This window comes from Podarcis vaucheri, assembly GCF_965113315.1.
Source record: "Podarcis vaucheri genome assembly, chromosome: 6".
NCBI classification, from domain to species: Eukaryota; Metazoa; Chordata; class Lepidosauria; order Squamata; family Lacertidae; genus Podarcis; species Podarcis vaucheri.
In genome coordinates this window covers 53,798,197-53,929,962 of record NC_138764.1, presented here as the reverse complement: position 1 = coordinate 53,929,962, position 131,766 = coordinate 53,798,197, and the positions used below count along the sequence as shown (strand labels likewise).

The 131,766-nt window shown below is 43.4% G+C and overlaps 6 protein-coding genes across 8 annotated transcripts; 5 read left to right on the top strand and 1 right to left on the bottom strand.

Annotated features, from left to right (window-relative positions):
- Positions 1-33,298: 33,298 nt before the first annotated feature.
- On the top strand, positions 33,299-58,869 carry RAD54L (RAD54 like). Its single transcript, XM_082228576.1, has 18 exons — positions 33,299-33,781; positions 34,630-34,716; positions 35,809-35,928; positions 42,383-42,443; positions 43,355-43,490; positions 44,089-44,158; positions 45,149-45,437; positions 45,972-46,096; positions 47,045-47,195; positions 47,932-48,058; positions 48,545-48,619; positions 51,068-51,198; positions 53,914-54,024; positions 54,626-54,749; positions 55,019-55,097; positions 55,840-56,019; positions 56,947-57,110; positions 57,943-58,869. Exons 1-18 carry the CDS (start codon positions 33,779-33,781, stop codon positions 58,142-58,144), a joined length of 2,235 nt encoding a protein of 744 aa, XP_082084702.1. The 5' UTR covers positions 33,299-33,778; the 3' UTR covers positions 58,145-58,869.
- An 877-nt stretch (positions 58,870-59,746) lies between these two features.
- LRRC41 (leucine rich repeat containing 41) lies at positions 59,747-69,807 on the bottom strand. 2 transcript variants are annotated; one of them, XM_082228574.1, is made up of 10 exons: positions 69,571-69,807; positions 69,282-69,368; positions 67,621-67,691; positions 65,328-66,525; positions 64,323-64,577; positions 62,639-62,803; positions 62,292-62,390; positions 61,478-61,600; positions 60,372-60,447; positions 59,747-60,015 (listed from the first exon to the last, which is right to left on the bottom strand). In XM_082228574.1, the coding sequence occupies exons 1-10, from the start codon at positions 69,680-69,682 to the stop codon at positions 59,781-59,783; spliced, it is 2,421 nt and encodes an 806-aa protein (XP_082084700.1). In that variant the 5' UTR covers positions 69,683-69,807; the 3' UTR covers positions 59,747-59,780. The 2 variants fall into 2 exon arrangements, with proteins under 2 accessions (XP_082084700.1, XP_082084701.1); XM_082228575.1 differs by lacking the exons at positions 69,282-69,368; positions 69,571-69,807 and adding an exon at positions 68,901-69,258.
- Positions 69,808-69,916: 109 nt separating this feature from the next.
- On the top strand, positions 69,917-74,854 carry UQCRH (ubiquinol-cytochrome c reductase hinge protein). Of its 2 annotated transcripts, XM_082228578.1 has the most exons (4): positions 69,917-70,105; positions 71,681-71,707; positions 73,379-73,540; positions 74,588-74,854. In XM_082228578.1, exons 1-4 carry the CDS (start codon positions 70,055-70,057, stop codon positions 74,618-74,620), a joined length of 273 nt encoding a protein of 90 aa, XP_082084704.1. In that variant the 5' UTR covers positions 69,917-70,054; the 3' UTR covers positions 74,621-74,854. The 2 variants fall into 2 exon arrangements, with proteins under 2 accessions (XP_082084704.1, XP_082084705.1); XM_082228579.1 differs by lacking the exon at positions 71,681-71,707.
- A 2,333-nt stretch (positions 74,855-77,187) lies between these two features.
- On the top strand, positions 77,188-82,900 carry NSUN4 (NOP2/Sun RNA methyltransferase 4). The gene is made up of 6 exons (XM_082228577.1): positions 77,188-77,359; positions 78,279-78,682; positions 79,471-79,625; positions 80,354-80,508; positions 81,485-81,609; positions 82,220-82,900. The coding sequence occupies exons 1-6, from the start codon at positions 77,228-77,230 to the stop codon at positions 82,494-82,496; spliced, it is 1,248 nt and encodes a 415-aa protein (XP_082084703.1). The 5' UTR covers positions 77,188-77,227; the 3' UTR covers positions 82,497-82,900.
- Positions 82,901-85,258: 2,358 nt separating this feature from the next.
- Positions 85,259-109,862, top strand: LOC309534530 (fatty-acid amide hydrolase 1-like). Its single transcript, XM_082226750.1, has 15 exons — positions 85,259-85,570; positions 90,780-90,893; positions 92,073-92,216; positions 93,211-93,344; positions 95,453-95,659; positions 98,615-98,655; positions 99,320-99,444; positions 100,832-100,957; positions 101,706-101,803; positions 103,828-103,927; positions 104,350-104,390; positions 105,717-105,756; positions 107,009-107,117; positions 109,377-109,522; positions 109,625-109,862. The coding sequence occupies exons 1-15, from the start codon at positions 85,403-85,405 to the stop codon at positions 109,751-109,753; spliced, it is 1,722 nt and encodes a 573-aa protein (XP_082082876.1). The 5' UTR covers positions 85,259-85,402; the 3' UTR covers positions 109,754-109,862.
- Positions 109,863-109,955: 93 nt separating this feature from the next.
- LOC309534527 (vitamin D3 hydroxylase-associated protein-like) lies at positions 109,956-127,113 on the top strand. Its single transcript, XM_082226746.1, has 15 exons — positions 109,956-111,122; positions 113,028-113,141; positions 114,346-114,489; positions 115,575-115,708; positions 117,483-117,689; positions 118,782-118,822; positions 119,622-119,746; positions 120,874-120,999; positions 122,189-122,286; positions 122,900-122,999; positions 123,418-123,461; positions 124,461-124,500; positions 125,311-125,419; positions 125,932-126,077; positions 126,200-127,113. The coding sequence occupies exons 1-15, from the start codon at positions 110,913-110,915 to the stop codon at positions 126,326-126,328; spliced, it is 1,767 nt and encodes a 588-aa protein (XP_082082872.1). The 5' UTR covers positions 109,956-110,912; the 3' UTR covers positions 126,329-127,113.
- Positions 127,114-131,766: the final 4,653 nt, after the last annotated feature.

Below are 131,766 nucleotides of genomic sequence, written 5' to 3'. Positions count from 1 at the left end.
GAAGTGATACAGACTCCCATCTGGAAAGCTCCAATATAATGGGAGCATAAGGTGTTCCTGACTTGGCAATATTAGTTGATGTGTACTGCATCATTACATCCAGTCTCAGCTTGGGGTAGCCTTTTCAAGGGTCTGTTTATGCCTTTATGCTTGACATTCATTGCTAAGGGAAAGTAATTGTGAGTCATCACAAGTGATTTAGCACTTCATCAGTTTGGGAGAAATAAATGGAGAAGTTGAGAGAGCAATTCAGAGAGGCGAGAGCAAGAGTAGTCTCTGCAGCACTTCACCAAAAACCATGAAAAATTATACATATTTGAATAATGAAACTACAGTACTCTAAAGCGAGGTCCGTGATGATGACAACTAAATAGCAGAGTACAACAGAAACAGCACCATTTCAGTTTTAAAATCAGGATGTCTTAACAACCACTTTCCCTCTGGGTATAGGGAGGTATAGAAATTCAATAAATTTTAAAAAATAAACTTTGCACCTTCAAACAGAAATAGATAGGAAGCATTATATCTGTGTTGATTTCATTGCAAATCTTCTGAATGGCTTCTGGAATTTAACTGACTAGAAAGTTCTGACACTGGCCCCACACTCCAGCATTAAGATGTGAGACAAGTGCCAGGGGCATGAGGCCATGTTACACAATAGCAGCTTATAACACAGTGAGACCAGTTCACCTCTAATGTGTTTCAAGTTACATTTCCATGTTGCTATACACACCAGAGTGGGGCATGGTTGTCTTCACCCAATGTGTATTACCTGTTGGTTCCTTACCCTCATCTCCTATTCATAAAACTGCCATCCACACACGTGCAATGGTGGTTTCAAGTGTACACATCTCGGCTTAATTGCAAAGTAGATGTGGCTTATGCTTTCAAACTGGATGGAAGCTGCTTTGGAGGAAAATGCATCAAATGAGAATATTTCTCAAGAAACTACAAGAGAGATATGGATTGTGGCTAGCATCATGTGTACATGGCTTCAACCACCAGTCATGGGAGCACACTGGAACCAGAGTAAATGGTAATGTGTACACAGGAGAAGTCCACAACTTTATCTGTTCATTGCGGATCTTCAGCCATTTCAGCAATGACTTAAACTTCTACCTACAGACATAATTAGCCCCAGGAGATGAGGGATAGGAAGTTGCCTTATATTGAGTCAGACTGTTGGTCCATCTAGCTCAGTGATGTCTACAATGACTGATGGTGACTAACCAAGGTTTCAGATGGGGCACAATTCACAGCCTATCTGGAGATGCTGGGAACTGAACCTGGGATCATCTGCATGCAAAGCAGATGCTCCACTAGAGAGCTATGGCCATGTCTAAACATGACTATAAACTCCCTATTCTAAAATGGATGGAGTTACCTTTTAGAAGGGTGAAGCCTACAGGGCCAAGAAAATCTGCACAATGCAAAAAAAAGTCAGTAATAGGAGGAAGGTTGCCTCTGAGTCTTCATCAACCCTGCATATCACCAGAGGGAGCCAGTTTAAGGCTGTCTGCTTCAAGCTACTTACCAATCACAAGTTCTAACAAACCTCAGTTCAGGTTCTCAATGAACATGTCAGAACCCTTAATGAAAAACTGGACTCCATTATTCCTAAAAAGATGAGGAAAATAGTGCTGAATGCATGTAAGTCCCACCATGAGCCAGAATCAATTTCTTAACATCCCTGTTGACTCTTTATCTGGAGATTCTGCATCTCCACCTTATCAGGATATGTAGCCCCTTGGATGTCCTTGCTAACCTATGGATGACAGGGCCATGAAGACCCTGTATCATTGATGATGGAGCAACAGGTGCAGCCATGCAGCCTATTTGTGCCTGCACTGCACCTTCACCAGGGGTGTAACACAAGCAACATGAAAAGGGCTACTGCCTCTCCTTTTTCTGCAGCAAATAGTTAGGCATATTCATGCATCATATTCAAACAACTGGGGGGGGGGTCCACCCTTGTCTTGCCTCTTCTTTACAGTCACACATTTGTTGGTTGATTATCTTCATTGTAAAATGTATATTGCTTTATTTTCCTTGTGATCTATAGTCTTTTGATGGATGAAGAGCACCATGTTGTTTTCTTTTATTACTTCATCATAATCACACAGTGGAAGTTACTAGAGAACAAAACAGTGACACGAACTGCTTTGATGCCACCGCTCAACCTTGGTGAAATGGAAAAATAAAATAAATCCTGCAGCTTCAATGACCTAAAGCAGATTGGATTTCTTAGTTTCAGTGATCAAAGGGATTTTAGGCAGCTGCACTTAACAATTTGTTTTAAGGGGAAAGTTTCTATTAGAAATTTCTTGCAAATCCTCCCCCCTCCTCATGTTTATTTGCATCAATCGTCTTAAACATTGCAGTTGGCAGAGAGTAACAAGACCTTGTTGATGCTAGAAGGATATGCGCTGAATAGTATAAAATGCATTGCCAGATGTTATCTACCTACATAACATGGTAGAATTTGTCCAGAGTTCCTCCACTTCAGATTATATGTGGATGATTGTATGCTTTGAATAATTTCCCATGTGAAAACCTGAACATGGAAAACTAGCATATCAGGAAGTAGGGCTTTGGTTTGTGTGGTTTTTTTGTTTGCTTCTGACATGCTACTTTTTCACATGCAGAGGATTTTTATGTGGGTTAAACAAGCATCCCCTCACCTGCAATCTGAAAATGGAACAGCGTATGAAGAGCTGCACTGTAGGCTAATTCTGGAACATTTTAATCAGCATAAAATTCTACTCAAAGTGTGTGGGGGTCAGTAGTATTGACACAATATCAAGTTTAGCCAGCCTGCTAGGAAGTAGCAGGGAGTCACCCAGTGTGGGTAGGGTTGCTCAGCTGGCTTCCAAATGCCACATGTCACATGCACTAATTCAGAATCAGCCAATATGGTGCTCTTCAGATACTCTTGGATTGCACTTCCCATTCTCCCTGACTAATTGACTGTGCCAACTAGTGCTAATGGAAATTGGAGTCAAACAACATCTGGCTTCTCCTGCACCCCCAAAAAAGTTCTTAATTTGAAACATGAGAAATGCTAGTGCCCCAAGCACCCCTGAAAGTCACGAACTCTGTGACCTAAAAGCCCATCAGGATGATTTCTCCAAGAGAAGTGTAATGCAGCTCACATCTTCTTTGTTCTTTTCATATGCTAGGGCTGAGCCCTGCTGGTGAAAATAGATGCCTGGCTAAGTCATGGCTCAGTGTAACACCAGGTGACAATATTCCTGTCAGAAATAACGAAAACATGCTGCTTCTCCTCTCAGCTACACTTAAAAAAAAGACACAATTTGTGATTTATGCTCTCATCATCCTCATCATCACTGATTCATTAATCATATTCTAAACCACCATCTCAAGGCAATGCACACTAAAGATAATTATAAACAGCTAAAAACCAAATCATGGCCAGAATGGACATTTGAGTGAATCTGGAAAGAAAGGGTGTAAAGTTCTGTTGTAACAGAAGCTTTTATAGATGGCATACAAATCATTAAAATAGTAACTTTTCTTCCCTCTTCTCTGTTGGATCGTTTTAGCTTACTTAGCCATGCATAATGGCACCTGTCTTGCATTTGATCTTTGCTTTGCTTATGTACCATGCATTAAAGCTTTGGGCAGAATTTGCTTTGTTTGTGATTTGCTTTAAATTAAGCTAACTTGCCTTTAGACCAGTTTTATTATCACCAGCTTGAAAGGAAAGGAAATGTCTTATCCATCCTCAGATATAACTAATTAGCCAGAACCCTAAACAATGTAAAATAGATGATTTTGCTGTTGAATCACAGCCTGTGCCTGCATTTACAATTCCAATAGCAAATAGGTTTACACCTTTTGTAGACACTGATGGGTCAGATCAAGGTGATATTAATTCTCCAGCAGACACAAAAATACAGAAGCTCCTTTGGTGGATAACTCAATAATAAATCCTTCTTGCATTGAACTTTCAGCAGAACACTGTCTGTTGGCTGCTCAAATATTGCTGCATATTGCTTCTCAAATTGATGAGGGCAAAGAAAATCTGAAGCACATGGTCTCCTTTAGTTACGATATGATACGATACGATACAATATGATATCTTTATTGTCATTGTCCCATACAGAACAACAAAATTGAAAAATCTACATAAGACATTCAAAAACCAACAAGCCTGCTATCTCAACCTGGTTAGCCCCCTAAAAACTCTGATACCCCATTTTTAAGTACAATATACTCCTGTAGAGACTCCTTATACTGCATTTAAAACCCATCAGAAACTAGGGTCAGGCAGTTTAGATACTTGTAATCCCCTTCCACCTACAGAACTATGTGGGCTTCATCATCCTTGCAAATTAAAATTGGATTTGTGCCCTGACCCAAAGTCCTCAAATAGAACTACAACAGACCCAAAGGATGATTGTTCGGTGTTACAATCCTCCTGAGTACAGTGGTACCTCAGGTTAAGAACTTAATTCGTTCTGGAGGTCCGTTCTTAACCTGAAACTGTTCTTAACCCGAGATACCACTTTAGTTAATGGGGCCTCTTGCTGGGAATTGTAGTCGCAAAACATCTGGAGGGCCGAGGTTGAGGAAGCCTGCATTAGGGTGACATAGCCCTTTAGTCCACTTTAACTGCACAAACCTAAAGCCCCAGCAAGTGCTTGAATGCATCCCACAAAATAGCGACAGTCTGGAGGTACCCAGTTCATCTTCTGTTCTTTTTTTTCTCCAGGTGCAGATTTTCTGAGCAGCAGAGCTGGGATACAATATTGTGCACTTTGGTTTGGCAGCTAGAATACCCTGCCCCCACATCCCTCCTCCTGCCCCCCACATTCACTGCTGCAGCCTTTTGTCTGATGCTTGCAAATTGACTAGAATTTGAAATGTACTTATCTCTGAAACACCTTGCATTGTAAGAGGCGTCTTTGCCACAGGCGTGGAAGACTCCTAAAAATAGACCCGGGAGACTTGATGAGGAGTGGCAGCATGCCAGAGGAAATACTCAAGGTATGGTATCCACTGTCTGTGTTTTCACCATTTCCTCAGCTGTGCTCCACCAAAAGGACACCTCTGATCTCATGCGACACATTAGTGCAGTGAATAACATTTCAGAGCAAGCAGCCTCCATCTCTCAGAATCTCTATTTTAATAACCTTCTTGCTATTATTCCTTGCCACAGCAGGAAAATTCATTTTTAGCAACTTCCCTCATTGTTGTTGTTGTTGTTGTGACCATTAGGTCCAGTCGTGGCCGACTCTGGGGTTGCGGCGCTCATCTCGCTTTATTGGCTGAGGGAACCGGCGTACAGCTTCTGAGTCTGTGGCCAGCATGACTAAGCCGCTTCTGGCGAACCAGAGCAGCGCACAGAAATGCCGTTTACCTTCTTGCTGGAGCAGTACCTATTTATCTACTTGCACCTTGACGTGCTTTCAAACTGCTACGTTGGCAGGAGCAGGGACCGAGCAACGGGAGCTCATCCCATTGCGGGGATTTGAACTGCCAGAATGCTTTGAAATATGTATATTTCAAAATTTTCTTAATCTCATTATACTGTATATCATATCTCAGAAGCCTTTCACTTTCTTACATTCCCACTACATATAATAAAAGGTACCTTCTTTTTCTTTGCATTTCCAACATTTGTTATTTACCTTATAAAGTTTGGTTAGCTTCACCGGTGTAATATACCATCTATACATCATTTTCATCACATCTTCTCTTAAAGCATTACACACTGTAAATTTTATTACATCTTTCCATAATTTTTCCCAATCTACTAACTGTATATTATAACCAAAATCTTTAGCCTAATGAATCATTACTGACTTTACCTCTTCATCCTTCAAATGCCATTCCAACAATATTTTATATTATTATATTTACAATATTTTACAATATATATTATATTACAATATTATATTTTATACATTTTTGACAATAAATTATACTTATTCAATATTTCAATATTTCAATTTCAAATTTTGATTTGATATTTCCAAATCCATTTTTCTTCAGATCATCCTTAAACATCTCATTAATTTGGTAGTAATGCAACCAATCATTAACAAATCCTTTCACCTCTTTGTATGGTTTTAATTTCCATTTGTTACCACCATTTTTTGAGTAACTTTTAATGTTACCCAGTTTTTGCTCATATTTATTTTCTTAACACTCATAGCTTCTAAAGTGGATAACCACCAAGGTGTTTTCCTTTCTAATAGGTTTTTATACCTATCCCATGCTTCATAGAGAGGCTTTCGGAATATGTGGTTTCCAAATCCTTTATGTACCTTCATTTTATCATACCATAAATACGTGTGCCACCCAAATCTGTTATCATGTCCTTCTAAATCTAATAAATTTGTTTTTTTCCAATAACATCTATTCCTTTAACCAACAGAGGCAGGCTGCTTCATAATATAACTTCAAGTCTGGCAGGGCAAAACCATGTCTTTCTTTACAATCTGTTAAAAATTTAAATTTGATTCTCGATTTCTTCCCCTGCCAGATATATCTTGAAATTATTTTTTGCAAATCTTTAAATATACCTACCCCCTTGATTATTGGAATTGATTGAAACAAAAACAACATATTTGGTAGCACATTCATTTTAATTACCGTCATCCTTCCCAGGAGTGATAGTTTCCTTCTTCCCCACACTTCCAGGTGTCTCCTTAATTTATTGCACACCAATGTATAATTGTCTTGAAACAAGTTTATATTCTTTGAGGTTAACCAAATTCCCAAATATTTAATTTTTTTAACCACTTCTATGTTCGTTTGTTGTTGCATCTTATCTACCTTTTCTTTATCCATATTTTTAATTAACATTTTTGTCTTTTTTCTATTTAATTTAAAACCTGCTACTTGTCCAAATTCTTTCTCTAATGTTTCTTAGCACTAACTAACGGTTTTTCTATTGTTAGTACCAAGTCATCTGCAAAGGCTTATGTTCCTTTCTTCCGACTGCAATTCCTTTGACTTCTTCTGTTTTCCTTATCATCATCAAGAGGACTTCGAATACCAATATGAATAGTAGTGGTAACAATGGACATCCTTGTCTTGTACCTTTGGTAATTTCAATATTTTCAGTTAAAACTTTGTTCACTATAAGTTTCGCCTTTTGATCGGAGTATATCGCTTTTATACTTCTTATAAACCATTGTCCTAAGTCCATTAACTCCAAATTTTAATCATAAATTTCCAAGATATGTTATCAACAGACTGTCACTATTTTTGGGTAGGATTCCATCATAAACAGGCAAATTCAGGTTGTGCAATTGAAGTTGATTTGGAGCTCTTGTGCAACAAACTCACTTCCCTCCCAAACTGCTAAGTGACGGGAAAATGTACTGGAAAATGTAGGGTAACATTACTTGAGACAACATTGTCTAACCTTCCCACAAAGAAATCAGGATGAATGCTCTGTAAATAGCTGACATTGACAAAGCTCCCCACAAATGAATCAGGATGAATGCTCGGTAAACAAGTGGCCTCAAAGTGACCTAAGAGTTTCTAATAACTCTGCTAACACAACTCCACAGGTTTCTGATGTACAAAAAAGGACAATATAATCCGACAAGGAATCATGGTCTTTCTGTATCCAAGCTAGCTATGTCTTAACTTTCCTATCAGATATGGTTGTATTTATTCCTCAGCATAGAAAAGAGCAGAAAGGTATATCTCTGAAACTCCTTATTCTCAAATCAAATGCATCTTGATTGAGTGTTACTGGAGGAAACAGAAAGCGCATGGCCAAGAGCTGATAAGAAATCTCCTACCTGAGAAGCTTACCGCTAAGATTTAAGCCCCATAGCCAAAAGTACCCGAGGCCTCTTTCAAGATATTGCTAGCCAGTGCCACTCTTCGGCTTCCATCAAGAAACAGGTAGAAGCTGAAGGAGACTTCTGTCAGGGTTTGTCTGCTTCATCATATCACTTCTGTGCATAGAAGGCAGCTAATTGCCATGCACAAAGGGCTTCTTTTTCAAGAAGGCCTGGGGAGAATTATGAGAGGCAGATAGAGAGGCTTGGAGAGGGGAGGGGAAACATAAAGAGGGGAAATTTCCCCAAATGGTCCAGAGAACCAAATGTGCTCACTGGCCACAGACAGCTGGCTTAACCTGGAAGGGGTAAAAAAATACCCCGGAAAACTGGGTGGGTGAGGAGATAGAATGGAATGGTGTATCATGAAAGAGGGCATGGCTGGCTTCATAGTGCAGGGCCCCACTGAAGGGCCCCACTTGTATATGCTAAAAATAAACTGATAGGAATGGGGATTCAGTGTAGCTCCAGTTTATGTAAGAAAAAGCTGGTGGGTTAAGTAAGCTATCAAACATGATTCTAGTGAGGCAGTGTAGTACCGTAGATGGAATTCTGGCCTTCAACCCTCATATACTTTTAATTTCATTTTCACTAATGTAATGTATGATTTAATATGCACATTTTACCAAAGTATAAGTGTTTTTTTACATGGCTGCAGAATTGCATTGCAAAATTCAGAGAAGTGAAGTGTGAATTTCAAAAGATGGCTGTGTTTTGCTCTGTTATGGCTATAGAAAGTGCATATTTAGAAAGTTTGTCTTTAAACACAAACAATCACATTTGTCCCCCACCCCTGAGACTGGGGCAGGGTGACGGCAAGGTCAGGATTGTGTGGTTCTACCAATGGGAGTACCAGATTGACTGTGCTAGTGTATCCATACAGACCCAACACTGCTGGCTTCCTGTCCCCAAACCTGCAGGACAGCTGCAGTGACACCAGTTGTTGTGAAGGCCATTCTGCCCCAACACACCAGCCACTACTACCAGCTGCACTTCCACCCCAGCCACAACACAGGGAGGGCCTTTACCGGGTTCTTTAGAAGGTCAACCAAGGAGAAGATTGCAAGATGCTTTGGGGTATATGCTATATTGCAAGATGCTTTGGAGTATATGATAGAGTATATCTCTATCAATCACAACAGAGATGCAGTTCTAATAGGAAGGCCTTTTGTCATCATTAGTTTCCCCCCTTGCTTACTGTTTTAATTTATTCCCATTGCTGTTACAATGTTAGCCTTAAGCCCCTGAAGCCCATGAGGGGGAGGCAAATAACTTTCTCTTTATTACAACAAACTATTGCTGTATATTTGCTGCAGCTGCTTTCAATAAAGATTCAGGATACCAAAGTCCAGAAACAGCTTTATTTTCTTTGAAAATGAAGGTAATAATAAAATAACCACAACCACAATATAAAGGAATTTGCTGGTTGCTGTATAAGTGGGCTCAACAGCTTACTTTGTCTCAAGTGAAATCTCTAGTGCAAATTAAAATCTTCATTGACAGTAACCAGTAGGTAGCAGGAAATATGATTTCTTTTTCTCATCTGCTAAGCCAGCTTTTATTCTTCTTTGATCCAGTCTTACTCTCTTTGGTCCAAACGTGCTTCCCCTACCGCTTGCCAGAGAGAGTCTTAAATCATTGATAGCAATAGGTCACTTACTTTTGATTGACGGAACCAGATATTATTTTAGCTTTGTTCCTGCTAAATTCTTACAGTGACGGGCCAATTTATTTTATTTGTTATTTATTTCAACAATTTGTATACCACTTAATAATACGTTGCTAAGCAGTGTAGAAGAGACCTGCTACAATAAGGCTAAAACTGAGTTAAAAATATAATTCAGAATTCAATTTAAAAGCCTGCTGGAATAAAAATGTATTCAATAAGCACCAAAAATTCACCTGGAAGGGGGTCTGCCTGATCTTCACTGGAAGTGAGTTCCACAAAAACTCAACCCACAATACTGAAGACAGTTTCTTGCGGATATGAGCCGTGGGGGACCACTAACAGGGACTCTTGCAAATACCTCAGTGATCAAGCAGGAATATAAGGGAACAAGTTGTCCTTGAGGTGTCCTCAAGTTGTTAAGGCCCTTGTAAATTGATACAAGAACCTTGAACCCGGCCTGGTAGAGTATGGGCAGCGAGTGCAAGCTTTTAAACACTGCATATATGTGCTAGTGATAGTTTGTCCCCATCAACAGTCTAGCTACAGAATTTTGTACGAACTGGAGCCTCTGAACATTTCCAATACCTTGACTGGAGGAGGCAATCTGGAGAGAATGGTTTAAAAGGCCTTCAACCTTTGTGGAGCAAGTTGCTCACTTGGATCTGTCCATGGTCCTGCAACCTTCAACCAGTCTTGCCTTCAACCTCCAGTCCTGCCTCTTTTTCCATGGGATCAGGCATCAAAGCAGAACACAAAGCTGTGTTGGTCTGTAAGAAAAGCCTTCAAAATCCACAGTTGGGCAATACCTTTATAGTAACAAAATCAAATTGATGAGCTCTCCAGAAGTATTCTTCAGGCAAGATGTTACACAAAATAGCAGGGTGAAGGGGAAGAAGAAAAGTACAAAAATAAATCTGCTCTTGGAGCCTAAAGGTCAGTTTGAAGGCTCAGTTTGAAGATGGAGATTGCAGTCTATCTCATGTGCTACAGATGTTTAACTTATACACCTAGGATGGCTGCTGCCATCTGAGAAAGTCTGGCTCATAACCAAAATCTGTCCTAACATTTAATGAATCATGCAGATTCACGGTGGTAGGCATATACATATTTATCTCTGTGTTGGATTGTGGCTAGGAAATATAGCTGTTAATGGACACCACTTGAAGCTTAAAGGTACTGTGATCTCTGTTGCGCTATGCATGCTCTCTGATGGAAATAATTTAAGAGGGAGACAAGTAGGTGAGGTCAGAGCATTAAATGGCACTTAACCAGGGAATGACTCAAAATGAAATCATAGTGCAATATAAATAATGGTTATTAAAGACTATTATTAGGCTCTTCCTGAAGAGCCTACTTGTTAATTGTCTTTGACCATATGCAAATAATAATGTTCAGTAGCAGGAGCAGAGGAAATTATCTTGTCCTTTTGCTGTATAGGCCACTGCAGATTTTTCTCAGACCAATTCACAAGTTAGATTACAATGGATTTATAAAATCAACTCAGGACTTACTTGGACCAATCTTGAAAGCTATGTATTCCTGGATTTTTAATTAACAGCCATTTTTTTTTCTGGGGGTATTCAAGGGCATGCAGTACTGATACCTTTTTTTCTAGAAGAAAAGCACTGCTCACAGTAATGAGGCCTCACTTTGCTGACATTTGTCTTTGGAGTATAGTATTTAGGGGATTCCAAGGACATGCCATTGCACCAACAGCACCCAGTTCAGTAAAACCATTGGTTCCCAAACTTCCCCTACACCTCCAACCACCTGAAAATTGCTGAGGGTCTTGGCAGACCACATAATGATTTTTCTGCCTGTTGTAGCAATTGTAAAGTGCTGTGCTAGATGCTGCTTGATTATACATTGTATTCTCATTGTTTCTTTTATTTCTTGTATACAGTGGTACCTCGGGTTACATTCGCTTCAGGGTACATACGCTTAAGGTTACAGACTCCGCTAACCCAGAAATAGTACCTCAGGTTAAGAACTTTGCTTCAGGATGAGAACAGAAATTGTGTTCCTTCGGCGTGGTGGCAGCAGGAGGCCCCATTAGCTAAAGTGGTGCTTCAGGTTAAGAACAGTTTCAGGTTAAGAACGGACCTCCAGAACGAATTAAGTACTTAACCTGAGGTACCACTGTATCATATTTTTTTATTACCTTTTTGAGTTCTATGTAATGCAAATTGTAATGCAATAAAATGCAACAAAAGAAATAAAAAACAAGGAAAACCAAAATGGATATTTAATGCAATGGATGTGCCGTTTCCCACCTCTAACCACAAATCCACAGACAAGCCATGAACCATCTGAATGAAGATCACTGGCAGCCCATGGACCACAGTTTGGGAAACTGTACTCTAAACCATTTTCTTGACTCAGCCAGCATTGTGGTTCTGTTGGGGGTTATCTTTACCTAGGCATCTGGTGGAATTTAATTGGACTGTCCAAAAATTCTTAGGATTTTTATGAACTGCTGCTGTTTTTTTGTTTATACTTTGTGGCTTTTCTACAGTTTGTTTTATTGTAGGCTCCTATCATTTGTGTTGTGTTTTATTGATTGTCAGTGTTTGCAAACTGCCCTGGAATCTGTTTTGATGAAGGGAAGGTGAGATGTTTCACAAATAAATAAATCTCTCCAAATTAGCCAGCTGTTGGGGTTGTTGGGAGGTTACAATGATTTATCCAGGAGGAAAGGAAGCTGAGGAGGGACGCAAAGGCTTTGGCCTTGCACTCATTCACCCCAGAGTTAAAGTAATTACCAGCAGTCTTCCCATGTCAAAGAGTTGCTGCTTTTTTAATTTTAAGAACTGTTTCCATTTCATAGCATCTTCCTCCCCATGTCTAATACAATATAAAATTTATTTGCCACCGGAACATTCTTGGGTTTTGTCCCTTCAGCAAAAGCAAGAAAATCAGTCTTGTTTGCAATTATTTTTTTTAAAAGAGAGAATTGGGAGCCTTCACTTGTTTGTTGAATGAGCAACTTCATTCCCTGACATTCGATGTATATCTTGAAAGATATGCTGAGGATCATGCTCAAGGCTAAAGTAGAAGTTACGTGCAGATACTTGTGACATTATATGGCCCTTTAAAAGCAGAGGCCTAGAGGTGAAATCCCAAGGCCTCGTTGCCAAGGCAACCACCTGGACCTACCACTAGCCATGGCATTTCCTCTGCAGCAGGGCCCAGGCCAAGCCTAGACTCTGTTGGCCATGGCCATGGCTCCCTGCTTGCTTCTCTTCACTCAAGGCCAGTCAAGGCCTTGCAACTCAGCAATATGAATTTACTAGTAGGTGATTGAATCGCACTGAAAAATAGTGACAGTCTGGAAGCACCTCTAGTAACTAATACATATAGGTAAAAAAGGTTAAGGACCTCTGGGCGGTTAAGTCCAGTCAAAGCCGACTATGGGGTGCGGTGCTCATCTTGCTTTCAGGCTGAGGGAGCCACATTTGTCCGTAGACAGCTTTCTGGGTCATGTGGCCAGCATGACTAAACCGCTTCTAGCGCAACAGAACACCATGACGGAAACCAGAGCACACGGAAACACCCTTTACCTTCCCACCACAGCTGTACCTATTTATCTACTTGCATTGGTATGCTTTCGAACTGCTAGGCTGGCAGGAGCTGGGACAGAGCAACAGGAGCTCACCCTGTTGCAGGGATTCGAACCGCTGACTTTCTGATCGGCAAGCCCAAGAGGCTCTGTGATTTAGACCACAGCGCCACCTGCTTACCTTACTAATACAGTCATACCTCGGGTTGAATGTGCTTCGGGTTGAGCGCATTTGAGTTGTGCTCCGCGGCAACCTGGAAGTAACGGAGGGTGTTACTTCTGGGTTTCGCCGCTCGCGCATGCACAGACACTCAAAATGTCTTCATGCGCATGCACGGAAGTAGCAAAATGCGACCCGCGCACGCGCAGACGCACCATCATGACTTACGTTGCGTTCAGGATGCGAACGGGGCTCCCGAATGGATCCTGTTCGCATCCTGAAGTACCACTGTATATATAATACAATCCACATAATCAGAGGAAAAGGATTTGTGCCTTTCACATGCATAATTAGAACATGGGGTTTAAAATAGCTTGGTAACTGGAAACTGCAGCATGACAAAACCCCATGTAAACCCAAATAAGATGTAAAGTTAAGCAAGAGTTTTCACCATTGTCAATTCTTCATAGTTGATCTTCCTGTTATCTTTTGGCTGCAAGGGGGATGTTTCCCATGTAAATATGCCTGGGTCTGGCCTGCAGGCCCTCCTCCATCCAGAACTCTGGCCTCAGTATTTGCACTACTTTGCCACCTTCTAGAGCTGGCTGTGCCAAAGATCCACTGCACTTCCTGAGGCTGTATCTGGAGCAGTATAACACACATAAATAGACACACCTAGAAAGACTGATTTTCAAAGAAGTTGGAAGAATAGCAATCAGGTTCCAGGAGCAAGCTCTGATTAAATAACAAGAACGGTGAATAAGCAAATTATTACAACCAGTGTCTATCTTAGGGTTCTGAAATACAATGCACAAAGTTATTTCAGTTTATTTCTTACATTTCCATTAGGTGAGATTGTTTGAAATGTTAGCCTTAAAATGGCAGAGTGGTAGTATTGGCGGGGGAAAGAGCCTTACTGTCATTGTGCAGTGCAAGTTTGTGTTAGGATGATTGTGTGATCTACTTTACATTGGAAAGTTCTCTAACTGAAAGAGTCCTTTGTCTGATTGAAGGGCTATCTGATCCAATATCAGTCCAAAGATAGTCATAAAAAGAGTAGACAGTAGATATAGGTCACCAGGTTGCAGTTTTCCCTGATATGAGGAGATGTATTTTTGTTTAAATAATAGTATTTCTAAATTTGCATCTTTAGATTAAAAAAATAGCACGCACAAGTTTTATGCAAACCTGTCATTCTTTGGTGATACATTTTCTTTTTTTTGCTGTTGCATAAGTGGCCACTTTAGTTTGTATGCAGGATTTGCTCCACTACTTTAAGGCTATGGAGATCATGGCCTACCTAAGCCCCATCTGCAGCATACATTTAAAGCAGCATCATGCCACTTTAACAGCCATAGTGCCCCTGAAATAATCCTCAAGCTGTATAAGGAAACCACTATATGGCATGGGAAACATTTAAAGATATATTGGAAGCCCAAACTCCCTGGTGGCTATCCCCTTTGGAGGCCATAGCAATGAAAAGAAAAAATATGGGCACAAACTGGACCACGTATAAAGATCTATTAGAAGAAGAAAATAACAAATTGAAAGTGAAAAAATCTGAGGAAATAAAACATCACTTAACGGGCTGGCTACAATATTATCAACTAAACGAGGTGTTTAAGATAGACAAGAAAAAGCGTTTTGCAATAGAAGAATCAAAAGTAGACAAAGAATTAAAAGTAATAAGAAAAAATAAGAAAAGGTAATATAATGTATAGGCTTCTTCTAGAGTGGGAGGTGAAAGATGAAGAGGTGAAAGAAGTAATGATTAAGTGGGTGAAAGATTTTTGTAAAAATATCCAACTATTGGCATGGGAAAGATTATGGAATAAAGTATGGAAATTACGGCCTGTTATATACTAAAGGAAAATCTTCTGAAGATGTTTTACAGGTGGTATATAACTCCCAACAAACAATACAAAATGTATAAAATGAGATCTAATACGTGCTGGAGGTATAAACAGGCAGAAGGGACACTGTTTCATATGTGGCGGGGTTGCAAAAAAATTAAGAATTTTTGGGATATTATATATGAGGAATTTAAAAAATTGTTTAAGCAAACTTTCATAAAGAAACCAGAAGCCTTCCTCTTAGGCATTTTAGATTCAGATATTCCAAATGAAAAAAAGGAGAATATTCTTACATTCTACAACAGCAGCAAGAATATTAATTGCCAGAAATTGGAAAAGAGAATTAGTACCAACAAAAGAGAAATGACAGGATAAATTATTTGAATACATTGAACTGGCAAAAATGACAGTCACAATTAGGAGACAGCCAAACCAAAAGTTCAAAAAGGAGTGGGAAATTTATAAAGAATATTTCAGAAAACAGTGCCCTCAACAGTGGACATGCTTTGATTATTTTTGCAAACCACAAAATGGATTATAAGTACAGTATTCAGATAACAGAAGAAATGGCTAAATGATTAAAGAAGCAGTTTATTAAACAGATAAGACAGACCCGGTTTGAGGAAAACGGAAGTCTATTGGGGAAGATAAGGAATATGGAATTAAGAACTTGGTGTCATAAGTTCTTTTGTAAGAACGTATGGATTTATGGGTGTATGTATGTTTTTGTTGTTATTATTTTATCATTTTTGTTAATTTCTTGTGTGTGTTTGTTAAGTAAGAAAACTAATAAAAAGCATTTTTTAAAAAAAATGCTTGAACTGTACTTTGTTATGGGTGAAACAAAATTAAAAAATTCCTTCCAGTAGCACCTTAGAGACCAACTTTGTTATGGGTGCTGAGACTTGTTGGGAACCCCCTATTCCTCTCACAGAGCTACAATTCTCCTAGTGGTTTAACAGTCAGTCCCTCTTTCTAGGGAACCCTGGGAATTGTAGCTCTGTGCTGACACTTACCTGTATGAAGGCCCCAGGAAACTCAATGGGATTTATTTTTCAGTAAGCATCCACAGGATTGTACTGCATGTATGGCCCCCAGCCCCAGCACTGCCACAGCAGTGGATAAAATCCAAATATCCTGCAAGCATATTATCATCCAAATCCCAGCTCTGCATAGTCACAATCATGCTACTAACTTCAGATCTGGGCTTTGTTGTGCATACTCTGGTAGCTGGGTCAGATTCCTGGAGTTCTCAATTTAGCAGCTCTGAAAGTGCAACTTACTAACTAATAAACATGCCCAACACTTAAGGTATAATTATGAACAAAGTGCTCAGATGAATTTTCATCATGCAAGATTATTACTGTGAGGACCTCATAATGATACTCTTTGGCTGCAGCACTTTCTGTCTCATTGTGGAAAGTACAGAGAGGGAAAAAAGAGCAAGAAAATGGGCTAATCTGGCAGCAAATAGCAAAGATGATATTGTTTCCCTCTACTGAATCACTTTCCACTCCGCTTACAAAGGAAATAGTATGGCACATAGGACCAGTGAAACCACAACCTTCTGTTCACGGTCATGATGGATGAATGAATTACAAATTACACTAGGAAGGAGCAAACTGTCCTTTCCACAAATGAGGTCATTAAACATAGGTTATTTGTCCAGAGGTGAAGAATTCTGGGAATAATGGTGCTCTCCAAAGCATTTTAAGAGGAGGGAAAGAAATGACTCTCAGCGGGGTTCCCTTCTGCCCTGACATTTTCCAAAAAGGTTGAAAATAATACTAAAGAATAAAATGAAGCCTAATTCACATATCACTGGGCCTATGATAAATGCCAGGTTTCCACTTGAAGAGTTATCCCCTTCCAAGCTTATGCTCTTGATATCTCTAATAGAAAGAGCTAAAGAGAAACCTAGTTACTCCACTGACAGATGGATTTTCATAGGAATACATTTTTCATTCTTACATTTAGAAAGATTTTAACCTTGGAAACCAAGGGTTGCGGCTAAGTAGGGCTTACTCGGAGTACACCCACTGAAATTAATGGACCAAATTCATCATTGTCATTAATTTCAATGAATCTATTCAGAGTAGGCCTAGCATGTGATACAACCCTAAGTTTCAGCAGTATAAAACTAAAGTGGCTTAGAGCAAGAGTCAGTGTCAGGTAATGAAATCCCATGGCTTTGCCTACATTGCAAGCTAACCTACATTGCACTTTCCAGACTACACGAACGGCTGTCTCTTTGCAAGATCACCATCAGAGATGGGCTTGAACCCTTTCCCCATATGTGCAAATTCTGCTTACAAGGATTTGTTACTATAGAGAGACATTTCAAAAGGTTGCTTGGATCCTATGATTTTTCTTTGTGAAGAGAAGCTTCCTTTCATGGGATGATAGTTCTATTCACAGAAGAGATCCTTCCGTGAATACAACTCTGCTTCTTGAAACTCCTTCCCTACGCAGAGTGAAAACTTAGGATTCAAACCACAGTTTCCTGCCTCTGCCTTAACTAGTGCAGCCCATTCAGCCCTCTCATTCTGCTGTGTGTGTAGAGCAGCCTTTTTAGTTGTAGAAGCTTTGGGGTTCCTATCGTTCCAGTCTGCGAATTTCCATGGATTTAGTGTGGGTGGGGTAGTTGAGGGACTCCTTAAAAAACAAAAACATCAACCACCTATGGAATGATGTGACAGAAGATCCTATGCCAAAAACAGTCCTGCCAGCCCTTCTGCTACTGCTGGTCTCATGACAACACACACATCTGTCATGGAGGCAGATGGTGTGTGCTCTCTGGCTTACACGGATTAGATGCATCACAACTCATCCCTGAAAATGTCTCAGACAAATGGAGTACTCCAAGTTAATTAAAAAGATTGATGGAATATGTTGAACCTTGCATATGTGTGGCTGGACGCATGCTGTAGGAAGTTTTCAGATGTACCGCTTCCACATGGTAGACTACATTCCCATTTTGGACTACAATCCCATCTGGCTGAGGTTGATGGGAGTTATAGTCCAAAGCAAATGGAGGGCACCAGGTTGAAGACTGACAGAGTGCTACCACTTTGGGGAAAATTGGGGGGGCACATTCATGTGGGGGATGCAGTGACATTTGAAGTGCTCCCATGCTGTTTCAATAAAAGGTTGATATGACTGGGAACTGCTTGCTCCTCCACATTCCCCTTCCATATATATACTTGCTAATTTAGGAATATATTTTATAGATCTGTTGAAGCGGACTGTGGTCCACAAATGGTTATGTCATAATAAATTTGCTAGTCTCCAAGGTGACCATTTATTGTTTTTGGCTGAAAAACTATCATGGCTAATTGGACAGTCTTTGTTCTCAAGTGCCAGGATTGCTCTGCTGTCTCCTCCTGGGGAGCAAGCTCTGCTTTGTGATTAACTCCCTGCTGATCTCATTGAACTCCTTTCCTATGGTGCCACCCACTTCATTCACTGCAAAATAAGCCAGCTACAGTAAAGGTAAGCTGAATATCAACTTTCTTGGAGAATATAGAAAGGTCTTCCTTTCACTCAGATCAGGCCTTTAAATTCTTAGCTAAATCCTAATTGTGAAATAAGACATCAACTGAGGGGGGGTGGGAATAGATAAAACCCAAGGTGGAAATACTTTCTATCATCTTCTGGTAGCAAGACCAACATCAGAGGGAGACATCATTGAGTGGATGCTGAGGCTCACAACACGCTGTTGGTCCTCACCTCCTCTCCTTCCTGTGCTGTCACTACCTGGGTTGAGTGCAGGCAGAAAGGCAAAGCAGAAGGTATACTAGGCCTAAGCAGGTATCAGAGCAGCTCAGGGTCTCATTTGGGTCAGCAAGTGAGCACCTAGAGGAGCTGATCGCCCACCAGATAACTCACAGAGCCACCACATTGGTGACCCCAAACTATCTCTTTTGCACTTCTGCTGGATAGGTATGCATTTCATGAGTGTGTTCTGCAACAGCTACTAAAGCACCCCCCCAAACTTCCCAGTGTACAATTCTGCTATACTAAGAATTGTTGGCTTTTTGCAGTATGGTAACGCTGCAGAGAGCTTGCTGGGGAGATCATGCATTAAAAAGAAAGGACTCAAAAAGTACTTAAAGTTTTTAATAAGAAAAACAAAAACTCCATTTACACTAAATACATTAACAAACCAAACCAAACCAAACCAGACCAGACCCAACAACCAACCCATCCCCCAGGGTAATGGGAGAGCTAGGTGCTGCTCCTTATATACTCTACCCAGATGCTGACACGCCTTAATCAAATACAACTCAGCAGCACCTGCTATGTTTCACAGCTGTAAAGCTGGGTCTCGTTATCTTGCTCTGGCCCTTGCTCCGGCCCCTTAAAGACATACACATGGAGTGGAACAATGATGAACCTTTACATTTAAAGAAACCATTCAACAAGAATGTCAACATTCATAGAATCATTTAACTGTAGACTCGCATGTTATGCAAAACCTAAAATCCTACCTGCAATAAAATGTTGCATGAGTCTTCTTAGTCTGAATGCATCTAGAGACTTTTCAGAAATAGCCTTCAGCAACACAGGGACACTTGGTGGCAGAAGAATGCCCACAGGTTTCATTCTTGTTTCAGAAAGGGAAGATTTCAAAGGACTGCTGACAACACGTCTGATGCTACTTGCTCATGCAAAACAGTTCTGCAAAGCTAATGGCCATGCAAATGTCACCAGAAGCTTCAAATGATTTCGTGACCTTACGCATCAAACAAGGGCATTTTTTAAAAGTAATGTAAAGTCATCTTTTCAAATGAACCAGATATCCAGTTTCTTTAAAAAGAACAACCCTGAAATATTGTAGGATGGCGGGGAGCAGAACAGATAAGCGGTGTAGCCCCAGCTTTGTTTGCCAGCAGACAGAGTCCAGAAACCTCTTATATGATGTTCGTGCTGTAAGTTTCTCACATGGACTTGAATGATTTATTGAAAAGAACAAATGAGGACTGATCCTGTGCAAGCACACCCTGCTCTTCTTAATTGCTTGCTAGCCCTCTCTTTTCATTCAACTTATGTGGCCGCTGAAGGTGGGCTGTGACTGGGGCTGCAGTGGAAGATCAACGTGCTGTACTGCTATTGCTTCATACTACAGCTCAGGTGTTCTACATGGTGCCCCCCAGCTTAGGTGTTCTGTCTTGGCTGTTTGAAGCCCACATTTGGGCCAAGCAGAGTAGACTTGTGGAAGTCCTTCCTTTCTGTGCCCCATGGCCATCCACTGGTGGAGGAAACCGTGGGCCTGATCTAAGCTGTGCCATCCTGATAATGAGTGGAAGCTGTACTGCAGCAGGCCCAGGCCTGGCCCTGTTGTTAGGGCAAAGAAGACCCTGGATGGATTTGGGTGGTAGGGGAACAAGAGAGTCCTGCTGCTGTGGCTCATATCCCATACCTGTTTACTTTCTGTGTCCCCTTAGATCAGAATGACCTGGTGGCTTACAGTCATCAGTTGCAGCTTGTGGTGATCCTGCTTCTGCTACCCACAGAAACCTCTTTGAACAGTGCAAAGCTATGCACACCTTTTGGGGCCCAGCTAGCTCAGCCACCCCACAAATTCCCTTGAATCACAGCTCACTTCCCAGAAAGCCTCATCTAAGAGCCAGCCAAAGAGTGGGCAGTTTGTTTGCTTGCCTGCTTACTGACCAGCCAGCCACATGGCTGACCAATGAGCCAATTGGTGCAGCAGCCACATCATAAGATGCTTCACATTGTGGCTGCCACAACAGGTGCAACACAAAGCACCTGTTGCTCTTGCTGTGCTGGCAGAGAAGACGCATGGAGGCAAGAGGAGCAGACATCACCCGGCCAGCCACTATCTGACCCAAGCAACCAGATAAAGGCTGGGTGAGTGTGCATTGGGCATGTGGGATGTACTGAACACTGTGTCCTTCATGTATTTTGTTGACAGAGTAATGGAGAGAGCTAACAGTTTGCCCCGTATCACATCCCTTATTGATTTGTCATGTAATTAACAGGTTCATTTCTGTACTGCAATATCAGCAAAGTATATCCAAGCTTAGTGCATCAGCACAGCCTGATCCAAAAGCAAGAGTTTAATTAAACTGTGCTAATTGTCACAGTGCAATAATGTTTCCCCATGCCTTCTTGCTGAAGCTACAGGACCATAGTCTTTAGTTTTGTTCATGCTTCATCAGGCTTACTGTGACTGGTAAGCAACTAAAATTGGATAATCATTCATTCCCCTACTGTGGGGAAGCAGAATAGGACCCTTTGCAGCCTTTTAGAGTAAACATCCATAAACAACCTGGATATATGATGCAGCAGCATGTTTCCTGAGGTCCTGACAACACCTGATTTCTGTAACTGTGATGTATTGGTAGCCTGTCAGGTAGCTCGATCAGTTAGAGAAAGTTAAGTTGGGTTGATGGATGTTGTACATTTATGGGTGTTTGTCAGTTCAGTATCTGTTCTAAATTACTACACTGAATCTGGAACTTCATGCTGAAGACAACACATGGTACCAGTAGTGAAATATATTTCATGAGGGTACTACGGAATATTTGAAGGTTTTGCATGCTTTACCTTTTTCATCTGAGGCAGCTGAGGAATAAAATAAGGGAAAGTCTGATTATAGCAAGACAGCAGGGACACTGACATATTACACTCCATATCTCCCAATAATCTGTCTTGCTTCTCCACAGGATTGCAAATGTACCCTTTAACCTCACTCACTTCCATCTACCCTCTCCTCAGTTCCTTCTCTCCAGCTTTTTCTCCCCAATTGCCAAGTCCTAAAACTGTCTCTCTCCCCCCACCCAGACATATCTTCTTTCTCTTTCTCTTCCCCCCTGTCACCAAAGGACTAAAACTGTCACACAAAGAGAGACCCACCAAGGCCTTCCCTTATCACCTCCAAGTCTTTTCCAATACAGTGGTACCTCAGTTTTCAATCGTAATCCATTCCAGCAGACCGTTTAACTTCCGAAATGTTTGAAAACTGAAGCATTTACTTCCAGAAGCATTTACTTATGGGAAACTCAATACCAAAACTGTGTGGCACACAGGGGTGTAGGAAAGGGGGGAGGGGGGCGTCCACCCCAGGTGCCATCATGGAGGGGGGTGACAAATTATCAAGGAACATTTATTGCCCTACTAGGGCGGTTCATGAAAAACTTTTTTTTGAAAATGCCTGCTCCAAAAGTCTTACTACACTGGGGATTATATAGCTATATATAAAATTTCATGCATATCAGTTAATATCTTGACCCTCCTCCATGAAAATAGCTGTTTACTTGGCCGTTTTCCTATGTCGTGAAGGCTGAAATTTCAATTCAGTGGAGCAGGGTCAAGATATTAACTGATATGCATGAAATTGAATCTGTACAGTGGTGCCTCGCAAGACGAAAAGAATCCGTTCTGTGATTCTCTTCGTCTAGCGGTTTTTTCGTCTTGCAAAGCAAGCCCATTGACGGATTAGCGCTATTAGCGCTATTAGCGGCTTTTAGCAGCTTATCTGCTGATCGGATCAGCTGATAAGTGGCTTAGCGGCTTAGAAAAAGGGGGGGAGGGGAAAAACCAACAGGAACTCGCAAGACATTGTCGTCTTGCGAAGCAAGCCCATAGGAAATTGGTTTTGCGAAGCACCTCCAAAACGGAAAACTCTTTCGTCTAGCGAGTTTTCTGTCTTGCGAGGCCTTCGTCTTGCGGGGCACCACTGTATTCCTTTGTAAGAAAATATGAAATAACGTAAAACCATTTTTGCAGGCAAAAAAATAAATCAATCAGTGTGTGGGGGGTGACAAGAAATTTTCCATACCTGACCTTCCTAAGCCTCTGGTGGTACATTCGACTTCCGAAAAGCGCTTGAAAACTGAAACAGGTACTTCCAGGATTTCGGCGTTCGAAAATTGAAATGTTCGACCTCCAAGACATTAAAAAACCAGGGTACCACTGTATAAGTGGGAGGAAGGTCTAAAAATGATCACTTTTGCTAACTTAATGCTTTGTGGTTATTCCTGCTAGTGGTGAAATCAGGGGCATATCTAGGGTTGGCCCCTGACAAGGGTGCAGCCTGAGTTTGTGTGTGCAAAAAGTGCACCGTTCCACTCTGACTCGGAGTCAGAGAGGCTAGGAGAAATGTCCCAATTTTCATCTGAGGTGTGTTGGAGGGTATAAAAATTCAACGTGACTTCCAGGTAAGTGTGCAAATATTGTGTAGCCTTAATTTGGATCCAAGTCTTAGCTGGCCTGATGTAGTTAACAATTAACTTGTCTAGTTGCTGGAGAGAAATGTCTTACTGTAACAGTGGCACTTTCTATCTTCTCCTGAGGCCTGCTGATGTCTGTTGGCAATCTTGCTTTCTCTCTTCCCATCAGGAGCCCATAATGCAAGGTAATAGCACTACTAAACCCAGTCTCTCTGCAAAGTCTGCATCATGGTGATCTACAGATTAGCCCTTTGATAAAAGAAAGCTGGGCACCTGCTTCTCCACAGGAACTACTTAGCTGCCTCTCTAATTTACCTTCAAGTAGTTATTTTTAAAAAAATATAAAGAATTGATTTTTTCCCCCACAAGAAGGGAATATTGTCTTTCTCTCTCCAGGTGCTGAGAATTTATACCACTATTTGACAAGCTTCAAACTTACTTTGGCACCTGAGAGAGCTAACTGTGAGACAGAGAGACAAAAGATAGTCTCTCTCTCTCTCTCTCTCTCTCTCTCTCTCTGTGTGTGTGTGTGTATTACATTATATATATATAAAGCACCCTTAAAGCACATTTGAAGCACATTCTTTCCCTCAAAGAATTATGGGTACAGGAGTTACTCCTGTCACAGTGTTACAATCCCCAGCAACCCTTAACAAACTCCATTACCTAGAATTCTTTGAGGAAAAGAATGGGATTCAAAGTTATAGTGTGTACACCGGCTAATTAAATCACCACAGTGATATAAAAAACGAATGTCATAATTTCCCATCATTTTGGAATCTAAAGGAAAATTACAGTAAATCATCAGACAGATTAAAGGATCTGTTAGGGTCTGAAGCATTAGCCTTAGGCTTTTAGTGAGTAACATTTCTGCCGTCCCTTGAGCTAGTGTGTCAAGTGCCCAGCAATAAAGCAAAGTATGCAGCAGGCGCAAAAACACGGACTCTAATTAGTTGCGACTTCTTGCACATGGAAGGTGCTTAGCTGAACACAAGCTGAAGGTAACTCAGGTTCCTCTGCTGTTAAATGTTTGCTGCACGATAATAACACGTGCCCTCCCCACCTCCCACAGAGGGAGAGATGCAGATCTTGGCATCTTGGCCTCCAAGATGTGGAGGGGAGGAAAAAGGAAAAAAACAGGACATTCTGGTATGAAATCAGAAACCAGGATGGCTTCTGCAATTCCAGGACTGTCCCTGGAAAATCGGGACACTTGGATGGTATGTGTTTCATTATGATGTTTGTCAGGGAACTGCCATCAGCCCAGAGGTGAGAGGTGGAAGGGCAGTTGTGTTATAGGGAGCCTCCGAAAATCTTGTGAAGCAGTTCCTCTTCCGGTGAGGAGGGAAGCCCCACCTCCAGTGGAAAAGAAGTGCAGGGGCCAGAGGATGCTAGGGAGAGCCTTAACACTGAGCCTGAGCAAGCCGGAGAGGCGGGAAGCACGCCCTTGCCAGTGCCCATTCTGTGCAGTAGTCTTCAGCACAGGGAGGGGCGGAAAAGGCTGGGGGTGACGAGACTTTTATGCTGGGGGAGGTACAAAGACCGACCACTCCCGGATTCTGCTAGCGATTGAGCCAGACATGAACTTACGACGCTCTTCACTGTAAATAGTTTGCACCAAGAATAAAGCCTGTAAAAGACAGGTTGGAGTCTTGCCTGGTTACTCTCAAGCAACCACCCCACCCTCTGACAATGTTTATAGATTTTAGGAGAAAAGGAGAAGAACTGGGAGGAAGGTTCTCTGGTCCAGCTAAAACTCAGAGATAAAATGGACAGTAAGAGTAAGCCTGCACAAGTGAGGGATTCTGGGTGCAGCAGGGCAGTTTGTTGGAGCTGTGCCTTAGGTACTCATTGAGAGGAAGCAGCAAACTTGGAACAGGGAAATAGGAATCACTCCAGGGGTCAGAGCCAAGGGTGGGGGTGGTGTCAAGCCAAGAGTCTTACCAAGGCCATAGCCAGGAAAGGCTTATCACTGCTCTGGCAAAAATCCCAGCCTGAGCAGGAAGCCTTCAATCCAGTCTCATTAAAGAAGGCAGGTCAAATGATGATCTTGTTTGCAATAAAGACTGCTTCCAGAGACATGAAATATCAGGATGCTGTTTGTTCCAGGGATGAGCTGAGAGTCTCTCTAGTTTGGCATTGAGTGACAGCTTGGCTTCTGGTTGGAAGCAAAAGAGGTAAAGGAAGCAGTCAATCAGGCATCTTGTAATGATTCACTCTCTGTGATTCCGGCATTTTCTTTTGACATTAGTAGCAGTTGACTGTAGCCCTTCAGGTGGAGAAAACCCTGCTTGTCTAGGTTTCCTTTACTTTCCTTTTTTTATTTTTTTATATGCACTTGTCATTTCCCATTGGTCCAGCTTGCTTCTCAAAAAATGGAAAGCAAAGAAAAAGCAGGGAGGGCGAGGGGAACTAGAATATTTTATAGTCCAGTGAACTTTAATTAATATCTCTTGACAGTGGTTGTGCCTGCAAATCTTCCTAGCTTTTGAGTTGTTGCAAAACATCTTTTTTTTTCTACATAGAAAGAATCTTAAGTCGGGGGAAATGTAGATGCTACCATTTGTCAAGTGCTGCGGGAGACTTTTCCTATACCTACCTCTTTGAGAGAGGTGTCGTTTGTGATACATGCTCTTGTGACAAAGTAAATGCTGTGTGCTTTACAGAGACAGTATCATTCCCCTCCCCCAGTGCTTTTTTCCTTAAAAAAATGTTTAGGGGTACTCTCATTTTGACTCAAGAAAAGCACCATTTTATAGTTCAAATCAGGAAAAATAAATACAGTAAACGGACAAAAGTACAAAGATTCACAAAATGTTTAGGGGAATGCGTACCCCTGCATCCCCCCCAGAAAAAAGAGCACTGCAAAAATCATCCATCAGCTTCTAGCAGATATGGGGTGGTGGGGTGGAGCTGAGAATCTCAACAGTGGAAAGGATGTAATGGTTAAAGCATTGACCACCAACCTAGTGCCCATGGGCATCAGTGTCCCCACTAGTATTTCCTATTAGTAAACATCACCTCAAATTCATAACGGTTCGCTTTTCCTGATCAGTTTCTGTTTGCTGTAGCTCAGTCTCTCCTGCACTGAACACAGATCCCTGAACATGCCTACATTTTGTTGGATGCCACATACCCTTGTATTCTGGACAGAGGAGTAAAGAGCTGTGCTCTGTGAATGAGACCAGTGGTGACTAGTGTCTGCACCTTTTTCCACGGATGGAGGCAGGGAGCATGCCCATAACATTTTGTGTTCCCATTTCTGCTCTTTCAGATACAGCAATTATTCTGTTTTATTTTACGCTCCCAACAACCACCGTTTTGTCCCTGCTTCCCATGGCACTTTCTCAAAATCCAAAATATACCTATTGGTCCAAAAAGACTGGTGACCGCTGGGTTACAGTGCCAGTCTAGGACAGGGAAGATCCAGGTTGAAATCCTCAGTCAGCCATGAAACTAACCCTTGTGACCTTGTGGCAGTCACTATCAGTCACAGCCTAGCCTAACTCATAGGGGTGTTGTGAAGATAAGAAAATGTAAATAGAACTATGTCTATCACCCATAGAGCTGCTTCCAGGAAAAGTGTGAAAGAGAAATAGCAAACAAAAAAACCAAACATTTCATAAGTGTGAAAGAGGCCACTTTGGAATTATGCCTGCAATCTGATGCCCACTTACTTATGAGTAAATTGATTGATTTCAATAACTTCTGAGTGAACATTGAAAGAGGTAACCACATTATGCTCTCTAGATAGTAAGATGTGTGTGGGAGGTGTATTTTATTAAGTAATCCTAGGTTTTAGCATAGAAAATGGCTTCTTGCTGGAGCTTAAGAAATATCACCATCATGCCAGAGGGAAATAAAAGAGTGGTGTCATTTAAATATTGACTATTAAATATATTGCTGTGACCAAGGGGATCAGAAAGTTGCAGACCTCAGTTAAGATGCAAAAACCTCTGGTTTGTTAAGCAAGGAGCAAGATGTGGGAATCGGATATATTTTTAGCAGTGGCTAATGACTTGTCTCTGCCTGCAATTGGCTTTAAGTGGAAGGGCATTACAGGTGTCTCTGACAGTGATGAAAGCCTATAACTGACCCTGGTGTAGTGGCAATGCACTCACATTCCCACTTGCTGCTTGCGAGGGGATTAGCTGGTAAGTATATAGAAGTAATTACTTTGGTACCTGAATAGATCCAAGTCTTATGTGCCCATGACACAGCGAGCCTTGATCTGGGAAAAGGAATCTAGGCAGAAGACTTGGATCAAATAACACTACACAAGTCCAACAAGTGCATCTTTAGTGTATGCTAAGGAAATGGGGGAGGTGGTGTCGCTTGTATGCGACTTGTATAAGAAAGAAAAATCTTCAATAAAAGCTTTCTGTTTTTTAAGGGTTTCCATAGCTTTTCTGATCAGAACCCTGGTCCATAAAAAACCCAGTTGGATTGTTTCCAGTGGTGAACAGTCCTGTCTGCTACCAAGGAAGTATCAGTATTAGGACACCAGCAGCATATTGTTGCATTCTCAGATTCTGCAGTTTAAAGCGATGCCCAGCTGTACTGATGCAATGCTGTCTATCAGTTTGCTGCTGCTTCTTCTTACATAATAAAATTATTATAATAAAATTATTATATTATTACATAATAAAAATAAAAACAACAACCCAGTAGCGCCCCCCCCAAAAAAAAACATTTAAAAGGGCACAGGATGCAATGCAAGGGCCATTTACATTTCTCACAGACACTCAGAGCAATGCTAAAGTGCTAACATGGCACATTTGTGCTACCCTGGACAGAATGGAAACCACTGGCTTTGCAGCACACAGATGACAAAGGCTGTTGTGCCACAGCTGCACTAAGTCCGTTTTCCTCTTCTGAAGGAAAGACTTTGGGGGGGGGATCTGACTGTTTTTTGTGGTCTCCAGTTCACTGTAGGTTTTCCTAGATTTACCTAACCTTGTTGCTTCATAGGAGAAAATTCCCTGCAAATAATTTAGGTGTGAATTGTTCCATCTTGTGTTGATCCTCAATGTAGTCCACTGTACAGACCGGGTGCATCTTAAGATCAGGCTCCTCATATCCATGTAAACCACATATCTTTTGCAGATCTTATCACACACTACAGAACCTAACTGCAAGCACAAGGGATCCCTAAGTGGACATATGGAAAAGGGGACAAGTGCCACGTTCTGCATTTAGGAAAAAACAAAATCAAATGCACGGATAAGGGATAGCCTGATCTTAAGGTTGTAACTGCTCATAAGCTAAGCATGGCTTGGCAGTGTGCTGTGGCTACAAAAAAGGATAAGGCAATTTTCTGCAGAACTTAATTGGCTCTTAAATTAGAGGAGGGTAGATTTGGACTGACCATTAGGAGAAATTCAATTACAGTAGAGCTGTTTGCCTAGAGCAGACATGTCCAATGCGTTGTTCGTGATCAACAGGTAGATCCTGTGATGAATTCTGGTCGATTGTCGCCCGCCCTCCGCTGGGAGACGTTGGGAGGGGCTGTTTTGACACTGTGGGCACACCCACCCTCCCCGCACCCATCTTCGCCCCCTGGGGGGAAGCAGCCACCACCCGCCCACCCTGCACCCATCCCTGGGTGGTAGATCACTGCCAGTTTTTATATTGGATTGTGGACCACAGTCAACTTCATGTTGAACATGCCTGGCTTAGAGGGTTGATGAGCTGTCCCTCACTGAAGGTATTTCATTAGAGTTTATACAGCAATGTGCTGGAGATGCTCTAGCATGGGATTTCTTGAACTGAACAGTGGGCTGAACTACATGGCCTGCAGGGACCCCCTCTGGCTCTATGGTTCTAGCTACATCTGGGGACTGAGCCATTCCCTTTCCCATCACTGAGCACCTATTTTTATCCTGATGATGTCATGCTAGTTTGCAGCAGGGAACTAATCCAATTCCTTACTCCACATATTTCGCTGACCTGCATTGAGGCTGAACAGTATCGAGAGAAATTACTTCACGCCATGGAAGGGGGGGGAATACCCAATTATCATAATAAATAACCACTTTCTGCCCACTGAGCCTGCAATAGAAATGGCTAAAAGTCATTAAATCTAAAAAGGAGTTCTAAAGTGGAGTGGTGGAAACCATAATTCAAAATTAAATAAAAAATGGAGGTCAAATCTTATCTCCACTGAATTCTGTTATTCAGCACCCTCAGACTTCAGTGTATCCCCTTTTCAAAGGAGGGAGAGGGGGTTGCAAGAACAGAGATATGTCAGAACTCGCCCCACAACTGAAGCTGGTCATTTCACCCCTTCACTGTCCTTAGAAGTGATATTAGCCAGGCACCTACACTGTATTCTTTCCAGTGCCTGCTGAAGACATTCTTATTTTGACAAGCCTACTTAGATGTTTAGAATGCTTGTATGAGTTTCAATTTTATTTGGTCTATTCTGCTGTGGTTTTAAGTTTGCGTATGTTTTAATTTATGGCTGTAAACTTTTTAGTGGTAATTTTATTTTTCTCTTTTTTGTAAACCATGTTGAGTTTTTTATTCCCTACAATCATGCAGTATATAAATTTAAATAAATAAACAAAGGAGATTAAAAAAGGAGGCAGAAATATCTCCATCAAGGCTGAGAATCTGCATCTCTGCCATGGTTTTGCCACTGGAGCACTTGCAAAGATCCTAGCTGAGGACCCAACAGCTCATGGTCCTATAGCAGGGATGGAGGAAACTGTGGACTTCCAGATATTGTTCTGCTCCAACTCCCATGATTCCCAACCAGCATGGCCAATGGTCAAGAATCATGGGGGTTGTAATTCAGAAACAAAGGAAGGGCCACAGGTTCATCACCCCTGAGCGTTGGCAAAGTTGGTGGGATAAACTTATGGTGACATTCCCAAGCTACACCTGCTGAAATTGCCTCTTATCCACTACCATTTAAGGTACTGATGCCATGCTATATATTATGGTGCTTGAACAGCACTCATTAATGATGGAAGGGGAGAATAATTGCTCTCTTGAGCACACATATGGCCTTCATTGAAAAAGAAGTGCCACCAGAACTATTAAAAGGGGATTTTTTTGGTTTGTTTGTTAGGAAAATATTTTGCCGAATGGGTGGAAATGCCACTTGCTTTTCCTGGACGCTGTAGAGCACAGGTTCCCAAACTCCTCGCTACAATGGACCACTTGAAAATTGCTAATAGTCTTGGCAGACCACTGATTTTTCTGCTTGTTACAGCAATTGTAATGCACTGTGCTAGTTGCTGTGTGGTTTTTAATTGCATTTTAATTGCTACTTTTATTTCTAAGATTGCATTTTATTGTAATACAATTTGCATTGCATAGAATTCAGACTGCAATACTATAAAAGACAATATAAGAAATAAAAGAAGCAATAAAAATAGAGTGTTGATATTTAATGCCAAAATGCCACCGACCAACATGTCTCGCCAGAGTGGCGAATGCCCTGGTCATCTCCCACTTGGACTAATGCAGTGCGCTCTCTGTGGGGCTACCTTTGAAGGTGACCTGGAAACTGCAACTAATCCAGAATGCAGCAGCTAGACTGGTGACTGGGAATAGCCACCGAGACCATATAACACTGGTCCTGAAAGACCTACAATGGCTCCCAGTTCGTTTCCGAGCACAATTCAAACTGTTGGTGCTGACCTTTAAAGCCCTAAACAGCCTCAGCCCAGAATACCTGAAGCAGTGTCTCCACCCCCATCGCTCAGCCTGGACACTGAGGTCCTCCTCCAAGGGTCTTCTGATGCTTCCCAAAATGCGAGAAGCAAAGTTACAGGGATCCAGGCAGAGAGCCTTCTCGGTAGTGGTACCCTCCCTGTGGAACACCCTCCTTTCAGATGTCAAGGAGATAAAGAATTACACAACTTTTGGAAAACATCTGAAGACAGCCCTGTATTGGCAGATTTTAAAGGCTTGATGTTTTATTTTGTTTTTAATTATGCTGTAAGCCACCCAGAGTGGCAGGGGAAATCCAGCAAGATGGACAGGGTATAAATATTACTACTACTACTACTACTACCACCACCTGAACAAAGCTCATGGGACCCCTGCTGTAGAGAGCTGATCAGACACACAAGAGCAACAGCCAAAACAAAAGCATACGTCCTCAGAAATGACACCTGTGAGTTCTTGACTGTCTAAACAGGGGCTCCAGCAGACATTGTCAGCTATAATTACATAGAATTAATGAAGCATCAATGAGCTGCTGTCAATATTACGAATCAGGTGTGTGATACAGCCAAAGCTCAGGCAAACTCCTTAAAACTGCTTTTGTCTGGATGCCAGAGAATTTAATTGGTTACACTTTCCTTGCACTGTAACTTGGAACCAGGTATTTTGAAAGTATCGTAAAATGTCCTTTTGACTTTGAAGGAGTCACCAAACAATTTTGTCAAATACAAGCAGGATGCTTGACATTCAGAATCCAGTGCTGAAAGAAAATTAAATCCGGAAGCAAAAACTCTAAATGCCGTAATAAATCTCAATATACAAAAGGATTTATGTTATGGTATACTTTATTCCGATTTCAACATCTGAGGAGTACGGAGGCTGAAATAACTTAATATTGGGGACAAGGGCCAGAGTATTGCAGGGAATGAACATATTTGCAGAGAAGTTGGGTCATAGCATTTGGGAATTTTGAGAGGAACGGAAGACGTGTTGAGTTTTGACTAGGTAAAGGGACCCCTGACCATTAGGTCCAGTCGTGACCGACTCTGGGGTTGCGGCGCTCATCTCGCTTTATTGGCCGAGGGAGCCGGCGTTCAGCTTCCAGGTCATGTGGCCAGCATAACTAAGCCGCTTCTGGTGAACCAGAGCAGCGCACGGAAACACCGTTTACCTTCCCACTGGAGCGGTACCTATTTATCTACTAGCACTTTGATGTGCTTTCGAACTGCTAGGTTGGCAGGAGCAGGGACCGAGCAACGGGAGCTCACCCTGTCACTGGGATTCAAACCGATTGGCAAGCCCTAGGCTCAATGGTTTACACCACAGCGCCACCCACGTCCCTTTTATGTTGTATAGATGTTATAAAATTTATGTTGTTTGTTGTAAACTGCTCTGTGGTCAAGAGGATCGTGTATTTAACCCTCTGGAATCCCATAGCAATGTAGAAACATTTTTTGGGACTGAATTATAAGAATCTGATGTGAAATTTCTAAGCAATGCAGCTGGTGTGTTGAGTGCTATGTAGTTTTATGCAAGAAGTGAAAATTGAAAATTAATTAAAATATTTATTTTTTAAAAAGATTTAAAGAGTATATGGGTTTACTCCTGCAGAAGCCATGCTCATTCTTCTTCAGCAAATTTGTTCCTTTTTTGGTGTAGTGGTTTATTTCAGTCTTTCTTTATTTGTGCTCCTGTTTCCTCTCTTACAGGAAATCCAAACATCAAAGAAAAGTTACAATAATGTCAGAAGACGACTAAAGAATAAAAGCGCCAAACTTAAAAGAGTTTCAATTCAATTCAATAGCTAAGGAAAACCCCAATTCAATTAATAAATATGAAGAATGGAATAATAAAGCACAACACACACTTAAGCCCAAAATACACATTTTCCCCTACACTTCACCAGCCAAAATACCAAACTCTTGGGAATGCCATTTAAAAGAACAAATCCACCCATGCTTAAAGTGGTTAAAGCGTGGGAGGTGGGGATAGTCTGTAGGCGAGTTTGCCAAAATCCCCCTCCTCTTCTCTCCTGAATTTATGCAGTTTTTGTTTAATTTCCCTTAGTATAGTATTGCCAGGATTTCTCTTCTCTGTGGATTCCGTCTGTGTCGTGTAACTGCTAACACCCCGCTGGCTGAGTCGGGATCCGAACCTGGGTCTCCTCCAACCCCCAACCCCGAGCCAGAACAGCCTTTGCCGGCCAAGCTGGTGTGTCCTCCAGTTTTTGGACTACAACTCCCATCAGCCCCCGCCACCAGAGTGCCCCGCCCCCTCCTAGCAAGGCTCTTCCTCCTCCTCCCTCCCTTCCCTCCTGTTGGCTGCCGAGTCCTTTTCCTCCCGACAGGCCCCAGGAGCTGATCGATGGCCGCTTCCCCGGTCGGCGTGCTATTGGCCTTGCCTTGGCTGAGGGGCGGGGCGAAACCCTGGGAAACATCCGCGCGGGAAACAGAAAAGAGAGACGCGAGGAAGCGGCTGCTCCTTGCTTCGCGTCCCGGCCAGTGGCTCAGCCCTTTGACGCCCCCCGTCCACGTGCGACCGGCGGAGGGGCCTCGAGCCACCTTCTCCACCAGGTCCCCCCCCCCGCCCGCTTCCCTTTCCCCAACTGCCCGAGGGCTCCGACTTTGCCGCTGCCCCCTCCCCATAGGGAAGGCATTTCCACTGTGCCTCCTCTCGCCCCTTCCCCAATTCAGGCAGCTGCCACTGCTGCCTCCTGTTGCCTTCAGGGTCGCCCCCTCCCCGCCCTTCTTTCCTTCCTTCCTGCTTTCTCCTCGGTCCCTGTTCTTGTTTCCTCCGTTGCTCCCCACAGATGGAAATTAACTCGTCCTGAGAGAAAATGGTAAGCCTAGCGGGGGGTGGGGGGCCGAGAGAAATCCCCATAGGCAGTGCAGGATTTACGTATAAGCTAAACAAGCTATAGCTTAGGGCCCTACTGTCTTGCCCCCCCCCAAAAAAAAATTAAAGGAAAAAAACCCTGGATGTACATTTCCAAAATATAAGGTAAAAAAACCAAATAAAATAAAACCTACATACAGCAACAGTGGCAAATGGCTTTAGATACCTACTAGGTCCATAAATTACCATATAATCAACACAAAAAACAGTGACAATTTGTTGTTGACAAAGGACAGCTGGACATATAAAGGGCCCCATTACCTTCAGTACCTTAGGGCCTCATCAAACCTAAATCCGGCCTTGAGTGGGGAACCAGAGGAATTCCCATAGGCATTGTTAGGCTAAGTTTACATCATGCCGTAATAGAGAAATCGGACTCAGCTAGATTGCTAAAGTAAAAGCGTTGTATATGCAATATACCGGTAACCAATGCTTTTTCCCTTTCTTTAAAAAATGTTTAGGGGTACTCTCATTTTGATTCAAGAAAATTACCATTTTATAGTTCAAATCAGGGAAAATAAATACAGTAAATGGACAAAAGTACAAGGATTCACAAAATGCTTAGGGGTATGCATACCCCTGTGTCCCCCCGGGGAAAAAAGCATTGGATATAACACTGTGACACCAGATGGCTCTGTGGAGTCTAGTCTTTCCCTGCAGGATTTCCCTGTATGACTTGACAACACATTTAACTGCATTGCTTCTTTGAGGTCCTTTGAAAATGCAACTTCCACAGTATGCAGATTCTTAATAGGTCGCTTTGATCTATCACTCTCCTTTTTCTTTTTGCAGAGGAGAAGCCTGGCTCCTAGTCAGCTGGTCAAGAGGAAGCCAGAAGGGAATGGCTCTGATGAAGATGACACCTGGCATCCTGAAACTGTGAGCATCCTGTCAATCACTCTGTTGTACACTTGTGTCCTGCTTTCCTTCCATGATGGAATATGCTGACCAGACCCAGAGCTGCTGAGCTTCAGCAAGGAGACTGCATTGTTAAACCTTATTTGTATGAGGTTTTCCATTCCTTTGCTGTACCCATATATTCTCATTTCTCACTATGGATGTATCACTTGTGTAGTGGCTGACCTTTGGCCATAAACTCATTAGGGGGACTTATCTGTTGGCCTCAGTATATGCAATGTATTGTGGGTCAAGTATAATAATAATAATAATAATTCATCAATTTGGCTATTGTGATTGTTTGTGGGCAAGCATATTGCTTATATGATGATGGATGTATACTGCAAGGAGTTGGAGTCACTGGGACATCCTCAAGCTGGTTGTTCTCTTACATGAAGCAAGCTCCAGTCAATACAGATGCTACATTTTATGTGGTGGCTGGTATATTTGCACCTTGGAGTGTGTTCCTCTAGCTGATCTACATGTGGAAAATGTTTGTTAACCGAAGGATTATCTAATGAAATTCATATTTAAACAATTTTAAACACGCAACTCAACACAGCCAAATCTTACGTATGTTTATTTGAAAGTAAGTCTCATTGAGTTCAATGAACCTTGCATCCAAGAAAGTGTGCATAAGATTGTAGCTGTAGTCTTTTTCTCTTCTAAATAAATAAAAAGTAATTATTTTAGCAACTATTGGAAACAAATTATTTCATATTTGTATCCTTCCCTTCCTTGAGACATATATAGTAGAACTATCATTACAAGTTCTCTAATTGCAATAGCCCTCTTTTTGCTTTATGCTTCTTTATATCCAGTGCGTCCCAACCTCGACAATGTTTCAAACCCAATTTTAAACCATATTAGCCTTCCAAGCATGCTTGCATTTTGTTTTTGCGTTTGACAAGGTTTGTGGCACTGATGGTGAACATCACTTCATTGAAAAACAATTTTTAAAAACCGAAATGCTCAGATGCACAAATAATCTAACTGGATGGTTTTAGGCAGTATGACTGTGGTATGTACATCTGGGTTCTCCAATCCTAATGCAGTATTTCTCATCTTTTCTAGACTCGGAAGAGACAGAAACATGGCAGCAAAGTCGATAACAGGGAGTGTTATATGTCACCTTTCCGGAAGCCCTTGGCACAGTTAACCAATCAGCCTCATTGCCTTGATGGCAGTAAACATGCAAGTGATTTATTTATGTTTTCTCATGCAATTTTGCACAATTAACTTATTCCTGAGGGTGGGAGATAACACAGTTTCTAGTATGGCTCTTTTTTTGGTTGGGTTGTGGATGAACTCACACCACCTGAACGAGAAGCTGTGAGTTTGCAAAAGCTCAAAGGCTATGAGCCAGAAGATCATAAGCACACAGATTTCCCTGCAATCTGCTGTGAAAAAAGATTCTGTGTTATCTGTCCGTAGCCGGCTATAAGAACCTGGTGGTTTTGGATTGGGTTCATAGAGAGAAATGACACTTCTTTGGGATCAACTTCTTCCCAGTTAAATAGTATAGAAAGTGATTTTTATATATGTTCTCTTTGGAATATAATAGGAGAGACCTGTAAAGAATAGGCTGTTTATGAACTGTTCTTTATTTAGGAGCCTAATAGAAATGACTTGTTCAAAGAGCTCCCCAAATGTTTTACAAATAAAATAATAGATGAAATGCAATTAAGTTTCTAAATATATTTATTATTATTTAAAACATTTTCTAAACCAATTGATTCTTAAACTCTCTTAAACCATTTACAAAAATACAAACGTACAAACAGAAAACCATCATAAAAACAGAGTTTTAGTACGTAATAATAGGGTCCAATCTGATGGTCATGGATAGCCTGGGCAAAAAGTGATATCTTTATAAGACTTCTGAAGCAACTGATAGATGATGTTTCATAAATGGCAGGAATAGTGGAAAATACTTGTCATTCAGTGCTAAATACATTTAGTTGGAAGCTGTCAGGGAACTGACATCGGAGGAAAGGGAAGTGGTAGGGCTCCCAGAGACTGGGAGAGAGTCAACAGCCAAAGCAGGGACCAGCAGGGGGAGCGCGGGGTCTCTGGAGGAGGATCTCAGTAATGCTGAGAGAGACGCAGCAGCCCAGGCAGGAAGCAGCAGGGGAGAGAAAGGGGTGAGAGACACTTCGAGCGAAAATAGCGGGGAGGTGTCAGAAGCAACTGCAGGGAGACCTATGCTTCGCCGGAAGCTGTCACGTCGTGAGTCCAGGAGACGCGTTTCCGTTAAGGAACTTCTTTGCTGGAAGCGCTTCCGCAGACAGCCACTGTCGGACTCTACAAGTGACTAGAGCAGACATGTCTGAGGAGCTCTGTCACACACAGAGGTTTGTGGGGTCGCACAAACTCTGAAGGGGCACTATTTTAAGCACAAGCAGCTAATCATCCCCTGATAGCAGTCCGACAGTCTCTGTACGCTGCCTGTGCAGGAGAAGGCATCATGAGCGACCCAGCAGGAGCCGGAGCCGCAGGGGGTGGAGCTGGTCCAAGCTTGGAAGACAGATACCGAGCATTGGAGGTCCAACTTGCGCTGCAGACGGCGAGGCTCGAGGAGAGGAGGGCTCAAGATGCAGACAAGAAGGGGAGAACCACTCAGTTCCCCAGAAAGGTACCAGGATTAGTGCAGAAGTTTGGGGGGGACCCCAAGGATTACCATGCCTTTAGGACTGAAATGCAATATGCCCTGAATGTGCAGTTTGATGAGTTCCCTGATGAGGAATCCCGAGTTGCTTTCGTAATTGGGCATCTTGAGAAGGGGGCGCGAGATTGGGTTCGACCCCTGATGGCAACGCACAACGATATCCTGAAGGACACTATGAAATTCTTTCGTGCAATGGATATCATGTTCTCCAGCGATATTGAGGAGGGGGTAGTGCGCAGACAGCTAATGGCTTGCAAGCAGGGAAGCAGATCTGTCCGTGAGTACTGGACTGAATTTACCATGCTGATTCACAGATTGGGGTGGGATTTATCGGCAGCACCCATTCAGATGCTATTTGAAGAAGGTCTTTCTTCAGCTGTGAAAGACGAGCTGGCCAGGAGCCCCAGGGCGGTGTCTATGGATCAGCTGACCAAATCTGCGCTGACCATTGGAGCGCGCCAGGAGGCAAGAGCCTTGGAGAGGCGGGAAGGGAGAGGGGAACGTTGGAAGGAGTTACGCATTCCAGACATTCCTGAGCCAGCTTTCCCGCCGGCAGAGCCGATGGAAATCGGAACAGCCCGCGCGCGCGCAGTTTCAAAGCCCAGTGAGGGGGTGAAGAAGGAGGGAAAGGGACCCCGGAAATGCTATCTCTGCCAACAGCCAGGCCACTTTGCCAGAGTCTGCCCCCAGAGGAAGGAATGGCAAGGGATGGTGGGAACTGTTGAGGGGGAAGAGCAGGGAGAAACGGAGCAGGTAAAAGCCAACGCCTGGTTGCCAGCAGGGCACTGCAGCCAGGCCAAAGAGCAGTGAAAGTGCCCCTTCCCCAAGTGCCAGTGCCAGAAGCTCCTCGACCTGCTCTAGTGATTGAAGTGTCGCTAGAGTTGCAAAATGGACACCCCCTAAAAATAAAGGCGCTGTTGGACTCAGGCAGCTCCTGCAATTTCATGAGCAAGGAGTTTGCTGCTGAACACCAGATACAGACTATCCCCTTAAGCAACCCCCTGCAGGTGACCACGATCGATGGCAGAGAACTGTTGGGAGGAGGCGTCAGCTTGCAGACCATCCCAATGATAATGAGGGTGGCAAGGCACACAGAACTGATAGCGTTTAATGTGGCCACCTTGGGAGGCGCTCCCATTATTTTGGGAATGAGCTGGCTAGCCCTACATGATCCGCTGGTGGGCTGGCATCAAAGAGTGGTTTCCTTCGGTTCCGCACATTGCTTAGAACACTGCAGGGGGGAAAAGGGGTCAGCAGGGGCCCAAGCCACCCTAGCAGGGACGGAAGTGATGGAGAAGGGGAAGGTGCCATCACAGTATGCTGATCTCAGCGACGTGTTCAGCGAGAAGGAAGCTGACCAACTACCCCCGCATAGGCCCTTTGATTGCCAGATCAATTTACTCCCTGGAGCACAGCTTCCTGTAGGCAGGTTGTATGCCATGTCAGACAGGGAGATGCAGGAGTTGCGAGCGTTCATTGACAAGAACCTGAAGAGAGGCTTCATCAGAGAGTCCAAGGCAGCGGGGGGTAGCCCAGTGTTTTTTGTGGATAAAAAAAACACGGACAAGCCGAGGCTGGTATGTGACTTTCGGGCCCTAAATGCAGTGACAGAGCCGGTGGCTTTTCCTATGCCCAGGATTGATGATATTTTGACCAGGGTGCGAAAAGGAAAGATTTTTACAAAGCTGGACCTAAGGGGGGCGTACAACCTGATACGTATAAGGAAAGGGGATGAATGGAAGACCACCATGTTCACCCCTTTGGGGGCATTTGAATATCTCGTTATGCCTTTTGGATTACAAGCAGGCTCCGCGTGTTTTCAAGCCTTTATGAACCATGTACTGGGGCCTTTGCTCTACAAGAATTGCGTGGCCTTCTTAGATGACGTGTTGGTGTATTCGGAGAATGAGGAGCAACATGTGAGAGACGTCAGAGAAGTGTTGAGCAGGCTGCAAGCCAACAGACTGTGGGTGAAACTGGAGAAGTGTCAGTTTCATACCAAGGAGGTGGAATTCCTGGGGTACCGCTTGTCAGACAAGGGGTTGGCCATGGACCCCAGCAAGGTTCAAGCGGTGCTGGAATGGAAAACACCCAAGACTAAGAAGGATGTGCAGAGGTTCCTAGGGTTTGGAAACTTTTATCGTAAGTTCATCCGAAACTTCGCTCACCTGACGGCGCCCATCACGGACTGTCTCAGCAGCAAAAAGAAGTTTGTTTGGACGGGGGAGGCGGAGCGAGCGTTTGAGGAACTGAAAAAGGCCTTCGCCTCTGACGAACAACTTCTACATGTGGATTTACAAAAAAAGCTGAGGGTCGAAACAGACGCTTCTGACAGAGCCATAGGGGCGGTGCTTCTTCTGCAGCCGGGGAAGGAGGGGTCCGAGTGGCGACCGTGTGCCTTCTTTTCGCGAAAGCTGAACAAATCTGAGAGAAACTACACGGTGTACGACCGGGAACTTCTTGCGATTTATGAGGCCTTCCGGAGATGGAGGCACCTACTAATTGGTGCACAACAGAAGGTGCAAGTGCGCACGGACCATAAGAATCTAGAGTATTGGAGAACTGCGCGAGTGCTCAACCAACGGCAGTTGAGATGGGCCCAGGAGTTCTCCAAATTTAACTTTGAGATTTGTTACGTACCAGGCCCGGAGAACGTTAGGGCGGACGCTCTCTCACGCAAACCTGAATATTTGGAGGGAGAGGGTGCACCCGAAGAGACCCATGTCATTCCCGAGGATCGCTGGGTGTGTGGGGCGGCATTGGTGGGGCTAAGGGAACTGATAGAGGGAACGGTGCAGGATGAATATGCCCAGGACAAACTCAGGGGTCTCAGGAGGGAGGGAGACAAACCCGGGGGTTTTGAGGAGAGAAACGGGGCGTTGTACTACAAGGGAGCGTTATACGTACCTGAAGGAGAATTGAGGGAAAAGGTACTCAAGCAACTGCACGATAGCCCCACAGCAGGGCATTTTGGGCAACACAAAACCATGTGGCTGGTTACCAGGGAATTCTGGTGGCCCAAGGTCAGGGAAGATGTGCGGGAGTATGTGAGAGGGTGTGACCGATGTCAACGAGCCAAGGGGGAGAGGCGGGCACCGGCAGGTTTATTAGAACCACTACCCACGCCGGAAAGACCATGGGAGGCAGTGGCAATAGATTTTATGACTGATCTGCCCAGGTCCAAAGGGAAGACAGCCATTATGGTTGTGGTAGACCTGTTAACCAAGATGGCCCACTTTATAGCCTGCTCACATGCGGTCACAGCAGAAGAAACTGCTAAATTGTTTGTGGAAAATGTGTTTAGATTGCATGGTGCCCCCTTGAGGGTGGTTTCGGACCGAGGGAAACAATTTACTTCCAGGTTCTGGAGGAAGCTCATGAGCTTATTGCATGTAGAGGTGAATTTTTCCACTGCCCGCCATCCAGAAACCAACGGGCAGGCGGAAAGAGCTAATGGTGTCCTCCAGCAATATTTGAGGTGTTATGTGAATGACAGAGAGAATGATTGGGTGGAGAAGCTGGCGTTGGCAGAATTTGCCTATAACAATGCGGAGAACGTGTCCACGGGAATGAGCCCTTTTTTGGCCAATCACGGGTGTCATCCCCGAGCCTTCCCAGGGGGGGAGGGGGAGAACTGGAGCGTTCCAGCCGCAGAACAGTTCGTTGAAGAAATGGAAGCGATCCATCGCCAGCTCCAACTTAATTTAAACAGGGCGAAGGAGGAATATAAGAGGCAGGCAGACAAAACCAGAAGGGAAGGAGAAAGCATTAGGGTGGGGGACCAGGTGTGGTTGTCCACCCAAGGGTTACCATTTAAAGGAGGTTGTAAGAAGTTAAGACCCAAAAGGCTGGGCCCATTTGAAGTCACGCAACAGGTCAACCCAGTGGCTTTCAGACTCCGGTTACCGAACCACATGAAGTTGCACCCAGTGTTCCACAGATCATTGCTGTCACCGTATATAGGGGACAGAGAGGGGAGGGTCAATAGGGGACCAGCTATGGAGGAAAAAGAACACAGCTACCATGTAGCGGAGATTCTCGATTCCAGGTGGAGGGGAGAGCAAGTAGAGTATTTGGTAATGTGGGAAGGGGAGCCGGAGTCGGAAAACACCTGGGTCAGGGCAGAGGATGTAGATGACGAGGTTTTGATTGAAACTTTTCATCAGAGATTCCCTCGGAAACCCCAGCCAGTGGCGAGGTTCCGGAGGGAATACTTCGCCACCACCGACGAAGAAGAAGAGTTGGAGGGGTTCGCTGATTCCGAGGTGGAGGAGGATTCAGCGAGTCGGAACGAAGACCGATGGAGGGAAATGTTCGAGACGTCGGAAGATGAAGAGGATTCTTTTAGGGGTTTCAGCTCCTCACCGCCCAGAGGAGAGAGTAGGGGCGGGGGAGAGGGGGGCCCTGGAGGGGAGGTGGATGTCAGGGAACTGACATCGGAGGAAAGGGAAGTGGTAGGGCTCCCAGAGACTGGGAGAGAGTCAACAGCCAAAGCAGGGACCAGCAGGGGGAGCGCGGGGTCTCTGGAGGAGGATCTCAGTAATGCTGAGAGAGACGCAGCAGCCCAGGCAGGAAGCAGCAGGGGAGAGAAAGGGGTGAGAGACACTTCGAGCGAAAATAGCGGGGAGGTGTCAGAAGCAACTGCAGGGAGACCTATGCTTCGCCGGAAGCTGTCACGTCGTGAGTCCAGGAGACGCGTTTCCGTTAAGGAACTTCTTTGCTGGAAGCGCTTCCGCAGACAGCCACTGTCGGACTCTACAAGTGACTAGAGCAGACATGTCTGAGGAGCTCTGTCACACACAGAGGTTTGTGGGGTCGCACAAACTCTGAAGGGGCACTATTTTAAGCACAAGCAGCTAATCATCCCCTGATAGAAGCAAAATCTGCCAATCTCAGTATAAAGTTCATTATTGCTTACTGATTAGCTTGAAAGGTATTTTTAATGTTAAACTAATGAATATTTTATACTTTAAATCCCAGGAGGCCTTTATTCGCAGCATTTTGTCAAAACCTTTCAAAGTTCCTATTCCAAACTACACAGGTAAATCCATGGGGTTTCCCTCCTAACATTAAGTCTTACTTCGCCATCTGTTAACTCTGAATGTGTAGAATAATGAAGTTTTGTGTGTAAAAAAGAAAAAAAATGTATTAAAAATGTTGAATTATTAAGTGGTGGGCTGTAATGCTTATTTAGGCTGCCCTCTTATGCATGTTTACTTGAAAGTAAGCTTCTTTGAATGTAGTGAGACTTATTTCCAAGTAAATATGCATAACACTGGTCTATAAGTCATGTTGACTTACAGAACCCTAGATTTTAGTTATAATTTTGGGTCTCAGACTTCTTGAATTTTATGAAATGCCACCAAGTTTCAAAATGCACCTGCAGTTAATGGGAGAAGATAGACAAATATGCTTCCTTTGCTGGTTAGTTGTATATGGAAATTCATAGACTGAGTTGATGATACAAGCATAAGCTACGTGCCAGATTTATGGGTTCATGAATCATTCCTTGATTCATTAACCTAAAACTTGTGAATAATTACTGTAGTTACACCTTCAAGTATTGGTCTAACTATCCTTTATTGACTAAGGGCACTCTGTGTGTGTGTGTTTTCTGATGAAGTCTGGATTTTTAGCAATTTTGTTCAGGCCAGGTTTGGCGATAGAGATTTGGTGCTGTAGTTCAGAAGCTCTGTAATGGAACACCAATTTTTTTTGTTTCATGCTACTTGCTGCCTTCGTGCATAGTCTCAATCTGATAGCAATGGCACACCAGACTTAATGAGATATCTCTGCCATGTTTATTCTATAGCTTACATCTCACACATAGTACTTTATTATTGGGGCTATCTTTCCCTAAAAGTCAGTGTGTTGTCACTGTAATAGCATATTTGACAGTCCTGCGTTTACTGAAAACAGTCAGCTTGCTGCTTTTTCTTTGTCCTCTTTCAGGTTCCCCAGGCTTTAGAGCTCTGGGTATCAAGCGTGCAGGACTCAGGCATGCTCTCCATGACCCTTTTGAAGAAGGAGCTCTGGTGCTCTACGAACCTCCACCTCTGACTGCTCATGACCAGCTGAAAATCGACAAGTGAGTTGCTTCCTTCCAACCTCCCCTCTCCCCACACCCAGTATGTTCTGTTCCACCATTTCAGCTTGGTTTGTGTATCTGTTTATATTTTGACAGATCTTAGAGTCGGCATGCAAGCTTAGTATTCAGTTGCCATTTTGCAGTCATTAGGCTGATTCATCTCCCATAATGGAGATGCAGTGGTGGATCACACCACTTGTTTCACACAAGAAAACTATCCAGATTGTTGAGGATGATTGATTCAGAAGGACATGAAGCATCGTTCCCTGTTCAGTAAATTCCTTACAAATATATCTTTATCAAACACAAACCACAGTGTTCATCGTTGCTTGCTCATATTACTGAATTCTGTGTCCCCCAGTAATAAGATAGCTGTGCATTACTTCCTCTGGAGGGATGCAAAGCATGTTTGAATGTTGCTACGACTTTCAACTGGGTCTAGTTGGTTTTGACTGTGAAAGTAGCCACGTGGTAGGAGTCCCTGTCTTGTGAAGCAGAGTGGTGCATTAACAGGCCTTGTGCCCCTTGGGAATATCCTTCAGAATAGTGCTTTGACCTTTATGCCTGCTCTGATCTCTCCTTTGTTTCTTACCTGAAGGGACAAAGTGCCTGTTCATGTTGTGGTGGATCCTGTTCTCAGCCGTGTCTTACGACCCCATCAGAGAGAGGTGAGTTCTGTGAGATACCAAATGCAGCAGTAATGCTGCTCTGAACTTTTCACTGCATTGCCTCCATCGGCAGGTTCCAGCATTTTCTTTCACCCTAGAGAGTGGTCCTCTGGCAAGTGTGAAGAGCATTCCTAAACTTGAGGCTGTGGGGGGCGGGGGGGGGGTTGTTGAGCAGGTGCCTAATGACACCTCCCAGCTTCAATATAGTGGTACCTCGGGTTAAGTACTTAATTCATTCTGGAGGTCTGTACTTAACCTGAAACTGTTCTTAACCTGAAGCACCACTTTAGCTAATGGGGCCTCCCGCTGCTGCTGTGTCGCCAGAGCACGATTTCTGTTCTCAACCTGAAGCAAAGTTCTTAACCTGAAGCACTATTTCTGGGTTAGCAGAGTCTGTAACCTGAAGCGTATGTAACCCGAGGTACCACTGTATTGGGAGGAAAGCTAGGGGATTGCTTGATAACTGTGTGGCCAAGGGCCCTGAAGCACCTCCTCTATGTAGGGTCAAACCTGCAAGTCCCTGCTGTGCTCTGAAGCAGGGGAGGGGAGACTTCCTTTGCTGCTGCTGTTGGGAGATGCTGGGAGCCACTGTGCAGCAATGGCCAAGGACCCCACGCCCACCTGCTTACTTTTCCTGCAGCTAGCACACTTCACACACCCCTCCCCCCAGGCTTCTGTGTCTGCTGCTTCTAGCTGAGTGGCTGCAACCATCTTTCCCTGTGCTTCAAAGGCCAGGCTAAAATGGCAATTCCCTGCACTATGAGCTGTGACACTATTGGCTGTCGTTGGAACCTGTGCATTTCTGAGCAAATCTTTGTGTCTCTCCAGTTTCCCAAGCTCTTCTGTTTCAAGAGCAATGTTGTAATCGGTATTGAATACCAATAGCTTCCTGTGCATCCAGTCGCAATTTGCGCAGGTGCTGCTTCATGCACAATATCACTTTTCGTCCTGCAAGTCTATTCTAATACAAGGGAAACGCTTTCCGTGCAGGGGGTGAAGTTCCTGTGGGAGTGTGTGACAGGCCGCCGCATCCCTGGAAGTCATGGCTGCATTATGGCAGATGAGATGGGTCTGGGCAAGACCTTGCAGTGCATCACTCTGATGTGGACGCTCTTGCGCCAAAGTCCAGATTGCAAGCCTGAGATCGACAAGGCCGTTGTGGTCTCGCCTTCCAGCCTGGTGAAGAACTGGTACAATGAAGTGGGTAAATGGCTTGGAGGAAGGATTCAGCCACTGGCTATCGATGGCGGCTCCAAGGAGGATATAGACAGAAAGCTAGGTATGGAGGCTTCACCATATGTGCTTTTAAAAAAGAAAGAAAACGATTTACTGTAAAGCAAGAACACTACATAAGCTGTATTGCCTCATACTAAGTTGCGACAATCATCACATTCTTGGCAGGCTTTAATTCAAAGATTCATGCTGAGGAATTTGATAAATGGTTTCTACAGTTGTGAACAGAGGGTAAAAACAGCAGAGCTAGCAAAGGACTAGAGACAGGTACATAGAGGACCTAGTAAGAGAACTTGGGTCGGTAGCTTGTGGGACCTGGATGACCTAGACTCTTCCAGCTCTGCCATGGATCTCTTGAGCCACTTTGAGTACTGGAGATGAGGGAAATAATGCATTGTGATTCTTTGGATGTAAAAAACACTTTGTTGCAATATAGCAGAACACAAAAAGTAAGTGTAGAGGTAAATGTGGGATGCACAGTTTTGCAAAACTGCTTATTCCTAAAGCTTACGCTGTCTCTCCCTGGCTTCCAAATAGACCTCACTTATTTTTCCTTTGCCGTTTATATTTTTCCTAATAGCTGGGTTTATGAACCAGCGAGGCCTAAGAGTCCCATCCCCGATCCTGATTATTTCCTACGAAACATTCCGTCTTCATGCTGAAGTCCTCCAGAAAGGGAGTGTTGGGTTGGTCATATGTGATGAGGTAGGTGGAAAGCAGCTGGTATTCTCGTTAGTGAGAGGTGATCGAGCGCCCATGGAGTCAAAATTTGGCTGATGTCACTCGGCTTCAGTGGTGAGCCTGGGCAGGAATTTCTAGCCACTCAATTGGCAACATGCAGGAAGGTTTGCCCCAACGCTAAGTGCAGCTGAGGGCTAAACCCAAAGTTTCTGTGACTGCATGGTTAGCAACCACACCAGCGGTTCTTAACATTTAAAATGGATGGGGGGTGATATTGGTGCATCAAAACCATAAGGCAGAGAGCAGAATTTCAACCTTTCCTTCCCCACCTGTTATCCTGATGCAAATAGAACCCCTTCCCCAGTAACTAGCAGTAGAAGGCAAAACTCCCCTTGGTGCAAGAGTATTATTATTATTTTTTAAGTGGTGTTGCTATCCCTGTGCCAAAGAAGCAGCTTGATGCTTACAGCACCTGTTCTCCCCTCCTGGCTCCCCATGTCTTGCAGTTCTCTCAGGTACTAGGGATCCTTTAAGAGGGAGATGCCAGGGATCTGAACCTGAGACATTTTGCATGCAAAGCAAAAGAGCTCATCCCCACTGCCCCCCCTTGTGTTTTCCCAGAGGACCTATATTAGATTTAGTCCCATCCCATAATCTTGTATAACTACTTTGGTTCATCGGAAGCCTTTGCAACGTATCCCTTCTCCTTTTATTAATTATTAGCACTTGTCATTGCTTCCAGTGGTTAGCTGCTAGGACATCATCGTGCTCTTCAGGTGTCTTATAACTAGCAGTTAAGTAAACCCACTGGCTGTGGGAGGGGGGGGAGGGTTGCAGTAGGAACATGTACCTATTAGTATATTTCTTATTTTGCAGTGCTTAGATTTAATCTTGTCTGCAGGTTTATAAGATAGGTATATTGATTCTGCAAAAGTAAATATGCATGCATCCTGTTACTCTTTCATTTTTCAGGGTCACAGGCTGAAGAACTCAGATAACCAAACTTACCAAGCTCTGAACAGCCTGAAAACTGCACGGCGAGTGCTCATCTCAGGAACCCCCATTCAGAATGACCTCCTTGAATACTTCAGTCTAGTACATTTTGTCAACTCGGGCATCCTCGGTAGGGACTTCTTTTTTAAAACAACAGCAACAGCAGTATAATAAGTCTGAAGTTGGCAGCCCAAGTTTCTAAGTTCCCCACCATAATGACTGGGTGTGGGGAAGTGTGGTTGTGTGCTGCAAGTGTATATCAAATTGCCACTCACACTGTGTTTCACACATTATTATAGTGTAGCTCTGTTCCACAGAACAGTGGTGAACCATTTTATTGGAAGATGTGGACTAATTAAAGTGCTGATAACTTTGGAGTTCCAAAAAAGTGTGAACCACCTCGTGGGAGTCTGCTAGGGAACCGTTTGGGAACAGAGTGACTATATTTCCAGCTATGTCATATGCTTACCTTTCAATTTTGGCCCAGATGTCTGCTGTGTCTGCTTTCCTCAGCATCTTATTAAATGACCAAGGTTCTGTCAATGTTTAAAAGTGTTGTATAATTGGATCTCTCATTAAGTGAGAGCAGGTGGGACTTGAAGGCGTAAGTGATGATGCTTCCAAGGCAAAGGAATGGCTATTTCTAAAGTTTCACATGCCTTTCTGAATTATGAGGTTCTGCCTGATCCAGAAAAAAGCTGTTGTCTAAACCTACTAGGCTACAGAGACATTTACGTGCATCAGAAAGTTTGAAATGCAATGGAAGACATGTTTGAAATAGTTAATAGCATTTAAAACTTGCAACAGAATATAGAAAATGAAAGGTAGGGCTATTCCTCATCATCAGGTTTTGCTTTTTTGGACAGGGACAGCTCAGGAGTTTAAAAAGCACTTTGAAATTCCCATCCTGAAAGGCAGGGATGCCGATGCAAGTGAAGCAGGAAGACACAAGGGAGAGGAGAGGCTTAAAGAGCTGATCAGCATTGTCAACAGGTGAAGTTCACAAGTTTCCCTTTTTTATCCTAGGAGCACTTTATTTCCCTAGTTCTAACTCCACAGATTGTGCTGTGGTAGTTAAAGCTACTTTGACCCTGGAAACAGCTCAGTTCATTATTGCTCATAATTCATCCCTGTAGTCTCTGATAGAGCTCAGAAAGTGCAAATCCATTCATATTTAAGTCATCACCCAACAATTGCTATGGGTCATGTACAGTCAGTCTCTCCAAATTGATTTTTTCTTCTCATTGTGACGCTACTGTCTCTCTTGAGTGCTTTGATCGGCTGAGAAATAAAGTGGGTTTTGTTTTTTTTGCTAAAATGGATGTTCACTTGTTGTCAGAGCTCATGCATGCTGATCAAAGTCTGCAGGGCTGTTATCTGAAAGATCTCTGTTAACACCAGGAAGGTGTTCTCCCGGAAGATGGTCATGAGCTTAGGTATTCTTGTTAACAGCATTAAATTTATTTTGTTCCTTTCTAGGTGTCTTATAAGGAGGACTTCAGATATTCTTTCCAAATACCTTCCAGTGAAAATAGAACAGGTGGTGTGCTGCAGGTACAAGATGCAAGTGCAGCTTTTAAAAGAAAGCACAGACTTTTCAAACTTAATCAAGAAATGTGGTGGATTCACTCTTGCCTTGCTAAGCAAGAGTTATTAGAAACGTTCTGATCTGTGTTACTCTGGGTGTTGTGGCAGAATATTCCCTTTGCCCCTTTTCGTAACAGCCAATTAACCTTCCTTCTTAAATTCTGCTGAATTTATCAGCACAATGAATTCCTTTATTGGAGTCACTATATTTTTAAAAGTTGTGCTTAATTTATTTTAGTATGTAAGTGCACTGATCCTAGGTAACTTGCCTCTGAATGAAAAGGAAGAAACTGAGTTATTGACATATATAATATCCCCCCCCCCCCCGGCAAAGCAAAAAAAAAAAGTCAGCATAATTAATTCGGTGATGGAGCTTGCCTCAAAACTATTCTGAAAGAACCACATTCATCTAGATGTCAGAGAATAGTGCCTTTCTTAATCTGCTTAGCTACAACAATGGTTTGTGTTGTTGTTTTTTGCTTTTCATCCAAATCTAATCGTACCCTTTATAAAATGTTCTACATTAATGAAGTCAGGAAAATAAATCACGTTTTTAGATGCTATTCAGTATTTTTGTGTGTGTTTTAAAGAATGTGCAACTCATTTGTTGCACGTCAAATAGCTATAAACTGCTAGATGATGTTGGACCTTTAAAAAGAATGCTTTTTTTTAAAAAAAGTATTTTTCTCTATGAACCTTAATAAAATGTATTTAAAAACAAATAAAAATAATGCTTTTAAGGCACCGGGTTTCAAGCAGCAACTTGGTGAGCAGCAAGATGTGTAGACAGGAGGTCTTTCCTTAGCAGCAAGGTTGAAAAACACTGACTCTGTAAGGGACACCATGTCCTAAGACAATCATGTATGCTAATAGTAGGAATAGCTGTATGAAAGATGTGATGAAACAGCCACCCACCAGTGCCTTCCTGCTTGATAGTTTACTCTTTGGAATGTCACTGATGTTCTGAGAGATTCTGGGGGAAATAAATTTTCAAGGTTAGGGTGTAGGTCACTGAGAATGCAGCATTCTGACTTGCAGTCTTTTGTTCTGGTTTGAGCATGCTGGCAGAGTTAATAGCATAAAAGTGAGAGTTAATGCTGCCAACATGACTAGCCTTCCGCCTCTAGATATTTGTATTTTTAACAGTGATCTTAGCATGGCAGCTTTGAGACTGTGGAAAATGGAGCTTTATTGTTATTAAGAGTCCAATCTAAAGACCAGTTTGTGAATTAAACGAATGAATTAAAAGAAGAAGAAAAACCAGACTCTGGAGAATGGCTTTCTTTTAAGACTAGGGTATTGCACAGGTCCACCAAAGTCAGTGACAATTTAGCTCCTCTTGTACACCAAGTTTCCTTCTGAGTTTGCAAGAAGGGGAATTCAGTAGCTCAAGTAGGTTATACCCTTTGGAAAGTTTTGAGTTACAGTATTTTTTGCACCATAACACTCACTTTTTTCCTCCTAGAAAGTAAGGGGAAATGTCTGTGCGTGTTATGGAGCGAATGCCTGCGGGTGGCGGGGGGGATCTGCTGCAGTTGTGAGCAGAGGATCCATGGTTCCCCTTACTTTCCTCCTCCGTGGCTCGCTTTGAAACAGCAAAGCGGGAGAAGAGCCGCTGAGTGGGGAGGAGAGAGGGACAGAGAGCCTGCTTGCTTTAAAGGAGCCAACCGGATAGGAGCCGCTTACACTCGTGTAAGCGGCTCCTCTCCTCTCCCGCTTTGCTCCTTTAAAGCAAGTAGGCTCTCTGTCCCTCTCTCCTCCCCACTCAGCTGGCTATATAGCAGTAAAGTTTTTCAGTGAGCCAGGGAGGAGGGAGAGAAGCAGAGCCTCTTCTGCATTATTAGCAGCATCCTTCTCCACCCACCCCACACGTGCTCCTTGTCCCTTGAGTGCTTTTCCTTCCCTCCCCACTTAAAACGTGGTTACAAAGCACGGATCCACATGGATCCTCAGGGTTTTTGCACTGGGTCACCCCAAATTCACCATCAGATCACATAGCATGTCCATGGCTACAGCTTGCACACAAAAAAATCACGCACCCACTGTTGCCTGGGGCCGCAGTGGTGCAAAAACGTGGTTACAAAGCATGGGTCCACATGGATCCTCAGGATTTTTGCATTGGGCTACCCCAAACTCACCGTCAGATCACATGTCTGTGGCCACAGCATGAACCACAAAAATCATACATCCACTGTTTCATTTAGAACATTTTTTTTCTTGTTTTCCTCCTCTAAAAACTATGTGCGTGTTATGGTCGGGTGCGTGTTATAGAGCGAAAAATACGGTATTTTGCATTAAATGTTCATTTGGGACCTAACCTAAGCGATTCCAACATGGATTAGATAAGATGGGATTTTTTTATAGTGTTTATCTGTTCAGTGATTGGAACATGACTGATGTCTCGTTTCACCTCAGGCTGACTCCCCTTCAGGCAGACCTGTACAAACGCTTCCTCAAGCAAGCAAAGCCCGCTGAGGAACTGAAGGAAGGGAACATGAGTGTTTCATCCCTTTCCTCCATCACATCGCTGAAGAAACTCTGTAATCGTAAGTCATCCTGTCAGTTTATGTATACAATGCCCTGTGCCAAGGACCCAGAACATGGAACAGAAAGTTAGAAACAAGATAAATCTCTGTTGAATGGTTTGCAACCTGAAGTTGAAGTGCTCTTGTGTACTAGAGCCCTGGTCATTAAGATGGTGTTTTTAAAACACTTCTGCTAAGCAGTGTTAGAAACTGAGATATGAAAGCAAGGAGCTAAATAGCACCTTAAAGCTAGGTTATGGGCGCAACAACAGAATGTCTAGGTGTACTTTTTTATAACAAGAGTTCAAAGCTGAAAATGAATGAACTGCAGCTAAAATATTATGTTCATTCTTCACACGGTCTAGTCCTTCCCCTGATCTCTTAAGAGGGTCTCTTCTCCAATCTTCAGAGAGTACCTGGAAGTGGAAAGGCAGAAAAAGGTCCTCCTTTCCTTCCACTCTGCAATTTTACTCTGAAATGTTAGGCGCAGTACTGCGCCCAGAACTCAGAAACTGCACACACTAATGAAATTCCCTGTCACAAAATGTGCCTAGAACAATGGGAGTTTCAAACACTGCTGCTAAGGCTAAATTCCAAAGCAGTGATGCTGCATGGCAGTTAAAAAGAATAAATTACGTTTTGTAGGTATCGAAACAAAATAGGGTTCATAATCTTGGCTCACTGTGTTAAGGGCATGGGCATTTTGGGTCTGAGGAATAGAAAAAACTCAGTTCACAGTCTCTGATTTCCTTGTTGGAGAAAGTGAAGTTGCTGCACTATATTCTTCAACTTCTGTGCAAGCGTAAAAGAAGCATGCTCTTCGAAAGGATTGGAAGTATTTTTGTATGTTGTCTCTCTCAGTCATCTAAGCCACCCCTGAACCTCCCCTCTTGGAACTCCGCAATTTATAAACTAAACTGCTTTTTCCGCCCTGAGGAAAAGCACAGTTGTCTAAACTGGAGCACGTGCCTTCTTTTGTTTTTACTGGTTTTTCACAAGCCCCTGCATTTTGCTTTATGCTCTAAGTGGGGATAGGCAGATGTTTGTCCCATGTAAAGATTTTCCATGTTTAAAGTTTGAGACTCTGGTGCCCTCTTCTGGACTCGAGTTTGCTTGGGCTGGTGGCTGGCCTTCTAGTGCCTGAATAATACATTGGGATACAGGCTTCTTACTTACAGGACCTTGCAGCAATGCAAAAATGTGCTTTGCCTCTCCACACCCTCTTGGGTTTTAGCTGGTTTTTAAAAAGTAATCTTAAATTTTGAATCTTAGCACTCTCATAATTAATGTACACATTTTTAATCTATTGCGTAATGTGACTATGGGTTTAAAATCCCTACTATGCATGCTCATGGTTTAAATGCTTGGTTGTGCTATTTTTGAAATCGGGAGCAGATAGTTTGGGTTTCTTATGGGAAATCAAGGCACACTTAAATGGAAAGAGAACTAGATAAGCTAGCAGTGTATATGGGCCAGTGTGGAACAGAGGATGCTGTGCAGTCTGGATGAATGCAGAGATACAGGTTCAAAACACTGCTTAGTTATGGAACAAGCAAGCAATTATGAGCTACATTCAGAAGGTTACTTGTGGACCGAGGAACACTTGATGTGTGAAAAGGAATATATACAATGTATGGTAATTTATTGTCAGAGAAGCCCCCTAAATCAAGGGCGGAAAACCCGTGGCCCTCCAGATGTTGTTTGGCTCCTCCCATTAACCCCTGGGCAACACAGTCAATGATCACGGTTGATGGGAGTTGTAGCTAAGCAACATCTGGAAGGCCACAAGTCCCCCCACACCAGGGGTCTGCAACCTTTAAGACAAAAAGAGCCACTTGGACCCGTTTCCGAAGGAAAAAAAACTGGGAGCCGCAAAACTCGTCATTATAAAAATAACTTTTTTGTCACTTTTTTATTATTTCTTTGTTTGACCCATCAGAATTATTCCTCATAGAAATAAATGTTAAATTAACAAGTTACCTTTTTTTTGTGTGTGTGTTCTTCACTCCCCTTCAAAACAGTGACCAGCATACATGCCCCCTTTCAATGCAGTGACCAGCGTACATGCCCCTTACAATGTAGCGGGCGGGCGGGCGGGCGGGAAGGAAGGTGACGTCGGGACGGTGTGTGACTAACGCACGCACCGCCCCATGTGACGTCACAGCCAGTACAGCGCCCGCCACAGTGGGGAGTGTCGGGGCGCACAATGCACCTCCTCCCCTCACTAGTATCCGCCCCGGATACTACACAAGTAGTATTTTTTACACAAAGGTGTAAAAGAGCCACATGCGGCTCCGGAGCCGCAGGTTGCAGACCCCTGCCCCACACCAATTCTACATAAAAGTTAGTGATTTAAAATGATCACGTGTAGAGTTATAGTTTTCAGGTACTAGACCAGCCTTTCTCAACCTAGACGTTGTTGGACTACAACTCCCATCATTCCTAGCCAGCATGGCCAGTGGTCAGGGATGATGGGAGTTGTAGTTCAAGAACATCCGGGGACCCAAGGTTGAGAGAGGCTATACTAGACCACTGCATGTTAAATACAGGGGGAGATTATAGAACTGTTTAGATGATGATGATGATGATTAGGCGTTGCAGTTATTTCTGTCCAGAGATAATAGGACTGTGTAAGGAAGCTGTTTCCGTCACATTAAGACCAATCCTTCCACCTTGCTAAACAGAAAGTGTGTCGACTCCAGTTCTGTGCAGTGATTCTTGATAACTTTTCTCTAGATCCTGCCCTGATCTATGAAAAGTGCGTGGAGGAGGAGGAGGGGTTTGTGGGTGCTCTGCAGTTATTTCCTTCTGGCTATAGCACCAAGTCCCTAGAACCTCAGCTCTCAGGTAAATGTTGCTGCAAAAACGTATCTGTGTGAGAGATTATATTGGGGATTGATTTCTCAGCACTGTTTATAGCAGGGGTCTCCAACCTTCCCAATGGGCATCTGTTGAGAGAGTGTTGTGGGCAGAGTCACAAAACTACTGCCAAGGGGGCGTGGCATAACACAAAATCGAAGAGCAAATAGTCATTGCTGCTCCCTGCGGTCCTCCTGGACAATCTCATGCTTGTCATGGGAAGTCAAGTCACCTGTGTCCTGCTGTCCCCTGGAATCCACACAGTACTGATTCCTCCCCCTGCCCCATCAATGATGTTGTTGTTGTCTAATAGCAGAGAGCATCCCCCAGTATCCGCTCTTTCTGCCCTGGTGCATCTCTCAGTGTCACACACACACACTTGAGCAGTCCACTGCCTACAGTCAAAAGAGCCCCTCCAAGGGCAAGAGAAGTGCCTGCCATTTATTTAAAAATTCACAAGGTTCACCAGGCTGGAACCCACAGGCACTGTGTTGTCCTTGGTTGCCAAGGAAAGCCTTTGCATCTGTGGGCATTGGGTTGGCGGTTCCTGGTTTTATAGCGTTTGTATTCATTAATTTTTTTCCTTCAGGAAAGATGCTGGTTTTGGACTACATTTTGGCAGTTACGAGGAGCACCAGTAATGACAAAGTAGTCCTAGTTTCTAATTATACTCAGACGCTGGATCTCTTTGAGAAACTCTGCAGAGCTAGAAGGTATAATGACTGAGAGGTTGTGAGTATTTGAGAGAGAACCTAAGAGGAAGTCTTCCTTGGGAATGATGGGTGCAGAAATGATGGGTCAGGCTTGGCCTGATGTCTCCATAAATCTATTCTAAAACTCTCCTCCCCCGGTATTGCCTTAATTTTTTCCTGATATTAAATTCACTTGTAGAACTATCCCATATGAAAGGGGTGAAATTGCAGCTATTTCAAGGACATATTGGTATTATGATCTTAATTTGCCCTCTTTTTGTGTCTGTCAGGTACCTGTATGTCCGTCTGGATGGCACCATGTCCATTAAAAAGAGAGCAAAGATAGTGGAGCGTTTCAACAGCATTTCTGTAAGTGAAACTTCCAGGCTCAATTTACACCCTATCTAGTTCCACCCTTTCTACAAAACAGGGCAGAAGTGGTTACAATATAGTTTTCCAGTAAAAAAGCCTCTTTGGCCTCCTGCATTTTAAAGCCAGTTATAGCCAAAATATGTACCCCTGCTTGAAATAGAGGTATACTTGCAATAGGAAAATATTTTCAGCATGAATTTCCAATGAGCGTTCATGGCTGTTACACAAATCCAGTGATGTGATACAGACATGTACTTTGGTGCATGATCCCTTCTCCAGTTGGGAATCTTTTTTATCCGGTGTCAAGAAAACCCAGCATGGTTAGAACAGAAAGAGAGGAGGTTGATGTGGAGTTAGGATGGATGCTGCATTATCGCCCTGTCGAGATTTGTGCCTCTAGTTTTCCATCAGTGTTACTAAGTCTTCTAATTATAAGCTTTCATGTACCGGTACGTATTACTGGTTGGAGAATACACGAACAAGTAGTACCGATAATCTTCGGCTGTATATATATTTGTAGGACAACGGCTTGTGATGTTCTTCACTACAAAGTTGGAAGAGCCCAGTATCTTTAGACTGAAAGAAAGAAAGAGTAGTCTATTAACCAACGTTTGTGCTCATTCATTTTTGCATACAAGATAAAAGGATAATTTGAAGTGTGTTTTTGCAGAAATAACCTACTGAGTCAGCAGTATCACTTGTGCTGGGCACCTAACTTGAGTTTCTCTGGTCCCCCCAGAACCCTGAATTCATTTTCATGCTGAGCAGCAAAGCAGGTGGCTGTGGCTTAAATCTGATTGGAGCAAACAGACTTGTGATGTTTGACCCAGACTGGAACCCAGCCAATGATGAACAAGCCATGGCCCGGGTCTGGAGAGATGGCCAGAAGAAGACCTGCTATATCTATCGATTGCTTTCGGTAAGACTTGGGTTCCAGCCCTGCTTGTGACTGTCCTCATCGCAGAGTACGGATGGCAAAGCTTGAGTCTGTTGCAAAAAGAAACGAGTTTGTAACAGGTGTCTGATTTCCAATTGCACAAGGGTAGCTGGTGTCATGGCATGCAAAAGCATAAATGTTTTGAACGGACTACAGTGGAGCCTGGTTTTTTACCAATCTGTTATGATAGTGGGCATGCGCAGTGATGTAAAGCGAACTAAAGCTTCATCGGGACATGTCCCAGAGGTAAATCTTTGTTTAGACGCATATCCCCATCAGGCTTAAAGGTTAAGGCCAATGGTTTTCTGCTGTTGCCTGAAAACTGAAGCCACAGCTGCTTTTGGATTATCTATCCTGGTCTTTCAACCAGGAGTTTATATTGTAATATTTTATATATATATAATAATGAGCATATAGTGTCCTATGGCAAGACCTTAAAGTAGTTAAAGTTACAAGTTGAAACAGAATAAAAATAACGTAACTGGCTAACATATAACACCCCATTTAACAGTTAAGCACCCTACAGATGTGAAGTCTTTGGCCAAATTTCAGAGCCTTATTCCTTATTTACATGCTGAACAAGCTATACAGCAGGCTTCCTCAACCTCGGCCCTCCAGATGTTCTGAGACTACAATTCCCATCATCCCTGACCACTGGTCCTGCTAGCTAGGGATCATGGGATTTGTAGGCCAAAAGCATCTGGAGGGCCGAGGTTGAGGAAGCCTGCTGTACAGGATTGGTGCCCAGAGGGCAATTTTTTGAGAAGGGAACAATGTGAGGAATGGATGGCACCATTCTTCACCCTTGATTGGGAGTGCATGGCAATTGGAATGTGGAAATCAGGTTCTGGCTAAAGAACATATAACGCTTATAAGGATTCTCGGGCCTTTCATTTTGTATCCTTTTAGACAGGGACAATTGAGGAAAAGATCTTTCAGCGGCAGACCCACAAGAAGGCTCTCAGCAGCTGTGTCGTAGATGAGGAGCAGGATGTGGAAAGACACTTCTCTCTTGGCGAACTGAAGGAGCTTTTCACACTCAACGAGACCACCGCAAGTGATACCCATGACAAGTTAGTATTGGAAGAGCTGTGGGTAATGTGTTGGGGGACACAAATGAAGGCTTTTGTGTGGTATGTTTATCCAGAACAAGTAAGAGAAATTATCCCTATGTTCAGTCTGTATATGCAGCAATAGATTAGGACCACATCAGCCCACCATGTCCCTCTCTACATGATCATGTATTGGCCTTAACATTTGTGTAGGTTAATGGTATTGTGAGCTGTATGCCTCAAGCCTTGCAGTACACAAATGTGCCTGTCTGTTGGACTCTATGTGAGTAGGCCCCTATAGAAACGTGTACTGGTATGATCCCAGTTCACCTGCTACTCATGCTGATTGGAAGTGTTCATTTTTGGGTTTGGATTAAATTGCTTCATAGGACTTTAGTGTGTGGCTATATGGTTGTAACCCATCCTGGGACCTTTTGATGAAAGATAGGTAAAATAAATCTTAAAATAAATATATATTCCTAGGGCTCTAAACCCTCTTAAGAGATTATTAGTGTGCTTGAATGAAGGTCTGAATATCGTAACTTTACTTTGGGAAGGGGTGTGTATGTGTGGCTTTGTATACCAGGAAAGATGGAAGCAAATGTTTTAATCCCAGTTTTGGGTACACGCACTGATTTCTGCCTAGACTTTCTTCATCGGCTATTATCTTTGTTGGTGTCATGAGTGCATTTCACCTAGTAAGTAAAATAGAGCATGCTTCTAAACGATACAGCCTTTGCAAACAATAGTGTCTTCAAGATTGCAAGCCCTTTAAGCTCAGACAATGAAAGCCCGGAGATAAAGTTATGTAGAGGCTCTGGCCCTTGTTAGCACAATGCACTCTTCGTTGCAGGATCAAGTGTCGTCGCTGTGTGAATGGCCATCAAGTCAGGCCACCTCCAGAGGGGTCTGACTGCACTTCTGACTTATCCCAGTGGAACCACTGTGCTGAAAAACGTGGACTCCAGGACACAGTCCTCAAGGCTGCTTGGGATGCTGCTGTCACCTTTACCTTCCATCATCATTCCCATGAAGAACAACGGGGGATTCCATGACCGTTGGTTTGAACTGACTTTCTGAAACTCAGGCTATTTATTATCCTGATCGACCCCGTTTAAGATTACACTTTTTCTCCCATTAATGCTGTGGAAGAACTTTATCTTCTTTGGTGTTTCAAGGCTACCTTTACAAAAGTGGTAGGCCAAATCAGTTGGTCATAGAGCATTAGTGTAATTATGTTTATGAAACCTGGCATGTATGAGAAGACCGCAACAGAAAACTGTTCACTTCTGATCATGGAATTGGTCCCATGCTACTTTATCACTCTTTGGACTATGTTACTTGTTGTGAAAAATGTAAAGACATGCCTACAAAGTTAATTTTTCAAGAATAACAGTGAACAATGGATATACATACAATCTATTGAAACTGAATTTCTTGCTGTTAAATAGTAATCAAAGATCTGTTTTAATTCTGATAATGAGGTAAGGCCTAGTGTAAATAGAATCTGGAAACCTCAGAATCAAAGCAGATGGAAGAAAGAAGTCTGTTTTTCCACTTGAAACTCAGATGGTTGATACCTTAGCTCTCCAGGCAGAAGATTCACTTAAAGAAAATTGAGTTCACGAGTACCGGGGCAAAATATTTCTGTATCTTAACTCCTTAAGCTTATTTATTGACTCTCCACAGCACTGACTTTAAAAGATAGTGATAACATATGTGCCAGTTATCGCTGTCCTGTTTTTATAGAGTAAAATAAAATGTAGACTGCAGTACTTCGAACAGCAATGTGGGGCTTAACTTGGTGGGAGGACTTCTAACATTCATATGAGTGAGCTGTTGGGACTTCACCTCTCAACCTCTTAAACCAGTCAGCATCTCATCCTATGAAGCTTATGTAACAGTAATTTTAGGGGTGATTGTTATAAATGGAAGTGATCAGTCTTCCTTTGCATACCTAGCCATGGCTGAAACCTTGACCTTTGAGGTTCAGGGGAAGTCAAAACACTGCAATCCTGTTCATGTCTCCTCAGAAGTGCTGAGTTCAAAAGTTTAAAAAGGTAAAGGTACCCCTGACCATTAGGTCCAGTTGCGGACGACTCTGGGGTTGCAGCGCTCATCTTGCTCTATAGGCCAAGGGAGCTGGCATTTGTCCGCAGACAGCTTCTGGGTCATGTGGCCAGCATGACTAAGCCGCTTCTGGCAAACCAGAGCAGCGCATGGAAACGCCGTTTACCTTCCCACCGGAGCGGTACCTATTTATCTACTTGCACTTGATGTGCTTTTGAACTGCTAGGTGGGCAGGAGCTGGGACCGAACAATGGGAGCTCACCCTGTCACAGGGATTCGAACTGCCGACCTTCTGATCAGCAAGCCCTAGGCTCTGTGGTTTAGACCACAGCACCACCCGCATCCCCATGGGACTTATATAGGTGTAAGTAATCAGAAGATGGCAACTGAATACACTCTGGCAAACAGTACCACTCTTTATAATATTGATATTTTATTGCAACCCATTTCCCATAATCCACTTAAGCCATTTAAGCATTATGTTATTATTTTCCCTAGCTGACACTGACTATAAAAATGTGTGTTCGTACTCAAGTAAGCCCAGTTACGGTTGCGCCTGCCTAGAAAAAACAGGAAAACAATCCTGGTAAATTGATTAGGCAGCTTTATTAGAAGATAAGTTCACATCACACTGATATAGTCAGCCAAGGCCTGAGATGAATCCCACGTGTCACTGACTATGCTGCACATAGCTTTTAGCCGCCAAAGAGCCTCTTGAGCAGTTACAGTATCTTGGTCCAGCCAGTTCTGATAGAGGCACAGCTTGGTGAATTTGATTTGTTCTCCACGTTGGGCTATGTAATTCTCCAGCTTCTTGGCAAACTCCAGGAGTCCAGCAGGTTTGATACAGTTAGAGCTGTAGGAAAATAGGGTTAGACTAGTCCATTGCTGTTTGCAGATGACATTTGTATAGAATAATGGTTCTTCCCCCATCACAGTAACTACACTCAGAAAACACTTGGTTTCATATTACTATGAATCAGACATTAAACAATTAAATTGTTCAAGTGCTCAAGTATAAATACTTCCCAGCATCAGCTTCAGAAAAGTATACTAGGAAGAGTCGTTTTTCTTGGAAATTGACACCTTTCTTTAAACGTAATTGGTGAATGAATGAAAATACAATTGAGCATTGGATCCTAGTACAGACATACCACTCTTTCCCCCATGCCCCCTCCCCAATAGCGCTGTGTGTTCAGAGGAAGAACCTACCTTAAATCCAGATGACAGATGGAAGATGATGAGTCTTCAGAAAAAATGTCAGCCAATGCAACAAGCCTGTGATTTCCTAATAATGAGGGGTGGAAGAAAACCAACTATGAATGTTAGGGAATATATAAAGCACATAATTGCAAGTGGTAAATGGTGAAGCAGCAGCAATCAGGCCTAGTCTACTCATGCAGCACAATGCCATAGTAGGCTGCACCCCTTCAGGCAGGAGATTAGGGACATACAATTTTTAATATTCTGCCATGGAAACATGCTAATAAAATGCACCATCACATTGGAGATTAAAGTTCTGACCCAGCTTGTTCCTCGCCATGCAGGTTTTAAAATGAGGCTCCTATGTGCAATCTGAAGTGGTGCAATCCATTCTACCACTCATTGAAGAATGAAGTTGGATTCGATATTCTGGCAGTGGCTTATATTCCTTACATAGCTACCTAAGCACTGAATGCTTAATCTCATGCAACGTGAGAACACGTACTTACCTTTGGCAGTCATTCGCAAAGTCTCAGTGCAAGTTAGTCTATTCTTAATCCTCTCTTTCAAATGATTAAGGCCAGTAAAGTGTGGCTTTCCATTAGCCTTCTGTAGTGCCCTGAAAGGGTGCAGTAGTGAGTCTAATACTTCTCATGAAGCATGACTCCTTCTGTGCCAGTGAAGCAGCTGTTTACACCACTGAGTTCTTCCACTTATTTCTGCTGCATGTGTAGACTAACCTTACAGCAGACATAATTCAGCACCAATTCTGTTTCAGATCATTCTGAAACTAGACAATGATTTAAGCATGCAACATAAAAGCCCCCACATATTGAAGGATTTAGCATTCAGGAACCAAGTTAGAAAGGGTGGCTAGTTGGACAGGTGAACAGAAAAAGGACAAAGAGTGCCCTGGGCAACTTTTACCGACTTAGTGTGGCCTGAATTTTGGTAAGCAAGAGGCTACACGGGTCAAAAAATAGTTGTGCCTGAAGTCCTCAGCCTATGCCCGTTAAGCTTGAAGGACGAGGGACAAAAGTACCAACGTTCTTAATAGCATAGCACCCCTCCCCAGAAAGGTGGAGGAAGTATTCTAGGATAGTTGCTGTACATACCCAGCCTATTTCCAGGGAGTCTGAGGCTCTTCAGTGTTGAGTTCTTCTTCACGGCGTTTATTATTTCGGACAGGAGCTCAGCAGTGCAGTTTTCAAACAGCCGACAGAATGAAAAGGTGATTTCTATTGCAAGAGAAAAATAAATATGTTCCTCCTGTCTATGGTTTGAAATTGGATTCACTGCATGCATAGCCCAATGAAGGCAGCACCACAGAGTGAAAGCACAGTGATAATCCAGTAAGGAGACTTAAGGATATACTAATAGACAGTGCATATAAGCACCCTTTTCCTTTCTCTCTAAGTTTTACACCCCTTTTGAATACACCTCTTTAGGTGTGAAGTAACTTTTCCGTCACAATGTGCTAGCTTTCTTTTTCTGACACCACTCAACCTCCATCAGGTAGAACTTCAGAGCTATATGGAGTACAGTGGTACCTTGGGTTACAGATGCTTCAGGTTACAGACTCCGCTAACCCAGAAATAGTACCTCGGGTTAAGAACTTTGCTTCAGGGCGAGAACAGAAATCGCGCAGCAGCGGGAAGCCCCATTAGCTAAAGTGGTGCTTCAGGTTAAGAACAGTTTCAGGTTAAGAATGGACCTCCATAACGAATTAAGTTCTTAACCCGAGGTACCACTGTATGAGGCAAAATCCAGCTCTTCACAAAACTATTAAATTGAAACGACACAGTTTTTGAAACAGGATGACCACAAAACTTACAGGCCTCTGCAGAAATCTCCTTCTTGACTGCCTGCAACGGTGGTCGCTGATAAGAGCCAATACCAGTTTGGAGAAGGCAAGTGCATTTAATGTACCTTGAAGAACGGGATCCTGTAGCAGGAGGAGGACTTCTTTTGAGTGGCCAGAAAGGTTGACATCATGAAAGCTTAGCTTCTTCAGGCTAGGGCTGTACTCTGCAAGAGAAACAGGATCTTAAAAGAGAGAGAAAAATGGAGCCCCCTGCTGCTTACGGTTTTCCTGTTCAGTAGAATGTATGTTGAAGATCTTGAAAAGAATGTTTTAGACTAGTTTAGCTCTGCCTGCAGTTCACACAATAATCTTGTATGCCTCGCTGACTGAGGGCCAAAGATGTTATTATCTCTTGGCAAATTGCTACCATTGCTGAGCAGCTGTGGAAAGGGCAAAATTGCTTCCATCATACCTTTGAGTGCCTGTAGGAGAAGCCCAACTTCTTGAGGACAGGAAATTGCAACGCTGTCTAGAGAGAGGCTCTGGAGAGACCTTGAGGCCTTCAACACAGGCACCAGGAGACTTGTCTGAAGAGGCTCTCTAGGGAATCTGATTTCAAGGTGTTCCAAATGGCTCTCTAGATCGGGGAGACGGACAACAACAACAACAATAATATGGTTTGATTAAAGTAGGAAGTAATGAATTAAGGCAGATAAAGTGAGGGGAAGAGGGAGAACGCAAGCTGGCTTTTTCCTGAGCCACCACACCATGGTTTGAAGCAGTGGTGAGGAACCTGTCCATATGCTGTTGGACTACATCAACATTATATCTGACCATTGGCAATGCTGGCTGGGACTGATGGGATTTGAAATGAACCTAGGTAAGAAGACTTAGAATCATAAAATCCTGTCAAAAATGTACAAAATACTACTGGAGTGACATATGAAGGATGAGGAGGTGAAAGCGGTGATGGTACAATGGGCAAGGGACCTAGGCTATAACATTCAACTAGAGGATTGGGAAAGGTTGTGGAAAGAGAACATTAAATTTACGGCTTGCATTTCACTGAGGGAAAACATGATGAAAATGCTCTACAGATGGTACCTGTCACCCACCAAATTGGCAAAGATCTATAAGGTGGACAACAAGTGCTGGAAATGTAGACATAAAGAAGGGACTTTCTTCCATCAGTGGTGGGAGTGTAAGAAAGTTAAAAGCTTTTGGGAAGAGATATATAACGAGATGAAAAAGATGCTAAAGTATACTTTCGTGAAAAAACCAGAAGCATTTTTATTAGGTATCGTAGGGAAGGATGTCAAAAGAAAGGACTGTAGACTTTTCCAGTATGCGGTGACAGCTGCCAGAATTGTGTTAGCCCAGAAGTGGAAGCAGGAAGGAGTTCCAACGGTGGAAGAGTGGAGAACAAAACTGATAGAATATGCTGAATTGGATAAATTGACAGGGAAAATCAGATATACTAAGGATCAGAAATTTATAAAGGACTGGGAGAAATTTGTGTGTTATTTGGAAAATAATTATGGGGCAAAAATAACGCTAGTGGGATTTAAAGATGCTTTGTAAAATATCAATAAATATTGTTTAGTAGAGATTATGAGGAAGGATGGAATAACTGGCAATAGGAACAAAAAAGATGGAATGTGTATTAAAAGGTTAACTATGAATGATGTCAGCAACGTTGATGGAAGTCCAAAAGGAAAATGATTTGTTGTACATATGGTTTTACTCTTATCGTTATTTTCTTTTTTTTCTGTATATGATATTTTCTTTTTTTTGAAACTCTAATAAAAATTATAAAAAAAAAAGAAGACTTAGAATCAGATCCCTAATCAGGCTGCATCACTAACGTCACTCACTTCCTCTAGCAGGCCAAGGTGTTCTATCTCAGCAGTTGTACCAAAACAGTCAGGAGCTGTTTGCATCCACTGCATCGACTGTGCAGACAGTACAAAAATGAAATGCTTTGCTGCTCTTTGAGAGGGCAGGAGCCTCCTTAAAAAGTGGCTGCAAAATAAGCAGCAAATTTGAAGTGACTAGGCAGCCACTGCAGTGCATAAATGAAAAATTAAATGATCTCACATATGCAGGAAAGGAAAGCGAATGATAAAACATTTGTCCGGAACTGGTCAGTGCATTACCTAGAATCTCTTCTTCAAAGGGTGACGACGAGTCCCAGCTCTCTTCCGGCCTGCCTCGCTCTGTTGCAGTTTTGAGATCAAAGCTGACCAAGAGGGTTTGAAGTAACGGCACAGCACTCAGGAAAGCGTGAACAAGACTCATGCAGGGGACATGCGAGAACATGTCACTGATGCGCACCACACGGAGGCGGTAATCGCTGTGGCGAGACAGGGCCCGGAGCCCAGAGAGGATACTGAAGATGCCGGGGCCCAGGCCTGGAAAACGCATTTTAAGAGACAGGAATAGGTGGTTAAAACACACAGCAAGATTATTACATCACATATCACCCCCTGAAGGTTTTGTGGTCCTTAAGCCCCCAACTCCCAAAGTTGTCATTAAAAGAATGGACTATTGACTACTCCAGTGAGTCTCCTGCTATGATGCCATGAAGTGAAAAGGGTTTTTGTGTTTCTCAAGCTTCCCATTTTCTATTTTTAGAAAGTTTTTCAAAAATAATAATAGGGTTTTGGTTTTTTTAAAAAATGAAAGCTTTTTACTGATTACTCCTGTAGGTACCCCACTATGATATTTGATCCCAAAAGGTTTTTTGCACCCCTACAAGGTCTCACCCATATCTGCCCATTAAATTTTGTAAACTGCTTTGAGGTTTTCTTTCTACAACCCAAGTGGTGCATAATTTTAAAGAAATGAATAAATAAAATGATTTTTATTATTATTATTATTATTATTATTATTATTATTATTATTATTATTATTATTATTATCTGAATTTAATAATGAATGATACAAAACTATTTAAAACAGGATAGAAAAACTGATGGGGAAGTCTTTAGGAAAGGAGCCCTGAGAAATGAAGTTGTCGCCATGCCCCCCTTAACACTTGGCTTACAATTCATTTTGATACACCCTGAACTGTGGGTCAATTTGGCTCTGAAAAGAAAGAAAGCAAGCTGCCTCTGCTTTGCTAAATACACCCGAAGACAAATGTTTGGTTTCTCACTCACCATTCAAAGACAGAACAAGTTTTTCTAAAGACACCCAAGAGCTCAGCAGGTTCCCCAGCATCTGGCACGTATTCCTGGTCAGAGAGATGGAGAACACTTCCAGCGTGGACACACTTCGGAAATGACCCGTTGTTTTCAGAGAAGGCATCCCAGCAGATCGGGTTCCCTCTGTGCAAACCGTACCAGAACTACTGGCAGCCTCTTCTGAGAGACGGGAACAGCTAGCAAGGCTTTCTTCCTCCTTGGCATTCCTTCTTTTGCTACACGGTGTATTCTCCTCCTCTTCCCTCGCAATCGCAAAGACAAAGTCATAAAGGTCTTCTGACTCTGCAGGGACTTTGCTGCTCCTCTGATGGCAGCTGCGCTTTTTTGCTGTTACAGCTTTACGCCTCTTTTGATATTTTTCCAAAGTAGGGACATCTTGAAATGTCTTTGCTGGGATAAAAGTGACAGATCCCTCTTCAGCACTGTAACTTTCTGAACATGAGCTCTGCTGCATTTTGCTTTGCCTAGAATTGCAACCCAATCTGCATCCCACCGGGGCTTTTAGAGTTTCGCTGCTAGTTCTGGCCAATTCTACTGCATTTTGAAAGCCCAGAAGAGATTCTTGAGGCACACTAGGTAACAGTTTCTCATTCCTCAGATCACTATTATTATGCTGGCCACTGACTGAACTCTGAAATAGCTGCCTTGAACCCCAATGCTCTTCATCTAGCTTTTGGCTTTGGTCAACACATTTCTCTCTGCACAGATGGCAAAGGTTTTCTTGGTCCAGGAGTGTTTTTCCAGGGTGCCAAACCCCAGCACTCATTTTCAGAATGAGGGCTAAAAGTGCTGGGTCAGGGTCAGGCCAAGAATACATAGAGAGGTGGTTCACAGCCCCATGATGAATTAGGCGATGAAGGAACGAACTCAACTGTTGCCTAGTAGACAGACTGGAGGAGAGGAGGTGACGGAATGTCAGGGATGTGAGGGAGACAGCCAAGTTTTCTAGGACGCTCTGATTGTGTTTGGCCATCAGCTCTGACACTCCCTCAAGCATGTTGTAGATGGTAAGCTGGGTAACATGCCGCGAAGTGTGCAGCAGGGGCAAAAAGGAAGGGTCACTTAGGCGCTGGTGTAAAGACACATCCAGGATGCCACGCAGCACATTTGAGAAGAAAGTTTCAATGAACTTCTTCCTCCAACACTTGATGCTCTGCAATCAAATTGAACCAAACTGTGATAAATTCATTGCACCACAGTGTCTTACATCACAGTTCCTGCTGAGGTGCATACTAAAGGTAGGGGGGATCATGTGATGGTATACATAGGGGGGAAATCCCTGAAGATGGAAAACACTCAAGTCTGAGAAAAAGCTATGCTCAAATTCTTCTCCCTGACATCTAATTATCTGTGGGTGAGGATGTTTTTGTATGGAGGAGCATTCATTCTAGTCTGAAGTAGTGTAGCCTAGGTACAGGTTTACTACTTCAGTGAGAACCTCATATTATTTACAGGACAAAGGAAATCTTATTAAGCATTTTAAAGTAAAAACAAAATGGAATATAAGACCTAGATTTACAGGCGTGCCTGTAAATCGCATTCTCACTGCAGTTAGGTTACAAAATTGTGTGAGCTTCTGACAGTCCAAACCATACATTAATTTTGTAGTAATTAAAAGGCAACAGAGATCCTGGGCTCCTAATAATCTTAGTAAACAAATTGCATGTGTTCATCAAACCCTTCTCTTTAATTCCTTAGTGTGAACCCAACTTGAGAGCCTAACTTCTCATTTGCTTTCCACAAACTGGAACTATCTATTGTAGGGGCGGGGATCTGCTGACCTGGGCCCAGATGTGCCTCCCCATCCCACTTAATTTCATGCAGCCAGCAGACATTTACAGGGAACTCCTCCCCTGACCCCATACCTTCCAGCAACCACATCCAACCCACCCTGCCCTGCTGGCCTTTTCCTTGGGGAATGGCCACCAAAAATAGCTGCCGCTGGCAGGTGTTCCAGGTACCAACCCTCCTCTTCCTGATTATCCTGCTCTAGTGAAAATATTGCCAGTGGCATGTGGCCCCTGGAAGATTGTCTACAGCAGAATGTGGTCCTTGGACTGAAAAGGTTCCCCACCCCTGGTTTAGATTGCATTCCCATTTACGCATATTTTGGAGTAAGTCTAATTGAAACTAGTTAAGATTGATCCAAAACATCATCACAGTTGGCAGATATAAAATCCATTTAGCCATGAAGGTGGAAAACCCAGTCGTTTCAGGTATGTCAGCTTTGTAGTTTGCCTCAACCTACCTCTAATCTAGAAGGTCTTGTTTTCATTATGTCAAACCAGAGCTTGCACCATATAGGTTGGGTTGAGAGACCTGAGGAAACATAACACATACTTTAAAAAATTGAATATTAAAATGTAAATCTATACCGTTAATTATACGCATACAGGTAAAATTTATAACTAATCACACCTAACCTGTAACATAATTAAAGCAAGCATTCCATCTCTGATGAAAGCACCAGACTTCAGAATAGCTGAAGCTGCAAATTTAGTGTCAAAACTAGGCTTCAAATGTAAACACTGAGACTTGAAATTATTGCATAGGGTTTTTCGTTTATTATAGAAGTTATCTGTTAGGTTATTCCATTTTGCACACAGGAACCCTATGCTAAAATGACATGTACTCAATCCAACAAGCCCTCAGTCAAACTGAGATGAGAATCAAGACAGGCTTCACGTTAAAATGCATTATGCACTCCTTAAGAATCATTATCCAGATACTTTAAAGGGTGTATCTTGAAAAGTGGATTTATTAAATTATAATAGGAATATCTTGATTTCTTCAGCAAAGGTTACAAAATTGTAAGGGAGCTCATGATCTAGGCCAATCTCCTAACATCTCCTGTTGCAACAATTCCCAAAATCCAACTGAAATAAATTTGGCAGCAGCATGAAACTATATTACTTGATATCTCCCCTTGTCCTATGAAGCTCAGACTAACCTTTTAGCCTGAGAAGATAGTGAGGTTGAGAGAATGACTAGTCCACTGCCAACCTGTGACCATGGATTTGGACATGGTTTTAGTTGGAATATAGGATATGAAGCTGCCATATATAGATTTAGGCCTTTCATTTTTCTAGCTCAGTATAGCCTATAAAATGACTGACACCAACTCTCTGAAACTCTGGTTTCAGAAAGCTGGTGCCAATCATTTTATAGGCTATACTTGAGCTAGAAAAATAGCTCTGGTTTCAGAGAGCAGCATTTTCTAACCCTATGTCCAGTTGCCAGGTCTGAATCTGGGACCTTCTGTATATGCTCAACCCTGAAATAGTAGGAACGTTAATCCCTTCATTACTGTACTTCTTGAGTTCTTAAACTAAAGTATTGTATGTTGTCTGCTGCTCAAAAGGTTCTGATAAAGCTCTTAAATACCATGAAAAATAATAGCTAAAAACTATGTCCTGAAACCCATCTGCTTTTGATCAGTGTAGCTTATTTGTGCTGTTGAATTCAGTAAGTATATTGCCTGAAGCTGCAATCCTATGCCCTTATGCTGTGATCCTAACCCCCACTTACCTGAAAGTATGCTCCAGTGAATTCAGTAAGTTTACTTCTGAGTAGACCTAGGATTCTGATGTTGCTTGGGAGCAAACCTCCCCAAAATCAGTAGAGCAGACTTCAGAGTAAACATGCACAGGATATGCAGTTCAACACATTTTACCCTTGTCAAGAATGGGGAAAAACCACTTGACTCAGTTTATTGACACCAGGGCAACAGACACTTGGGAATATGGAGAGCAAGGATTTGTCTCAACCACAAAATGAATTAAGCACACTTGGTGAAGTGTGAGCAAAATAAACTTTTTAAATGCACCAGAGAGAAACTAGGATAGCAGACAACAGTTTGCTAGCACTATTGTATCCCCGCCTGTCCTCCAGACCAGCAAAGTAGCTCACCCTTTTTCACAGCGGTCTCCTCAATTCGCTCCAGGTAGTAGATGTTAAGCAGAGGCAAGATTCCTTGAAGTATAGGACCTGGAAGTGCTTTTGCGGGGAGAAATCAAGAGAAAGCTGAATTTCAGTTAGAGAAAGGAGGGGTTTCAGGTGACGCGGCCTATTTAGAGTGCCCCGATTCCTGGCATCCTTTACGATAGACCCTCACATTTAAGAGCGCCAATATAGTAACTCCCCGTAAATTCGGGAGAGATCAGAGCCGGTCCCAGCTGGCTCCCTTTCCTCTCCTTACCCCAAACCTCTCTCTCCACGCGTCCCATGGCGGAGCTGACTGCCGCCGCGCTGAGCTCAAACAGGCTGAGGGGGCTCCGATCAGAGATCTCTTCCGCAGACTTGGCCTCCATACTGTTCAGGCTCCTGCTCTACTCAGCGAGAACAGGGATGGGCTACGCCATCTTGGGAAGGTCACTCATTGTTATGCGGACGTATGATGCTGCCATACTGGGTCGACTGTTTCCCCGCCCCTCCTCCTCCCCCTCGGCGCCATTTTAGCGGAACTGGCGGCGGCCATCTTGGTAGAGTCACGAAAAGCAATGTGTACGCCGGAGGACAACGCCGCCACCCCGCCCGCGTACGTCGAGAAAGGGAGCCATCTGAAGAAGGTCGTCGCCGTCGGAAAGCGCGCTGTGAGTGGGCGGGATTTCCGCCGAGGTTGCGGGTGACCCTTCGGCGTCCTTCTGGGGAAGCGGAGCCAGGCTTGAGGGAGATTTGCGGCGATGGGGTGGCAGGATGAGAAGGCGCTGGAGGGCCGGAGCGGGGACCCCGAGGTGAGCGCAGACCGGGAGCCGGCGAGGCGAAGCATCTTTGCTCTGGCCTCCGGGATGCGGGATGGTGTGCTTTCTCTCCCCCTCCTTCCAGCCTCCCCACCTCTGGGCCTCCCTCTCTTCCCTCCGGGTTTCTTTTCTTTTTCGTTTCTTCTCCTCACAGAGCGGCCGTTGGAGACCTGCTCATAGCTTAGGCTGCAGCCCTGAACGTACTTACCCGGGAGCAAGCGCCGCTGAACGCAATGGGACTTGCTTCCGAGTAGACGCTTATAGGCCTGCCCTGTCAATGGGCCTTCTTCCTTACACGGTCCGAGTGCCATAGCGGGTGGGGTAGAAACAGCCATGGGCGAGCTGCCTCCCTCGCCACCGGCTTCTGGGTTTTCCAGAGCTGACCCATGACTGGAGGCAGAATTCAGTCTTCGTTGTGTCTCCTGTCGACACTCCCCTGCTTTCTTCCTGATACTCGCAGGTTAATATCTCTCTCTCTCGTGCCAGAGGTCCTCTTTTTATTATTCCTCCCCCCCCCCATCCTTCCCTTCTCCGAGTCATTTTTCCTCCTCGCATCTTGCTTGTTCTCATTTATTTATATTTATTTGTCACCATCATAACAGATAGTGCCAAATATCTGTTCTCTGTTGCCAAAGGAAGCCCAGAATGGAGTACAGTGAAAATTAAAACTTAACAGGTTTTCTTTAAGGTCCTGACTTCCGTGTGTATATGTGCACACACACGTGTTCTGCTCTTCAAGTAAGAGATCAGCGGTTTCTACCCCTTCTTTTTAATAAGTAGTCTCTGCCAGAGGTTTGCTGTTTAATATATGTGTTCTGCCCAGTGCCTGAAATTAATATTCTGATTGCAATTATTAAGTATTATACAGCTGCTGTTCTTTTCAGCATTGCTACAGTTCATATCTTGAATTCCACTATAACTGTATTTGTATGCTTGTTGTGGCTGACTGTCCTTTATTTATCCTGTCCCATATTATGTTGCTTCACAGTATGTTCAGTATACTGCTGCCTCTGACTCTCCCATCAGCCTTTACCACATCCGTTTCTCAGTTTGTTCTACCCATATCTAAGAGGCTTTCTTAAATAAGACCCTCTGTGGCTTAGCCTTATTTCCATTCTACTTCTTGACACCCACCCTTGTCAGGATATCTCCAGTGCCTGAAGAGCTGGAGCATTTCCCATGAGTTTTGATCTGGTTCTAGTTAAGCCGTAATTTCCCCTCAGCATTGGGGGCCTATTTCCACAGCAATACTGTGGTCACTATACCTCTTGCCACCAAGTCCCTAACAGGTTAGAAAGATGCCTAGTGAAAGGTTTAAACTCCAGCCTGTTAAAATGTACATATACATTGGTTTTGAATATCAGTTTGAAGGGACCCTTTTAAATAAATATCTAGGAATAACAGACATTTTTGTTATAACAGACATATATGTGTGTTATGAAAGAGAAGTTGTACAGTACTACATAGCGGAAATGCAAATAAGTGGAATTGGTTTTGATATGGTTAAGTTATTATGGAAATATCATGACACTTACGAGTCTATTCTTATTTTCTTGCATCTCTGTCCAGGAGGAGGAGGAGGAAGAGGAGCTTGTGGTAGGTAAACTTTATTATAATGACAAAGGGGAAAGATTAATCCTTTGAGAGCAGCAGACTTCTTAAACCCTAGTCCATAAAAATGTCCTATTTGTATTTAGAAAACCAGGGAAAGGTACAAAAGTCTGGGGGTAGGGAAGTACAGGCATGCCTTGTTTTATTGAGCTTTGCTTTATTGCGTCTCACAGATACTGTTCCTTATGAGGACCTGGGTGCAGCTGCAGGCAGCCTGACCACTTCCAGGGGAAGGAAGCCCCCTGATGACCTTCTTCAGGCCACAGGAGTGGAGCTAGCTAGGGCTGGAACTGAGGTTTCCCCCCTCCTGCTCCTGCACTCAGGAGGGGCATGGCTTAATAGGCTACAGTATAGTGGAAACATGACTTTTATATACACTTGGGAAACAAATGGTTTTGTGTGACTCACTTTATTGCGATATTTGCTTTATTGTGGTGGTCTGGAACTGAACCTGCACTATCTCCAAGGTATGCCTGTACTTTGGTTCAGAACTGAAAGTGCATTAGTTAAGTTTTAATACATAGCTACTTTGCTGTAGAAAGGTTATTTGCATCACATTTTGCCATACAGAAAGTGCCATTCACATCCTGTCTGTCTTCAGGATCATAATGTTTAATAAGGGATACTTATAGTGACAAATAGTTTTGAATATCTCTGGAGTCCCACAACAGTTTCTGCATATGTATACTTACTGGCATAGGAGTACATATTGATTCTGGCAAACTTGGGTGTAGCTTGCTTGCTTTCCCAGCAGTATATAACTTTTACCTAGGCACTTATAAGTCACAAAATGATAAATCAATACACAAATTGTGTTTGTCAGGTGTGATACAAGTGCTGTTTCTTCTCCATATCTATTTTGAACCTTTTATATATTGAGATGTGGTGTAGTACTGCATCATAGGCTTTCCCTACTTTTAAATACTGCAGTTTAGGAGGATATTTTTCAAACACCCACAACTTGGTTTTGTATGTAAGTTAACCATAACATTTTCCCCACAGTCTAGCGCAAGAACGAAAGCCATCTGGATTAGAATCCATATACAGTGGTGCCTCGCAAGACGAAATTAATCCGTTCCGCGATTCTCTTCGTCTTGCGGTTTTTTCGTCTTGCGAAGCACGGCTATTAGCGGCTTAGTGGCTATTAACGGCTTAGCAGCTTTAAGAAAAAGGAAACAAACTCGCAAGGACTCGCAAGACGTTTCGTCTTGCGAAGCAAGCCCATAGGGAAATTCGTATTGCGGAACAACTCAAAAAACGGAAAACTCTTTCATCTTGCGCGTTTTTCGTCTTGCGAGGCATTCATCTTGTGAGGTACCACTGTACAGGTTCTGCACCTCAATTAAGTTAGGTTTGGTTCACATGCTCCTTATTTATAATCCTGTTGTGGCTCTTGGTTCTACCTTAGAAAAATGATTGCAATTACCTGACTGTAACACTAAAGTTGGAAGTGTAGAGGTAGAATATTTTGACAACAGGACTGTTAATGCCTGGCATTTTAGATCTCATCATTTGTATGCTTGTCATTATCATCTATCCAGGACAAATTATAGCAAGCTTTTATATTCTAGCTTGTGGTGGTAAAGTTGAACCTCTCTCTTAGCAATCGCTCATTTGCATTAACTGTGCCTATTTTATATCTTCCTTTTTGTCCAGGATCCTTTAACTACTCTAAGGGAGCATTGTGAACAGATTGAGAAATGTGTGAAAGCTCGGGAACGTTTAGAGGAGTGTAATGCTCGAGTGTCATCCAAGTCCCATACAGAGGAGAAGTGTACAGAGGAACTCTTTGACTTCTTGCATGCTAGAGACCATTGTGTAAGTTTGTCTCAGAGTAATTTCTAAGTGTGAACAGTATTTTGTGGCCAAATACCTTATTTCTCCAGTGTTGAGCCACAGACACTTTACTGAAAGTCAATATAGATTGAATAACTGAATTGAAGTACTTTTTGACATTTATCTTGTGGGTGTGGAATTACACTGTCAGCTTTATAAATTAGTTTTTTAGAAGTATTATTATTAATGATTTCATTTCTACACAGCTTTATATTTTAAAGGAAAAATCTCAAAAGCGGATTACACCGCATTAAAACATCAAATAAAACAATCCAGAATAAAACATTACTGAAGAAGGTCAAATATAAAGTATACATTCAAAGCAACATTACTAAGAGGAAACTAAGATGATTTTTTTTAATATTCTTTATTAAAAATATAAAGAATTATAAGGCAAAAGAAGAAAAACTAGAAAAAAGAAAACATAAACTTACAAGATTTTTATAACAATATCCTAAAATAGTATCTTAAAAAATTCAAAATAAAACATTACAAAGGAGTGTTGCGTAATAACGATGCAGAGGTTTGTGAAATATTGGCTTGTTGCTTCTAAAGTACATTTTTCTGTAACCAGCTTTCTTGATTGTAAGTAGGCAAGAATATATTGTGCAAGAATGCAGTTGGTTCCCAGAGGGAGCAAAACAGTAGCCCTCCTCAGGTGTTATACTGAATAAAACATGTGCTAGCTTTGCCCTCCATTCCATTTGATTGCCTGTGGGAGTTGAAAGATAAATTCCTGAAGTGTGGAGCCTTCTGCACTGTGTGCATTTTAGAACACTGGTTTTCCATGGTTCTGAAATGTGTGTGGAGTCTCGACAAGCACAGGAGGCTCCCTGTTTCAAAAGTTCACCCTCCCCAAATTGGTGGGAGATGGGAAAAGTTAAGGGACAGAGCTAGTACACTCATTCCAGCTTCCCCCATCACATATTTCTCTTGGGTATAATGCCTAAAGAAGGCTATTAGGACTAATGTATGTGTTGCTAAAGAAGCTCCTGTTAATTTAATTTGTTCATCTTTTGGTTTTTTCAGGTGGCTCATAAACTCTTCAGCAAATTGAAATAAATGTTAATATAAGCCTGTGTCGTCCTCATGCATAGCTGATGAAAACCTGAGTGTTCAGTTTGAGTAAACATGCAGCTCTGCACGTGTGATATGAAAGTGAATGCAACTAGCTCTGTGGTAATTCTGGGAGAATTTAAGAGTTGCCATCAGGATACATCTGTTATGTAGAAGATTTGTGGCTGCTTAACAAAGTGTTTCTGTAGACTTCTGATATTAAAGATATTTCCTGTCAAATGTGAAAATGTTTGCTTGTTATGACAGCCAAGACATCTTAGCATGCTCTGAAGTTAAACATAAAAAATTAGGCAATTTAGTAATGCACAAGATCCATTTTTTCATGACATTGAAAACTTTTAATTGCATATAGATCTTCAGAAAACAGCAACTAATATCCTTAATAGTAACCGTGAGGGAGAAACCAAAGAGGAAGTCAGAACACATTTATGTATAGGTGAAAGAAATATTGGAAAGGATGTAGGTGGTTAGGCAGGTTGTGTGTGGGGACAGTATGTGGTTTTAGGGTCCTAAACAATATAGTCCTGTGTGTGCTGCTGGCTACCTCCTCTTTCCACAATGTCCATTGCTTTCTCTCAATAATATGCATCTTCCTATTCCTTTATAGTAAGTGTGGGAGGTAGAATCCAAAATTTAGAAGAGATTACAGATTAGAAGAGATCATGTAGATATGTTTACATAATAATATGTGCGGAACCTTCCTTAGTGAGATATATTTTTAAATGGCATTCTGTCTACATTGTCACACATGTAACCTGGAAGCTTGTATGTAATCTTTCCCATGCTACACATGGTGCCTATATGGTGTATATCCCAGCTGTATTTGCAGCTGCCTAGTAGCTGTGTTTGCCTGTAAAGCTGGAGACATTCCTATACCAACATCAAACTTACATTGAACGAATCCTAGGAAGGAAAGAACTTCCCACTGTGGAAGATGAACACAGAATCAAATCAGCTGAGTTTGTACACTAGCTGCTTTTATTTCAAACAATTCTGATGACTGTGGTACCAAGTTTGCAACATGTTCAGGCAAGCTACTAAGGCTTATTTTGTCGTTTTGTACCATGGGCCCCCATTTTCCTTTCTTAACGTCAGAGCTACAGTCTCATCAGTGTCAGGCCTTTTCTTACGATCTGGTCAGGTTTCAGCCATATCTGAAGTAAGAGCACCTCTGAAGAGTCCTTGGCAACGCCACACGGACCTCTGGAATGGCAGGAGTGTGTGAGGGGAGGGAAGCTGATCAGAAGCCAGTTTAACAACCTAGTGTCTGCCTGACCTGCAGACATCTTGACACAAACTGGGAGAAACTTCAACCACTAATCTTTTGAATGTCAGACAACTGCTAAAAAGGATAGGTGTCCTAATTTGAGGTAACAATATCCTATGGAAAACCTCTAGGGTAGATTTCCACTTTGAGGACACAGATTCCTGAAGATGTGATTGTTTCATGTGAGAGACCAGTGAATTACCTTTTAATGGCAGATATGCAATGGTACCTCTGATTACAAACGCTTCATGTTACGAGCTCTGCTAACCCGGAAGTAGCTGCTCCTGGTTGCGAACTTTGCCCCAGGATGTGAACAGAAATCCTGTGCCTCCAGTGGGAGGCCCCATTAATAAAGCACGCCTCGGGATAAGAATGGTTTCAGCTTAAGAACAGAACTCTGGAACGAATTAAGTCCATAACCAGAGGTACCACTGTACTTTAGGACAGTCTTCCTCAACATTGGGTCCCCTCCAGATGGACTACATCCATCAGCCCTGGCTACTCAAGGACATACATCACCAGGGTGGCTTGCAGGGACTTTTAAAATCACACAGTAGGAGTTTGCTTTAAACTAAGGAAGAGTTGTTAAATGTCATAAACAAACTTGGGTTACCTTACATATCAATTCAGCACTGAAAATATCGATTCAGCTGATGAGTCAACATTCCATGTTTGTGACTGCTCTATTATGGGCACTATACACATCACACACAACTTCATGGTGTAGCCCCACAGTGCTAGCAAGCTGAAATTGGGAAGAAAAAAACGAGCTTCTCATTTGGTTTTCACATAATTGAAGAGCAGATGCAGACCCATGTGGTATGTCAGAAATGGAAAACTTGCGTCTCTAGGCTCTGTCACCCTAAACTTGCTGGACCACGGGCACCTGGCTGGTGCCAACCAGATGTTTTGGACTACAGCTCTCATCATCCTCTGCCCTTGGCCATGGTGTCTGGGCTGATGGGAGTTGCAGTGAAAGGCACCTCGTCGGCTACCTCTGCTGCAGACCTAGGCCACTGACCGTACGTCCAGCAGGCCTGGACCACAGGTCACCCATGCCTGTGCTAGAGGTAGCAAGACGTTGTAACCTGTGCCCGAAACGACCTGCTTGGAATGAAACCTCCGGCGGCACACGTCTCGGCAAAAGTGAATTCTCCGATACCTTTCGCGGTACATGCCTGGCGCAAATGCACGAGGCTCCGGCAACCCGGCGTCCACCGGAAAAGATGCCCCCCCCCCGCTTCGTCAGGCTGCTCTGCGACGCTTAGCAGAAGAGGAGGAGGAGCTTCTGCGTTGGCCGGCCTCATTGGCGCTGGAGCCGAGCGATGGCGGCTGCACGCACTGCAAGCGGGAAGGGGCTGCTGCTGCAGCTGCTGCGGAAAGAGGCGCCTTTGCCGACGATCCCGTCCTTCGCCTTCGTTCCCCGCCGGCACCGACACGCGCAGAAGAAGAAATGGGTGAGGCGCGAGGGGCCTCGACCCCGACCCACAGCTCCTGCGGCGCCCTCCCGTGCCCAGCCCAGTGAAGCCCCAAAGGACATCCCGCCCCGTGCCCTTCAGCGGGTCCCCGCTGCGTTGCCTCCTCCGCCCCCCGTGTTTTTATTACCCACCCCGCTCTCCGTCCAGTCCTCGGCACTTTGTCCCGGCTCTGCAATCCGGCCTCTCTCTCCCGCCTCGCTTGCCGTGGCCTCCGTTACGTGAAATTAAGTTAGCGTGTTTGCCTGGCCCTTTTAGAGAAGGCTTCTTGGTAGGAGCCCGTTCTCTGGATCAGGGTTTCCCAAACTTGGCACTCCAGCTGGTTTTGGACTGCAACTCCCATCATCCCTAGCTAGCAGGGCCAGTGGTGTAGGATGATGGGAATTGTAGTCCAAAACCCAAGTTTGAGAAACCCTGCTCTAGATAGGGATGTTGCACTCCAGCTGCCATTGGCCCCCAGCCTGCATTGTTCCTTGTGTTGTAGTTTTCCTTCTTCTGTTCCTCTCACACAGTTGTGACAGACAGCTTCGAGGCTGTTGCAAAATATGGCATTTCACCTGAACAAATACCTTAGTTTGTATGAGTTACTTTCAGGTACAGAATATGGACCTCCTGATGGTAGAATGCAAGGCCCTCCGTGGACCTCTTCTCACATAGAGTGTGTGTGCCCTTAAGAAGGGAGCTGTTCCCTACTGATGCTATCTCATGGGGATGTGGGTGGAGGACGTTGTATTGGTCAGTCCCTGATGTCAGGATTGGCCCTGGTCTTTGATTTCACTATACACTCATACATCCAAGCACTGTAGGGCCACATCATGGTAAAGAGGTGTGTGGTGCATATAATGCCCAAATATTACCAGCACTAATATTTTACCTGTTTCACATTTTCATCCGTGCAAAGGCATCCACCACTCCTCGCGTGCCCTGCACCAGACGGGCTCTGCGGGTCTTCGACATGACCTATGGTGTGCAGTTTGGCAGCCTCTGGCCCTCGATCCGCATCGGTCTTCTCTCGGAGCAAAAATATGGAGCTCTTATCAACAATTACTGTGATGCACAGAAGATCACCCAGGAACTGGAAGAAATGCAGGCAGCGGATTTCATCTGGGAATCTGGAAAAGCAGAGCAGGACCTGGATCCTGCAGCTGAGCAAGGTGCCAGTGAGCCTGAATCATGCTCAGAAACTCAGACTGAACCCTCTGAGCCCCAAGTGCAACCTCCTCATTCTCCTTTCATATCCATCAGTCCCAACATAAAATGTTACACATTCCCCAAAGGAGATATCAGCCTTTTTCATCCAGCCAGGTACATAGCTGATTTTGGGTGAGGAGGTTGGTGTTGGGGTACTCTTCAGCATGTGTAAGATAAAAATAATTGCATTGGGCAGAATCCAACTTAGCCCATGGATTTCTTCTTGAAATGTTCTCCTCCCCACTCCCCTAAATCTGTTCTGGGGTTCTCACAATCCTCCGGAGTAAATTTGGGGGAAGTGTCAGGACAGGACACATACAGAGGGGTGGGGATGGGGAGTCCTGTTACACAAGTGGAACTCCTTATTCTGATGGGCAGCAGTAGTTTAATACTGCCCATTACTTGCAAACTTCTAAAATACCCACTTGCGGCCAATGACAACAAGTGGATCTTTTGCCTCTCTTTCAGTTGTTAAGGTGCTCAGTTCTTGCTTCTTAACTTTTTTCACTTAGTAAAGCTGAGTGTAGGGACAGTCTTCTCTCCCATGAAAATATAGAATAGATGGAAGGGAAGCTAGGTGGTGTCAAAGCCCCTGGTATTATATTGTGCTCTTACTGGCAGAACCCCACCATGCACGGGTGCGTGAGCGTGAATGTTACATGCCTTATACTGAGTCAGACGTTGGCCAGTATTGCCTACACTGACTGGCAGCAGCTCTCCATCATTTGTCTTTCCCAGCTCTACCTAGAGATTCAAGCTGGAACTATTTGCATGCAGAATGTATGCTCCACAGTTGAGCTGCAGACCTTCCATTCTGCCAGTGCATTTTAAGTAGGAGTTAATTGGGGCTCAAATTTCCTGTGCCTGCCACGCTAAACTTCATCTGTTCCCTTTTTTTATAGACCAGACATAATAGGAGTTCTGGGCTATTATCTTCTGGATGCTGCATCCGTCTTGCCCGTCTTGGCTCTCAATGTGCAGCCTGGCAACCTGGTCCTTGACCTTTGCGCAGCACCAGGTGGAAAGATGCTGGCCCTTCTACAGACTGGATGTTGTCGTAAGTAGAATTCTTCTGCAGCAGGTGGTGCTCAAATGGTGTAGGCAGGACCAGTTAGTGAAAACTGTTTTTCCTATATCTGTCCGGAAAGAGTTGAAAGGATCAGATAGTCTGGTGTGATGCATCATGTTTGCTTCTGCTTGTGGTGCAGTGCAATTTTGATGACACAGGTTACTCTCCAGAAGGCCATCTCAGGGAAGGTAGCAGGACATTTTCTCCGGCCTCTTCCAGCTCCAACAACTCCTTCTCTCTTTGTAGAGCAGGGGTGGCCAGAGCGCCACATTCACCCTTGGCCAACTCTCCAGGCCTCACATGACAAGAGAGGGTGTGACCCATACTCTTGGGCACGCACACAGAGGGCACACACATATTCAAGGCACACACGATCCACGCCCACCCAGTACTGTGTCTGCATTAAACATAAAAGATAATTTCCTATTATATGTCAACATGGGATGACTCTCTCATTCCCCCAGCATCCTAAATGTCTATCTGGTGGCAGAGTATGGCAAGTTTTAAATTCTGACAAAAAATATATATGCTTTTTTGGTGTGTGTGTGTGTACACATACGCACATTCATACACTGCCAAAACTGTTGGGGTCTTCTTTTAAGGAGGTTGGCAACATATTCATCATTTCTCAGTCATGTGCAAATTTTGGTTTGTTGACTTGGAGCCTCCAAGAGTCTGTCTGCCCTTGGTGTATGCTGTTACTGTTCTTTCATTAGGACAGCTGGCTGCCAATGACCTCTCTGTTTCCCGCACTCGCCGGCTGCGTCAAATTCTCCATAGCTACCTTCCAGAAGAGCTCCGCGAGATAGTGAGGATTACATCGTGGGATGGAAGGAAGTGGGGTGACCTGGAGATGAATACTTACGATAGGGTAAGCATTGCTGTAGATAACATTACTGGGAGTAGTCCATTAGAAGAGCGCCAGCAGTTGCCTGCAGCTATTGAATGTATGATCTCTTCCATTCCCCCCCTCACTTGTACAGAGCGCAGATTGCTCCTTTAGAATATATTTGCACCTTGTGGGGGGGGATCGTGACAGTGGATGATACTGAACTTAGTCATATTGAGAGTGGACCCCCTGAAATCAATGGACTCGGAGTTAATACTTTGTTGAATATTATCTGGTTTGTCTATAGCCAAGACCTGTGCTTTCTGCCACATCTGATAACTCCTTTACTGGTAATGTATGTAACTTTGCTTCAGAGAGTCCAGCTGAAGTCCATTTCTATTGTAAACACCCAGCTAATTAAAAAATAATAATTTTAGTTATCAGAATGTGTAGTTCTGGGATACTTTGAATGTCATCTACCTATTTTTACTTCCCATCTTTCTTCTAAGGCAGGCATGGCCAAGCTTGGCCCTCTAGCTGTTTTGGGACTACAATTCCCATCATCCCTGACCACTGGTCCTGTTAGCTAGGGATGATGGGTGTTGTAGTCCCAAAACAGTTGGAGGGCCAAGTTGGGCCATGCCTGCTCTAAGGTGTTCAAGGTGGTGTATCTGGTTTCTCCTCACAACCCTGTGAGGGTAGACAGCAAGATGGTGACTAGAGCCTAAACTTGCCCAGGCAGTTTCATGATTGAGTGTGGATTTGAACCCGGGTTTCCTTTCGTTTTAGTCCAGCACTCTAACCACTACACCACAATGGCTGTATGAGTATTACATGCAAGAGGCTTAAGAACAGTTGCAGTTGTAAATGGCAGGAGATGGCCTCCAAGATATCATCCAGTAGTGCCTTAAGGAGTCTAATGAGAAGCTGTGTGATATGGGACAAGCTGTGTGGGAGGGCACAAACAGGTAAAAGTCCACCGAGTTTAATTGGGATATATGCCCTCTATCTCATGCAGGTGCTTGTGGATGTACCATGCACAAATGACCGTCACTCCGTCGTAGAAGAGGACAACAATATGTTCAATCCAATGAGAAAGGGGGAGCGTCAGATGTTGCCAATGCTCCAGGTGGAGCTGCTTGTGTAAGTGATCCTGACCTTATGTGATACATGTTAACTTTTGAGCTACACCAGGGTTTCACATTGTGGGCTTTATTAAATCATTCACAGCATTGCAAATGAGTCCACAAAACTCTACAAAAGTGCTTGTCTGCCTGCCATCCTGCCCACATACAAATGTGTAAGGCTCTTGTGGCTTAAAAGACAAAGGGTTGCTTTTAACTAAGTTTTACTTGGAGTAGACTCATTGAAATTCATTGCTATTATTGTCTTAGGCCCATTAATTTCAGCGGGTCTGCTCTGAGTAGGTTAATTAAATATAATTCAAAGGTTCCAACTTCAGTAATGCTTCCTTGCCTACTCTTCTGGAGGTGATTTGGTGACTAGAAAAATATTTCTTTAAAAACCTGGAGTTCTAGCCAAATTGGAACCCTTACTTTAATGTAATTATTCAGCAATCTCCTGATGCTAAGTTAGATTCTCCTAAGTCTATCCCAAAGTATGATGGTTGTTTTCAGCTGGAGCTCTTTTAAGCATTGTTGTGTAATTATTCTGTACATTGTCTTGTGAAGCTGATGTGCCTTGAGATGTGAATCTTTAAATAAATAAAAAGTTCTTTCTGTTCTTTTCCCAGGGCTGGGGTACTTGCTGCCAGGCCAGGGGGAGATGTCGTGTACTCAACGTGCTCCTTGTCTCAGCTCCAGAATGAGTACGTGGTTGAGAGAGCTGTGGAGCTACTAGCAATCCAACATGACATTAGCATCCAGGTTGAAGACTTGAGCTGTTTTCGAAAGCGGTTCCAGAACACATTTTCATTCTATCCTGACTGCAGACTTGGGGAACTCATCCTTCCCCATCTCACAGCTAACTTTGGACCCATGTATTTTTGCAAATTGCACAGATTGAATTAGAATGGGCATGGGACAGCACAAAAAGTGGCCTGGGATATTTCCAACTTCCCTTGGACACCTGTCTTTTTGAATAAAAACTATGATGCAGCTTGCAATAAAAACCAGCATTTTGCTTAATTGACCCCACACCTGTGTGCCATTAAAAAAAATGACCACATTACTCACTGTCTGTGGTTGCTACCAAACAAACTCTTCCCTCCACAGATAGGTGGAAGTCATGTGTACAAGCCTTTGATGTGTGCAACTATCATTGAATACCACCCATGATTTCTGCCATGTATATTGGCTGCATAGGAATTTTTTTTTTACATAAGCCCATATGCTGCAAGTGGAATGTAAACCACTCAAGAGATAGAAGAGTATGATCCCAAAAGCACAGAATAAAAATGTGCAAAAATTGTAAACTTTTTTCTGTTTGCATACACAAACTTCGCAGGAGGAGGAAGACTAGTGTGCACCTTGCAGAGTTCCTCTTGCATATTAGACATATGTTGTTGGAGTGTCCATTTTCTAAATGTTCGCTAAACCTTTCTGAGAACTGACTACCTGATCTAGACCCTGTGTTTGGGTGAAGATGCAAATACTTTCTTCCTGTCCATAATGACTTAATAGGCTGCTCAACCACCACTTAAGACCTTTGGAACCAATGGCTACTGCAGGAAAGAGGTTATATACATGATGTGATTGGAATCTTAGACATGGCTGCTTGAAACTGCCATCTGGTGGATGGCATAATATAATTGCACCATCAAATTTATTGCTTGTATTTTCAGAGGAAAGTCCTCCAGCCTCCCCAAGAGTTCAGGCTGGTGCTGTTCATACTAGAGAAGCTGGAAGAAGCAGTGCATTGCTGGCAGGCTTGCCCATGTATTTCTCAGCATGGGACTGGACTGGTTTGGACATAATTGAAGCATCGTGTGTGTGTGTGTGGGGGGGGGTTCTTAGCCAAGTTTTGTTTCAAAATTTAGCTGCTAGACAGGATAAGATTCCTGTTTTTTAATCTGTCCAGCCATCAGCCTGTTTTGTTATTTATGGGTCAGTGAGACGTAATAATTTTTCCTTGAAATAATTTTTCCATTCTTAACTATTATTATTTTGACCTGATCAAGGTGAGGGTGGATGTTGGTTGCTAGACAATGGAAGTGTGGCTCAAACCAGGAATACAGTGGTACCTCGGGTTAAGAACTTAATTTGTTCTGGAGGTTCGTTCGTAACTTGAAACTGTTCTTAACCTGAGGAGGTACCACTTTAGCTAATGGGGCCTTGCGCTGCCAGAGCACAATTTCTGTTCTCATCCTGAAGCAAAGTTCTTAACCCAAGGTACTATTTCTGGGTTAGCGGAGTTTGTAACCTGAAGCGTCTGTAACCCAAGGTACCACTGTATAACCTTTTGGTGGACATTTCTTAAAAAGGCTTGGTTACAAAGATAAAACAATGGTATATTAAAAGGTTAGTTCTAGTACACATTGTGCTTTTACAAACATATTACTTTGAACGTGTTTATGATGGAATCCAAGATATGTTGAAAACCAGAAAGTGGCAATCAGATGCCATGAAAAACGTGTAAAGTGGTTAATTAGCATGCTTTCAGCTTTCATGTATTCTTGGTGCATATCTTTTTGGCAGAATTCAGCACGCTACGTTTGGAAGTGTAGAGGGGCTGCATTATGTGTACACACAACCCAGTGGTTTCCAATTGGTAGTCTACAGATCCTAGGGGTCCGTTGCACCATCCACATAACAAAAGCTACCATAGAAATATATATTTTTTCAAAGTCCATGGCTTGGCTTTTGAAAAACGGGGTCCACAGTACTTAGCTGATCAGGAACTACTGCTATACACACCTGTAAAGTTCACTTCTCCACTGTACATCGTAGCAGTGGCGTAGCGTGGGTTGTCAGCACCCGGGGCAAGGCAAGTAATTTGCGCCCCCTAACCCGTGGATTTGCGCCCCCTAACCCTAACCCCCAGATGTTGCGCCCGATGCGGCCGGCCCCCCCCCTGCACCCCCCACGCTACACCACTGCATCGTAGACCATGGGTAGGCAAACTAAGGCCGGGGGGCTGGATCCAGCCCAATGGCCTTCTAAATCTGACCCCCAGACGGTCCTGGAATCAGCGTGTTTTTACAGGAGTACAATGTGTCCTTTTATTTAAAATGCATCTCTATGTTATTTGCAGGACCTGCTGTTTTTACATGAGTAGAATGTGTGCTTTTATTTATTATGCATCTCTGGATTATTTGTGGGGCATAGGAATTCGTTCATCCCCCCCCCCCCAAAAAAATATAGTCCTGCCCTCCCACAAGGTCTGAGGGACAGTGGACCCACCCCCTGCTGAAAAACCTTCCTGACCCCTGTCATACCTCTAGGATGCATAGGATGTCTACGTAGCTGGGGAAAGTTAGATGAGCAAAAGACTACGCTCATTCTCATGACCAGGGGAGGAGAAGAGGCTGGGGTTGCTGCACCTTTAACGTAGAAGGGAGAAAATCAGCTGCTGGGGCTTGTTACGCGAGTCACACCGGCTGACATCCCTCCTTCTTCCCAACTATTAAAGGCGCAGGAGCCCCGTCCTCTTTGGCGTGTGGCGAGCCTCGCTCAGCCACCAGAGCTTCCCATCCTCCGCTGCGTTACGGACCAGAAACTTGACCCTTTCTAAATCGCAGGTGGGGGTTCTCGGGCAGCAGCACTGTATATCCGGAAACCCGGATTTTAACGGTGCGGTTAGGAGGAAGGCATGAAAACAGAATGTGTTTCCGGCGCGCCGTGTTTGGAGAAATCCGAGTGGGAGTTCAAGCCCCTGAATCCAGTTTCCGCCCTTTGCGGAGGCCGCGCCTTCCGGAGCTGTCAGCTGGCTGCGGAGGTAGCGGACGAAGCAGTAGCCGCGCGGGATCCCGACGAGGATGAGCGTCAGCCTCGTCTCGGCTCTCTTGTGCTGCTCGGCGGCGACGGTGCTCCTGCTGAGATGGCGGCGGCGGAGGAAAGTCCAGAGGAAGGTGGAAGAGGCGAAAGAAAGGCGAGAGCGCGCGCTGGAGCGAATGCTAAAAGCTGCCCGAAAGTTCAAAGAGCAGGTAGGCGGCGTCGGGCTGGAAGCGGCTACTCGCTGAGCGCACCTGATTCCTGCCTCGGGTGTGGGGGGGGGGGTACGGGGCAGCTGGAGGCAGCGAGCAAGGGTCGTCGGAAAACCCCCGAAGCGGAAAGACCGGCTTGCTTTGTCCCCCTGGAGGGTCACGGGGCAGAGGCAGCTGCAGCCCTAACGTCGAAAGTTCCTCCTGTAACTTTAAGGCTGTGGTGAGAAGCCTCTGTCCCCGGTGTGTGTGTGAATGCACACACCAAGACTCCTTCTTCCCAGCCGCCGCCCCCCATTGGCCCTATTTCAGCATCTCATTGAGTGTGTGTGGGTGCGTGTACTCCTTCCCCCGCTGCAAGGTGTCCTTGGACTCTGATATTCAATTACTTTTCCTGGATGGAAGACGGAGAAGGGGTGTGTCTGTGTGTTGCGCGCTGAAACTAGTCTGCTGTATGAAAGCAATTTTTACATGCATTGCTCTGCTCACTTTAACTTCTGAATCTGTGCACCACTGGTACGTGGCCCCCAGAAGGGGATGGCGGCCCCCATATTGATTTTCCTTGCGCATGCTTTAAGGGTTCCTAAAACGGAGCTGTGCCTTTTCACAGTGCTGTGGCAGAGAGAGAAGCTGCATGGAGTCTGTTCTGTGCAACAGTTGCATATGTGGGCAGAAGTACGTCCCACTAGTTTGATCTTGACTCATTACCATGTACTTTGTGGCAACTTCCAGACACAAGCATATTAAGTGTGAACTTTACAAAAGCTTATGCCTGCAGAAATCTATTTGCCTCTGCTGCCATGGCTTTTTGTGGTGGGAGTGGGTGGCGCTGTGGTCTAAACCACTGAGCCTCTTTGGCTGGCAGTTCAAATCCGCACAATGGGGTGAGCTCCTGCTGCTCTATCCCAGTTCCTGCCAACCTAGCAGTTCTAAAGCACGCCAGTGCAAGTAGATAAATAGGCCCCGCTGTGGCAGGAAGGTAAACGCCGTTTCCGTGCGCTCTGGCACTCGTCACGGTGTCCCATTGAACCAGAAGTGGTTTAGTCACGCTGGCCACATGACCCGGAAAGCTGTCTGTGGACAAACGCCGGCTCCCTCGGCTGAAGCGAGATGAGCGCTGCACCCCATAGTAACCTTTGGCTGGACTTTACGGTCCAGGGGTCCTTTACCATAGTTTGTGGTATTAAGAACAGCCAAGCACTGAAATGTGGTAGAATGATGGTGAAGAAAGTTTTGCTTGCTAAACTTATGTGAGTTGGGCTGGGCTGGTGACTGAGGTGTCACAATCCAATCAAAGGCTTGGATTTATTTAATTAACAGTTCAAAATAGATTGAGAGAAAGTGACTTGCTCAGTGAGCTTCCTGAGTGAATTGAGATTTGAAATTTAGTCTCCATGGTCCTACTCCAACCATTACACAACAGTGATGATGATGATTTTTAAAGTATGTTGTAGATTTCAAGCTCAATAAATCTTAGATCGAAGAACTGGAAAGTTCCCAGTATACTTTCAGAGGTACATCACAATCACATCTTACGTGTGTTAAACATATGGTTGCAAATTCAACCATAAGTGCTCAGCTGTGGGGCGGAGAGAGTGGGGAGGAAGTGTGGGCCACCCCACCCACTGTTCCACTCAACAAGTGGCCTTGGAGTGAGTGTGATTCCCTCGCTAAGTGTGGTTAGGACAGTACAAGACCCTGAAATGCAAGCTACCTACCTGTCTCAGAGTGCAATGGAAGAAACAGTGAAGAAACAATGTGGCCACAACAAGTCCAGTCTCCATGCAATCAAGATCTGAGAGAGAGAGGAATTCATCAGGCCATGTCATCAAGTGCTCCATTGGCTGTTAATCTTAATGTGATGGAGTGTTGGAAGCACTGGTGGATGAAGGTGGGGGTGGGGGGAGCAGGCCGCCCTGGGTGCCATCGCAGCTGCCCCTGCCCCCCGGGATGCTCGGTGCTCGCCACATACGCCCTGGGATGCCCATGGTCGCCGCGCATGCCCTGGGACGCATGCCGCTCAATGTGCCCCCCCCCGATGCATGCCACACCCCCACGGGTGGCGAGCCACGCCCCCGGGATGTGCACCACACCCCCTGGGACACGCACCACGGCCCCTGGGATGCACACCAGCCATGCCCCCGGATGTATGCCATTCCCAGTGCCGGAGCAGGTAGCTCCACCACTGGTTGGAAGGCCTTTAACACTGTCAGTTGTACCACTTCTATTATCCAAGCAATGGATGCAGTCAAGCCTGAATCAGTCTTGCAAAGGAGGCTGCTCCCATGTTACCAGCCAATGAGTAATTGTGTCTGAGAATTGCTGAAAGCAGGTTTTTTGATCAGTATCTTCAGGTCCAGTCAAGTACTCTTTCCAGAGGATAGCGTTAGGTTGTGCAACAAAAATAGTTTTAGCAGCATCCCTCCTCTTGCTCTGTTGAAACACAAGTACTTGCTTTTATGTTGTGGGAGTATAGAAGCAGTTGGTGTGAGTCAGCAATGTAGTTTGATTGCCAAATACTGTGTATATATATATATATATGCTTTCGTAGATTTTCACGGGTACAGGAATGCAGGTTTTGGTGTCTTCGGGTGTCTTCCCGTGTAAGAGTCGGGGTGTCTGTGCGACGTTTCGACGAGGTCTCACTCGTCATCTTCAGGCTGGTGCTTTCGGCTTCTTGTTACTGGAACAGAGCAGAGTCTGGTGTTTGAGTTCCTATAAATACTGTTGAGGGGTGTGGTGTATAGCCTCCAACGTTCTGGGCAGAGAGGAAGTTCCTAGATTAGTGTGCCTTTTCTTCTTTTGTTCCTTAATTACTTGAGGGATATCTTGGGTGATTTCATGAGTGATATTCTGAATATCACTGGGTGGGTCATTAAGTGTAGATTAGTTGCTAAAGCTTTCGTGTCTTGACCTCTTGAGCTTGTGAAGAGTTTTTCTGAGAAGATGGCTGTGCTGCATTTAGTTGTGCTCTGGCTTGGCTTCGTGTATAGGGGCGAGCTATGGTTTTGTGCCTTGTGCCAGCCAGATCTGTGTAGGGATTGCAGGGGGGTGCAGCATCCGGAGGTGCCACTATAGTTTGGCTACTGGATGGAGTCTGTAATATGTCTGTGGAGAGGGTCTGGGTTTGGGTCTGGTGTGGTTGATTGGTGACGGCGTTCTGTGTGCCTCTGGTTCTGGTGTCGGTTTTTGTGGGGAGGGCTAATTTCCAGATGTCTGGCAGGCGGGACGTGTCGTCACGCTTGTTCATGTTGTGAGGGTGTTTCTCTATCTCGATGGCTTCCATGATTATTCTCTTGTGGTGATGTTCCATGTTAAAGAGCAATTTGGAATCTGCAAAATTAATTTCGTGTCCTGTTTCTTTCATGTGTTGGAAAAGAGAGGAAGTTTTTTCTTCTTTTTTGACGGCATTCTTGTGTTCTGCGATACGTGCATTTATTCGTCTGTTTGTTTGTCCAATGTACGTGGCTGGGCAGACTTTGCAGGGTATTTCATAGACCCCTTGGTTTTCCAGCTGGATTTTGTCTTTTGGGTTTCTGAGGATATTGGCTATTTTTTGGTTGGTGCAGAAGGCTGTTTTGATATTGTGTTTATGGAGGATTTTGCTGATTTTGTCTGTAGTGCCCTTGATATAAGGAAGGAGGGCCATGCCATTGTTTTCTTCTGTGTCTTGGTTTTTGGGGGGTGTTTCTTTTTGGATTAGCTTCGTAACCCTGTTTTTCTGGTATCCATTGGCAATTAACACATTTGAGAGATTCTGTAACTCAGTTGTCAAGTGGTCTTTGTCAGCCAGGCGTTTGGTTCTGGAGATGAGAGTCTTGGCTACGGAGTTTATTTGTGCAGGGTGGTGGTGTGATTGTGCATGTAAGTAGCGGTTGGTGTGTGTTTTTTTCCGGTAGATAGTGTGTCCTAGGGAGCCATCAGGTTTTTTGTAGAAACACAATATCAAAACAGCCTTCTGCACCAACCAAAAAATAGCCAATATCCTCAGAAACCCAAAAGACAAAATCCAGCTGGAAAACCAAGGGGTCTATGAAATACCCTGCAAAGTCTGCCCAGCCACGTACATTGGACAAACAAACAGACGAATAAATGCACGTATCGCAGAACACAAGAATGCCGTCAAAAAAGAAGAAAAAACTTCCTCTCTTTTCCAACACATGAAAGAAACAGGACACGAAATTAATTTTGCAGATTCCAAATTGCTCTTTAACATGGAACATCACCACAAGAGAATAATCATGGAAGCCATCGAGATAGAGAAACACCCTCACAACATGAACAAGCGTGACGACACGTCCCGCCTGCCAGACATCTGGAAATTAGCCCTCCCCACAAAAACCGACACCAGAACCAGAGGCACACAGAACGCCGTCACCAATCAACCACACCAGACCCAAACCCAGACCCTCTCCACAGACATATTACAGACTCCATCCAGTAGCCAAACTATAGTGGCACCTCCGGATGCTGCACCCCCCTGCAATCCCTACACAGATCTGGCTGGCACAAGGCACAAAACCATAGCTCGCCCCTATACACGAAGCCAAGCCAGAGCACAACTAAATGCAGCACAGCCATCTTCTCAGAAAAACTCTTCACAAGCTCAAGAGGTCAAGACACGAAAGCTTTAGCAACTAATCTACACTTAATGACCCACCCAGTGATATTCAGAATATCACTCATGAAATCACCCAAGATATCCCTCAAGTAATTAAGGAACAAAAGAAGAAAAGGCACACTAATCTAGGAACTTCCTCTCTGCCCAGAACGTTGGAGGCTATACACCACACCCCTCAACAGTATTTATAGGAACTCAAACACCAGACTCTGCTCTGTTCCAGTAACAAGAAGCCGAAAGCACCAGCCTGAAGATGACGAGTGAGACCTCGTCGAAACGTCGCACAGACACCCCGACTCTTACACGGGAAGACACCCGAAGACACCAAAACCTGCATATATATATATATATATATATATATATATATATATATATGTGTGTGTGTGTGTGTTTGTGTGTGTGTGTGTATAATGGACTCGATCAGTGTTTAGGGGTACTCTCATTTTCCTACTCATATTGAAGTACTGCCCCTCAATGAGGTCAAACTTAGATTCACAAAATGTTTAGGGGTATGTGTACCCCATGAAAAAAACAACACTGGACTTGATTTTTTTTTTTTACTTTTTATTATTATTACTATTTCTCCTTCAGAGTCCAGGTCACAAACCAGAACCCATCTTGTCTTTGGCTCTTCCTGAACTCTGTGGGAAACTGAGGGATGGATCACTCTCACCTGAGAATGTCCTCTATGCCTACATGGATCAGGTGAGGTGTGGCTGACATTCCACCAAAAGCAATGGGAAATGAGTGGGGAAGGGAATGTGATGGACAGAGTGAAGTTTTGGCTGGTAAACTGCCCTTTGTTCAAGGTAATCCAGGGTGAAAGGGAACTGACCCCATATTGACAGCTGCTGGGAGCTTGTGTTCCTGCTCCCTGCCTGAAAAATCACTCTGCTCCAATTTTCTGGATTTGTTTATTTGCCCCAGTTTCTTTCCCTGCCCACTTCTTGTATCCTGGCTATGAGACCCTGCCTGCAGACTCACTGTATAATGTATATCATAATACCTGTACAGTGCTTAGAAAATTTTAGGTGCTTTGTAAATGTTGAATACTTGAAGGTTTTTGTGTTGGGCATCTATGTTGTTGTTGTTCATATAGCACCAATATTGTCCACAATGTTTTGCACTTAATTTGTTCCCCGTGTGCCACTGGGGACTTAGTACTACAGCGGGAACGGAAGTGGTTTTGTCAACTCAAGCAAATAAATGCTACATAGCAGACTGTAAATCATTTGCCTGAACTTCAGTCTGCAGCTCAGGGTGCCAACATGTATTCCCCTTGCATTCCAACCCTGAATCGATAGGTTTGAAAAGTAACTTTCATTGGAAAGAGTCCAGAGGAGAAGGACAAGGATAGTGAGGGGCCTGTTGATCCAGTCCTGTGAGGAAAAGTTGAAAGAGTTTGCTATGTTTAGCCGGGAGAATAGATGGTTAAGAGGCAATATGATAGCAGTCTTCAAATATTTTTATTTATTAATTAAATTTGGGTACTGCCCTTCATCTGAAGATAGCACGGCAGTGCACAACATCAAAATACAAAATGAGAGCATAAGATACATAATAAAACAAAGCAATAACCCCCCCCCCATAATTTCATTTTATTTATTAAACTTGATAAGTTGCATAGATGGTGGAGAAATAGTAGTAGTAGTAGTAGTAGTAGTAGTAGTAGTAGTAGTAATATATTATTTCTACCCCAACCATCTGGGCTGGGGAAACTTTATTTCTATTGCTCCAGTGGGTAGAACCCAAACTCCCAAGTACATAAAAGGGGATTTGACTTAACTATTGGGAAGTATGTCCTGATTATATGAGGTACTAAGCTGTAGAACAGACTGCCTTGGAAGGTGGGTTGAACTGATTGCCTTTTCCTGCTTTTCACAGGCCTTGAAAGTGACTAGAGATGTCAACTGTGTGACCGATTATCTGGAAGATTGTGAGTCTCAGCTTCTGCACGTGAAAAGTCAGGGGAAGAAGGGTTTGCTCTATGGCGTTCCCATCAGCATCAAGGACTCCATTGACTGCAAGGTACCACCAATCTTGGCCATGGGCAACAATGCCCTGTGCTCATATGTCAAACCAGTAAATTTGTAGAGAAACCATGTCTTAGAAAAATTGCTGAGGCAAACTTCTTATTTAGCAGAATCTGAGGGGCAGTGTGGGATTGGCATTGTAGCATGACATCTATACTTTTTGCAGAAATGAGACTTGGATCCAAGGTTGCCATATTTCAGAAAGTGAAAATCAGGGCACAAAAGTTGTTGTTTTTGGCCAAAGTTGTTGACCTTTTAAAGCTATTTTTAAGGAAAAGCGGCACAAATAATGGGTCGCCATACGTCTGGATTTTCCTGGACATTTCTGCTGATTTCTGCCTGGACACTGCTTCTGACTGCAGTATTTTGGGTATGTCCAGGAAATTCCAGATGTATGACAACCCTACTTGGATCCCATTCCTTGGGGTCTGATTCATTCAGAATGATGTGCTGTTCCTAATTTGGGGGCAGTTTTTCAGTGTGACATGGCAGTTGCATAGTGGAGTTTCCATAATTTGATGTGATGATCAGTCTTCTAACTGCTTTCGTATGTGCCAAGATCCAGCCCCATCAGTTGCAGAAGATCCTCTTTCAATTTGCATTGTAGTAGGAGATATGTGTTTGGTTGCGAATGCCCTCCTGCACGTAGTGGAGCACTATCTTTTGCTGGGTCAATTCCTTTACAAAACCAATTGCTGTGCTAGAATCCTGTGTGGAGGGGAAATCCTACTGAACAGTGGCAGTGGGACTGGCCTGTTAGCCTTCTAGTGTACATGTTGACATGAATGTAGCCATGTTGGATACAACTGATACTCGCTTCAAATTTCTCCATAGATAAAACTCTCCATCATCAGGAATATTACTAGCCAATTCATATGTGAAAGAGCATTGTGACTTATATTGCAGGCAGCATTACTGTTTGATATCTGAAGGATCTGGGGTAGGAACCAGATATCTTAACTCTGTTCTCTTCCCCACCCCACCCCCAGGGCCATGACTCCACATTGGGCCTGGTGAAGCATCTCAACCTGCCTGCAGCAACAGATGCAGTTGTCATTCAGGTGCTGAAACATCAAGGAGCAATTCCATTTGTAAAAACCAATGTTCCCCAGTCTTTATTGAGGTAAATCATATAACACCCCCTTTGCTATATTTCTGTGTGGGCATTTACACAAATAACAAATACTATGAGGAAAGGAGTTGAATATGGTTCACCTGTAGAAGAGATAATTCAGGGGCAACATGACAGCCAAATGTTTGAAGTCACATACTGTAAATGGTAGAGCAAAATTTTTCTTCTCTGTTGATCCAGAGCTAACAGGTTCAAATTAAATGAAAGAGGATTTTGACTGAACATTGGGAAGGACTTCCTGATGGTATGAGCTATTCATCCGTGGAACAGATGGCCTCAGAAAGGGGGTGGGCTTGCCTTCCTTAGGTGGTCACCTAGACTGCTTAAAAAACCAGGTAGCAATGGATTTCCTTGCTCAGCAAGGGGCAGGTGGGGGCAGCTAGATGACCTCTGAGATACTTCCCAACTCAGATTCTATGCTTTAATTAAGTTTTATTTTTATGTAAGTTAATTGAGCCTCCATTAAGGAACAATAAACTACACTTGTTTCTGTTCCTTTTGCCAGAGAGTAGTTCTTGTTCAGTTTATTTGCTCGAGCCTGTTACTCTAGGAAGAAGAGTAGGCGAAAGAGGAAATTTAAACTCTCCCCATTTGCCTGCTGGCCTCTCTGAGTGGTGCATATATCAGAGGGAACTTCTTACTTTGCATGCTCACAATACTGTGAGTGTCAAGAATTCTAATATCAATAACTCCAGTCTATAGATATTGTGCATTGGCAAGAGATTGGGCTAGATTACTCTGATTCTTTAAACTCAATAGGTGTTTTCACACATCAGAAGCCTGGGATGACTATGTGATGTGTGAAAGCACTTTTCTGTGGATAAATAGAAGATGAAACAAATGCTGTCAGACAGAAGCTATGAACTGAATGCTGCAAAACTGCACCCTTATGGTTTATAATAGGCCTTCTAGAAACAATCACAAATGTGGGTTGTTTTTTTTTTGTTCTTTTAAGCATTTAAACTGTTGGGCATTGTTGTGATTGCAGTGGAGTGTGGCAAGTGGTTTTGTTAGCTAGGCAGCAAGACTTTTCCAGAGCTCTCTATAGCTTTGTTTTCTCTTGAAATCAGCCTCTGAATAGCTGTGGAATAGTTGCTTCCTGCTTGTCAAGTGGTATATGACCCCACCTTCTCTCTCAACCCACTGTCCACCCAACCCTTTTGTTGTGATGGGCAGCTCTGTGGTAATGAGAGGATTGGTAACTTGCATCATGCTTCATTAGACAATTCCTGATTGTTTCATTTTGTTGGTGTTTAAAAGGGTTTGTTCTGACTCCATACTTTGTTAGGTGCCTCATGAATTCTTGTGGTTAAAGGGCAGGGTAATATCTGAGACTGGAACATAATGACAGGATTTGTTTATTTTATGCACTGGATTTTAATTCTGCCTTTCTGCCAAGGCACCTGAGGTGGGTTACAATTTTAAAACACTAAAACTACTACATTATATCAAAAGTACAGTGGCAGAGTCCTCTTGAGCCACCTGAGTCAGTGGTATGTGTGCTCCCTGGCCTGCTCTCCCTCCGTTCTGCCTTCCCTCAGTGCACACAGGTCTTCAGCAGCCCCAGTGAAGGTGGTAATCAGGTGCCCTGACAAGCCTCTCAGGCCATTGCTGGTTCTATCAGGAGCTGATGGTGTGTGTAGCCTCTGGCCTGGTCTTCCTCACTTTTTAGTGTGGCGGCACCTACACTTTGGAACTCACTGCCTATTGATATGAATCGGGCACCTTCACTGTATACTTTTTGGTGCCTGTGAAAAGCATTTTTGTTTAGGCAACCCTACCTGGATGTTTAGAAAGTTGATGCAAGTTTTATTCTGTTTTTAGTCCATTGCTATTTTTCTTTTTGAAAGTCTTAGATTGTTACTGATTCATCTTATGGATGAGTTTATCCTTTTTTTTTTTTGTAAACCGCTTTGAGGGTTTTATCCAATCAAGTGGTGCATAAGTGTTATGAAATAAGTAAATAAATATATTTATATAGGGGGTTGGGCAAGGGAGCTGCAGCCATAGCACGGATCCTATCTGGGATAGGGGGCGGCAAGGGTATATTTGACTTAGCTGTGGCTTAATCATCTGACGGCCTTCTCTTGTGTTTTTAGCTATGACTGCAGCAACCTGATCTTTGGTCAGACGCTCCATCCTCTGGATCATTCCAAAAGTCCAGGTGGTTCTTCAGGAGGCGAAGGTGCTCTTATTAAAAGCGGAGGATCCATCTTGGGCTTTGGTACAGATATAGGAGGCAGCATTCGTATCCCGGCTGCTTTCTGTGGAATTTGTGGATTCAAAACCACAGGTGGCCGAATTAGGTACAGTGCAAGTTTGCAGCCTTAAAAGACAGCATTTAAGCTATATATGAACTGTTTAAAATTTTAAAAGATGATGCTGTTAAGGTGCTACACTCAATATGCCAGCAAGTTTGGAAAACTCAGCAGTGGCCAGAGGATTGGAGAAGATCAGTCTACATTCCAATCCCAAAGAAAGGCAGTGCCAAAGAATGCTCCAACTACCGCACAATTTCACTCATTTCACATGCTAGCAAGGTTATGCTTAAAATTCTACAAGGAAGGCTCAAGCAGTATGTGGACCGAGAACTCCCAGAAGTGCAAGCTGGATTTAGAAGAGGCAGAGGAACCAGAGACCAAATTGCAAACATGCGCTGGATTACGGAGAAAGCTAGAGAGTTCCAGAAAGACATCTACTTCTGCTTCATTGACTATGCAAAAGCCTTTGACTGTGTTGACCACAGCAAACTATGGCAAGTTCTTAAAGAAATGGGAGTGCCTGATCACCTCATCTGTCTCCTGCGAAATCTCTATGTGGGACAAGAAGCTACAGTTAGAACTGGATATGGAACAACTGATTGGTTCCAAATTGGGAAAGGAGTACGGCAAGGCTGTATATTGTCTCCCTGCTTATTTAACTTATATGCAGAATTCATCATGCGAAAGGCTGGGCTGGATGAATCCCAAGCCGGAATTAAGATTGCCGGAAGAAATATCAACAACCTCAGATATGCAGATGACACAACCTTGATGGCAGAAAGTGAAGAGGAATTAAAGAACCTTTAAATGAGGGTGAAAGAGGAGAGCGCAAAATATGGTCTGAAGCTCAACATCAAAAAAACGAAGATCATGGCCACTGGGCCCATCACCTCCTGGCAAATAGATGGGGAAGAAATGGAGGCAGTGAGAGATTTTACTTTCTTGGGCTCCATGATCAGTGCAGATGGTGACAGCAGTCACGAAATTAAAAGACGCCTGCTCCTTGGGAGAAAGGCGATGGCAAACCTAGACAACATCTTAAAAAGCAGAGACATCACCTTGCCAACAAAGGTCCGTATAGTAAAAGCCATGGTTTTCCCAGTAGTGATGTATGGAAGTGAGAGCTGGACCATAAAGAAGGCTGATCGCCGAAGAATTGATGCTTTTGAATTATGGTGCTGGAGGAGACTCTTGAGAGTCCCATGGACTGCAAGAAGATCAAACCTCTCCATTCTTAAGGAAATCAGCCCTGAGTGCTCACTGGAAGAACAGATCGTGAAGCTGAGGCTCCAATACTTTGGCCACCTCATGAGAAGAGAGGACTCCCTGGAAAAGACCCTGATGTTGGGAAAGATGGAGGGCACAAGGAGAAGGGGACGACAGAGAATGAGATGGTTGGATGGTGTTCTTGAAGCTACTAGCATGAGTTTGATCAAACTGCGGGAGGCAGTGGAGGACAGAAGTGCCTGGCGTGCTCTGGTCCATGGGGTCACGAAGAGTCGGACACGACTAAACGACTAAACAACAACAAATATATATATATATATATATATATATATATATGCTTTCGTAGATTTTCACGGGTACAGGAATGCAGGTTTTGGTGTCTTCGGGTGTCTTCCCGTGTAAGAGTCGGGGTGTCTGTGCGACGTTTCGACGAGGTCTCACTCGTCATCTTCAGGCTGGTGCTTTCGGCTTCTTGTTACTGGAACAGAGCAGAGTCTGGTGTTTGAGTTCCTATAAATACTGTTGAGGGGTGTGGTGTATAGCCTCCAATGTTCTGGGCAGAGAGGAAGTTCCTAGATTAGTGTGCCTTTTCTTCTTTTGTTCCTTAATTACTTGGGGGATATCTTGGGTGATTTCATGAGTGATATTCTGAATACCACTGGGTGGGTCATTAAGTGTAGATTAGTTGCTAAAGCTTTCGTGTCTTGACCTCTTGAGCTTGTGAAGAGTTTTTCTGAGAAGATGGCTGTGCTGCATTTAGTTGTGCTCTGGCTTGGCTTCGCCCCTATACACGAAGCCAAGCCAGAGCACAACTAAATGCAGCACAGCCATCTTCTCAGAAAAACTCTTCACAAGCTCAAGAGGTCAAGACACGAAAGCTTTAGCAACTAATCTACACTTAATGACCCACCCAGTGGTATTCAGAATATCACTCATGAAATCACCCAAGATATCCCCCAAGTAATTAAGGAACAAAAGAAGAAAAGGCACACTAATCTAGGAACTTCCTCTCTGCCCAGAACATTGGAGGCTATACACCACACCCCTCAACAGTATTTATAGGAACTCAAACACCAGACTCTGCTCTGTTCCAGTAACAAGAAGCCGAAAGCACCAGCCTGAAGATGACGAGTGAGACCTCGTCGAAACGTCGCACAGACACCCCGACTCTTACACGGGAAGACACCCGAAGACACCAAAACCTGCATATATATATATATATATATATATATATATATATATATATATAGACTAAAGCCTTTCTTGGGGGCTGGTGAGGGCTGTTCTTTGTAGGATCCAGGTTCATTGTACACATAAAGGCAGAAGACTCCCAAGAATCAGGCAAGCTGTTAACCCTTGGAGCAGAAAGCTACAAATTTAAGTTCTTGCACAGGCACTAAACTTGTTGGGGAGTTAATTCTTATTCTTCTTCTTTTTTTACTGATGTGCACTTTCGAAATGGGCAGCAATCCTATGCTCTCTTATCTGTGAGTAAGTTGCATTGAACTTAATGGGATTTACTTTGCCAGTCTCTCAACTTTTCCCTGCTTGGACAAAAGGCCTTTTGGGAGTTTCCTTTAATGGGATGCGCTAGATTGCTGGCTAAGATTTATCCCTCATTCAGTGGAGAGAACCCTCAAAGGGGTGAGAAGCAGCATCTCTGCTGGGGTCTGGGAATAGGTTCCCTGTTAGAACACTGTGGAAACTTAGGTGTTGGAAACCAGCAACCCTGAAAGCTGTGCTGAAACATCTTCTCTGGTGATCTTTTCACAGCAAAAAAGGAATTATACCAAGCATTCGTGGGCAGAAATCAGGTTGGTGATTATAATTTGCTTGGAAAGAGTAAGATGTCGAGGTGGCGAAAATGTGGTAGCTTTGAATTCTTACATAGTAATGGGTTAACCCAACTTTATACACTTTTTTCCTAAAAAACAACACTCTACCTTGTCATCCTTTTAAAAATTGCAAAATGAGTTCTAAAAACATGCTGTTAGGGATGTGTGTTGATATTTTGCTGTCATGTTGAAGTAGAAATCTTCAGTCATGAGGACCAGAAGCTTTTTAAAAATTGAAGAGGTTTCTGAGTGGCAGCAGATGTGGAAATTCTAGCAAGAAAGGTCTCTGTGTTGAGGTCTGCACGTAGCCCACGCCCTTCCTGTAATAAATAACTGACCAGCTTCTTCCATAAGTCCCTTTACAGTAGTATTTAATTTGCTTTTCAGATATCACAGGTTTTTTTTTTAAAGGCTTCAGTTTTCATTGTTTATTGAATGGTGAAGAGATTCTAAAGGGGTGTTAGACAGCAGGGCAATTTGTTATGAGTTAGCTTTTACTGGATTTCTTCTTACTCGCTTTCTGTGGTGAAAAGAGCTTCAGTTAGTGCTCTGACCCCATGATGCCTTGCTCCCAGAAGTGTTTTCCCTGTTTTGAAAGACGATCCTATTGTCAAGACTTGTTCTCTTTTATTTTTTATTCCAGTGATTGCTGGCATAGGGCCAATGGCAAAAGATGTTGACAGCTTAGTTCTCTGCTTAAGAGCTCTCTTGTGCAATGAAATGTTCCGGCTGGATCCCACAGTGCCTCCCCTCCCCTTCAATGAGCAGGTGAGAGGCTGAAGGAAAAGGCACCCTCATTTTTATGATAATCAGATGCATGGTGAAAGCAGTAACATTGCTCTGCCCTTCCTTTTGGGCCACTTCCAATATGTGGGATTAAAAAACAACACCTTACGTACTGATGCTCAAGAGTTTAACATACAGTATTCACTGCTGAGAGACACACATTTATTTAGTTGCTGAACATTGCGGGGAGGGGTTTGTCTAAATCCTTTACCTGTGCAATCTGGCTATGATTCTATGACTAGCCCCAAACCTGGGATCTGTGTGTACAGCACAGACATTTGCAGGGAGTGATCCTTCATGGGTGCAGCTTATATATGCCTGAGGGCTGCCTCTCTGCAGATGTCCAGGCTGGACATGGGGAGGAGACGAGGCTAGTTGGCATGACCCCCTTTGTACCTTGAAAGAACTGGGGTGACTAAGGTCCGAGAGGAATAAGAGTGTTTTCCTTGCAGTGCAAACCTTGAGCTTCACAAAATGGAGGTTCTGGTGCTCATTTCTATGGGGAATGTTATATCCTCTGCCCTAGAAACCTTCACCCTAATCCCAGGTGTGCTGGAGTGTGCTGTGATGAGATGCAACAGGCTCTCTTCATACACTCGGAGGATGCGTTCCATATTAGTACCTCACACAGCATTGGCACTTTAAAGTAAGATCTAGCAGGCATCTCTGGCTCATATTTTAAGTTCTGCTGCCATCCCAGATTGTGCAGTTTATTAGTCTATTCTAGTCTGGAGGGAGTGTCTGTGAACATTGGACCTGTATTCCTGACTGTCTGTGCTGAGGGCAAGGGTATTGTGGGGTGAAAGAGGTTAAGAACAACATGTAAATCCTTCTGGATCGCACCGGAAGCCTCCCTAGTCCTCATCCTATTCCCACAAGCTTGTGAGGGAAAATGAAGGGTCCTACTTACATGAGAAACTGCATAACGGTGTTCTTCAGATACAGTTCTCCCTACAGAAAAAGGGTAGAAAATGGCACAACATCACCTATTGTGAAAAGTAGACTTGTGCAGATGTAGTGCAATCATTGCTTAAGCTACACTGGGAATTCAGATTTTCAAGATGCTTTCTCTTGGCATGGATATGGGATTATTCTGAGAAATATCATTGACTAGTAGAGAATGGGGCTGCATTCAGACCATAGATTTGAAGCACAACCCCGTCCCCAAGAATCCTGGGAGCTGTAGTTTAAGGGTGCTGGGAATTGTAGTTTAGTGGCTGGTGAACTGCAGCTCCCAGGATTCTTTGGAGGATAAGATGTCGACACTTAAAAGCTTGATCTAGTGCATCTGTCTTTAAAGACTCCAAAATGATTATGTTATGTTTTGATGTCCAAACTGTTCTCTTAACCTTGTGCTCATTTTATCTAGGTGTACTCCAGTTCTCAGCCCCTCCGGATAGGTTACTATGTCACAGATTCCTTCACTATGCCAAGCCCTTCCATGAGACGGGCTGTACTAGAAACCAAGCAACTTCTGGAAAAGGCTGGCCACACGGTATGTATCTGTCTCCACACCTACAAACACCCCCCTCCCCACCAACACCACCTATAATTCCATTGATGTCCTGGGCAAGAGAAGATGGGGTGGCTAAGAAGTAGAAAGGAAGGAGTAGAAAGTCAGTCATATTTTAATGAAGGAAAAAAACGTCCTTTAATGTGTTTCCTTTTTCCTTTTTTTGTGGTGCTTTACATCTTAAAGAATGAGAACTCAGAATGACCAGTATGCCATGATAAGGTGGGGTTGTGACTTGCTGCACTATGCTAACTTTAATGCCTCCCATTTTCATAAGCTATCTGCTGATCCTAGACCTGAACATGGACAATACATGATGATTATTTGTGTCTGGCTTTAGACTCAGTATTCCTCACTGCTCTAACCTCAAGCATAGCCGCATATAGAAATCTTTCATTTAAGTGGGGATGGATATTCTACTTCTTTTCTTTTCACCACATGATTTGGGGAGAAAATTTTGAAACTTCTCCAATTTCTCTAGAATGCCAGAATCTGGGTAGCAAGAAATAGCTTCAGTTGAGGGTTGTTTGAAAGAAACAACATCTGCCTCCTTCTCTGGATCTTCCTGTAGTTGTCACTGCCAGGAAGGTTGGCTGCTGTTCTTGCAAAATGCTTTCTGTGAAGAATGAATGAGTGATTTGATATTTTTCTTTGCAAGTCAGAAGTTTACCTTTGTATGGCATTACAGAGAGAAAGATTCTCATCCTGCATTCTCGCTTTCCTTTTCTAGCTGGTCCCCTTTAAGCCCTGCCGCACAGATGATTTCATGTGTAGCATTTCTGCCAAGGGCTTGTTTGCTGATGGCTGTGCCACTTTTTTAGAAGGCTTGTAAGTATTCCTGTATGTATAAATGCTGGCATGTGTATATGCACCCACACCATTAAACCCCAAGAAGAAGAAGAAGATTGGTTACTTACCTTACTTTGGGTGCAAAGGCTTTCACCATCATGTACTCATCAGCAAGATCCTGCCTCCATTTTTCTTTTTTTTCTTTTTTCAAAAGATATTTATTAAAGTTTTTTAAAATATAACAATGAAAAAAATAAAAAGAAACAAAATACAAAATACAACATAAAAACAGTTACAAATTTTTTCCCCATAACATATCTTCCTTACACTTATTTCCCCAGACCTCCTCATACCTCCCTTCTTTGTATTCCACTTCAATTTGTTAGTTCAGCAAATCCTTACCATTAAGCTTTTACCCATTTATAAACCTTTTTTTTTCGTATCTCCTAAAGCATTACAGCTGGAAACCCCTTAATTTCTATCCAACATCCTTCTAACATTCATTAATTTTACAATATTTCTGTAAATAGTCTTTAAATTTCTTCCAGTCTTCTTTCACCAACTCTTCTCCCTGGTCTCGGATTCTGCCAGTCATTTCTGCCAATTCCATGTAGTCGATCACCTTCATCTGCCATTCTTCCAGAGTGGGTAAATCTTGTGTCTTCCAATACTTTGCAATGAGTATTCTTGCTGCTGTTGTAGCATACATAAAAAAAGTTCTGTCCTTCTTTGGCACCAATTGGCCGACAATGCCCAGGAGAAAGGCCTCTGGTTTCTTCAGGAAGGTATATTTAAATACCTTTTTCAGTTCATTATATATCATTTCCCAGAAAGCCTTAATCTTTGGGCACGTCCACCAAAGGTGAAAGAATGTACCTTCCGTTTCTTTACATTTCCAACATTTGTTATCGGGCAAATGATAGATTTTTGCAAGCTTGACTGGGGTCATGTACCACCTGTATATCATTTTCATAATATTCTCTCTTAAGGCATTACATGCTGCAAACTTCATACCTGTGGTCCATAACTGTTCCCAGTCAGCAAACATAATATTATGTCCAACATCTTGTGCCCATTTAATCATAGCAGATTTCACCGTTTCATCCTGAGTATTCCATTTCAACAGCAAGTTATACATTCTTGACAGATTCTTAGTTTGGGGTTCTAACAGTTCTGTTTCTAATTTTGACTTTTACACCTGGAAGCCGATTTTCTTGTCCAAATTATATGCCTCCATTATCTGATAATAATGAAGCCAATCTCTCACTTTGATTTTTTAATTTTTTGAAATTCTGCAATTTCATTAATAATAATAATAATAATAATAATTAATAATTTATACCCAGCCCATCTGGCTATGTTTTCCCAGCCACTCTGGTCAGCTTACAGTATATATAAAACATAGCAAAACATAGTAAAAAAAAAAAAAAGCAAACCATCAGGATTTTTACCTGATGCAAATAAAAGTATTTTTTTATGTTATTGTGCAGCATTTTAATTTCCATTCTGTCCTTTCTCTCCCAAGAGTCAGGATGGCAAACAGGAGGGCAGCAGAACAGTGTGATCAGAAATACAGTGGTACCTCAGTTTTCAAGCATCTCGGAAGCCGAACATTTCGGTTTTCGAATGCCGGAAACCCAGAAGTAATGGCTTCCGTTTTTGAATGCACCTTGAAAGTCAAATAGCTTCTGCTACGTGTTTTTCAGTTTTCTCAGTGGAAATTGCAGACGGCCCTTTGTGCCTCAGTTTTTGAATGTTTTGGAAGCCGAACGATCTTCTGGAACAGATTACATTCAAAAACAGAGGTACCACTGTAAAACAAAAACATTAAGGACCACTGAAAACATTTTGGAATGGTCACATACTCTATATGCAACATATAACCTACAGGGAATGCCTCTGCGTGCCAGACAAGAAGGGATCTTTTTGTTAAGCGATCAGTGTTCCGTTCTGAACATCAGTAGCCATGGCTGATGGTTCTGTGGAGCTGAAATGGCTGAAGGTTTGGAAAACATATAATTCACTCAGGGTTGTGTAACCTAATTGTCTTGGTTGCCTTTCAGCAAAGGGGAGTCTGTGGATCCCAAAGCAAAGGAATTGGTGCTTCTAGCAAAGTTGCCAAATTGGTTTCGAAGCCTTCTATCCTGCATCGTCAAGCCAATAGTAAGTTCCCCTTCTCTAGCTCCTGTCTTGCTTTGCTGAAGAAGGCAGCCTATGGCTGTTGGTACTTTTTGAGAAGGGATTTTTTAGTCCTGGTGAATGGGCAACAGTTCTGATTAGCACTGCATTTCAGTGCAATGGAATGCTGAAGACACTTCTTTACCTTTGACTTTGTGTGCTTTCAGGATCCACTCTATTCCTGTGACTGCGTTTTTTTTTAAAAAAACAACAACAACACGTTTTTAACATTTTTAATTCATGTAACCCACCCTGGGACCCACTAGTGAAGGATGATTTATTTACTTAATAATAAAAAAGAATGTTATACCTCCTAAATGGAAGGTACACTTCTGTTTGAGCATAATGTGTTTATGTAATGGGCATTTTCAGCTCAAAGCCTATCAGTCCTTTCTTTGTTTCCTTAGAGTCTTCGTATTTCCGAAATGCTGACATGCATAAATGAGAGGTAAGGCTTCAGGATGGGGGTGTGGTGGGCCCACAGCTTTCATATGCTAGCATTGCTAGCAGCTATGTTGTTCGTGTCCCATTTGAACCCCCAACTGCAGTGGAAAGACAAGAACGGCAACGATTCCCACTTGTTTCCTCCTTGAACTTGGTTCTCCACTTTCCCTGCCTGCTGTGGCAGGCAGGTCACCTGGTCTGCCACACAACCTGGGAGCAAAGAGTCAGGAGATGTCATTGAGGGTAGAATGGCTGGGAGGAGCATTCACTGATTTCTCCCCCCTCCCCACACACTACCTGATCTAAGTAACTTCTGTGAAGGTCCAGGTGATGGCTAGTTTCCAGTGCTTGCAAATTTCAGCATAGATCAAAGCAGATTGGGGTTGGCTTTTCATATGGCCTCACTGAGTTCTGGTGCAGGAGTCTTAGCAGTGCAATTCTATACATGCCTATTGAAAAGTAGTTCCTTTAGCTTTTCTGGAAAAATGCAGTCTAAATCTAAAATGTACAATACAGTGGTGCCCCGCAAGACGAAATTAATTCGTTCCGCAATTTTTGCTGTCTAGCGAATTTTTCTTCTTGCGAAGCACGGTTTAAACGGTTTAACAAAGTCGCAAGACGTTTTCGTCTTGCGAAGCAAGCCCATAGGGGAATTCGTCTTGTGAGGCAAATCGCGAATGAAAAAACCTTTCGTCTAGCGAGTTTTTTGTCTTGCGAGGCATTCGTCTTGCGGGGCACCACTGTAGCTGCCTTTTTTTTTAAAAAAAGCATAATAAATTTAATTTTTAAAATTTAAAAATGCACAGTAGTATATTAAGGGGGAGAAATGCAGTTTCTAATCGCTGCTCCCTGCTGCCCTTGTGGTGCAAATATAGGTTGGTGCATTTAGGGGGGAACTGAGGCAGGACCTAGGAAGGTGCTTAACCGTCCCTGGTTACTTTTTAATTCCTCCTCAACAAATCTTTAAAATGGGAAGTAACCCTGGTCCCTGGAGTGTGGATGTGTGACCTAGTTTGATGGAGGCACAGGTGGATTCATGAGCATGGATGGGGTTTTGTACCATTCATCCCTTCTTCCTTACGAATGCCCCCTTAGTCCTATATATGCTACCTTAGCAAACCAAATATTGTTTGGGTATTGTGTAGTTCTGCCTGTAGCATAGGCCGTGACTAGCTCATGTGGTGGATTACAACCCCATCATACCTTTGGCCATGCTGATGGGAGTTGTAGTCTGCCACACCTGGAAGGCACCATCTTGGTACAAATGATGAGCATAAAGGCTGAATTCACCAATTTCTCATTCACCTGCAGCTTCTTTTTGAATTTTCAGGTCTGTGAAAGAGCTTTGGGAACTTCACACGGAAATTGAGGTAATTTCCTTTTAGGGTTTTTGTTGTTGTTGTTAAGAGTATTTCAAGATCCATAAATGTCCCAAGAAGTTTATGGGAAAGGCTATTATAACCTTTGTCAGCCTTGGACCAAAATCTTCCATCCTATGAGAAATATTACAATATCTGTTTTATTTCAGATTGTAATATGAAAATCCAGCCAAGTTTCTAGGCTTATTCACATAGCCTTCTGCAGCTGTTTCCCCCAGTAATGTACCCAAGTGAGGTCTAGTTCTGACATAGCTTTATACAAAATCTTCCTTCCATTTTAAATAATGCTGTACATTTAAATCAGTGTTAAAAGACGTTACTGGAGTGTCTGTCATGCAAAGAACATCCTTAGACATAACGGAGAGTTACAACTGCAGTGTATTATTAGTAACGAACTTCATTTGGTCACTTTGGCATCTGAATTGCTCTATATCATCTTGGTCCACCCCAGAGCTTTAAAAGTTCTAAATCCCTGACTTCTGCAGGTAGGGCTGAGAGAAAACACCCGTCTGACGCCCCAGGGAGTCACTGCTGGGTGAGGCCAGATGCTTGACTTAATCTAAGGCACCGTCCTATGTTCTTACATCCAAATGTGAACATGTGCAGAGAAGAAGGACTGCATATTTTGCTCCTGTGGCCACATCTGGTAGAGAAGAAATTGGGTGGAGAGGACCTATTGAGGCTGACCCCAATATGACAGGTCTTGGCTGCTCTCCAGAGTTCTGAACTGTGTCCTTGAAGAGGACTCAAGCTGCAAGGGCACTAACAAAATGGCTTGCTGATGATTCCTTATCAGAAATTGCTGCTGCTTTCCAAGCAATGTCATCTCTCTATGTGCCTGCAGCAGAAGTGACAGTTGCAGAGGATTTTAGAAACATGCAGCTTTAAAGGGGCTTTATTTAAGTAAGGCTTTTGATTGCTGCTTTTTATCACACGCGAGCCCAAAGCAGTTGATTCCTGCTTCAAACTCTGTGCGACTCCAGGGTACTCTCCTCTCCCCAACACCCCCATTTCTGCTGCCTTGGAGAGAATGTCATTATGCTCATGCTTGATTTGATGCTTGGATCCTGCCATTCACTGAACAGGATTTTTGGGGGTGGGGCCATGCTTAGTTCTTCCGGTTAGATTCTTGTTTGCTGCCAGTCATGGGCAGCCACTCATGCTGAAGTATGCCTGTTGCTGTTGCTGTTGCTGTTGCTGTTGCTGCTTTTTGTTTTTTGTTTAAACTATTCTCCCCTCTTAGGAATACTGCCAGGAATTCATTGGTGAATGGAGGAGGCTAGATCTAGATGTGGTGCTTTGTCCTGTCCTGGGTCCTGCTTTTAAGATTGGGTTTCCTGGGAGATTGTCAGGTAATTGCACATTGCATGGGAAATGAAGTCTCCAGAGGGCACTGGTATATGTTGGAGTACTTTCATGTATACTGCAACTTGCACTGGATTCTGATGCTCTAAGCCAAGAATGGTCAACCTTTGTGTTTACAGAAGCCTCTTTATTGTCCAGACAATACTCTGGGGACTGGATGTACAGTATATCTTGTTGCACAACCTAACCGCCTTTTATGAGTCAGTGTGGCTTAGCAGCAATAGATTCCTACTTAAAAGGCACATATGCTTGGGTGATGTGTAGTGGCATTCATGTTCGTGGCAGAAGATCTTCTCAACCTGAGGAGGAGGTTGATGGTACTTCTGTACTTCTAACTGAATGTACAAGAGAACAATGCAATAATAATAAAAAACCCTGATCGGAAATACATTCAGTGTATTAGTACTTCTTCTCTAAGTCACTGCTGAGTAGGGAATTGCAAACAAAACATAATGGAGAGCAAATATCTCTCTGGTTGTCTTCAAGCATTCTACATTAGTGGTTAAGCAAACACTCAAGGGAGGCCATTAGCTCTGCCCCCCTCCACAAGCTTGGAGAGTGAACTTCCAAAGTGGAGAGCCTCCTTGTCAAAGCTTCTAAAAAACCGCAGAGAGCCTGTCTGAGTACAGGAGGCTCACTGCTTCGGAAGTTTGGCTTCCAATGCATGGTAGGTGACTGGAACAGCAACCAGGCAGAGGTGAGCATAGCTAACCTGGTCATTGCTGCTGTCCTCCCTCACCTGTTGACTGAACCCTAATGTAGGATGCCTGAAGAGGGGCTTTTGTCATGCAGCCTTGGGAAATGGTTTCTTTGCTCCAGTTTTGGTTGTAAGCAGTTTTCTTTAACCACTCCTTGACTGAAACTTGATAGTCACCAGACCCAAGAACAGTTGTCCTTTGCCTTTCTTTTAAAGTAGCCCAAGGCTCAGCTGGGCCTTACATCAGTGACTGAGGAGCAGTCAAAACAACTGGATAGTTGCCAGGATGCAGCACTGGAAGCCAAAAGAGAGAGATCTCCCGGCTGCGCCCTGCCTTTAACGGCCAGACCACACCCCCTGACCGACTGGATTGGCTGGCCCGGCCATTGACGCAGCCGGGAAACCCCAATCACTGGCCACCCACCCTCTGCGCACAGGGAGGGGTTATGAGAACCCGCAGCACCACCTCCTCTTATGGCGGAAGTGGCCTTACCAAGCCCTTTGCTATGAGTGCATCTGATGTTGCTCCATCTCCAAATATAAATGTAAAAATGCAATAAGATGATCCAGGCCAAGTCAGCTGTGCTAATAAGACATTGTGTAGCAGCATGCTTTAAGGCAGGGTGGGGTAGCTGTGCCCCTCCAGATGTAGGACTACAACTCCCATTATCCCTGACCATGCTGACTGGGGCTGATGGGAGTTGGAATCCAGCAGCATCTGAAAGCCCATGGGTTCACAGCAATTTGTCACAAGGGCTGCAGCTGGGCTTGGATGGGTGGGAGGGTTTTTCCCATGCTAGCTCTGGCTTTAGAATAATTGCGAATCTATGCCCCTTTTGTGAGAGCAAGTGTACTTGTGTGCTGGAGTAATTGTGTTGATGAGAGTTTGCAGTAGTGGCCCATGTTCTTGTCAAACACCTGTCTCAGTTGCAAGGTGGCAGTGCTAGTGTAATTCAGCTTTGGTGGTGTTCAACAAACCTGTTGCATTAGCACGAGGGTGACCACTGGTGCAATGGGACTTCTCACCCTTCTTGCTCCATGCACCTTCCTGAAATATGCTCTGGAGGGTTGGGGAAACACGTAGGACAGATCTGGGGGAAGGAGGAAGAGAAATAATGAGAATATTATGTTGCACAAGGAGGAACCCTTGTGCTGATGGAACGGTTGCTTAGTGCTGCATTGATTATAACCCCTCATGTGTTCAGTGGGTGCTTCCCCTGTAACATTTGTCAGGGCCTTACTATGTATGGGCCAATCTGATCCCACGGGAAGTCTCCAGAAAGAAGTTGCCGTCTCTTATTGAGGGCCACTGGCATGGAGAAGTCCCTGTATGAAGTGGCCCATGTTTTATTGCTTGAGAGAAGTCTTGATTTATGCAGTCGGTCTTCTCACCAGTAAAAGGAGGAGGAGGAGAATCTGTCACGTAGGACTCGTAGTGGTGAATCGTAAAGCACTTTCTGCTGTAGGGGGATTAGATGAAGTGCCAAAGAGATTTGACCAGGTGCCCTTATCTATACTTAAGTTTTAACCTGTCCTTTTGTCTCTGCAGTGGGAGCCAGTTACACCATCTTGTATAACTACTTGGACTTCCCTGCTGGGGTTGTGCCTGTCACGTCGGTGACAGAGGAGGATGAGGAGGAGCTGAAGAGTTTCAGAGGGTACTTTAATGATATGTGGGACAAGGTCTTTGCAAAGGTTTGTCACCATGTTGTGTTTGGAAGCAACTGCTTTGTAGTGGGCATCAGAAGCCATTATTTGGTAGGAAAAAAACCTTATTGCCTTGTTCTGTCCCTGCAGGCAATCCAAGGGGCTGTGGGACTCCCTGTGGCTGTTCAGTGTGTAGCTTTACCATGGCAAGATGAGCTGTGCCTCCGGTTCATGAAGGAAGTGGAGAAACTGACCCAGGAGAAATCAAACAAGAATTGAATGACATATTGCAGAAACTGATATGACGGGAAGCTGCAGCCTGCGCCTGGGAAGGCCCATAATAACCATGGACTTGTCTGTGCCTATTTTGATTAAATAACTGAGGTGCTTTTGTGTCTGGTGGTTATTTGTGGGCTTGCTGCAACAACACAGTTGTTTTTTGTTTTTAACAAATTAACAAAATGGTTCAAACTAGAAAACCACAATTGTCAGTGAAACCAGAGCAGTCAGAAAGCCAGAGTTAACTGCTGACAAAAGCAGAGCAAGAAAAGTGGGGAGAGGCACAATGGGAAATGCCCTCTTCTAGACTGCCACTGCCAACCTAACATCTGTAAACTGTGGCACAGTTCGGAGGGCCCCATTGTTGCACCATGGTAGAGACTACATTGTGTTTCTGTGAATTCTTCCATTTGAAGGTTTCTTGCAATCTACTAGCCAATACTGTGGAGATAGCCACACACAACCCAGTGGGGAGGCAGGGAGCTTATAGCTTGCTAACTATGAGCAAAGTGTGTGAGAACTTGGTTCAGCCTCTGTGCTGTGTGGTGGGTATTGGAGAAGAGCTCGTTGAAAATGCAATAGTAAGTTACTCAGCAGCATAGGTTAGTATTTTATAAACTGCAAATGAGTTTAAGTTTGGAAATGAGTAACTGTTACTCTTTGCTAAGACAGACCAAAGTCTGTCCATCTCCCAGCCATTTTCTTCAGGCTTCTAAAGGTCAGGCCAATTATTTGTGTGTGCTTTCATGCATATACGAGATGGCTTGGTTTCCACTGAGAGGAGGAAAATTATGTACCTGATCCTTGTAATGTACAGGCTCTATTTACAAGGAATAAGTTGTCATCATAATGACTATTTTACTCCTAAAAAAAGAAGTGAGCAATGGTGTCGTTGCTTGTTACATCTGATGTGAAAGAGACTGCTCAGAATTGTATGGACTCTTTTGTCGACTCCAGCAGGAAAACAACCTTGAGTTACTGTTTTAACAGATCAAAGGTCAATTTTCTGGGATGCCTTGGGCGGAGTCTTATCTTGGGAGCCCCTATGTTGATGGTCTCTTGGAGTGTGAAATAGCTCGGGAACTGATACTTAAATAGCACCAGCCTCCTCCAGTATCAGAGAAGGGCAAACTGGGAAGACAGAGAGAAGGGCTTTGCCATGATCCAGGAGAAGTTGATAGAGATCCTGCCCAGGGATGGAATTTATCCTCAGGCTGCTCTTGCTGTTGCCTGTGGCTCGGCAGCAGCGGTTGTGGTTTGGAAATGGGTGGCCCGCAAAAGGATTCTGCAGAAGATGGAAGAGGCCAGGCAATGGCGAGACGACAGCTTGGAACAAATGGAAAAAATGATTTGGAAATTTAAACAGAAGGTAACTTTTAATTGGGGTGGGGTGCAGGGGAAAGAGATGGAGGCCTTTCTGAAAATGAGATCTTTCTCAAACAACACTTTTAATGGCTGTGATCATGTCTACCTGAGAGCACTCCAGTCAGGTTTGCTTGTGATCGTGTCCACTTTGTGTGGGGTACAAATAAAACCTGGGACCTTCTGTGTGCAAAGCAGGTACTGCTGCACTGAGCTAATGCTGAGTCCCTAAGATGGACAGCATCTTGTGCGCCTCATTCTGGCAATTCCTGCAGCTAAGCTGGTGCCCAGTGTATTGCTTTCCTTTCCTTTGGACCACATCAGTGAGGCTGAGAGGGGGGGTCTTGTCTTCTGGGCAGCCCAGGGCCTCCGTGACACTGCCTAGGCTTGAGCCCAGATAGGTCGCTTTGGTGCTGCTAATTCAGCAAAAACAAGGCAGGAGGCAGCAGTTACAAGTTACTGGTCTGTTCAATAGTTGTTTTTTTAAAGAGTATTAGGATAAGTGGATTTTTACTGCATAATCCAGTCCTGTAACCATTCAAAATGAAACCCTACTTTTAAAAGTCACCAGAGTATCTCCCACATTCTTCCAATACTAGCTTGAGAGTGGGTCTGTCAGGCCATGCAGGCTGGTTTTGGCTTTTGAACACAGGATCTTGGTGCCCAAATTGTTAGGATTAGCATGGACTGGGCATGATGATGTTTGCAGCAGTATCCAAAGTCTGTCTCTTAACAGCAAATCTCCTCTTCTGAAACTGCTGGTCACAGGCAGGCTTCAGTCCTGCATTTGTGGGTGGAGGAACATGCATTAAAAGTTGGGAGGCTGCTTCCCCAGCCACTGCCGATTGTGATAGTTCTGCTGCACTTACTCAAGAATTCATAATCCCATAAATAAACAGGAATAACAAACTGGTGATCCAGGGTTTGACTGTGACTCTCAAGAGGACAGTAGATTAGTGTTTAACAGATTTGGCAAATATTCCAACATTGCTTCAAGCTCCTGACTTCAAGTGTACACACTAATTTGAGCAAGATCAAGATAGGAGAAACAATTGAAATGGGGAGTTGGGGCCTCATTACAGGCAGAATCAATGTCCCTATCTGCAACACAGGTCCCATTTTGATTGCATCACCACCTGCCTCATCATAGCACTCACTGGGAAATCAACATTGTAATAGGATTGTATGAAGACCTTGCAAATTCTGTACTGTTAAAGTGGGACTTTGCTACCAACTGTTGCAGTGCGTTCTTCGGAGTCCTTTTATTCAGAACGCTGCAAATGAGAAAACAGACAGGTTTGTCCATGTGAATAAATAGATATGAATGGTTGTGTGTGTGTGTCTGTCTGTCTGTGTGTGTACACACAAGCACACACACACAGAGTGGTCCACCCTCTCTTGCTGTGACTATGTCCACAGCTAATATGTCCACAGCCTTAGTAAGTTCTGGCAAAGGTAATACAGACCCCAACAGACAAAAAGGTGTGAAATGGCAGAAGACCTTGAGCTGTTTTGGGTGCCTTTTTAGAAATGTATTTCTCTGTTCCTTAATATATCTATGTACCTCTGCTTGACTAAGAAATTCCCCAGGGAAATAGAAATCTTTACCTTATTTTAGGGATTGCTTCCAAATGGATAGGCGCTCAACCGCCTTGGTTTACTGTTTGAGGAACTGATGCGTGTACAATGTCTGTAAATTCTACTTTAGTTTTGTTGCTATTTTGTTTTGGTTATTGTTTCCTGGATCTATCATGGGGAAAAAATTACCCATTTAAAAGCAACAACAACTGATGGGACTGCATTCTGGTTTCACAATTTTGAGCTTGTGACCAAAGTGACTTTTATAACTTGGGGCTATTCCCAATGTGTGAGGATAAGCATTTCCTTCTGACACAGCTGCCTCCTCTTGCAGAACCCAGGAATCCAGTCAGAATTTATTCTCTCCCTGTCGCTTGTGGAACTGGCAGAGAAACTTAGAGAGGAGACACTTTCTCCAGAAAATGTCCTGTATACCTATGCAAAGAAGGTGAGTGCAACTGCTTCAGCAGGAAGCCTTCTGACATACTTCTGTTCAACCACATGACTTTCCAGATAATGCACCATTTTTATGTACTAATTGGTAGCTGTTGCTCATTTAGTCCCAGGTGCTCTGTCAATGTAGTGTGTCTGTTATAGGGATATCTATTCCCCCCTCACCCTTTAAACCTTTCCCAATGTCCTCATTTTACAAAGGGCATAGGGGGGAAAAATCAAGTAACAGATAGTGCTGAAAGTTTGAAATGTATTGGAGCTCATAGGAGAACAATCCCTGTCACCTGATGCTGCAGAGCATGGCTATGACTGTGCCATTAGGCAGGAGTGAGTAAGCTCTGGTTCCTGGACCAATTGCTGCCATCCCAGACCACTGACATGCCCCTTAGCACTCTCCCAGTGCCAGTGTAGTGTAGTTGTTAAGAGCGGTAGACTCATAATGTGGTGAACCGGGTTCGCGTCTCCGCTCCTCCACATGCAGCTGCTGGGTGACCTTGGGCTAGTCACACTTCTTTGAAGTCTCTCAGCCTCACTCACCTCACAGAGTGTTTCTTGTGGGGGAGGAAGGGAAAGGAGAATGTTCGCCGCTTTGAGACTCCTTTGGGTAGTGATAAAGTGGGATATCGAATCCAAACTCTTCTTCTTCTCCCCAGGCCATTCACATCACAATGGCCCTGTTCCATGCTCAAATGATTTTATCTGGCTGGAATGTGTTATTGAAATGTGATCATGCCTTTTTCTTGCCTGGCTGGAGAGAGATGTGTGTCTTCTTGTATACCCAAAATGTGATGCAGTGGACAAAGGTCACATACTTTGCTCCACCCATTTTTGACTCTGACCCAACCTATGTGGCTCCTGGAAGGTTACCCATGAGGGAATATGGCCCTCGAGCTACAGAAGTCCCCCAGGCTGCACTGGCTCAACTCTTAATGAATTTGTACCAAATTCTGGGTCATCGAAATCTCAATTATGCTTTTACTGGGCCAAAATGACTGACATGACTTTTCAGTTTGTTAAACTTAGGAGTTGCAAGTAGCATATTAACAGTCTTCTACCTTCCAAAGTTTTAGACAATGATGACATTTTGAACTTGCTGCAGAAATACCTTTTTTATAATGTGAATGCTCTCTTTCTCCCTATTTTCCCTCCTCCTCCTCCTCCTCCTCCTCCTCCTCCTCCTCCTCCTCCTCCTTGGCAAGGCTCTTGAAGTGACCCAGGAGGTGAACTGTGTGACTGATTTTATTCACGGCTGTGAGGAACAGCTCCAGGAAGTGAAGAAGCAAAAGGAGAAAGGCCTGCTGTATGGGATTCCTGTCAGCATTAAGGACCACATTGGATGCAAGGTTAATCCCCCTTTTACCCTTAAATGTGGTCACCACTTTCCTTATGATGATCTGTCTGTGCATCAGTTGTGATGTTGATTGGTTCAATGTAATCATTACTTCTCCCCTCTCACAGCAGCTTCAGCTAACCTACAGGGCATGGCCCATTTAATTTTGGCCATTGTGGAACTCTAGAGAAGGGAGATAACTGAAATGGGGTACAGCATGATCACATTCCAATGAAATATATATATACATTTCCAAATTTGGCATACATAATTGTGTGTGCATGTGCACATCTACAGATATGAGTGCATGTTACATGGATTGCCTGGTTCCGCTCACTATGAATGCACAAATGTTAAGGTTGAAATAGGTCTTTTTAAAATGACTCCAGTATGGTGTAGTAATTAGCATGTCAGAGTATGGCTGAGGCAACTCGAATTCAAATCCTTGCTCACCTGTGAGGCTCACTTTGGGCCAGCCCCTGTCTCCTAGCCTAAACTACCCCACAGGTATTGTTGGATGGATAAATAAATATGGGGAGGAGAGCCATTTTGTTCCATTGTGAGTCCTTTGGAGGAAAGGTGGGATATATAACAAATCGAATGAATGAATGTTTGAGAATTGTAATTGGGTGCTAGGGTATAATATATTCAAGAATCCATTCTAATTCTGTATATTATTATGATTATGATTATTATTAAAAACTTGCTCCTAGTCCATGGCAGGCCGTCAGGGTGGGCCTTGGCTAATTAAATATTATATGGCCCTTTAAACTGTGGGTAGAGTATTTTGTTTGTTTGTTACTATGTTGTGTATGTTTGTTACTATGTTGTCATGTGATCCTCACATGAAGGATGGTGTAGAAATTCCATCCATCTATCTATCATCTATCTATCTATCATCTATCTATCTATCATCAATAAGCCAATCAAGGTTTTCTATCAGGGCCAATCCCCATGGGATCTGGGAAAACTTTCTTTGTTTTATGGCGTCTATTTTACCAACAAGGCTTAATAGTTTCGTTCTTAGGCCAAGCTACATAGCTCTAGACTTATTTGCCCCATCATGTTAAATCAGCTGTGTTTGGTTTTCTCCCAAAGGGCCACATCTCCACGTGTGGGTTGGTGCACTTTCTCGGCAAAGTGGAAAAGGACGACAGCGTGATAGTAAAAGTTTTGAAGAAACAGGGGGCAATACCATTTGTGAAGACCAACACTCCCCAAAGCATGATTAAGTATACTTTAGCACACTCTCTTCTTTTGTAATTCCCTGTTGCTTTCTCTTTTTACAAATATACCATAGGACTAAGAAAGAAAAAATAAAAATTGTGAGCAGCTTGGCTTTCTAATGTAGCAAAAAACACTATGGGGGACATTACAGAGATTTGGGGCTTTTTCAGACGGCACTCACCAGAACTCAGTTCTGGCACCTTTCAGGTGGGTGCCATTGCCATTCTAAGAGAATGAGGAAGCTGTTTATGGCACATTTTCTAGAAAAATAGCACTGCAGAGTTTGATAGATTATGATCAATGTGGGGGAGAGTGATTTGAGAGGAATTATTCTGAAGAGATCTGAGTCATAAATAGGAAGCATCTCTTCACAATTAAGATAGGGAATTTACTTCTATAATATGTCATGGCAGACGAACCCTGCCCCAACAGCGTCCACTCGCTTAACGAGTAGATAAACTTTTGCCAAGTTAGATCACTGAGCCATTTAGCTCAGTTTGACTACTCAGACTGTAAGTGGTGGGTCTTCAAGGATTCAGACAGGAGTGTTTTACATCCCTACTTGAAGATGCCGGAGATAGAAAGTAGGATCTTTTATATTATTAATGAAATCTATTCTTTATTCAGAATGAAATTTTGCATTTTTCACTCACCCCATAAAGAGCATTCTCTTCCTGGTGAAGGGGGCAGGGCTTTTGTTATGTACCTCATTGCACTCACATGTGCATCTCCAGTGGGCATAGAGCTGGGATGAAGAACCTGTGGGTTTTGCTGGGCTACAACTCCCATCATCCCTGACTATTGACCATACTAGCTTGGGTGCTGGGAAATAGATTCCAACATGATAGGAAGAGCCATAAGTTCTCCTTCCCTAAAAGGATGCAAATGAGGTTGTTAACTGGATTTTACCAGAATGCAGGTGGTTGGTGGTATTTTTGAATGCTTCCCACACATCAAATGTTGCATAGCAGGGAGTATGCAAGTTAGAACTTTCCCCCTGGTTGAATAGTTATTTATTTTCAGGTAACTTTTTAATGAACCTTTTTTCAGTTGTGCGGGTTTCCCACAGGCATCTGATTGGCCACTGTGACAATAGGATGCTGGAGTAGATGGGTCATTAGTCGGATCCAGCAAGCTATTCTTATGTTCTTAATAGTGGCATTCCCCACCCACAGTCAACTCTTCAACCTTAGGATTCTACTAACTTTTTCTTCAGGATGTGTACATTAGCACTGGTTATTATTACACACGATGCTAAATGAAACATCTACATTCAGAGAATATATATCTCAGAATAGGGGACAAGCTATTTCCACTACATTCTTCTTGTGCATTTCTCTGCAGCATCTGAATAACCACGAGTAATTCTGCAAGATGGTTCTTATTTCATTACCTTGCATTAGTCTTCATGATGTCATTCAAGCGCATTCCCTGTATTTCTCAATTGTCTGATGCTATTTCCATTCTATTATTTACCTGCTGGGCAATATTCAACTTAATAGTTGTGCTATTGGAAGGAATAGTGTTAGCATAATAGAATCCCCCCCCAACCCGGCACATGCTTTGCTCAGTCCACAAATCTGCTCCAGAACCCAGAACAGATTTAGGGGAGGGGTTCAGGGGGGAACATTTCATTGCACAAGCAGAGCTCCTTGTGCTGATGGAACATTTTGTTTAGCCCTATGTTGGATGCAACCCATTGTCTCATGCTTTGTTTGAGTATAAGGCATAAAGCTCCTATAAATCATTAATGGTCAACCCGCTTTCTACTTCACTCAGCTATGACTGCAGCAACTTAATCTTTGGTCAGACAATCAACCCCCTGAACCACAAGAAAAGTCCTGGTGGTTCCTCTGGAGGGGAAGGGGCACTTATTGCAGGAGGAGGGTCCCTCTTGGGCTTTGGGACAGACGTCGCTGGAAGCATTCGGCTCCCATCAAGTTTCTGTGGGCTTTGTGGACTCAAACCAACTGGTAATCGACTGAGGTGGGTCCTGGAAAGTTCACTCAATTAACTGGTCCTGGGCTGGCAGATAGTCAATCAGGTGAATGCTAATGGAATGTGTTTACCGAGCATTAGTGGGAGATGCTTCATTTGAGCAGAAACAACCAGTGCTTTTTGAATTTGCATATTGAATGTAGGTATTCCTGTAGTTCAGGAGTGGGGAACTTTGAGCCTGCGGATGAAATGTGGGCCTGCTCCCATTACCAGCCCTGCACTGTGTCCCCTTTAATTGCTTTTGGCTGGCTGGAATGCATTTTTTTAAAAATGCATTTTTATTCCACAAAATGCACTGGCTGTTTTACAGAAACAAAGTCTCCTTCCCACTTCTGGTACATGCAGCATAATGCCTTGTGTTTGTTGAGATGAAGAGATGCATGTGGGGCTATAGAAACTTCTGCCTTTTGTGTGGCTGGACTGTAGCCTATAATACCAAAAGAAGAGTCACATCCATCAGTCCAGCCACTTTTTCCTTCTAATAACCCTGCCAACCATGGGCCCCAGGAATGTTGCTCACAAGGGAATGTGGTCCCTGGGGCTGGAAAGGATTTAACACCCTTCCTTGACTGTGATAAATATTCCAATTTTATGCATTCTGAGATATCTGGAGCAAAACTAAGTTTATTGTCATAACTGTTACTGCTACATTTAAATGCCCTGGGCCACTTTAGGAGGAAGAGTGGGATATAAATTTATATGTTTCTATTATTCTAATTATAATTGATACATTATACCCTACAATATTATATATTCTTTTTAAGTCAGTACTTTAAATTTTAGTTTATTACATAATTTCTTTGCTATACATTCATTCACGTTATAGAAGTTGCACCTGGCTGTTTGAAACATGTGATTGTTCTGTTGTTAATATCATGCTACATCTAAAGTCAAACTCGATTCTCTCATGATAATATTTACCATGCCAGCAAATCGTAACTGAATGAATTGTTAACTCCAGTGTAGCTGAACTCTAGTATCATTTCTGAATGCCTGCATGTGATTTGCAACTGAAACATGGATCATCTTCTACTGTGTTGATAGTTACAACTCTTTCTCTCTCATTTGCATCATTCCCAGCACACTTGGTCTTGCTAGCCCTATTGCTGGCATGAAGTCGGGTAAGTAATTTTTATCCATTCAGATTAGTAAAAGAACTTTCAACTATGCTAGGAACTTGCATATCCTTTCAGTGACATTAGAGTGTATTTAAATAATGTAGTCCCCTTGCTGTAAACCAGGGATAGCAATTGTGGTTGTGGCGATCACACAGGGCCCCCAGACGTTTCACGGTCTATTGACCCTGTGCCACCACTACAGTTGCTTTCTTCGCTGCCACCACCCTGCTTCTCATCTTAGGAGGCAAACGCCACAGTGGTCCTTCTAGATATTTCTGAACTTCAACTTCCATTATCTCACACTGACCATCTGCACATTGACGATGTTGAATGGGCTGATGGGAGCTGGGATCCAGCATCATCTGCTCACCATGTTGATTAACCCTACCAACCAAATCATTAGTATAGTAGCTCTGAACTTAAATAATTGCATAAAGTTTGAACTTTTGGTAATAAGAGTAGGGATCACAGTGCATCCTATTCAGACTGCAATCCATTGTGTGTCAGTGGAGTTGTGTACTTGACTTAGTGAAAGTGAACTTGGGAATTTTAAGAACAGTTTTTCTGGGTTACACTACTTGTCCATTTAGCCCAGTATTGTCTAAATCCCCTACTATGTGACTATTTTAACTGGAGGTGCCTGTGTTTGAACCTGGGACCTTCTGTGTGCAATGCATGTGTTCTACCACTGACCTGTGTGGTTCCTCCCCCTTTCTTGGCTACTGGAATGTAGACTAGGGCATAAAAGTCCACATGCTTTCTCTCCTCCACCTCCTATGTCTCCATTTTTTTTTTTTTGCAGTTACAGCAACAATTGGCCCAATGGCAAGGGATGTGGACAGCCTGGTTCTGTGCATGAAGGCGCTCCTGTGTGATGAGTTATTCTACCTTGATCCTTCAATACCACCTATGCCATTCAGAGAGGAGGCAAGTGGTGTCAGTGAGGAGAGAGAAGCTGAAATATTCAGCACCATGGACAGCACATTGTTGACCATTGGTCAACAATGAGACCCTTTCAAATAATTTATACAACGATCATAACACTGAGAATGCATGATCTGATGCAGTTCTGCATCTGCCAATATTCTGGCCATTTAATTGAATCCTGGTGCATCAATTTCATCATATCAGTTCAAACTCAGCCCGCTAACTGCTCCACAGACCCAGTGTCCCATAGCTTCTTATTATTTTGATCAACTTCAAATACTTTGCAATATTATTCTTGTGGCACATGAAAGATTTGGAAGAAAAGTTTCTGAACCAATTGATTTGTTAGCTAAGCTTTCATTAGAGGAATATGTAGCAAAACTTCTTACTTGGGATAAGTCATCTCCAGCCTCATTTATTGCACTCTCGCCATGTGAAGAACCAGAGATATCCATATAAGACAAATTAATTTCATCCTGCCACAATAGCCTTGCAGTTACTTTTGCCTCCCTTCCTCCAGCTGCTCCAGTTGCTGATTCACAATACTCCAGCATAGATTTCTGGGCTAAATTTGGCAATAGAGTTCCAAATGATTTATCTGAAGCACTGCTGGTCTGTGCTTGTGTGGTAACCATATTAAAACTGTTAAAAGTGCAGGGTCTCCTTTGGTGGAGATTAGCTTCCGAACATTCTTTATCAGCTGAATGCTAAACGCTGAATCAAAACAGCTGTTCTCCCAGCGCTTGTCCTCCAATTAAAATATATGGCTTTTAAGTCCACATAAGAGTAAAACAGATAAAACAGAAATGCTATTTGCTTGTATGTGGCAATTAACATCAACAGCTGAGCCAACTGGCTTTAAAACTATTCAAAATCAAAATGAATTTAAACAGGCCATGGAGCTCAAGGACACAAGCAGCCTTACTTGTAGCAATCTTCACCTGGAAATCTAGAAAACCTTCAAGGCATTCTATATTCTGTCACCTTCCAAAACTTTTGATCAGTGTTGAAGAAACAGTCCCACTGCAGGGATCCATGATGTGGTTTATAAAAGTGGTTGGAAGCTATTTCTATGCTTCAATGGCCACCTGTAAATAGAAGTTCCTATTTTCTTCATCTTCTTCCAGATATACAGCAGTTCAAAGCCCCTACGGATTGGATACTATGAAGATGATGGCTATTTCCAGCCATCTCCCAGCATGAGGAGGGCTGTTCGGGAAACCAAAAATCTTCTTCAACTCAGAGGGCATACAGTATGTCTGTTTCTTAATTTCTTCACCCAAATTCCATTCTAGGATTTTGTTTGTATCTCTGACACTTTGCCCCAGCTTCTATGGTCATGTGATGAACACTGTCAGATCTACATTGCTTTCAGTTTTTGTTATTGGGTGGGGGAATGAGGCCCAGTTCACACCATGCCTTGTCCATCCAGACATTCTCCTTGCCTTTCCCTGCTATATATTCATGAAAACAAGCACAGTATGTGAACTGGGCAACTGTAAATATATTAGAATTCTTATGTATGCATTTGTATAACAGAAGAGCTGTAAAAATATGCCATTAAAATACAGTGGTCCCTTGAGTTAAGTACTTAATTCATTCCGGAGGCCCATTCTTAACCTGAAACTGTTCTTAACCTGAAGCACCACTTTAGCTAATGGGGCCTCCTGCTGCCACCGCGCTGCTGGAGCACAATTTCTATTCTCATCCTGAAGCAACGTTCTTAACCTGAGGTACTATTTCTGGGTTAGCGGAGTCTGTAACCTGAAGCGTATGTAACCTGAAGTGTATGTAACCCAAGGTACCACTGTATGCCATTTCTCTACAGTTAGGAATTCTGTGCAGGAAAAATGCTTGTATACTGTCATGCTCGATGAACATGAATATCTTTCACCACATGTGCACACTTGGTTCTAACACATATTTAGTTGCTCACATGGATGCACAGTTTTATACACAGAGAGTATGGAAACCTCCTATGTGGGAAATTTATTGCACATACAGTGGCCTTAATATCAACATACCTGTAGTTTTGGAAACTAATCCACACAACTCAACAAACCTATGCAAGTGCTAGAGAGTACATTCCATAAGAAACGGCTGCTAATCCTGGTCTTCAGAATGTATCTGCGTGACATTTTGTTTAAACACTTGTTTGTGGTGGTCAAAATTTATCTGAGGTATACATGAAGAACATAATAGGCCCAGGGCTTATCATTTCTGGGGCAAATTAGCTGCAAAATGAGGAGAGAGCATAGAAAATTTCCATTCCTGTTGCACTTCTACCACCCAACCCTTTACTAGAGCTTTGCTTCATTTTCCTCAACACTTTCAGAGAGCTCTCTGAATCTATTAAAGAGTGGGGTGGATTACATAATCCTTATGTGCAGCTCATATAATTTTGCCTGCTGTCAAATAAAAGCTGTTATCTTTTCCTCGCAGCTCATCCCCTTTGTTCCTCCTCGGCTTAATTATGTGGTTGATGAGCTCTACACCAAAGGCCTATTTTCCGATGGATGTGCAAATTTGCTGGACAAGTTGTAAGTAGACGTTCTGGTATGTGAACATGGCTGTTGCTTGATAACATTGCTATTATGGCCATGCATTGGAAAAGCGTGATGCCCAGGATAGCTTTTGTGATGATAACTGACACATTAATAAATAACAGATTTTCATCAGAGTATGTTTAATGCTAGGGAAAACTCAGGGATAGGAAAAGTTCATTTTGTTAAAGTCTTAGATAATGAGGAGTACCATGCAAAACACATAGCCAAATGGAGCCAAGAGGATAAACTAACTTTGCCTTCACAAACTTTGCAATATAAGAAGTTAGGCAGCCGTGAGTTATAACACCGAATGAGGCTATTGGTTCCTCTAAGTCACTGCTACTGGCAAAGACTACCCAAGGTAAGGTCTTTTCACAGGCTTGCTACCTGAGCACTTTTTCAACGTAGATATCAGGGCTGAACTTTGGTTTTGTTGTGTGCAAAGCAGGTGAGCTATGAAACTATCTGTAAGCTAGGAAATCAGAAAGGCATCATTCCAAGTTTATTCTCACCTGGAATTCTCAGGAACTTAAATTCTTTCCCAGGTTAATGTAACTTCAGATATAAAAACTGAAAAACTTGTTTTTCTTTTTCTTTCATCTTCCAGCAAAGGAGATATTGTGGACCCAAATTTGAAATCCCAGATTAATTGTTACCGTCTTCCCATTCTAGTGAAGAGAATTTTTGCATTCCTCTTGAAACCTATAGTAAGTATTTGGCTCCTTTGCTTCACTGCAGCTGCACGTGCTTTAAGATGCTGACAAGCATAGGGTAGGATGGCTGGATAGAGTAAGGTGAATACACGTCAAAGAGATGGTGAAGTGACTGCTCTGTACAGTGATACCTCTAGATACAAACTTAATTTGTTCTGGAGGTCTGTTCTTAACCTGAAACTGTTCTTAACTAGAGGCGTGCTTTCGCTAATGGGGCCTCTTGCTGCCGCTGTGCTGCTGGCACAAGATTTCCGTTCTCATCCTGGGGCAAAGTTCTCAACTCGAGGTAACTCTTCCAGGTTAGCGGAGTTTGTAACCTGAAGCGTTTGTAACTTGAGGTACCACTGCATTCAACACCAATGATGTGATTGTTGGGGATTCACAATGAAACTAAGCTTGTGTTTCTCTCCAGTACCCTCGGATTGCCAGAGATCTCAATGCACTATGTGGAGTTGGGTAAGAAACATCTGGTTTAAAGATTATCATTGGTGACATTAGCCTTGGGGGTAGTCTGTTGGGGGGCACATGCAACTGCGGGTATTCTTCTTGCCATTTCCTTCCTCTTCCTCTTCCAACACCCCCTTCTATCCTGCTTCCTCTTTGCCCAGCAGACTGCCAGGGAAGAGACAGATTTGCTCTTCTCAGAGGACGGAACTGATCACTTGCAGACAGTATTTGTAATTAGGCTGAGGTTCAAATAAAGTTATTCCAAGGATCATGTGCAGCCCTTGGGCCACAGGTTGTCCACTTCTCCTGTAAAACCTTCATCACCTTCCAGCAGCAATGGGGATGCTTGGCCCCTCCAGATGTAGCTGGACTGCAACTCTTGTTATTCCTGACCATTGGACATGCTGGTTGGGTCTGATGGGAGTTGGGATCTAATGACATCTGGTGGGCTGCAGGTTCCCTATCGCTGCCTTTCAGGAAGCACAGATGGAAGGGAGAGTGTAGTACCCAGCAAAAGGACTGTATGTTGGCAACTTTGCTCTAGTCACATAGGAATGCTGTCTGTAAGGAAATCTGGATGCTTTCAGGTCCCATTTATCTCTATAGTTTGGCAGGCAACTTTAAGGTTAATGCAATATGCATATAGCTTCGGTGCTATTCGGCTATGCCTTTCATATGACAGCAGGCATCTTTGGGAGGCTGCAAAGTGTTGCAGAGGCCATGAGGCACAAAGCAGGAGAGTCTGGTTCCTCATCCCTTCCAGTTCCACAGAGTGATTGACTGAGTCCTCTTTTAATCTCTTATGAAGAGCTTGATTGTGAATTACCACATAGCCAACAAACATTAACCAGCACAGGGTGGGCGGCATCCCATTTTTGTACCCTGTTGCAGAGCCACAGTGGAACCATCCCATTTCCCCCCCACTCATGCCGACATACTTTAAGCAGCACTCTTGAGTACTTCTCTTTCTGCTAGGCAGTTATCTCTTCATTATTTCCAATGTTGCAGGTCAGCAAAAAACCTATGGAACCACCATGTGGCAGCAGCAGTGAGTTTATGTTTACGATTAAGGCTTCATACAATAACTAGTTTGCCATCTAATCTTGTCCAGTGAGCTATGCATACATGGATGTTCAACAGATGCTATTTTTTTTGACACAGAATGGATTTCCATGTAAGATTGATACTATACAAAACAGCTCTATGAGTTGCTTCACCTGAGATCTTTTGTATTTGGCTGTTAACAGAAACACCACATTTTAAACTCAGATATGAAGGGCAGGGGGTCTGTTTTCTATTTCACTTCTAAAATGCATTAAGAGACCCTTCATACTTGATGGGTAGTGTGTGTATTTTCTACTGGGGTATTGTTTGTGGGCTGTGGCAGACTCTGCCTTTTTAGAAGAGACCTTGTTCCATTATCAGCTACAATGCTTATATCCCAGCTGGATCACTGAGGTAATCTGTAGAAGCATCATCTCTTGCCCCCCAAATTGGTGAGACTTATTTGACAAGAAACTGAGCCTTCAGAGTTGTTTGCCTACTCTTGTGGCATGCTCCTCCTGTAGAGAGGTGGCTTCTGTATTGACTTTCAAGGGTTTGCTAAAGTTGTTTCTTTGCTGCCAGACTTAAGCAGAAGCTTACAGATAATAAGATAATTCTGTTAAAGGCATCTCTTTTTGGATTGTTCTTGTGGTATTTTAATTGCTGTAAACCACTTTAGTATTTTTTTGTGGGTATTAATATTTTTTATAAATAATAAATAGAACAAAGGTGGCAATCTAGTCATTGCAATAAAAAAGTTTCTGTGTGCTCACAATTTCTCTTGCTTCCAACTTTAACAACATTCTCTTTACAGATGTATCGTGAAGAATTCCTTGCCGAATGGAGGAAACTGAAACTGGATGTCATCCTCTGCCCTGCTTTGGGTCCAGCATTTAATCACGGCTATCCTGGGAAACTATTTGGTATTATCTGTGTCCCAGTAATGTCTACTGTGTGTGACATGTGGCCTCCCCACCTTTCCATAGCAGTAACATAAATTCTTGTCTGTTTCTCAACTCCCTTTGTATCTTCCTACATGCCAAAAACATACTTAGCTCAAGATGACCAAGGGGTCGAAATGTATGAATGTCGGGCCGTTTGGTGAAGGCTACAAGTGTAAATAATATATAGATACACATGTCAAATAAGAGAATTAACTGGAAGCATATCGTGAAGTTGAGCAGTTCACTCATGGACCTGTGAGCAGTTTGGCTCAGGCTGATTGGGGCTGATGGGAGTTGTAGTCCAACAACATCAGGAGGCACCATGCTGCCTTGTTTTGCCTCTGGTTTCGGCTTAACTTAAATGGGGGAAAATCCCAGTTAGCTATGGTTTCCCTCCAGAGCAGTTCTAAACAACAGCAAACATCTTGCTGAAATTAAAAACAAAAGCAAAAACCCAGGTCACGTTATTTATAGCTTTTCTGTACTTTCAGCTGCTACATCCTACACCAATTTATACAACCTCCTGAACTTTCCTGCTGGAGTTGTGCCAGTCACCACTGTTTCCCAAGCTGATGAAGAAGAGCTCAAACACTACACAGGGCATTATGGTGACCCTTGGGACAAGTGCATGAAAGAGGTCGGCACACATTTACCAGAAAAAATCCACCTGCCTTTTCCCAGTCCTCATGCTACCTAACTATACCTTGAAGCTTTCTAATGCTGTTGTGTTGTCCTGTCTTTTTGCCCCTCCATTTTCAGGCTGTCAGCGATGCTGTTGGGCTCCCTGTGGCTGTCCAGTGTGTGGCTGTGTGTTGGCAAGAGGAACTGTGTCTTCGCTTCATGAAGGAGGTGGAGACTCTTGTTCGTGAGAGGAGAACTCCCAAATGATTATAGCACCAATACTAATGGAACAATGCAACCTACCACAGTGAGGGTTAGAACATCTCCAAGTTCACTTCTGAAATATTTTAAAATGCAGGTTAAGGCGTGGTTATTTGTGAAATCCAACATCCTACTCAGCGGGAGGCTATTTATGACTAAGACCTAGTTCTCACAAACAGCAGAAGTCGTGCTTGCACTGTACTACTTCAAATTGTACATGATCAAATGTTTCTATATTCAGAATATACTCTCATGTATAGAATACAGCGACCTCATACTCTGCATTATTCAGGAATTGTAAGCAACCCAAAAATCAGTTAAGCTTTCATAGGTTGAGTCCACCATCTTGATTCAAAATGGCATATAATTGAAATGACGCATAAGCAAAAATCAGTTACTGATTTCAGGAACGATTATGCACAATTTGGTTATGATATATCTTAAGTGTTGTCCAAATGCCTAGTGAACAAACAACTTCTCAAGTTACAGACTAGCATATCAAGGGGAAAGCTAGGCTAGACTCCCACAGAGCAAATGAGAACTTTTGTTCCTGAGATTAATGGCAGCAAGAAAGATTATTTTTTAGGAATGTGCAGGGAAAGAAAAGGTTCTTCTCCTTCACTTGATGCCCAATAGTAAGTGGCTTCCCACTGTGTCTACTTTCAATTAAGGAAAAAAGCTAGAGTTACATCTTGTTCGGACCTCGTGTTGTGATTAAAATGCATTTTGTATTCTTTAAACATGGTTCTAGTAAGACGGCCATCCTAATAAAGCAGCAGCACCAGGGACAACTTGTGTATTGGGCTGCCTAGTAAGGCAATGCTTGTTAGAGGCATCTGTGCTTGTGATATAGCCATTCTTTATTACAATGATATAAACCTCTTAATTCTACCCTATATTTTCATCTTAAAGTTAAGTGTATGTAACTCAGATAGACTGAAAATTAGTAGCTCCCTTGATATCAAGGCCAAATATCCTTAGCAACTGCTTAGTGACCACATATCAGAATAGACACATTTGTGTGGATGGTGTTTGCTTTTGGAAGCCAAGAACAAAGATTCAGGGTGGGGCTTGAAGGTGTGAGGTGTGAAGATCAACCTGGAATTATGGTGCAAGCAATCTGGACTTCGCTACTTACTCTGGGCCTACTGGCTTCTTCCATTGATGTGAAGAGGAAAACATTGAGGTAAACCTGGATTTTAGCAGTGGATTCTGGAAATGGATAGTGCTGTATCCTAATCCATACAATCAGCACTTCTCTCTTTGTTCCAATTTGGAGAAGGCTACACAGTGAAGTACCAAAGACCCAACACCTGCCCGCAGGCACCTCCATCTCCCACACCTCACCTTCTTCCTATTTTTGCTTGACACAGTGATCAGCCCATCCTTGGTATGTGTGTGGATTTGGGTTAGTCAGCTTAAGTAGCATAACTCCTATCCAATTTCTATTTGCGTTTTCCCCAGGGTAACGTTCCATAAGGGAGGGAATGCCGCTCACGTGAGCAGCGTTGCCCCCCACCAAAGGCCCTCGCAAGCTGGTGCCTCTGTACCTAATGGTTCCCCTCCGAAATATTTCTTCACACGCCACTGCGCATGGTCTATTTTCCATTCTGCTTCTAAAATGCACTAAGGGACTCTTACTTTTCTACTGGGATATTGCTTTGAGACTGTTCACTCTTCAGAATCAGCCACAAGGTGGCAATGTAACCATCCTAAAAAACCCACAAAGTTTATGGGTGTCTAGAATCTCTTTCTTACTTGCAGCTTCACCAAAAATTTCTTCACAGACTTACTGTGCAGAATTCTTTGCCGAAGGAGGAAACTGAAACTGGGTGTCATCCTCTGCCCTGCTTTGGACCCATCTTTTAAAGAAGGCTATCCTGGGAAATTGTTTATCTGTGTGATGCCCACTGTGTGGGATGTATGGCTTCCTAACCATTCCATAGCAGTGGCCGGCATTCCTCTCTGTCTCCCATGCCACTTCATAACTTTCCACATTCAAAGCTATGGGCTTAGTTTGAGATCACCAAGGTGCAGAAGTGGACAGATGTGGGAGTACAATGAAGAAAATTGATAAATGCATCAAGTATAAGAGAATTAACTGGAGGTGTATTGTGAAGTTGAGCAGTTCACATAGGGACCTGTGGGCAGTTGGGCGCTATTTACATTTTTAAAAACGTAGTTGCTACTAGTTTGCTTCTTTCTTTCTCCATTGTTTCTATTGCAGGTGGCATCAGTTAGTGAAACAAGGAGGTAATTTAATTTAAGCCCCCTCGCCGAATGGGCCAAAGATTGGGGAGCTGCCGGAAACACCCTAAACTGTAAACATACGACTGCCAGATGATGCTGGACTCCCACCGGCCCAGGCCAGCTTGGCCAGTGATCAAGGTGTGGGGATGTTAAGGACTGTAGGAAAGGATATATTTAATAAGTATTATCCTTCCTTCACTCATGCTACTAAGTGATGTAGCAGAGCAGATTCCCCTCAATATAGCTGGAAGCTAGTTTGCAGATTTGTTTGAATCTCTTAGTTAAGATTATTTTCTGGTGTCCCCTTTTATCCTTCCTAAAAGAATAAAGACTCAAGAGTCTTTCTGAGTAAAGTAACAAAACGTTTACTCACATTTCAGTTCACTATTTGATCCCTGAAAGGCAGACTTTACTTGGTAGTTACACAAAGAAACTGTGTGGGTTCATGTCATAGGGAGACTGAACTCACATGCTGCTGGCTGAGAGCCAGCAGACCGCAAAATTACACGAAGACAACAAAATGGCTGCAGGAGAGCAGCATGGCTGCAAAAGATAGAACAAGAAAACACTGGAGCAAGGCAACTTCAGGACTGAGAAAATGGCTGCAAGACTTGGCTCTTTTTATGGAGTCAGCCAGAGCCACACTCATCTCCCAGATCACACACAGGCGGAGGAAGCTCCAGACCAGTGGAACAGGAAGTTACACTGACTGGATGTCCCTGTGTCCACTCTAGGGAAATAAGGAAAGTTGCATTTAACTGTACCAATGGATTACATCCCACACAAGGATGATGGGTGTTGTGGTACAGTAGCATTTGGAGGGCCAAAGGTCAACCATTCCTGCTGTCTATGGCTGGTCAAATCTTTATTCTTGGATGCATTTCTATCTGGGGAAAAAGAAGATGCAATTTTTAGAGCAAAGTATGGATGTACATAGGTCAAAGTCTTCCGTTGCCTTCTCTTACAGTAGGAGCAGTCAGTATGGTGTCCTTCTGATGTTGTTTAGTTTCAACTCTCAAAATATACTGTTTAACTGTGCTATAGTGTAACAGTTCTTAGAGGAGAAACTACAGAAGCTGTGATAACTATAGAAGCAAAAACGACAAGGACTTTAAGCCTTTAAGGTGGCACAAAAATCTTTGATGCAGAATACTGGAAGTGAAAAGAATATAAAGCCAATGTGGATGTTGGCAATTTTTGTCAACACTGTGCTTAATCATGTAATTTTGCTGGATGACCACAGTCAAAGGAGCTCTTAACATATCTTTACACCAGTTAATGTTTGGGGAAAAAGGCATTAACTTTTGTATTTCATGGCTATGGAAAATTGTTTTTTCTTAGTTATGTGCAAAATACTATAAAATAAAAATCCATCATGAGCACCAGCAAAATATTTCTTGTATTCAGGACTTTCAGCCCAAGATGCCAAACTGTCCTCCTTCACCTGTCTGCAGTAAGATGACTAAACTATTTCAATTATGTTTAAATAGGCTTGTTAAAAGAAACACTTTAGGAATCCATTAAATCTTATCTCTGGATCAGCAAAATGTTTTCCTTTCCTGCATTTAAAAGTTATATACCAAAGAGCAAAATATGTGGTGGGGGAGAGACTTGCCAAGGCAGGAGGGAAGTACAAAGAAGTCTCTTATCTCACTAGGTAGTAGGTACAATGCCTGACCAACTTATTCCACTAAATTGGATATGTGATTTAAAAAAAATAAAAATAAAATGTTGTTCCCAAGCACAGTGAAATTCCTCTTCTGGAAGTCTCTCAGAAAGATTAGACGGCCTATTTTGAATAAATATGTGAAATTCAGCTTTACTAATCTTTCCACATCCCTTCTCACCACTGGCTCACATTCCACATGTCGCTATGATGCAGGGTTTTCTCAATCTCTGATTTCATCACCAGGCTGGCCCATGCATACCAAGAACAGGGCGGGAGGGTGGGGGATTGAACGGCAAGAGGCTCCATGTGGGCAAGAGGCTGGGCACTGGGCACTGTTCCCCTTTAAAAGGGAGAGGTGGTCCTGGTCCTTGCCCAGCCCCCCTCCCCCCGCTCACCTGATTGGCTGTCTGGGAATCTGGTTTTTGCAGCGGGAAATGCACAGCCAGATTGGGAGGTCTTGCACACACACAAACAGTTGTGCTATGTGATCCCTCATCCCCCTGACTCCTGGGCCACTGCATGTTGCTCCATGAAGCAAATGGTGGCCCCACAAAGACACAGCAAGCCTATGTTGTAAGTAAAACATTTTAAACTTGCTCTGTTCATTGCAAGAGGTACAGAAAGAGGGGAGAGTTGCTACAGACTAAATGATATCTGAAAAGCCTATATTCCCAAATTATATGACTGCTTGAGTTTTGTGAGTTTGAACTCTGCGATTGGGGGCTCTCTCCTGCTGGAGTGAGTGAGTTTAGCCCTGCATTTTGAATCCAGGCAGCCAGGGGATCATTTTGTTATTTACCCCACACATATGGGTCACAGGGTTTCATATCCCCCCACCCCAATATGGAGATTCTGGTAACAGTTTGCCATACCTCAATTTAGGCCCCACCTGCACCCTACATTTAAAGCAGCATGAACAACCCCTTCCCCCAGGGATCTCTGGGAACTGTAACTTGTGAAGGGTGCTGAGAGACCCCATTCCCCACACCAAACTACATTTCTCCGGATTTCAGGATTATTTAAACCTCTCTGAGAATTGTAGCTCTGGTTCAGTAAATCTAGATTAGATTAATGCAGTGTTATATGGGGCTGCCTCTGAAGGCAGTTCAGAAACTTCAGCTGGTACAGAATTCAGTGGCCAAGTTGCTCATTGGGATAAGATGGTTTGAACATATTGCACCAATCCTAGCCCAACTGCATTGGACGCCAATTAGTTTCGAGGCTCAATTCAAAGTGAAGTGGTACCTCGGATTAAGAACTTAATTCATTCTGGAGGTCCGTTCTTAACCCAAAACTGTTCTTAACCTGAAGCACCACTTGAGCTAATGGGGCCTCCTGCTGCGCCGCTGGAGCACGATTTCTGTTCTCATCCTGAGGCAAAGTTCTTAACCTGAGGTACTATTTTGGGGTTAGCGGTGTCTGTAACCTGAAGCGTATGTAACCTGAGGTACCACTGTAGTTGTTTTAAAGCCACCCTGTGATCATAATCTGAGGCCCTTTTTCGTGTTTCTCTTCGCAGGATGTC

Bases quoted from the DNA above. Each gene is read 5' to 3' on its own strand.
- RAD54L (XM_082228576.1), top strand. The intron at 34,717-35,808 runs GTGAGCATCCTG...CATCTTTTCTAG, and splicing joins ACACCTGGCATCCTGAAACT to ACTCGGAAGAGACAGAAACA. The intron at 48,620-51,067 runs GTACAAGATGCA...GTTTCACCTCAG, and splicing joins GAACAGGTGGTGTGCTGCAG to GCTGACTCCCCTTCAGGCAG.
- LRRC41 (XM_082228574.1), bottom strand. From the start codon at position 69,682: ATGGAGGCCAAGTCTGCGGAAGAGATCTCTGATCGGAGCCCCCTCAGC. The intron at 64,578-65,327 runs GTGAGTGAGAAA...TGCGTTTTCCAG, and splicing joins ACTTGTTCTGTCTTTGAATG to GCCTGGGCCCCGGCATCTTC. The intron at 62,391-62,638 runs GTATGATGGAAG...TTTCTCTTGCAG, and splicing joins TCTCCTACAGGCACTCAAAG to AGTACAGCCCTAGCCTGAAG.
- UQCRH (XM_082228578.1), top strand. From the start codon at position 70,055: ATGGGGTGGCAGGATGAGAAGGCGCTGGAGGGCCGGAGCGGGGACCCC. The intron at 71,708-73,378 runs GTAGGTAAACTT...CTTTTTGTCCAG, and splicing joins AGGAGGAAGAGGAGCTTGTG to GATCCTTTAACTACTCTAAG. The intron at 73,541-74,587 runs GTAAGTTTGTCT...TGGTTTTTTCAG, and splicing joins TGCATGCTAGAGACCATTGT to GTGGCTCATAAACTCTTCAG.
- NSUN4 (XM_082228577.1), top strand. From the start codon at position 77,228: ATGGCGGCTGCACGCACTGCAAGCGGGAAGGGGCTGCTGCTGCAGCTG. The intron at 77,360-78,278 runs GTGAGGCGCGAG...ATCCGTGCAAAG, and splicing joins ACGCGCAGAAGAAGAAATGG to GCATCCACCACTCCTCGCGT. The intron at 78,683-79,470 runs GTACATAGCTGA...CTTTTTTTATAG, and splicing joins AGCCTTTTTCATCCAGCCAG to ACCAGACATAATAGGAGTTC.
- LOC309534530 (XM_082226750.1), top strand. From the start codon at position 85,403: ATGAGCGTCAGCCTCGTCTCGGCTCTCTTGTGCTGCTCGGCGGCGACG. The intron at 90,894-92,072 runs GTGAGGTGTGGC...TGCTTTTCACAG, and splicing joins TCTATGCCTACATGGATCAG to GCCTTGAAAGTGACTAGAGA. The intron at 101,804-103,827 runs GTAAGTATTCCT...GTTGCCTTTCAG, and splicing joins GCCACTTTTTTAGAAGGCTT to CAAAGGGGAGTCTGTGGATC.
- LOC309534527 (XM_082226746.1), top strand. From the start codon at position 110,913: ATGATCCAGGAGAAGTTGATAGAGATCCTGCCCAGGGATGGAATTTAT. The intron at 118,823-119,621 runs GTAAGTAATTTT...TTTTTTTTGCAG, and splicing joins TATTGCTGGCATGAAGTCGG to TTACAGCAACAATTGGCCCA. The intron at 124,501-125,310 runs GTGAGTTTATGT...TTCTCTTTACAG, and splicing joins ACCACCATGTGGCAGCAGCA to ATGTATCGTGAAGAATTCCT.